This window comes from Sorex araneus, chromosome 6, assembly GCF_027595985.1.
Source record: "Sorex araneus isolate mSorAra2 chromosome 6, mSorAra2.pri, whole genome shotgun sequence".
NCBI lineage: Eukaryota > Metazoa > Chordata > Mammalia > Eulipotyphla > Soricidae > Sorex > Sorex araneus.
This window is the reverse complement of record NC_073307.1, coordinates 160,176,036-160,319,546: the sequence shown is the minus strand read 5'-3', so window position 1 is coordinate 160,319,546 and position 143,511 is coordinate 160,176,036. Positions and strand designations below refer to the sequence as shown.

The window sequence follows — 143,511 nt, the reverse complement described above, 5'->3', positions numbered from 1 at the left end:
TTATTGCTTTGAATGCAGGTCGAAGAGAGTTTTGACCTGTTTATCTCTATGTGGATGTGTGATTTCATTTAGTATCACTTTGATCGAGGACGATCCATGTTGTACTTGTTGGAGGATCTGCTTAAATTCATCTGTAGGCTTTTCACAACATTTCATCTACCATGGACTGTTGTAAATGGCCTATGTAAATGTTAATTCTAACTCAGGCTGTTAGTTTAAAAGAGAATCACTCACTCCTGAACTTAGTTGTTGTTTTCATCGGGATGTGTGTGTATGCGTGTGTGCATTCTGTGTGTGTTGAACTATGCCCTCGGTCCTTATATGCACCTGCTGTTTCTGAGAGAGTGACAACGTCCAACCCTCTTGACCTTCTCAGTGGTTCTAAAGGCAGGAGAAGTAAGTGAGTTTACCATCATGACAGCTATGTTGGCCTGGGTTTCTGCTGTCTGATTATTAAAACATTCCTTCATGGTCATTAGAGCCTGGGCAGTGGCGCCATTGTCGTCTGCCACGTATGGTGCAAGGTGCTCTACGTAGGCTTCTGGGCTCAAGGTACCATCGATTGTCCAGTCAATCACCTCCTTGACGAGTTTGCATCCAGTACCTGAGGACAATGCATGGGAAACAGGGCTCCAATCCAGAGAACTCATCCTGCAAATAGGCCTCTGGTGAAGGTTTTCCTCTACTGACACCTTAGTGGTGGGACCCTTTCAGAAAGCTCTTAATGGGTGGTGTGAATTCTGAATCCTTGGAAAGGACACTCAAGCATCTGGATTTCCCTGAAGGTTGTCAACATCCTTCTGCCCCTCTCCCTCCTTTGAATTCATTTGGCTGTTCGACTGTCTTTTTTGAAAAGAACTACTTTGAACTTAGGGCAACTAATTTAGCATATGCATATCATTCTCTAGGGTCACATTATATTCGCTCCATTCTTTAAATATCAGGCAGCATTTCCAGGATTTTTGCTGCATTAGTTTTCGGATATCGTGCCACTTCAACATCGCTAATCAGTTTTTGTGTCGTCAAAAATGAATGTAAGAAATGCTTGTTTGTGAGGTGACCTGAGTTGGTTTTGAATAAATCCTCTGACATAACCTTCTTTAAAGATTCCCACCCGAGACCTATCTGTCCATAGCTCTTGAATGAGAATGACAAGATCGAGCATTCAAATATTCAGACCAGCTCCCAACCCACTTTTTAGGCATCTGTGATATGTGATTTTGTCCCTCCAACAAGAGAGCCTCTTGTTGTGGATCCAGTTATGGATCAAGGCCAGGAGGTAACGTCTTTTCATATTTTCTCTCAATAGTGAATACTCTGTCTCCCCCAATTGGTCTGCTGTGTTAGGGCTGCCCTATCCTTATTTTGAGAGCTTGTAAAGCTCTTCCCTGGATCCAAAGAGAACCTGTCCCAAAGAATGTACCTTCACTGTCAGGACTCACCTGCATAGCAGAAAAGGGGGAGGGCCGCGAGCATGAGGACTGTCAGCAGCTTCATGGTGGAGGTGGTAGTGGTTGGCTCTGGGGTCCAATGTGTAGAGCAGATGGACTCACTTTGGAGGAGAGCTCCCAGATCTCCCCCTTTTATTCTCCAAGTCAGCTCCTTAACCCTGCCCTTAAGCAAGGGTGATTCATAGAATCTACTTGGCTTAAGACCAGGCAGGGTGTGGCAATTGAAGAAGAATGTGGCCAGCCTCTGTTTTGTTTGGAGAAATCTGAGACAGAGCCCTTTGCCATTAAATCATTTGGGAAGGACTGAACTGATGCATCCTTGAGTTAGTAATGCTAAATGTTATCTGATTCTCTATGATCAGTGCAATGACTTTGGTTGTCATTCTCTTCACTTTCATTATTTCTCTCTCTTTGTCTCTCTCTCTGTCAGTGTCTGTCTCTCTCTGTCAGTCTCTCTTGGCTTATTGGGTTACACCAGGCAATGCTCAGAGGTAATGCCTGGCTCTATACATAGAAATTCCTCCTGGCAATGCTTGGGGTCCACTTGGGATGCGGGTGATCGAACCCAGGGCATCTATTTCCATGGCTAACACCGTACCCTCTAACTCTCATTCTGGACCTCTTCTTATTATTTTTCTCTAATGTTCTTATTTCTTTCTAAGTTTAGGCTTCCCTTCTCTACTGCTGAAGAATCAGCCAATGCATATCCTTGTTAGAACTCTCCGTATTCATTAAATGCTAGACTCAGTGAAATTGCACATTTTTCCCTAGGGAGGCCCACTAATGTGGTGTTTTCATTTTATTTATTTATTTTTAGTAGGAGCATTGATGTGGAACATATTGCAATGACTCATCCTCAGCGAATGTTATTAGAAAAATATATCCTTTAGTTTACTTGCTTTTTCACAATCTGGTGCTTCAACTACTGTAGTCACCAAAATATCTGTTTTAGTTCACTTGCTTTTCAGAATCCTGTGTTTAAATTTCTATGAATTATGTTTTCAGTATTTTTTCTTTTCCTCCTTTATGTATTCGGGTGATTTATGCGAGGCAGATTCTGAAATTGCTAGTGCACTCCTTCGCATTAGTCATATGGTGTTTGGATTGGGTTTCTTGAGCTGGTAGATTTAATATTACTTGTAATATATGGTCATGAGATGACTTCGAGGAGATGTTTAATATATATGAACATACTTTGTTTTGTGAGCATTATGGACGTGAAATTCGCTAGAGAAACTCTGTACTATTGAGTGAGTGGGAAAGTATATCTGAATATTTCTCCTTCTATTCTCCATCCATGTTTCCATCCAATCACCTGTCTATAGATTCATTGATCCACCAATTTATTAGATGATTGATTCATCCATTCATCCTCCCATCCTTCACCCATCTATCCATTGACCTACCTTCCAGTACTGATTGATTTTATTCTCCAAAAGTAGCAAAATGTTCTCCTGTAACTGGTCTCTGTACCTTGTTTTACCATTTTAATTACAGAAATTACTTAGAGGAGGATGTTTGTCCTGCCGAGTTGATCTCGAAGTTTAATGGTAACCAACGACCCTAAAATGGAAAGAGTGATGTCTGAAAGTTACGCTAGAGAACAACGAAACCGGGGCTGGGCCAGGATTAAGAGTTGGGCTGGAGTTAGAGTACAACAAGTCGGGCACGAGATTGCATGCGGTAGACCCGGATTCGATCCCTTGCATCCAACATGGTCTCCTGAGCACCACTAGGAGATATTTCTGAGTGCAGAACCAGGAGCAACCACTGAGTGTCGCTATGTGTGACCCAAAAAGAAGAAGGGGAGGGGGAGAAAGAATGAAAGAAAAAAAGAGTCATGGTAAGTTCATCTGATAAAGACTCTTATTCAGGCTATGTAAAGCCCCCACAAAAATCAACAACTAATATCAATAATCCCATCAAAACTTTGGTAGAGGGCCAGGGGGCCGGAGCGATAGTACAGCGGGTAGGGTATTTGCCTTGGATGTGGCTGACCCGGATTTGATATCCGGCATCCCATATTGTCCCTGAGCACTGCAAAGAGTAATATCTGAGAGCTGAGCCAGGAATAATCCCTTAACATCGCTGAATGTGACTCAAAGAGCAAAATAAATAAATGAGTTCCTTAAAAATTCTTTTTCTTTTTATTTTTTTAATTTAATTTTATTTTATTTGCGAATCACCATGAGACAAAGTTACAGACTTACATGTTTTCTTGCTTACGTTTCAGTCATACAATGATCGAGTGCCCATCCCTCCACCAGTGCCCATTTTCCACCACCAATGGTCCCAGCATCCCTCCCACCACCCCCACCCTGTCCTCTTCACCCCACCCTGCCTCTGTGGCAGGGTATTCCCATTTGCTCGCTCTCTTTTTTTGGGTATTGTGGTTTGCTTCAGAAGTGTTAAGTAGGCTTCTTGTTCAGTCTATAGTCTATTTTCAGCCTTTATCTCCCATCCGTAGTGGGCCCGACTAGCACCCTTTGTTTGGCGATCCCTTCTCTATCAGAGCTGCTTCTTCACCTATCATGTGAGGTCAGCTTCAAAGCTGTGGAGTACTCCTCTTGACACTTATCTCTACTCTTCTTGGGTGTTAGTCTGCCATTCTGTTACTTTATATTTCACAGATGAGTGCAATCTTTCTTTGTTTGTCCCTCTCTTTCTGACTCATTTCACTTAACATGATACTTTCCATGTTGATCCACCTATATGCAAATTTTATGACTTTATCTTTTCTAACAGCTGCATAGTATTCCGTTGTGTAGGTATAACAAAGTTTCTTTAATCAGTCATCTGTTCTCGCCACTCGGGTTTTTTTCCAGATTCTGGCTATTATGAACAGTGCTGCAATGAACAGATAGGTGTGTTTGTCGCTTTCACTAGACTTTTTTGCATCTCCTGGATATATTCCTAGAAGTGGCATTGCTGGGTCAACTGGAGCTCAATTTCTAATTTGTTGAGAAGCGTCCATACGTTTTCCCGAAGGGCTGAACCAGTTGGCATTCCCACCAAAGTGAAGGAGAACCCCTTTCTCCCCACATCCACACCAACATCGGTCACTTTTGTTCTTTTGGATGTAGGCCAGTCTCTGTGGTGTGAAATGGTATCTCATGTTGTTTTGATCTGCATCTCGCTGATGATTAGTGAGTAGGAGCATTTTTTCATGTGTCTTTTAGACATTCGGATTTCTTCCTTAAGAAAGTTTCCGTTCATTTCACTGCGCCATTTTCTGATGGTGTTGGATGTTTTCTTCTTGTGAAGTTTAATGAGTGCCTTGTAATTCTTGATATCATCCCCTTACCCGACGGGTATTGGTTGAATATTGTTTGCCATTTTGTAGACTGTCTTTGTATTCTGGTGTTGTATCCTTTGAGGTACAGAAGCTTCACGAAATCAAAGAGGAAACGAGGAAATGGAAGCACATCCCCTGTTTATGGATTGGGAGAATTAACATTGTCTAAAAGGCAGTCCTTCCCAAAGCATTATACAGATTCAATGTTATCCCTATAAGGATACCCATGACATTCTTCAAGGAAGTGGACCAAACACTCCTAAAATTCATATGAAACAACAAACCCCCACGAACAGCTAAAGCAATTTTGGGGAAAAGGAAGATGGGGGGCATCACCTTTCCCAATCTCAAGCTCTACTAGGTACTGGAACAAAGGCAGAGCAGTAGACAAATGGAACAAGTTAGAATACCCTTACACAAAAAAAACCCTCAAATATATGATCATCTCATCTTTGATAAAGGAGCAAGAAATGTGAAGGGGAGCAAAGAAAGCCTCTGCAACAAAACGTGCTGGCAACACTGAACAGCTACATGAAAAAAAATGGGCTCAGACTTATACCGAACACCAGGCACAAAATCCAGATCAAAATGGATTAAAGACCTCAACATAAGACCAGAGTCCATAAGGTACATTGAAGACAACGTGGGCAAAACCCTCCATGACATTGAAGCTACAGGTATCTTTAAAGAGGACTCGCCACTGATCAGGCGAGAGGAAACAGAGATAAACAAAAATTCTTTTTAAATTAAATATTGGTAGAGAAAATGAGTAGTCATCTCCATGAAGAGGACATAGGATGGCAAATAAGTACATGATAAAGTGTTCCATGTTACTTTCTTATTATCAGTTACTGTTCAATCAAAATGCTAATGAGGTTTTTTTGTCAGTGAGTATAACACATATAGAACGTTTGGAAATAGCCAATATTGGCAGTGTTGTGGTGAGAATGGAACCCACATCCGCTCTTGGTTGGCTTGTTGTCTGATGCATGCTCTGTTGAGACAGTGTTGAGAGTTCTTTGAAAAATGTAGGAATGGAACTCCTATCAAACCCAGATATTCCATTTGTTGGCATTTCCCTCTTAAACACGAAAAACTAATTTGAAAAGACATGTAGAGAGCCGAGCTATGTACACTTCATTATTTAGTATAACATGATATGGAAATATCCCAAATATCCAATGACAAATGAGTGGATCAAGTAGTTGTTTTATATATATATAAATATCTCTCTATAAACTATAAACACTTATGTTCTATATAAATAAAAATATCTATAACATGCATAGGATAACATATAAATGATATACACCTATTATTTATTATATGTACAAACATATATTATATCCATGTATATACATATATGACCACTGTATCACTGTATCACTGTTATCCCATTGTTCATGGATTGTTTCAGAGGGCACAGTAATGTCTTCATTCGTCCCTGTTGCACATTAGTGTAGCCCAATGTCATTTGCTCACTCCTGGAACAAGTAGAGCACATTGTTATTACTGTTACTGCTTTTGGCATATCGAATACGTCACGGGTAGATTGTGTGGCCCTGCTGTCCAAGCGGGATATGCTTGGTCACTTACCAGGTTCTCCGAGAGGGACAGTAGCTTTTTGGGGCGGCCATTAATAGTCGTGCTCTGCCGCTGGTTCAATGCCTGATGGCGCTGAGAGTCAGCCCGGTCGCAGGCCCTCAGTGCCCCACCGATGCCCAACATCTGTATCCTACAAAACAACTAGTGATGTCCAGCAGGGCTCACAACAGAGTTCCCTACCTGGCGTGCTGAGCCATGCGCTGTCTAAGGCGAGATGGTCAGCCGGTTTGGGAGATTGCGAGGGGTTTGTTTGATGTCGGTGCCATATTCAAGAACTTTTCTTATTACTTATCACAACCCTTAAGCATGGTGTGGTAATTATGGAAAATGAGTAGGGAGTGTCTTCTGATGTGTCGCAACCAAGCGGTTCAGGAATAGGTTCACTCATATGTGAAGTTCGGCCCGAGAGTGTGGAAAACTGCCTGAAGCGTGGTGTCAGTTGGGTTGTGAAAGTCAGATGCTGGGGCTGGGTCCCTGGGGGCATGAAGACCAATCACCCACCCCCCTTTGGGACACCGCTAGTGGAAACTGCCTGGCTTGGAGTCCAATGGCATGGTTATCGGGGCCTCATTCTATGCTCCCTTCCCAAGAAAGAGCCATGAGTTCTGGACGGTGGCCGATGAGGAGATTATCAAAATGATATAAAATGTATTAATATACATGTAAATCCTGTTGTTTTTGAGATCAACCGAGAAAGAATGAGAGAGAGAAAGAAAGAAACAAAGAATGAAAGAATAACAGAAGGAAAGAAAGAGAGAAAGAGAGAGAGAGAAAAAAAATCTGGAGTGATTAAAACTCCTTTTGTTCTCTCTCCTATTGGATGTTGTAGTTTGCAATAGAGTTATTGAATGGCCATCATGTTTGGTCTATAGTTTACTTTCGGCAGAGGCAGGGTGCTATGGTGGGGGTTTTTGTGGGGGTAGAGGGAGGAACATTAGGAACATTGGAGGATGAGAATGGGCACTGGTGGAGGGATGTAAACGAAATGCACACATGAAAGTTCATAAGTTTGTAGCTGTACCTCACGGTGATTCACTTATAAAAATTAAAGAAAGAGTCCTTCATATCATAACATTCATAAAAGAAAGAGATGGAAGCAGTAATCATTAATGTTTATAAAAATACGGTGAGTACGTTTCACCAAGGAAATCAGAATAACATAAATTCAGCCCTACCTAGTTTCGGGTCAAACTCATTTTAATTTTTAAACTGAAATACCCATGATGCTTTCATGTCCACAAAGCTGAATCTTGTGGGTAACATTCTGAGACAAATGCAGCCATGACAATACACATACACACATACACACACACATAAACACACAGACTCCGGGGTCTCAGAGCAGAGGTCTTACATGAGAAAAGAGGTTGTTGGGAAAACTTATATTGAGTCGATTAGCCTATTCATCTTCAACCTTTGAAGAGAACTTGATGTCTAACATGAGATCATACAGGTCTCAGGCAGATGGAACCGAAGAGTAAGACTTGCCTCTGGTCCAATACATTTACACTAAAGACTGCCTCTGAACCTTCACTGACAATAATAGCACCAAGATCTGATTCTCTCCTTCCCCTACCCGAACTTCAGGTATCCAGTTTTGTTTTTAGAGCCATAGACGTTTTGTTTCCCTTGCTGGATTTGTTCATTTAGTTTTTTCTTTCTCTTCTGTTTGTGAGAGAATTAAAAAAGAAAGAAGTGAGGGCCATCTGTAGGATTGACCTTTAATTTCGACAGCTAATGACAGTGAATAGGAGAAGATAAGGAAGAGAGTGCACAGAGGACCAGTCCCGTGTGTGACCTGAGCACAGGTGATACTGGAAGGTAAGAAGATAAATAAGGGATAATGTCTCTTGGAATCCAGTTAGTGACAGGAGCACCTAATTGATGAAAAAGCCACACAGCTTAAGGAAAGACAGTACAGGGCCGTAGGAGCAAAAAAAACAAATATTGACCAACATAAGATAATACTAATTCAAAAGAGATCTGGAAAGATGACCAACAGTTCAGTATCCAAGAATATTATTTATTGTTTGGATTTTATATGACAGGATTCTTTCCATCATTTTTGCTTATGAGATGAAGTCACGAAAGCATGGGAGTTAGAAGGAAGCTAGAAATTAGAATATTGTTTTCATAGTGATGGTTGCACGATACTTACTACAGTTGGTAGTCTTCATAACCAAGGCAAGGGGGAAGACTTGTCATTAAGTGGGAGAATATCTCTTGGTCAAGATTCAATGGAGGTGACTAGTGATAGTACAGTGGGTAGGGCACTAGTTTTGAATTAATATGGCCTGGGTTAGTTATGGGGCACCTCCATAGGGCACCCCTGTGCCTGCCAGGAGTGAAGTCTGAGAAACGTCTGGGTATGACTGCAACACTGAAGCAATTAGAACCTAACCCATGGGCCCTGCTAATAGAAAAAAATCACAGATAGGGCAGTGGATGTGCCTCATGAGATCTGACTCATGAAGAACATATGCCTCACATTTGTGAGTTCCCGATTTAATTCTCTCACACAAGAAAACACAAATATGTATGGTATCAAGCGCTTATAAAATGTAAGGCCCTGGTGACACACTTATGATATATTCATTCAAAAACCTCATGACTTGATGATGATAAGTTTCACTAGTTCACTAGAGTGTTTGGGGTAGTTCACTGTAGAGATAGGATGCAGGGCTGGAAGCATAACTAGATCTGTCTGAATCAGTGAGATGTATGTTCTCATCATTGCGCCATAATCTTTCTTTGCTGGTGCAGGGGTGGGCCAAAGAGAACTGGAGGCCCATTGTTGGTAAGTGCAGAACCACAGAGGGAAATGGAAGTGGTGACTGTAAAGAGTGGGTCACAATATTGAGCTCCTTTTGGCACAAACATATTGTGACACACACCGAGGTAGATTCTGGTGACCTTGAGATCTATGACATTTTTGTGAAGTTCTAGCTACATCTGTGTGCAGGCCCCAGAAATTTGCTTAAGGTCATTGGTCTCTACAAGCAATCCTCAATTAAAAAAAATTTATTAGTGAATGACCATGAGTTACAGTTACAGACTTACAAAATTAAAAAAAATTAATCACTGTGAATTACAAAGTTACAAAGATATTTATGAGTGACTTTCAGATACACAACATTCTGACAAGGATCCCATCACCAGTGCCCACTTCTCTCCACCAATGTTCCTGGATTCCCTTCTGCTCCCTGTGGCAGGTAAGCTTTCCCTTCACCGTTGGCCTAGTGCTTTCTTCCCTGACTTATCACCACACCCTCACCCTGCCACTCAAGTGAAAAGATTTGGACTGAAGATCTATTCTCTTGCTCTTTGTTTCAAATGCCCTTGGGAATGTGATATTTCCTACCGTATCTTTATATATCTCACATAGGAGAATTCATTCTTAATCTGCCCATCTACCTCTGACTGATTTCACTTATCCTGACACTATTCAGATCACCCCTGTGTACCAGCAAATTTCAATTCTTCATCTTTCCTAGTGGCTGAGTAGTTTTTCATTATGTGTGTTCTTTGTACTCTAGTTTCCTTATCCAGACGTTTGTTCTTGGACATTTGGGTTGTTTCCATATTTCAGGCACTCCTGTCCCTACCTCAACCTTAAGACTATAAAACTTCTCATTCGTGTTGATACCATATCATACAGAGCCCATGGCATGTGTTTTGTATTAGTCTCTCATCTCTTAAGATTGGTCTCATATGGCAATGGTACTCTGTGTAGTTGTTCAACAACTCCAAGACCCTCATCTGATGCCTCTCTTCTCTTGGCCCATGAGAGTAGAACACATGCAAAATTGCCCCTTCTAAGGCGACAGTCTAGGATCTTTGCTTATTTTTCTTTTACTGTGTTCAGTGTGAATTGAAAGTAGATTTTGTTTGGGCTGTTCCCAGTATTGAACAGAGGGATTACACATATCAGGTGCGTACTTTACTGTCACCTCCCATCCTTGGTCCCTTTATTTGAAATTTTTATGGATTTTAGTGATTATTTTATCTGTTTGTCTTTTGTACTGTTGAGGTAGTGGATCTTTCGCTTACAGAAATCTTTTTTAAAGGTCAAACGCAACGCAGGAATCTTAAAGATAGTACAAAGATAGTACAACAGGTAGGGTGTTTACCTCTCACAGGACCTACCCAAGTTCAATTCTTGGCATCCCATTGATCCTCCGAGTATCACCAGGAGTAGTTCCTGAGTGTAGCACCAGGATTAGCCCCTGAGAATCTCCAGGTGTGATCCAGAAGGTTAAATAAAAGGGTTTTATTTAATATACGTTAAGTGAACTTAGTGAACTCAATATGTCAGAAGGAATCTATACCAATTAATGTGAGATTCACGCCAGGGATGCAAGGGTAGTTCAATATACACAAATCAATATGTGTAATGCTCCATATAAACAAATGATAAAAGTCACGTGTTTATCCATTGTTACGGAAAAGGCTTTTGACAAAATCAAACATTCACCCATTAATGATAACTGCCCCTTCCCCAATTAAGGATCGATGGTACATCCTTCTGGATAGAAAATGACTCATGTACAGCACACTCATAGCCAATATCATAATTGATGGTAAAAAATTCAGAGCCTTTTCCCAGAGATTAGGCACAAGGCAAGGATATCCTCTGACGCCACTATCATTAGTATATATATAATTTTTTTTAATCACCGTGAGAAAAACACAAAGCTTTTAGGCTTAAGTCTGAGTCATATAATGATTAAGCCCCCATCTCATCACCAGTGCACATATTCCACCACCAAGAACACTAATATCCCCCCTCCCACCAACCCCCCACCTAAGTAGCTAATGATCTTCACTTTATTCTCTCTATACTTTGAATACATTCAACATTTCAATAGAGAACTCACTATTATTGTTTGGAATTTTCCCCCACACTCAGGCCTGCTGAAAAGGCATCATTTTATGATTTCTTTTCATTGCTGAGAATGAAGACTCTTTGAGCTCGCGCGGCAGCAACAGCGGCCGCACAGTTTTGGATTTCTGATATTTTACCTCAGTTCACAGTCTAGATGCATTTTTGTACGAAGCTGCTCTGGGTTCTAAAATGTGTTAGAAGGCCTCTCGGATCATATTCTTTAGGAGCACAGGGTCCATTTCGCATGTGGAAGCTCCAGGTCTTATCTAGGTGGAGAGCGCACCGGTAATGCCTTCCTATCTCATGATCGCCTATGAGCCACGTCACTGCAAACTCATACCTCTGGGTTTGGAGTCTTAGGATGTGGCTCTCGCCACATGGGTGTTGCCGCCGCCGCCAATTTCCATGCAGAAAAACAGGATAGAGAGGGAAAATCCTTCCCTGGGCAGCACGCGGTTGTAGTACAGCTCACAGTCTAGATGCATTTCAGTAAGAAGCTGCTCTGTGTGCCAAAATGGGTTAGAGGACCTTTCAGATCAAAGATGTCGAACTTAACCATCTGTGCTTGCACCATATGGTCCTCGATGGATGCTTCTGATGCCAGCATATGAGTGTTTAAAGTACAAACAGTCATTTTAGTCTTTCTTCATTTTGGCAGTCCTGTTCATTCCCAAGATTTTATCAGCCTCTCCTTGCTCATCCTTCCTAATGCTGCCATGTTGATGGCTCTTTCGGTGTCAGGCAAATGAGGCCCATTCTTAGTACTGTTTTCGGCATATCGAATACACCACGGGTAGCTTGCCATGCTCTAACATGTGGGCGGGGAAATTTCTCTAGTTGTCGGGCTTTCCGAAAGGGATGGAGACTTATAGGGCGGCATGCGTTCACCATTACAGGTGTTCCTCTGGTTCATACAAGATTTGGAGCCCATCTAGTATGGTGTGAAAATTATGAAAGATGGGTATTAAGTGTTCTGTGCTCCGGAAAGCGGCCTGGAGCCTAGCGGTGGCTGGGTAGTAGAGGTAAAATAACTATTGAAATTCCATGATGGTGGGAAGTACACTGGGGACACTGGAGGTGAGAAATTACACTAGTGGAGTGATGGGTGTTAGAACATTGTATTACTGAAATGAAACCATGAGAAATTTTGTAATGTTCTATCTCATAGTGATTCGGTTGAAAAACATATTTAAACAATTCAATGATGTTTTTCAAAGAATTGAACAGACCCTTCTAAAATATGTATGGAATCTTAAAAGTACTAAGTAACTAAAATAATCGTAGGAAAGGAGATTATACGAAGAACATCAGACATGCCTGAGGTACACGTTATTGGGAATTTTGAAACTGGAATCTAATCGTGCTCAAACAGTAGTGATGCCACCATGAAAGCTATCAGGAAAACCAGGAAGTGGCAATTCCACGGGCTTGAGAAGATGCGCGAAAATATCCGACCAAGAGGAGAAGAAGGAATGAACAATCAAGCGAAATTAAGATACAAAGAATTTATGGATGAGCTTTAAGTACAATGACATTGCAATTCTAGGACTTCTGGAAGAGGAGAGAGAACACAGGAAAGAGTATCCATGTCAGATATGAAAACCAAGAACTTCACCAATGTGAGGACAGAGTCATATGCCTGGATCAAGAGTCAGGAACCTAATGTAGGCAAGCAGGAAGATAGGGAAGGCCTTCTTCCCAGATGAGGGCAGTAAGTTTCCTGAAGTTGCAAAGGTCAACCTTGCAGAAAAGGAGGAACTAGCGCCTGGAAAGAGCCTCACCATCTATAGCAACAAGTGCAGAGAAGCTCCTGCAGAAACAAAAGATCAGGAAAGGAATTTCAAAGACCATCTCTATTTCCTTCCTCCCTTGTAACCTCCTTAGCAATGGAATTTTATCTAGGTAGAAGACCCTCATGGTGACAGGTTGGAGAAACCCTCTACAGGCCACCTTGAACAAAGGAAAGGCACTCACATGCTGCTCGAGCCCCTGTGCCGCATGTGCACATGTGGCCGAGTACACGTGGTGCCTGAGCACGTGTCACCCTCAATCCCCACTTGAGATGTATAGCTTTCACGTCTAATGCTGAGACATGTGTAGGGGCTCCATTCTTCGTTGGAGAAGCTGGCGAAGCATGTTACTTGATCATGTTACTTGGGCACGTTACTCTCCACACTCTCCCACTTTCTTGTCCTGTTTCCCTTCAAAACCACAAAATGAAAACTGGAATTTCACTGCCTGTTTAATCTGAAATTCCTTTCTGTGAGGTGAGATGAGAACTCAGTAATCCTAGGTCCGGTGGCAGAGGCAGTTGGTAGAAAGTGACTGTCTTTCTCCTCTCCACTTCACCTGAGCCACCCGTGGGCCCAACAACACCATCATCACAAATCAAAAAGTTCCAACAACTGATTTGGGGAAAACAGGAGAATGATGTGCAGATAATGTAACTATACTCCTGCCTCACACTAGTCACAAAGATCAAGTCCAATGAGGAAAGACTTCAGCATTTGACCAAAGCCACACAGTATATTGAGAAAACTCATGATTTGATCTCACTGGCAAAGCAAAGGTAAGCAAAAGACAACACATGGGACTATATAAAAAATGTGTTACATAGGCCCTTTCACAAACTCCCTCTCCCCGAGATTTAGATCTACCCCTAAATAAGGTAGTTCAGTTACTAGAATGCAAAGGGTTTGTAAAGTGCAAAGGGGTGGAGGGGAGAGTTGTCCTGGTTCCCTTCCAGTATTCAAATAAAGAGAAAGGAGGGGTGTGATAGTCCTGCGCAGGCTGACTTTAGCTTTCGGTGGTCAAGAGCCGGCTCCCCAGGCTAGATGGCAAGCGAACAATCGGTAGAACTGGAGACCCAGGAACCAGAACCCAGGGCTGGTCTGCAGTCGGTTACTTTCTCTCTCCTCCTCATCGTCATCTGGTCTGGTGCAATCATAGTCGTAGCTTTCTTCATAGTCCGAAATCCCAAAATCCCAGTTCTCCTGCTCATCCTCAATGTCTCGGCATCGACTTACACATCTTCAACAACTGGTCCTCAGCGTCAAGTCTTCAGCATCTCCTCTAAGAGTCTAGTTTTGTTACATGGCATAGTCTCAACTGTCTTCCTGTGTCTATACAAAAAGTTTATTGCCAATTAAACGGACAAATGACACCAAGGAAAGAGAAAAGCAATACAGGCTTATTATTGCCTGATGGAACCGCATTTGGATCAGGAGCAAACCAATAAAAAATACTGAATGCTGCAAACAAAAACCATGGCCACTTATTACCTGTATTGCAAAACATAATAGACAAAAAGAAAAGCAGAGTGCGAACAAAAATAAAAGTCCTCCTATAGATGGAGGCTGAGATTGGGGGGTGAGGTGTTGGGGCTAGTGGTAGGAACACCAAAGACATTGGCTCTGAGAAATATACACTGGTGCAGGGATGGATGCTGTATGATTGTATAACTGAAACCCAATTATGAGCAGTTTTTTAATGGTCTATCTCACAGGTATTCGATTAAAATTTTTTTTAAAAGTCATGTAGAGTTCCTGCTCCATTCAATCAGCTACATCAATGGCGGGACAAATACTAGTACTCCTACATTAAAGAAACAAAAAAGAGTTTCTCAGGGTCCAGTTCACTGAGTCCGTTCATTTGAGTGGGTCCAAAAGGAAGGAGTGGGGACTAGAGATTGGAGTGAGTCGGGAAGAAGACTGAGGTCTTCTGTTGTTGTTTTGAGGCTACACTGAGAATTTAAGACTATTTATTTGGAATCACAGTAGGTCAAAAGAATGGAGGTCACAGAGAGTATCACCACTCTGGTCTTCTGAACTCTTGAGTGGCAGTAATGGACCATTAGCCCTGGTGTGTGTAAGGGTTCGCAGTCACCTGGTCAATGTGAGCGTGCAGAGTTCTAACGAGAGAGGTGAATAACTGAGCCTTGCCCTTATCCACAAATGTGTGGGTGACTAGGAACCACGACCTATACATGGACAGCAGTGGAAACATGGTGTGGAGAAGAAACACCCAGGATGGTGATGGCTCTGATGAGGATGTACTGATATAGTTCCATGTGGAGAATTGCAGATTAGACATGTAAGTAGGCCATAAACTTTCGTTTCAAAGAAGAGTGAACAGGAATGCTTGCATTTCTGCATTTCAAATATAAGGTATCATTTTCAATTATTTCTCAAATATGGAATATGTATTGAGGTACAGAATGACCCTGGAGCTGTATTTCTCTTGGGACCCCTGCTGCCATGTTTCCAAGGGTAATAAAACGCTCTTTTTCTGCACCCGAGTATTCATAACTAGAAAGGGCCCCTTCATAGAACTCTTTACAAACTCAAAGCCATACACCACTGCAAAAAAAATAGAGAGCAGACGTGTGCCGAGCAAGTAATTTATTAAAAGAGAGATTGAAACCTTGACATTTTCTTAAAAATCATTAGATCATTGTAAGTCATAGATGACAGATAGAAGACTTGTTATTATTGTTTCTAGCAGGCCGCAAGAATGTTCGTCTGTAATGGTAAAAGCAGAAAAAAACTGGTGGTCAGTTATGCTGCAAGAGAGCTGACAGGTTCACACAGCTTATCCCTGAGGATGTCAATGATATTTCAGTCAACACAGAAAAGAGGATCCTGCAAAGCTGCCCTAGACATGGGGTCTTTGACACACAGCTGGTTCCTGCCTCGGGCAGAGCAGCCCACAAATATTCCCTGGAGTCTCGGTTCAAAACCTTCTCTTTGACATCCTTAAGGTGCTTGTGACTCTAACCTAGCGACAGGAATGTGAAGGTGGAGCGGTCCTTTCAGAGATTCCTGATCTCAAGTTCTGAAGTGGAACGTGAGGTGCCTGTCAGCAGGACTGTTCAGATCCCGTGTATATTTGCAGATGACGCTTTGCCTGCCTGGGAGTCAGCAATTCTGGTGGAACATCTTACATCTTCCCTCATCTCCTTTCTTCATGAAGCCATGAGGGCGGCAGGCAGCAGGAGCAGTGCAGGTGGGGTCCATGCCCACTGCACAGGGGAAGGAGAGTGGTGGGTGAGGGCATGAGGTGCCTAGAATGGTACAGGCTTGCATATGGCTGCAGACCCCCAAGGACAAGCCTGTGCTATCTGCATCCCAGCTTCCTGTGTCCCCTCAGCTCGCTCCCATCTGCACGACATTGCCTGTGCAGATGTTAGCATCATGGCACGCAGGGAGGGGGAAAGAGGTTGTTGGCCCTTCCACATGATGCGTGGGGCCTGGATTTATCCTTACAGGGTGTTCTGGCTGCGGGTACGGGGCTGACCTGCCAGGATGCTCTGTACCTCAGTACAGCTACTCTTGTAGGCAGGTGGAAAGTTCCCACCTGCCATGTTGACATGGCTCCACTTAATAGAAGAGAACAAGGGGTGATTCTCCACCCCCCTTCCAAGATCATCCGCACATCTCTTTCATATCTCTGCAACCCAGCTCATAGATCTAAGTAGAAATAAAAAGAAATTACCAAAGTTTTTGCAATTCGAGCTCTCCCTGCAGAGGGCACGGCATTATCGTAGCAGGCCTTCCAAAGCATCACGGCCTCCACAGCAGCATCAGGGGCATGAAATTGAGCCATGTATAGTTTAAAGGCAGATTCTGAGCCAGCGACAAACATACTCATTTGTCCCGCAAGGGCTGGGCAAGTCATGGCTGCGTCAGCTAAAATAGAGGGAAAGAGAATACAATACACGAGCAATGTTGTTTCTCATAGAACGCTTGTGCATATATCACCCTTTTCCACAGCCTTAGGAGGACAAAATGAGATGAAGGTAACCCAGACCCCTTAGAGATCTATAGGGGAAAGAATATTTTCGAGGCACAAACTGTTATTCGTGTATGTTATTACATGACATGATACGGTGATCTCTTGATCTCTGCCTGATACCTGGAACTCTTTCTCAGCCTACTGCTATACTTGTACTGCTGACCGCAGTGAACCTGACTAGGAACAGGCAATGTGGAGGCATGGAAGTTTGGGCTCCAGTTCAAAGATCTGGTGAGAAATTATACACGATTTCACATCTGCATCATTTCCTTTCTTTACTTTTCTTTCAAGTTTTTGGAACAGCACCCACAAAATATTCAGGGACCACACCTGACGATCGTTGATGGGAAGATATATGGTGCTGAGAATTAAATGGCCACATGCTAAGCAAGGACATAAGCCATGCAATACTTCTAGGCCTCACACCTGAATCTCCTAGTTCTTTCTTCCTTCCTACCATATGGAATATGATCAGACTGAGCCCGTCATGTAAATTGTAATTTGGTGATTAATAATAAGTTATAAGACTCAAGTGGAACAGCATATACTTTTATGGGAACAGTTCACAGAGGAAACATTATGAACTAGCATGTGTTCAGGCCCCTCTAAGTCATTTTCTGAGTTCATGTCTGATGCTAATCTGATGGGGGACGTGTACTCACCCTGGTAGCAGCAAAGGGCCAGAGCGACCAGCAGGGCACACAGGGACAGCTTCATGGTGTTTGTGGCTGGGAGCTGTGAGCTTGCGCAAGGGATGAGCAGTCAGCAGCTGGACTCAGGAGCCTGGGCAGCGCAGGGTCATTTGTACTGTGAGAGCTTCCTGGTCCTGCCCACAGCGACACGTGTAGGTCACGAGGTTTGGCTTCCATCCCTCTCTCCCTCCCTCGACTGAAATTATGTCCCAGCGTCCCAGGCTGCAAAGTCTTGGGCAAAGATTCTAGAAAAGGCTCTGCTGAGTTATGCGCCTCTGCTTTGGGCAAGGATCATAGTTGTTTGGAAAGACAGAGCCTATGAATTGCCATTAGACTATCTCCTCTCTAGTGCCACAATTACAAGTGCGTGTCTGGTTGTTCGGAGGCTACTTAGTCCAGTAACTGTGTAGCACAGTCTAGATGGAAGGGAATTACTTTAAGCCATGCATGTGTGAATGAAAGAACACAGACGTACAGAGCACCATGCTTCTGCGCAATTGATTTCCTCTGTAGAGACTTCCTGCTGGGTGGACAGAGAAAGGACATTGGCTTGGAGAACCTTTTGAAGGAATGAGTCCCGGGAGAGAGCAAAATCCGGTGTGCTGCACTTGGGGCTTGAGTTTCCTGTCAATTCGAACGTATCCTAGGATTAAGCCTCATTATAGCAAATGATGTTGCACCCGACATGATGAGGCTCTGTGTCTCCAGGGGCCTCGGAGACATCTGCAAGATTCCCGAGGCCTTGGGTATGGTTTCCAATGTTTCAGGGTCCCTACATCATGTGTAGGTGTAACCGTGGTGGGTCCTGAGAAACCACGATTTTGAGCTTGGTTTGTGTGAGCCCGTGACAGGACCAGGCTGAGTTATGCCAGGAGTGGCCCCCTGGAAAGACCTCTCTCTTCAAGGGACAGATTATTCAATGAAAAAAATGAATTATGTTTTTTGGTTTTTACAGAGGAAATGAACAGACTGTACCCAAAAGAGAGTAGCTGAATAAAGATAATAAAGAATTCATTGGCATTTGAATACCATAATCTGTACAGCTTAACATTCCAATAGATGACAGAGTGGTAGAAACCTTCAATGAGATGAGACTAGACCTAGGATTAGAAGTGGCGCAAACGTAGTACATTGATCATGAAGACATACCACACTGATACGCATAATACAAATTGTAATGCCATAGGAGACAAAAGAAATTAAATGGAAGAGCAGGCCAGTAAAAGGGGGCCACTGCAGTCACAGAGTCAAATAACAGCAGAGCAACAATAAATGATGCAAACTTCTACTTGACTCAAATTCACACGGACTAAATATGCTCTTCTGTAAAAATCAAAGTTTCTTTTGGGCAAACTAGGTGGCCTGATAACAATGACAAGATAGGTGACCGAGAATGGAAAGAGAAGGGAAATTTATTAGTGAGAAGGATTTTCATCATGGAACAACTAGGGCTGTCGAAATTCACTGAAGGACAGAGCCCTTATGAGATGTGTGTCTCCTAGCACGGAGTATTTGTGGGGACGTGATGGCTGAGGCGGTTTCTGTGAATAGAGTTCGAAGATAACAGGAAGGTGGAAGGTAGGCTCTGAAGCTGAGGAGGCAATTGAGCAAAGTCATGGATGGCAATGAACTCAGCATGTAGATCATGCAGAGGGCCATTCTCCTGCCAGGACCTGGGTGACCTGGCTCAATGAGGGTCCCTGAGTCAGAGAGGCCTCTGCCACACACGTAATGCTGGTCGATGTTGCCCTAACACACACATTCCCAACAGAGCTTCCGTCAGATTGCAGGAAAAAACTCATTTTATGGGGGCATGGGAAGACTATGACAGGATATGAGTGGCACCCTGGCTTTCTCTTCCCTCACATCAAGTAGCATTGTGTCCACACAAGAGAAACACCCAGACCACCTTGGACAGGAGAAAAGTCCAGAGCGGTGCGTGGATAGAGACAAAAAATTAAGGTAAGTAGGGCCTCACTTCTCCTGCAGTGGACTTTTCTGCAACAGCTTTCCACATGCATCTCCTATTGCCCAAGGAAGGAAAGGTCCACAGCTGTGTGAAGGCAACGGTCAGCAAGCAAAAGGGGCATCAAAGGGCAGGACAAAAGCTTCATTTGAACAAGGAAGCTTGTGTTGCAGATAATAACTGATCCATGAGAAATACCATATCTGAATGGGGATTAAGTTGGAAACACCTCATTCTGGCAATGCCAAGTTATATAAAACCGGGGTTTAGAACTCAAACCAGCCAGAACTCAAGCAGCTTCTCATCCAAGGTCTGCTTCAAAATCCACATACCTGCCCCAAAGATCTTGGTTGGTTCAGTACGATAATGTTTCTCTCTGAGAAATGAAAAAGGCTGGATAGCCCAGCCATAAGCTCCAAATTATTTCACTGTTCACTAAGCTTTCCCCAATTGATATTACAAAGGTCTCCTCCAGAAAATTAAGAAATGGCTGAATCTGGAAGTGGCAATACCAAAATTTGTATGGAATTTCAAAGATTTTCAAATCTACTCAGTTGTTCTGATGGGGGGAAATTTGAGTCTATGAGGAGAGGTATTACATCGCGAACTTTAACTGCACTCTAAAAGTGTAGTAATGCAAACAGTGTGATAGTAGACTAAGTAAGCATATACTCACGCCTATAGAGTCCGAAGAAGAGGATGAAAATAAGCCCTCAGATATGTAGGCAGGTAAGTAAAATGAAAAGAGCAGGGATATATATGGCATCAAGGAAATTCTCTTCAACTAGTTCTCAGACAACTGCATTATCACACACAAGAGAACTTGGTTAAGTCTCTCACATCATGCATAAACATTCATTCAAAATACATGAAGTAATTTGATGTTTGACCAGAACACACGATCTATTGCTGAGGGTAAGACCTTAATGACACAGGCTTCATGTTGTTTTTGATGACCCATCTCGACTGGCAGGTGCAAACACAAAAGTAAATCATGCCGATGACATCAAGGAAAAAATCGTCTGCACTGTGACATACACTACCATCAAAACAAAAGAGCATCCTACTGAATGAGGGAAAATAATCACAAGCTTAATTCTGACAACGTAAGAGCAAATATCTAAATACATAAGGAACTTAGAAAACTAAGAGCAAAGTAAAAAGTAACTGAAAAATGGAAAAGTGAGTAGAGCTGAACAGACACTTATTCAATGAAAACATATAAGATGACCAACAAGGGCATGGAAAAAGCTCATCAGCACTGATACTCTAATAACTTAAAGTCAGAACAACACTAACATGTCAATAAGCAGAAATGCCTATTTCAAAAAGTACAAAAATAAAAAGCACCCTGGTGATGTGGAGTAAAGGAATTTTTATTCATATTGAGAGACTCTATATTCGGCTTCACCCTTCGTGGTAAACTATGTAGAGATTCTCCCCCTCCGCCCAATCCCTTCAAATAGAGCTACCCCTCTATCCACCAATTCTACTCTTAGGTCTGTAATAATGATGACAAAGAACTGAAAAAGAACAATAAAACACACCTAAATAGAATCAGAATGATAGAAATTGTACCAACAATCTTTACAGACCATAATGCACTGAAGATAGAAGTTTACCAAGCACAGACACAGAGAAGCAAACCAAACACCCAGAAATTGAACAACACAATGTTGAACAATGAGTGGGTCACGACAGAAATCAAGAAAAAACTCAGAAGATACCTGGAAACAAGTGAAAACCTAGACACGAGTTACCATAAAGTATGGGAGGCAGCTAAATCTGTGCGAAGGGGAAAATTTATAGCTCTCCAATCATTTCTCAGGAAGGAACAAAGGGTCCACATAAATAATATACTTCACAGCTCAAGATCTTACAGAAGGACCAACCAAGGAGCCCAAACCAGCCAGAAGGAAAGAAATAACAAAACTTAGAGCAGAAATTTACAACATGGAAACCCCGGGGATTTTTATTCATATTGGTGTGACTATATAATCCGCTTTACCCTACGTGGAAAAGTATGTAGAGATCCACCCCACGAAAAAGCTATCCTTGTATCTAACAATTCTCTCTTAGGTATCTATTAAGCATGACAATGAACAATAAATCAGCCAGCTAAATTAGTGTTTCTATTCATTAGTCTTCTATTTTCAAGAGCCCCAAACTACAAAGAACCCAGCTGCAATGAAAATGAGAGGGTAGAGCAGACGTGCATGTCCTCCTTGGAATACTGTTCAACTTGGAAAAACAGTACTCTTTTTGTTACAGTTATGTATAGGATTATGCTAAGCAGAATATGCCAGAAGAAGGGCAAATAGCAGATCTGTCACTCATATGAGAAATATCAAGTATGAAAACAAGTGAACAATGTCCAATAGAAACAAATTTTGAGATACTGATCATAGAACAGAGGAGACCACGGGGCGGAGAGAGCTGACTGAAAGGGTCCAGTGGGCTCAGGTGGAGGGTCGTGTCACTTTGGTGATGAATACTATGCAGCAATATTGAACCTCTAAAAGACATTAACATTCTGCTCTTGTGAGCCAATGAAAATAAATTTCAAAACATAAAGTCTAGACTGCCATCCTAATTTCTTCTCTACCGAAATCTTTTCTATTTTCTCTCTTAATTATTTTCTTCTTTCAACTAGTGTTTTTGTCGATCTCTACGGAATAAATCAGCTTTGCAAATTTGTTTTATTTTATGCAAATGATTGGGTGCTTTGATTTGTTCAACAAGTCGAAGTCACTTCTAGAGTAAAAAATGGGGAATCATTAATGGACTATGTGCTGTTTTGTCCAATCATGGACAAAAAGGTCCATGTCTCATGGTTCTGTCTGTCTGATGGACAACACCTGTGCCTTCGGTCTGTTCTAGGGAAAGAAGAATAAATGGGATAAGGAAAGGACTTCCATTCTTCCAAATGCCAGAGCACCAATATGCATATCCTTATTCATGGGGATAGAGCTTAACGGAAAATTGCTTCAGAAAGATGTGTCCCATGTTTCTGACAAACTATCATCCTTTTTTCTAAACTATAACACGTCTATTGGGGGCGATAAAAGGGAGAGAAAGAGAGAGATAGCTTAAAGTTTGTGCGCAAGAGGGAAATTCTGTGCTCCAGAGCGGAGAGAACCCAGGACACATCCCGTGAAAGTGTGAAAGTCCACATGTCAGAATGGAACCTGTGTTGAGATCGATGCTCAGTAGAATAGCAGAAAAATAAAATAGCCAACTGTCTTTAGGTGTCCTGTGGAAGAGTCCAGAGCTGCTTTGCACCTCTGGGGAAAATACAGCAGCATCCACAGCCTCATAAACCCATTTTACCCACATTCAGTTTCCCCTAGGAAAACAGAGCAATAGTAATGATGTGTGATCAAAATAAGTCATAGAAGTGAATGATCTCTACCTTGCAGAGCCATCTCAAACCAGACCATAATCAGAAGCACATTCTGTTCTCAATCAGGAAAACAAACATGCTTCACTGGAACTGTTCGTGACATCAGCGTGATGTTTGACTTACAAACTAGGGAGATTATGTTGATTGACTTTGAAGTTTTTATTTTGTTAAGGAAATGTCATCCCTGGCACTAATTTATTACAAGACTCTGTGAAGAGCATATTTTCCAGTTGAGGGGTATATCAAGTTGGTTTGGGGTTTTATTCACTGTTTTCAGGACGGCCTCCTCAAAACACCCTATAATTCTCTGCCCAATAGGCTACTAATCTAATGTGAGGTCCCCAGGATGAAGCTCTGCAGGAAAGATATAGGATCAGGGATGTATTTCCGGAGTCAACCCAGCCGAGGTCTTGGACCTCCGGGGCTACACCGCGCTGTGCTCAGGTGAGGGAAGTACTTCACATCATGATTTGGCAATGTTCTGGAGATGACGGGGTACAGGGATCACACTAAGTCAGTAGCATGCAACTATTTGCTTCCTTTTATTTTTATGAAATGTTGACAATACTTAATTACATTAAATATTCCACAACCAATCACCACCATTACCCCTTCCTTCCCATCACCATATTTCAAATTTCCACTCCACCACCCAAGCGTGACCAAAATATTCATCCTAAAGAATTTATTTGGTATTGCTTATTATGAAAAATCTGCTTAAAATGATCCCAAAAGTTTTCCTTAGAGGAAAGTGTGTGAAAATTGTTGTATCTAACCTTGGTGTCATTAAACATGTTAATCAGAGATGACTTGTGTTAGAGGTGCACTAATGTTGTTAGAGGTTGAGTCTTGGGTGCATATATTTATATATTTACATATGAATATATGTAATATACATATAAATATACATATAAATATATATTTACATAAAAATTTATATTTATATATATTTTAAATTGAGATGTATTGCTTCTACTTTATACCCCAGCAAATGTGGTGTGCCACCCCTGATAGAACAATGGCTTAGAGAATGAGATGTCATGTTCTAGGAATTCTGAACTTTTAGATAGGGTGCGAGAGCTGCAGTTAATTTATTTTTGTTTGTTTTAGAGTCACACCCAGCGATGCTCAGGGACACTTCTGGCGTTACACTCAGGAATTAACTCTGGTAGTGCTTGGGGAACCTTATGGGATGCTGGGGATCTAACCCAGGTCGATCCCATGCAAGGCAAAACGCCCCACTCGCTATACTATGGTCAGGGCACCCTGAGGTTAAATTTTTAACTGGATGTTGACTTTGGTCACACGAGGCATCCGTACAGAATGTTGATCTCATCCAAGATTTATTTGTGAGTCTCTGGATTGTGGCCTTTAAGGAGCTTCTGTTGTAACAGAGGCAGCTCTTGGGAATGACTCTCAAGTTCTCAGAAAAACATGGAGTGGAAGGTGACCACCCTTTCCCGACTCCACAAGAGCCTGGAGATTTCAGTTACAAAACCTGCATCCTTGGCTTTTTCCACATATCCATTCTCATGTGTGAGGGGCGTGTTCAGAGCCCGCTGGGATCAGCCACGAGCACGACATTGATTGGGTTCTGGAGGTTTTTGGCTGCCGGGGTTCTTTTAGAGTGTGTGGTGGGTTCACCCGTCCTGTTCTGAGTTGCCCAGGATGAACTCAGTCAGTGTCGGGTGTGGAGGCATCTTTACAGCTTGTTGCTCTCTTCTGAGGATTATTTGGGACTCTCAGGTTCGTGGCCATTCCTGACCTTATATGGCAGTAGAGGCCATCCCTGGGCGTGACTGCCAGGCTCCTGGAAAGGTATGCACTTGAGACCCTCTGGCATGTCTCCAACCCTCAATTTCCCAGTTTTCATTCAGTGATCCTAGCAAATTTCCTTCCAGGGGAGGCGCTGTCATCAAAACTAAACATCCGGTATTAACCACACTTCATGTGGAAACTGAGGGTGAGCATCTACTGAAGTTTCACAACTCTAGAGTGCCAGCACTTTATCAAGATTAAGTGATCATATTCTTGTGAGTCTGTGTCAGAATATTCAACTCTCTTCCTTGGTCTGTGGGTCTGTTTTTATTCCAAAACCATGCTGTTTGAGTGACTACTGCTTTGTAGTACAGTTTGAAATTTGGGAAGGTGATGCAACCCATCTTCTTTTTCTCAAAATCTCATTCACTATTAAAGGGGATTTATTGCTCAATATAAATTTCTGGCGTATTTTGTCTGTTTCTTTGGAAAACATCAAGGTTATCCTTGTACGGAGTGCATTGAATCTATATAATGCTTCGGAGAGTATTGTTATTTGATAATGTTAATCCTCCAGATATAGGCGCAGGAGGTGTGTCTTCATCATTTCCTAGTGTCCTCTTTCATTTCTTGAAGCTGTGTTTTATACTTTTGTAGTTTCCTTTGGATAAGTCCTTCAGCTCTTGAAGGTTGGCGCACGTGAGTGTGTGTGTGTGTGTGTGTGTGTGTGTGTGTGTGTGAGAGAGAGAGAGAGAGAGAGAGAGAAAGAGAGAGAGAGACACCTGGCGAAGCACTGGGGTTATTCCCAGTTCTGCATTCAGGATATACCCCTGGAGGTTCTCGAGGGGGGGGACACATGGAATTCTGGGAATCTTACCCGGTTTGGCCGCGTGAAAGACAAACGCCCTACTGGCTGTGATAACAGTCCAGCCCTGTTCAACTCTGTAATTAAGCTGATTCCAAGGTATTTGATTTTCTGAGGCACTGTTGTGAATGGTATTTTTTTAAAAAATATCTCCCTCTTCTCTTTTACTATTTGTCCGGCGTAAAGCCATAGATTTTTGTGTATTGATTGTTTTAATCTGCCACTTTAGCTTTCATACCTATTGTTTCTAGGAGCTTTTCTATCTTTTCTATAGAGCTTTAGGATATTGTAAGTATAGTATTGTGTCATCTTCAAATAGTGATAGCTTGACTTTTTCCTTTCCTATGTGGATTTCATTGATATCTTCCTCTTTTCTAAGCGCCATGCCAAGTACTTCTAGTACGAGATTGTATAGAAGTGGTGAGAATGAGCAAGAAAATCGTAATCTTTGATAAAGGAGCAAGGAATCTGAAACGGACCAAGGAAATCTATTTAACAAGTGGTGCTTGGAAAACTGGACAGCTACATTCAAAACAATGAATTCAGATTTGTGTCTAAGACAAGCACAATAGTCAGATCAAGGTGGATTGAAGACCTCAGTATCAGACCTGAATCCACAAGTTACAGGGAGAAGAATGTAGGAAGAACGCTCCATGCTATTGAAACTCAAATCATCTTTAAGGATGAAAAACCACTTGGAAACAAAGATTAATGAATGGGACTACATTACACTAAGAAGCTCCTGCACATTAACAAACAAACAAACAAACAAAAGACCAGTGACCAAAATACAGAGAGCCCACCGAATGAGAAAAATTACTTACCCAATAGTCATCAGATGGGGGCTTAGCATGCAGTATATACAAGACATTGGTTGATCTTTACAAGGAAAAAACCCTCCAATGTTATTGAAAAATGTGAAGTTGAAATGAACAGAAACTTTCTCAAGAAAGAAAAACATACGGTCAATATTTTATGAAAAATTGCTCTGCGCCTCTAATCACCAGGGAGATGCAAATCAAAACAACAATGTAATATCATCTTACACCATAAAAACTGTCACACATCAGAAAGAACAAGAACAACCCGTGTTGGCATAGATACATGGAAAAAAGGACTCTCTTTCATTGTTGGTGGGAATGTCAAAGGTCCAGGATTTTTGGAAAACAATATAGACATTGCTCCAAAAACTAGATATCAAGATTCTGTATGACCTGGCAATACCACCTCTAGTAAAATATCCCGGGGATGCAAAATAGAACAGTGGAAATGAAATCTGCATTTGTACGTTTATTGCAGCACTCGTCACAATGTTCACAATAGCCAGAATCTGGAAACAACCCAAGTGCCCTGAACAGTTCCCTGGTTCAAGAAACCTTGGTATCTACACATTGGAATCCTATGCAGCTGTTAGGAATGATGATTTCATGAGAGTTGCTTGTAAATGGATGGACATGCTAAGTGAAAAGGAGTCAGAAAGAGAGAGACTGACATAGAATGAGTGCACTCAATTTGTGGAATATATCACTTGTCATCCCATTGACCTTCGATTTTCTTGAGAGGGAGCCAGTAACGTCTCCATTTGTCCATGCTACGTGCTAATGTAACCAACAATGATATCTGATCGCTCCAGGAAGACGAAGAGAATTAAATCCTTCATTCAGGATTTTGACAACGAAGTCTGACCATCTTGTTGTTGGGCGGCACGTGGTCTTTTGATGTCCCGTGGAATCCAGTGGGTAACAGCTCAAGTCCAGACGTCATCTCTGAATTGCATTACGTGTCTGGCATATCCGATTTTTGACGCTTTGGCAAACAAGAAAGTGCCCCTGATTCTTGACCATCGACAGATGTCAGAACTCCAGAGTCCTTCTCTCACTTGAGTGAAACGTGATACTCCAAGCATAGCTCTTTCGATTCCCTTTGTGATTCTCAAATAGCATTCTCATCCTATCTTGTGGAGCCCAGTACTCTGAGATTTTAGTGCAGGGAAATGGGGAAGTCAAAATGAAGTGCTCTGAGCAGCAGGTTCTTCATCATCTTAACCCCTTCTTCAACGCTCTCGAAGGCATTTCATGCTGCTTTCTTCCTCCTGTGTAATTCTGGTGCCAAGTCATTTCTCATGTTGTGTTCTTGACCCAGGTACACATAGCTGCTGCATTCCATTGAGAGCAAATGGAATCTCAGGCATTAGTTGTTTTTCGTGAATATGGTTTTGCTGAGATTCAGCTGAAGTCCGGCCTTTCCACACTTGCAGTCGAAATCAGCTAGCATTACTGCGTTTGGCTAATTTTTGGTGTTATTAGAACGATGTCATCAGCAAAGCAAAGCGGAGGTGGTATAGTTACCAACCATCTATCTTCACTCCCATTCCTTCCCATTCCAGTCATCGTATGCTGTTCTCAAGGGTGTCACTGAAGAGTTTTGGTGATATGGTATCACCCTGCCTAAGCCCTCTATTGACATCAATGATCACTTCCTGGCAGAATGGTGAGATCCTGGTGGTGAATATGTAATACAACTCGTGGCGGATCTTGATGTACTGAATCTGAACATTAGTTGGGCTTGGGCTTCTATGACTGCTTCAGTCTCAACAGATCCGAAGGCCTTCTTTAAATGGATGAATGTTAGACAGAGTGGCATCTTGAACTCTCGCAAAACTTCAGTGAGTTTGGTTTCTGTGTGGATATGGTCGGTCATGCTGAATCCTTGCTGGAACCCAGCTTGCTCCTGTGGTTGTCCTTTGACTAGTGTTCTGAAATGGGGTGTCTATTTCAGAAGGGAGGACCTTGGGAACGACATATTCATCCTATGGAATTTGGTATGTATGCAGGTGGACGTGGCTGTCGAAGAGATCCATGTAAAAGTTGTGAATAATCTTCTCCATTGCCCTTCTGGAAGATGTGATAGATCCATCAGGATGTCAGAGGGCAGTACTCTTGTTCTTTTAGACAGGCGAGCATTGTGAATACTTATCCCGGCTTCTGCCACATCGGCCAACACTGCTGCTCTTCTCTCATTGAGGTCTTCGAAGATTTATCGCTTCTCTGCACAGCTTTGTGAGCTCAGACATTAGCTTGTGGTTGCCCGTAGCTCGAGCAAATTCTGTTGGTGAATGAGCTCAAGCGTTTCTGAAGACAGGCATCTGTTTGTGGCTTTCCCACTATAGGCATTTCTCGCGAAATCATTTAATGTGCTGAACCAGTCGATCATAATCCTCGTTGATGTTGTCTCCGACGGCATCTTACCACATGGCAGCAATAGTGCCAAAGAGCACCCATTTGGGGGTCATTCTAGGAGTTCTCTTCTTAAATTTAAACTTTGCAGTCCTTTCTCCCCGATCTGTCAAGTACAATATTGCACAAAATATACAGTGGTCCAATCCCTTTTGGAATTTTGGAAGACAGAGGCATCAGTCTGGCAAAACCTTCGATTGAATTTGATGTGGTGGTCAATCTTATTGTAGAACTGTCCACCGGGAGACTCCCATGTCCAACGTTTAGATTCGACCTTCTGGAACTGTGAGTTACCATGGATGGTCTTGGTTGATATGATGAACTCAGACATTCTCTCACCCTGTTCGTTTAATTCTAGGCCAAGGGGCCCATTGTAGAGTTCTTTGGGCGACCTTTTTGGTGGAATATAAAATAACATAATATTAGACTAAGACAGACTAAGACCTAAGGACCATATGAACAATGGCCAGGAGGATATCTCCGTGCTATGGAAGACTGCCTCATGCTCTGGGAGAGAAGGCACTTTGAATAACGAAGGGACCAATAGGTCAATATTGGTAGGAGTGATCGCTGGGGATAGGACATGTGTGCTGAGAGTACATTGTGTGCTGAGAGTACAAGAAGGACCAAACGAGCTGGCCTCTCAGTATTTGTATAACATAACGTAATGCTTCAAAGTCGAGAGAGAGTGAGGAGGAGGGTGCCTGCCAAAGAGGCAGGGGGTTGGAATGTGTGGAGTTAGCGGGAAGGATACTAGGAATATTTGTGGTGGAAAATGTGCTCTATGGAGGGTTCGGTGCTCCATCATTGTTGGACTGATATTCAATCATGAAATCTTTGTAACGGTAGCTCACGAGGATTCAATAAAGTAATGATAAGATAAAGAGTTCCAGCCCTGAATTTGAATTCAGGGAGTTTTAGTTCAATTCATGACTAAACTGGGAAAACCCTAAGGCTAGCTTCAGAATCGAGACCAAACCTGGACATATTCCACCAGAATTCTGAATGTAGCAGCAGAGAAGAGTTAGAATAATTTGAGATGGCTGTCTTCTTTATAGGAGAAAATATAGGTACACATTTATTCCTATCAATTTCCTTTTCAAGCTGAGTCACTTGTCACAAATTTATCTGCCATGGGAGACAAAATGCCTGCAGGTCTATTTCCTTATTTTCTATTTTTTTTATTGACTCACCATATGTGAAGTTACAAAGCTTTCAGGCTTAAGTCTAAGTTACATAATGATCGAACACCCATACCTTCACCAGTGCATATATTTCACCACCAAGAACCACGGTAAACCTCCCCCTATCCAGCTCCACAGCAGCCAATCCGCCCACCCCACATGTGTGGCTACATGACCTCATATCTCTTTATACTCAGCAATTGAAAACAAATTATCAAATGCTTCCTTTCCAGCAGGTCCGACTCCGGGGGCGGGGGCACTCCAAAAAATAATAGTGAGTTTTTTTGTTTGAATGTAATCAAAGTAAAGAGAAAGTAAAGTGAAATTTATCAGCAGGTCTATTTCAATGTGTCTTTGACACCACCTAATTCTGTTGGCGATGATTCCTGATTATCTATGTACCATCTATCAGTGATACGATGTGGAGTTTATAGACTTGGAGAGTATGGAGAGAAATCTGAAAATTCAGACATTTCTAGTAAACTTTATATCCTTTCATGCAGACTTCAGTGAGCTATTTTCATTCCAATTATCCCAAGTGACAAATTCAGGTAGTTTCATTTTTGCCTGAATAGTCTATACATTGAAGAGGTAATAATTGGCTTGGATAATTCCAGGCAGATCTCAGAAGTTCCAACAACAAAAATGGACTGTTTGGGACAACCAGGACTACACCGACAGGATGTAGGGGTCCTTGAGGCATTAAAACCACATTCAAGGCCTGGTTGAACCAAACACGCATGGTCCACCTGAGTCTCACTCTGAGCCCTTGAGGAGATCCTCTATACTGGAGGCACATCCTTTGCTTTAACTCTCCTTATTTCTTGAAAATTTCTTGTTGTGCATACAGAACACTCAAGTCAGCTTTTTATGGACACTTTGACTCCCAATGTTTACATACAGATGTTCTGGGATCTTTCTGGATTGAAAACAGCACTTTTCCCCTGGGTAGAGATATAACACATGAACTATTATGGAAGGTTTGATTTGGGAACCAAATGATTCCAAATGTGTGGTCGACCCATTGCACATAACATTTCAGAAGAGCTCCTCTGTTTCTCACAACAAATTCATGAAACCTGCTTGTTCCCATAGAAAGAGTTCATGTGCACTGAAAGTCGAACGAAACTTGTAAGAGTCTAGATAGTGCTCTTCCTTACACTCATTTGTTCTGGAATTCCGAAGTCATTGGTTTCCTTCTGAAGGATCTTCAGTTCAGTGACCTTCCTTCCTAAACCCATTATCTTTGTTCTGGTCTATCAGTAGTTGCTTTAAGATACTGATGGTCAAACATTCAGTGTACCGTTGCTTAGGAGTGTCAATTCCTCATGAGCTCTAGATCCACTAACCACAAATTAACAATGAACCCTTTCCCTTTGACAATTTGAGGTCGACATCTTCTGGTGTAAGAATGGCCACAATTGCTTAGTAAGGCAACTATTTCCCAGACGTAGACCTCAATCCTGTCTTTAGCCAGACTATTGAGACATGTCTCGTGTAGGCAGCAGAAATTTGTTACATGTCCTCAGATCTAGCTTGCTACTCTGTGTTTCCTGATGGCGGTTTCAGGTCCTTAATATTGAGTGAGATGGAGAGGAGGCAATTGAGTGCCATCAGTTTGTGGAAACTATGAGTGTTTGAGATGACGGTCTTGTCTTTGAAAGTCGCCCCTTTAGTACTTCTTGTGAAGCTTCGTATACCTTCTGTCTGATTAATATAGATTCTAATAGACGACTAAGCAGGGAAGTGCTCTGGGCAATTATTACCCAACCACTTTCTCTTCTGCATCCCATCCCTAACAACAGGCGAGAGGACAGAGGGAGCTTAGCAGGCAGGAAGGGTTCAGGGTGCAGGTGGGAGCTGCGCAGGAGTGAGCAGACCCACCCACCCGAATCGGAGACAGGGGCGAGAAGTGTCAGTGCTGTGAAAACAAGGAGGCCAGGCAGCGGGGGCCCTTTTCCCGAGAGTCGATATTCCTGGGAACAGAAGATCAGGAACAAATGTTCTTCAGGGTTTTCAGTCTCTCACTCCTGAGTTCTCTCAGGCAAATTTTTCACATGTTTGGTGTGTGTGTTTGTGTGTGTGAGTACATCAAGGGTCAAGATAAGCTCCCTCCAGCATCTTTTTCTAAGTAGCAATAAAATGACAAACTTTTGTATAGTTTGCTGATATTTTATTGAAAAGAAAATGTATCTGAGGTTTCAACAGGTGTCTTGCAGTTTGCAGATCAAAAGCTAGGAAAGAAATAAGATTTGGGGTGTGCCTCATTGGACTGTTGTTACCTAAGCATTCTCTGCCGTCCTTTTCATTTGAAAAATTTACACTGAGGACTGGTATATATTGTGTCCTGAAAAGAAAAACAAACATCACTTAGACTTTCAACTCACTTTGACAAATTCCCGCAGACCACACAAGACTTCTTCCTTTAGTTTATTCACTTGGCTATAAAAACAGGAAAAAGTGTCTGATGCTTTCCCACGGCCTTGGATGTACCGAAAGATTGGTACTGCACACTATGAAGCCATTTATGACCCAAGCTAGGTTTCAGTGTAACACCCATAATCACCAAGTGGTCATGGGTTTTAGCTTGATGCCTTAAAATGAGAACAAGGAGAACATGACATAGAACGCTTTGGTTATGGGCTTTAGGTCATAAACGTAAAGTGAACTTTTGGTCATAAATGAACTTTTGGTCATAAGGCTAGAGGATGTAGTGTATAGACCCTTTTCAAAAAAGGGTAAAAATTTAACTCCGTCAGCATTAAGTAGTTCCAGTTTGTGTCCTCACAGGACAGGGGAAAAAAACCTTACTGTCTCTTTTGGCTCAGACACTAAGTTGCTTTGAAGACAGGTTGAAGAGGAGTTTTGAGCTGTTTATCTCTTTGTGGATGTGTGATTTCATTTAGTATCACTTTGATCGAGACGTTTCATGTTGTACTTAGATTCATTTGTAGGCTTTTCACAACATTTCCCATCTACCCTGGACGTTTTAAATGGCCTGTGTATAATGTTCATTCTAACTCAGGCTGCTGCTTTAAAAGAGAGAGAATCACGCACTACTGAACTTAGCTGTTGTCGTTGGGAGGTGTGTGTATGCCTGTGTGTATTGTATTTGTGTTCAAGTACGCCCTCGGTTCTAATCTGCAGTCACTGTTTCTGAGAGAGTGACAACGTCCAACCCGCTTGACTTTCTCAGTGGTTCTAAAGGCAGGAGAAGTAAGGGAGTTTACCATCATGACAGCAACGTTGGCCTGGGTTTCTGCTGTCTGATTATTAAAACATTCCTTCATGGTCATTAGAGCCTGGGCAGTGGCGCCATTGTCGTCTGCCACGTATGGTGCAAGGTGCTGTATGTAGGCTTCTGGGCTCAAGGAACTGTGTCTTGTGTAGGCAGCAGAAATTTGTTACATGTTCTCGGATCTTGCTTGCCACTCTGTGTTTCCTGATGGCGTTCTCAGGTCCTTAATAATGAGTGAGATGGAGAGGAGGCAATTGAGTGCAATCAGCTTGTGGAAACTATGAGTCTTTGAGACCACGGTCTTGTCTTTGAAAGTCGCTCCTTTAGTACTTCTTGTGAACCTTCGTATACCTTGTGTCTAAATAATATGGATTATTATAATAGACGGCTTAGCAGGGAACTGCTCTGGGAAGTTATTTCCAACTACTTTCTCTTCTACATCCCAACCCTAACAATAGGCTAGTGGACAGAGGGAGCTGAGCAGGCAGTAGGGTTCAGTGTGCAGGTGGGAGCTGCACAGGAGTAGGGAGGTGAGCAGACCCACCCACCAGAATTAGAGAAAGAGGTGAGAAGGGTCAGTGCTGTGAAAACAAGGAGGCCAGGCAGCGGGGGGCCCTTTTCCCAAGAGGGCACCTTCCTGGGAACACATGATCAGGAACAAATGCTCTTTATGATTTTCAGTCTCTCACTCCTGCGTTCTCTCAGGCAATTTTTTTGCACGTTTGTGTGTGTGTGTTTGAGTACATCAAGGGTAGAGATATGCTCCCTCCAGCATCTTTTTCTAAGTAGCAATAAAATGATTTAGACTTTTGTTTAGTTTGCTGATATTTTATTGAAAAGAAAATGTATCTGAGGTTTCAACAGGCTTCTTCTTGCAGTTTGCAGATCAAAAGCTAGGAAAGAAGTAAGATATGGGGTGTGCCTCATTGGACTGTTGTTGCCTAAGCATTCTCTGCCGTCTTTTTCATTTGAACAATTTACACTGAGGACTGGTATATATTGTGTCCTGAAAAGAAAAACAAACATCACTTAGACTTTCAACTCACTTTGACAAATTCCCGCAGACCACAGAACACTTCTTCCTTTAGTTTATTCACTTGTCTATCAGAACAGGATAAAGTGTCGGAAGCTTTCCCACAGCCTTGGATGTACCGAAAGATTGGTACTGCACACTATGGAAGCCATTTATGACCCAAGCTAGGTTTCAGTGTAACACCCATAATCACCAAGTGGTCATGGGTTTTAGCTGATGCCTTAAAATGAGAACAAGGAGAACATGACATAGAACGCTTTGGTTATGGGCTTTAGATCATAAATGTAAAGTGAACTTTTGGTCATAAATGAACTTTTGGTCATAAGACTAGAGGATGTAGTGTATAGACCCCTTTCAAAAAAGGGTAAAAATGAAACTCCGTCAGCGTTAAGTAGCTCCCGTTTGTCTCCTCACCTGACAGGGGAAAATAACCTTTCTATCTCCTTTGGCTCAGACACTTAGTTGCTTTGAATGCAAGTCGTAGAGGAATTTTGAGCTGTTTATATCTTTGTGGATCTGTGATTTCATTTAGTATCACTTTGATCGAGGATGATCCATTTTGTAATTGTAGGAGGATCTGCTTATATTCATCTATAGGCTTTTCACAACATTTCCCATCTACCCTGGACTGTTTTAAATGGCCTGTGTATAATGTTCATTCTAACTCAGGCTGTTGGTTTAAAAGAGAGAGAATCACTCACTACTGAACTTAGCTGTTGTTGTCGTCAGAGGTGTGTGTATGCGTGTGTGCATTGTTTGTGTGTTGAACTATGCCCTCGGTCCTTATCTGCACCTGCTGTTTCTGGAGAGTGACAACGTCCAACCCGCCTGACCTTCTCAGTGGTTCTAAAGGCAGGAGAGGTAAGTGAGTTTACCATCATGACAGCAATGTTGGCCTGGGTTTCTGCTGTCTGATTATTAAAACATTCCTTCATGGTCATTAGAGCCTGGGCAGTGGCGCCATTGTCGTCTGCCACGTATGGTGCAAGGTGCTCTACGTAGGCTTCTGGGCTCAAGGTACCGTCGATTGTCCAGTCAATCACCTCCTTGACGAGTTTGCATCCAGTACCTGAGGACAATGCATGGGAAACAGGCCTCCAATCCAGAGAACTCATCCTGCAAATAGGCCTGTGGTGAAGGTTTTCCTCTACTGACACCTTAGTGGTGGGACCCTTTCAGAAAGCTCTTACTGGGTGGTGTGAATTCTGAATCCTTGGAAAGGACACTCAAGCATCTGGATTTCCCTGAAGGTTGTAAACATCCTTCTGCCACTTTCCCTCCTTTGAATTCATTTTGCTTTCGACATTCTTTTTTTAAAAAGAAGTACTCTGAACTTTGGGCAACTGATTGAACATATGCGGGTCATTCTCTATGGTCACATGATATTCCCTCTATTTTTTCTAAACATCAGGCAGCATTCCAAGGATTGTTGCTGCATTAGATTTAGGATATCGTGCTGTAGCTACTTCAACATTGCTAATTTGTTTTTCTTTAGTCAAAAATGAATGTAAGAAATGCTTTTTTTGAGGTGACCTGAGTTAGTTTTGAAGATCCCCTCTGACATACCCTTCCTTACAAATTCCCACTTGAGTCCTATCTGTCCATAGCTCTAGAATAAGAATGACGCGATCGAGTGTTCTAATATTCAGACCCGCTCCCAAGCAACTTTCTAGGCATCTGTGATGTTTGATTTTGTCCGTCCAGCAAGAGAGCCTCTTTGAAGCTCCAGTTATGGACCAAGGCCAGGAGGTAACATCTTTTTCTATTTTCTCTCCATAGTGAATTCTTTGTCTCCTCCACTTTGTCTGCTCTGTTAGGGTTACTCTATTCTTATTTTGAAAGCTTGTAAAGCTCTTCCCTGGCTCCAAAGAGAACCTGACCCGAGGAATGTACCTTCACTGTCAGGACTCACCTGCATAGCAGAAAAGGGGGAGGGCCGCGAGCATGAGGACTGTCAGCAGCTTCATGTTGGAGCTGGTAGTGGTTGGCTCTGGGGTCCAATGTGTAGAGCAGATGGACTCACTTTGAAGGAGAGCTCCCAGATCTCCCCCTTTTATTCTCCAAGTCAGCTCCTTAACCCTGCCCTTAAGTAAGGGTGATTCATAGAATCTACTTGGCTTAAGACCAGACAGGGTGTGGCAGTTGATGAGGAACCTGGCCAGTTTCAGCTTTGTTTGGAGAAACCTGAGACAGAGACTTTTGCCATAAAATCTTTTGAGAAGTACTGAACTGATGCATCCTTTAGTTATAAATGCTAAATGTTATCTGATTCCCAGTGATCAGTGCATAGTATTTGGTTTTCATTCTCTTCGCTCTCTCTCATTATTTCTCTCTCTTTCTCTCTCTCTATCTCTTTTGGCTCTTTGGGTTACACCAGGCAATTCTCAGAGGTTATGCCTGGCTCTATACGCAGAAACTGTTCCTGGCAGTGCTTGGGGGACCATTTGGGATGCGGGTGATTGAACCCAGGGCATCTATTTGCAAGGCTAACACCGTACCCTCTAACTCTCACTCCGGCCCTCTCCTTATTATTCTTCTCAAATATGCTTATTCCTTCCTAAGTTAGGCTTCCCTTCCCTCCTTCTGAAGAATCAACCTGTGCCTATCCTTGTTAGGGTTCTCCACATTTATTTAATGCTAGACCAGTGAAATTTCACATTTTTCCCTAGGGAGACCCACTTAAGTGGTGAATCATTTTATTTATTTATTTTTAGTGATGAGCATTAATGTGGAACATATTGCAATGACTCATACTCAGCGAATGTTATATGAACATTGCTTTTTCACAATCTGGTACTTCAATTAATGTAGTCACCAAGATATCTCTCTTAGTTCACTTGCTTTTCAGAATCCTCTGCTTAAATTTCTGTGAATTATGTTTTCAGTGTTTTGTCTTTTCTTCCCATATGTACTTGGGTGATTTATAGGAGGCACATTCTGAAATTGCTAATGCAATCCTTCACAATAGTGAGATAGTGTGTGGATTGGGTTTAATGGGCAGGTGGATTCAATACTGGAGGTGGCATATGGTCATGAGATTTCTATGAGCAGATGTTTATGTATATGAACATGCTTTTTTTTCAGGATCATAGACGTGAAATTTGTTAGAGAATCTCTGTACTGTTGAGTGAGTGGGAAGTGTATCTGAATATTTCTCCTTCTAATCTCCATCCATATTTCCATCTGATGACCTATCTATAGATTCATTGATCCATCAATTAATTGGTCTATGGATTCATCCATTGATCACCCATCCTTCACCCATGTACCCATTGACCTATGTTCCAGTACATATTGATTTATTCTCCAAAAGAAGCAAAATGTTCTCCTGTGACTGGTCTCTGTACCTTGTTTTACCATTTTAATTACAGAACTAATTTAGAGGAGGACGTTTGTTCTGCAGAGTTGATCTAAAAGTTTCATGGTAAGCAACAGGCCTATAATGGAAAGAGTGATGTCGAAAGTGACGCTAGAGAACAACAAAACAAGGACTGGGGGCAGGATTAAGAAAGAGTTGGGCTGGAGTGCGAGTACAAAGGTTCGGGCACTTTTAAACTCAAATATCCATGATGCTTTCATGTCCACGAAGCTGAATGTTGTGGGGCACATTGTGAGACAAATGCAGCTATGGCTTACACACACACACACAGCCCCCAAGGTTCTCAGAGCGGATGTCTTAGATGAGAAAAGAGGTTGTTGGGAAAACTTATATTGAGTCCATTCGCCTATTCATCTTCTGCCCTAGAAGAAAATTTGTCTGACATGACATCATACAGGTCTCAGGCATATGGAACCCAAGATTAATATTTGCCTGTGGTCCAATACATTTACACTAAAGACTGCTTCTCAACCTTGACTGACAACAATGGCAGCAAGATCTGATTCTCTGCTTCCCTTACCTGAACTTCAGGTATCCACTTCTGTTTTTAGAACCATAGGCGTTTTGTTTCCCTTGCTAGGTTTATTCATTTGCTTTTCTTCTTTCTCTTCTGTTTGTGAGAGAATAGAAAAAGGAAGAACTGAGGGCTAACTGTAGGAGTGACCTTTAATTTCGACAGCTGATGACAGTAAATAGGAGAAGATATGGAAGAGAGTGCACAGAGGACCAGTCCCATGTGTGACCTGAGCACAGGTGATACTGGATGGTAAGAAGATAAATAAGGGATAATGTCTCTTGGAATTAAGTGAGTGACAGGATTACCTAATTGATGAAAGAGCCACACAGCTTAAGGAGAGTCAATACAGGGCGGTATGAGCAAAAAAACTAATGTTGACTGGCATAAGATAAATAATACTAATCCAGGAGAGATCTGGAAAGATGACCAATGGTTAAGGTTCCAAGAATATTATTTGTTGTTAGGATTGTATATGACAGGATTCTTTCCATCCATTTTGCCTGTGAGATGAAGTCATGAATGCATGGGGTTTAGAAGGAAGCTAGAAATTAGAACATTGTTTTCATAGTGATGGTTGCATGATACTTGCTACACTTGGTAGTCTTCATTCCCAAGGCAAGGGGGAAGGCTTGTCATTAAGTGGGAGAATATCTCTTGGTCAAGATTCAATGGAGGTGAGTAGTGATATTACAGTGAGTAGGGCGCTAGTTTCGAATTAATATGGCCTGGGTTAGTTATGGGGCACCTCCATAGGGCACCCCTGAGCCTGCCAGGAGTGAGCTCTGAGAAATGTCTGGGTATGACTGCAGCACTGAAGTAATTAGAACCTAACCCATGGGCCCTCCTAATGAAAAATATCACAGATTTGGCAGTGGATGTGCCTCATGAGATCTGACTCATGAAGAACATATAACTCACATGTGTGAAGTCTTGATTTAGTTCTCTCACACAAGAAAAAACAAATATGTATGTTAACAAGCATTTATGAAATGCAAGGCCCTGGTGACACACTTATGATATACTCATTCAAAAACCTCATGAATTGATGATGATATGTTTGGTTAGTTCACTGGAGTATTTTGGGAATGAAGGTAGTTCATTGTAGAGATAGGATGCAGGGCTAGAAGCATAACTAGGTCTGTCTGAATTCAGTAGATGTATGTTCTCATCATTGCGACATAATCTTTCTTTGCTTGTGCAGGGGATGGACCTTTGAGTGGTGGAGGCTAGTTGTTGGTTAGTGCAGAACCAGAGAGGGAAATGGAAGTCGTGGCTGTAAAGAATGTGTAACAATATTGAGCTCCTTTTGGCACCTTTTGACACACGCCAAGGTAGATTCTGGTGACCTTGAGATCTATGATATTCTTTTCGAGTTCTAGCTATATTTGTGTGTAGGCCCCATAAATTGGCTTAAGGTCATTGGTCTTTACTAGCACTCCTTTATTAAAATTTTTTTTTATTAATGAATGACCATGAGGTACGGCTACAGACTTACAAAGTAAAAGGTTTTTTTAAAAAATCAATGTGAGTTATAATGTAAAAAAAGGTAGTTATGCGTGAATTTCAGACACACAACATTCTGACATCAATCCCATCACCAGTGTCCGCTTGTCTCCAACAATGTTCCTGGCTTCCCTTCTGCTACCGGTAGCAGGTAAGTTTTCTGTCCTCCATTGCCCTAATGTTCTCTTCCCTGACTTTTCACCCCACCCTCACCCTGCCACTCAAGTGGCAAGCTTCCGACTGTAGATTCGTTCTCTTGCTCTTTGTTTCAAATGCCCTTGGGAATGTGATATTTCCTGCAGTTTCTCTATATGCCCACGTAGGAGAGATCATTCTGAGTCTGCCCCTCTACCTCTGACTGATTTCACTTATCCTGATACTACTCAGATCGCCCCAATGTACCAGGAAGTTTCAATTCTTCATCTTTCCTAATGGCTAAGTAGTTTTTCATTATGTGTGCTCTTTGTACACTAGTTTTCTCAGCCAGTCATTTGTTCTTGGACATTTGGGTTGTTTCCATATTTCGGGCACTCTTGACCCAATCTCAACCCTAAGACTATAAAACTTCTCATTTATGTTGATACTACCTCATACACAGCCTGTGGCATGTGTTTTATTCTAGTCTCTCATCTCTTAAGCTTGGTCTCCCATGACAATGGTACTCCTATGTAGTTGTTTGACAACTCAAAGACCCTCATCTGATGCCTCTCTCCTCATGGCCCATGAGAGTAGAACACATGCACAATTGCCCCTTCCAAGGCAACAGTCTAGAGTCTTTGCTTATTGTTCTTTTACTGTGTTCAGTGCGAATTGAAAGTAGATTTTGTTTGGGCTATTCCCAGTATTGAACAGAGGGATTACACATATCAGGTGCATACTTTACTGTCACCTCCCATCCTTGGCCCCTTTATTTGAATTGTTTCATGGATTTCAGTGGTTTTTTTTTACTTGTTGGTCATTGTGCTGTTGAGGTTGTGGATCTTTAGCTTACATAAATCTTTCTTAAAGGTCAAATGCAGGAGTAGTTGGAGACTTCAACACTGCCCTGTCACCTCTAGACAGATCAAGAAGATTAAAACTCACCAAGGAAATACTGGCTTTGAAGGAAGAAATAGAAGAGAGAAGGCTAATAGATCTATACAGGGCTTTATATCCCCAAAAAAAGGAATACACATTCTTTTCCAGTGCACATGGAACATTTTCCAGAATAGACCATGCGCTAGGCCACACAGCATAACAGAATCAACAAGATAGACATTGTACCAGCTATCTTATCAGACCATGATGCACTGAAGATAAAACTTAATCGTGGACAGATGCAGAAAACCAAATCAAACACCTGGAAATTAAATATCTCGATGTTGAACAATGAGTTTGTCAGGAAGGAAATCAAGGAAGAAATCAAAAGGTACTGGAAACAAATGAGAATGAAGGCACAAGCTACCAGAACCTGTGGGACGCAGGTAAATCCGTATTAAGGGGAAAATTTATAGCTTTGCAAGCATAACTCAGGAAGGAATAAAGGGCCCACATAAATAACTTGACTTCACAGCTCAAGACCTTAGAAAAGGACCAACAAAAGGAGCCCAAACCAGGCAGAAGGAAAGAGATAATAAAACTTAGAGCAGAAATTAATGACATGGAAACCCAAAAGACAATCCGAAAGATCAATAAAACCAAGAGCTCTTTCTTCGAGAAAATAAACAAGATTGATAAACCACTACCAAGACTCACAAAGAAAGAGAGAGAGAGAGAAAGAACACTTATAAGCCGAATCAGAAATGAAAAGGGGGACATCACAACAGAAACCAATGAAATTCAAAAGATCATCAGAGACTACTTTGAAAATCTCTATGCCACGAAACAAGAGAACCTAGAAGAAATGGATAAATTCCTCGACTCCTATAATCTCCCAAGGCTGAACCAAGAAGACCTGGAGTACCTGAATAGTCCAATTAACATCATCTGTTTTTGGGCACTCTGGTTTTTTCCATATTGTGGCTATTGTAAACAGAGCGGCAATGAACATGGAAATGCAGATGTCATCTCTACTATACCTTTTTGCCTCCTCGGGATATATTCCCAGGAGTGGTACTGCTGGGTCAAATGGGAACTCAATTTCTAATTTTTTGAGAATCGTCCATATTATTTTCCAAAAGGGCTGAACAAGTCGGCATTCCCACCAGCAGTGAAGAAGAGTCCCTTTCTCCCCGTGATGTGGTCATTTTCATTGTGAAACTGTCCACCAGGAGACTCCCATGTCCAATGTTTAGTTTTGGCCTTCTGGAACTGTTAGTTACCATGGGTGGTCTTGGTCGACATGATGAACTCAGACAGTCTCTCACCCCGTTCATTCCATTCTAAGCCATGGGACCCAATGTGGAGTTCTTTGGGCGACCTTCTCGGTCCTATTTTGGCATTAAAATCACCAACTATGAACCTGTATAAGGTGTGGTCTTCTTCATAGAACTTCTCCAGCTTCATGTAGAACCTCTCAATTTCTTCTTCATTGTAGTTGGATGTTGGTGCGTAGATGACGAAGATCGAAACTACCAGCCGTGAGCCACATTTATTCAAGCATATTATTCTGATTCAGGTTGTTAGCCATTCAAATGAATCAATGTTCAAGGCCAAGTTCATGTTGACATGGAAAATGATGCCACCGACACCTCTGTTCTCCCATGCTCTGAGGAACAGTTCTTCTCACGTGTCGAAAAAGGCATGATGTGATTGATGCCTTCACATTTCAGTCAGACCAATGATGTTGAACTTGAACATCTGCACTTGCACCATATGATCCTCGATGGGTGCTTCTGATGCCAGCGTACGTGCGTTGAAAGCACAGACAGTCATTTTAGTCTTTCTTCGTTTTGGCAGTCTAGTTCATTCTGAGATTTTATCAGCCTCTCCTTGCTCATCCTTCTTCATGCTGCCATGTTGGGGGCTCTTTCGGTGTCAGGCAAATGAGGCCCATTGTTGTACTGATTTGGCATATCGAATAGCCACGGGTAGCTTCCCAGGCTCTGCCGTTCGTACTCTCGGTAGTTGCTGGGCACTCGGGGAGGAATGGAGGATTTTAGGGCAGCATCTGTTCGCCATTACAGGTGTTCCTCTGGTTCATAACCTATTGAAGCCCATCAAGTATGGTGCAAAAATTTTGGAAAATGGTTATTAAGTGGCCTATGCTCCGGAATGCGGCCTGAAGCCTGGCCATGGCTGGGTAGTGGAGGTGCAATAGCAATTGAAATTCCATGGTGGTGGGAGGGACAGTGGGGACACTGGCGCTGGGAAATTACTAGTGGAAGGATAGGTGTTGGAACACTGTATGACTGAAATGAAACCACGAGCAATTTTGTAATGCTCTATCTCACAGTGATTCGGTTGGAAAACATATTTAAAAAATTCAATGATACTTTTCAAAGAATTGACGCAGACTCTTCTAAAGTGTGTATGGAATCTTAAAAATCCTAAGTAACTAAAGTAATCATAAGAAAGGAGATTATAAGAAGAACATCAGGGGGCTGGAGCGATAGCACAGCAGGGTAGGGCGTTTGCCTTGCACGCAGCTGACCCAGGTTCTAATCCCAGCATCCTACACAGTCCCCTGAGCATCGCCAGGAGATATTCCTGAGTGAATAGCCAGGAGTAACCCCTGTGCATCGCCGGGTGTGACCCAAAAACATCATCATCAACAACAACAACAAAGAAGAACATCAGACCTGCCTGAGGTACATGTTATTGGCAATTTTGAAACTAGAATCGAATCGTGCTCCAATGGGAGTGATGCCACCATGCAAGCTATCAGGTAACCAGGAGCTGCCAATTGAGCGTGCTTGAGAAGATGCACGAAAATATCTAACCAAGAGGAGAAGAAGCAACGAAAAATCAAGCAAATGAAGAAACAAAGTCTTTATGGATTAGCTTTAAGAACAATGACATTGGAATTCTAGGACTTCTGGAAGAGGAGAGAAAGCGCAAGAAAGAGTATCCGTGTCAGATATGAAAACCAAGAACTTCACCAATGTGAGGACAGAGTCATATGCCTGGATCAAGAGTCATGAACCTAATGTAGGCAAGCAGGCAGATACGGGAGGCCTCCTGCCCAGATGAGGGTAGTAAATTTCCTGAAGTTGCGAAGGCCAACCTTGCAGAAAAAGAGGAACTAGGGCCTGAAAAGACCCTCACTATCTATAGCAACAGATGCAGAGAAGTTCCTGCAGAACAAAAGGCTAGGATAGCAATTTCAAAGAAGACCATGTCTACTCCCAACCTCCCTACTAACCTCCTTAGCAACGGACTTTTATCTAGGTAGAAGGCCCTTGTGGGGACAGGTTGGAGAAACCCTCTATGGGCCATCTAAAACAAAGAACAGCCACACATATGCTGCTTGAGCCCCTGTGCTGCTTGTGCGCATGTGGCCGAGCACATGTGGTGCCTGAGCACATGTCGCCCTCATCTCCCACATCTTGAGATGTGTAATTTTCACATATCGCCCTCATCTCCCTCATCTTGAGATGTGTATCTTTCACATCTAATGCTGGAAAGGTGTAGGGGCTCCCTTTATCATTGGAGAAGCCGGTGAAGCATGTTACTTGAGCATGTTACTTGCGCACGTTACTCTCCACACTCTCCCACTTTCTCTCCCTGTTTCCCTTCGAAACCTCCAAATAAAACCTGCAATTTCACTGCCTGTTTAATCCTGAAATTCCTTTCTGCTAGGTGAGATGAGAACCCAGTAACCCTGAGTCCTGGGTGGCAGAGGCGGTTGGGAGAAAGTGACAGTCTTTCTCTTCTCTACTTCATCTGAGCCACCGTTGGGGCCCAACGACACCATCCTCACGAATCAAAAGGTTCCAGCCACTGATTTGGGAAAAACTGGAGAATGATGTGCAAATAATGTAACTATACTCCTGCCTCCCACTAGGCACAAAGATCACTTCCAATGAACGAAAGACTTCAACAATTGACCAAAGCCAAAAACTATATTGAGAAAACTCATGATTTGATCTCATTGGTAAAGTAAAGGTAAGCAAAAGACAACACATGGGACTATATAAAAAATGTGTTACACTGCTGGGAATATATCCCAGAAAAGCCAAAAAGTATAGTCGAAATGACATCTGCACTTATATGTTCATCGCAGCACTGTTTACAATAGCCAGAATCTGGAAAAAACCCGAGTGCCCTAGAACAGATGACTGGTTGAAGAAACTCTGGTACATCTATACAATGGAATACTATGCAGCTGTTAGAAAGAATGAGGTCATGACGTTTGCATATAAGTGGATCAGCATGGAAAGTATCATGCTAAGTGAAATGAGTCAGAAAGAGAGAGACAGACATAGAAAGATTGCACTCATCTGTGGAATATAGAATAATAGACTATAAGACTAACACCCAAGAATAGTAGAAATAAGTACCAGGAGGTTGTCACCATGGCTTGGAGGCTGTTCTCTCATTCTGGGCAACTCAGAGAAGGGAACACCAAGCAAAATGTGGTTGGAGGTCATGTGGGGGAAAGATGATGCGGGCCGAATATAGACTAGAGACTGAACACAATGGCCACTCAGCACCTTTGTTGCAAACCACAACACCTAATCAGAGAGAGAGAACAAAAGGGAATACCCTGCCATAGTGGCAGTGTGGGGTGGGGGAAGACGGGACTGGGGAGGGGGGGAGGGATGTTGGGTTTACTGGTGGGGGAGAATGGGCACTGGTGAAGGGATGGGTTATCAAACTTTGTAAGGGAGAAACATGAGCACAAAAATGTATAAATCTGTAACTGTACCCTCACGTTGACTCACTGATTAAAAATAAACTATTAATTAAAAAAATGTGTTACATAGGTCCTGCCGGCTTGGGCCCTTCTGGACCCTACCCCCACTTTGCCGCCGCTGCCAGTCAACACCAGAGCCGCCTTAATTTACACGTCCTGCCCAGGTAACCATCCGGGAACGCCCCCCTGCGCTCTGAGGCCCTGCGAGAAACTGCCTCCAAGAGAAGCTGCGTCCTGCCAGCTTGGGCCCTTCTGGACCCTACCCCCACTTTGCCGCCGCTGCCAGTCAACCCCAGTGCCGCCCAAATTCACACGTCCTGCCCAGGTACTGAGACCACCCCCACTTCCCGAGGCCGTCTGGGTCCCAGATGTCCTGCAGCCGCCCTGCCCCTCATCCCTCGACCCCACCAGGAAGATACTGGGGGCGTGACCTCTATCTCAGTGTGTGTGGTCTCAAAGTGGGCGTGGCCTCCTGTCGGAGAGGCTGCAATTATTATTTTTTACCTTAGTATAATAGGTATTGTCTATTTCTTTGAAAATCACTTTAGTCATCTCAACCACTTATGCAAAATACCCATTAGCTTAGTCTAACTTTATAAAAGCTATCAGTGAATAAGGGAAGCTTAGCACAACCAGAGCCCCTCCTTCCCACAACAAGAGGGAACAGGAATAAATAACTACAAAGTTCCAACTCTGCACTTCCGTAACAATATGAAGAAACAGCAAAAATCCCCTCCACGAAGAGAGGGAGAAGAAAAGATTCCAGAAACATCAACAGGGGCTACTCACATCTATGACCTTTCAGATAAACAATTCAGAGAGGAAATCTGGAGGAGAGTTGACCTACTCAAAGCAACAATGGAACAGACATCCAATAAATTAAGGGAGGATATGAATGAAGCACTGGAACGGTCCAACAAGAAAATGCAGGAAGAAATGAGAGCAGAAATTTCAAAGCTACGAACGGAAGTCACACAAATAAAGGAATCCGTAGATGAATTAAAAATCTCAGTAGATGCTCTCAACAGTAGAATGACTACAGCCGAAGACAGAATCAGCGACCTTGAAGATGAGCTGCAGAAAGCTTATAGACAACAACAAATCATGGCGAAAGACCACAAAATGGCTATAGAGCGAATCAGAGTCCCGGAGGATGACTTCAAGAGGAACAACATAAGAATCATTGGAGTACCAGAAGCACAGGGAAGTAACCCCAATGAAAAAAACACAGTCAAAGACATCATTGCTAAGAAATTCCCAGAGCTGGAGAAGGCAGGCATCCAGATCCAAGGAGTCCGAAGAGTACGAGCAAAAAGAGACCCAAATAAAAAGACTCCAAGGCATATCATAGTCAGAATGACGGGTGCTATGGATAGAGACACAAAACTGCAAGCAGCAAGGTCAATGAAGGAAATCACATACAAAGGAACACCCCTCAGATTTACAGCAGACCTGTCAGAGGAAACCCTCAGAGCCCGAAGACAATGGTGGGATATAGTGAAAACACTCAATGAAATGAATGCCTCACCAAGAATACTTTATCTGGCTAAACTCTCACTCAGACTCGAAGGAACCATACACTATTTCTCGGATAAACAACAGCTCAGAAACTTCATTGACTCAAAACCAAACTTGAAAGAAGGTCTAAAGGGGCTACTGTAAGACAAGGAGGAGCCCCATAAGAACAACAAACCCCACAGAAAGATGATACAAAACCCCATCACAATAATCTCTCTCAACGTCAACGACCTAAATGCACCTATCAAGAGACACAGAGTGGCAAAATGGATCCAGAAATTAAACCCAACATTCTGCTGCCTGCAAGAAACACACCTGAACAATCAGAACAAACGCAGACTCAAAGTCAAAGGATGGAAAACAATCCTGCAAGCAAACAACTCCCTTAAAAAAGCTGGAGTGGTCATCCTAGTATGCGACAACATAGATTTCAGGTTGAAAAATATTAAAAGGGACAGCGAAGGTCATTTTCTATTTATCAAGGGATATGTACAACAGGAAGAAATCACACTCTTAAACGTATACGTTCCTAATAAATGACCGGCTTAATATTTAAAATAACTCCTAACAGACTTCAAAGAGGACATCACTAACAGCACAATAGTAGTCGGAGACTTCAATACCGCCTTATCACCTCTAGATAGATCGACAAGAACAAAACTGAGCAAGGAAACACTGACTCTGAAAGAAGAAATTGATGAGGGAGGCCTAATAGACCTATAGTGGGCTTTACACCCCCAAAAGAAAGAATACACATTCGTTTCCAGTGCACACAGAACATTCTCTAAAATAGACCATGTACTGGGCCCCAGAACGTACCTCAATAGAATCGGAAAACATAGAAATTGTATCAACCATCTTTTCAGACCACGATGCGCTGAAGATAGAAGCTAACCACTCACGGATACGGAGAACCAAATCAAACACCTGGAAATTAAACAACTCAATGTTGAACAATGAGTGGGTCAGGAAGAAAATCAAAGAAGAAATCAGAAGATACTTAGAAACAAATGAGAATGAAGACACGAGCTACCAAAACATATGGGACGCAGCTAAAGCCTTGTTAAGGGGAAAATTTATAGCTCTCCAAGCATTCCTTAGGAAGGAAGAAAGGGCCCACATAGATAGCTTGACTTCATGGCTCAAGACATTAGAAAGGGACCAAAAAAAGGAACCCAAACCAGACCGAAGGAAAAAAATAATAAAAATTAGAGCAGAAATTAATGACATCACAACCAAAAAAACAATCTCAAAGTAAAAGGATGGAAATTAAAGATAAATGAAACAAAGAGCTGGTTCTTCGAGAAAATAAATAAGATTGATAAACCGCTAGCAAGACTCACAAGGAAAGAAAGAGAGAGAAACCTAATAAATCGAATCAGAAATGAAAAGGGGGACATCATAACAGAAACCAATGAGATTCAAAAGATCATTAGAGAGACACTTTGATGGTCTATACACCACAAAACAGGAGAACCTAAAAGAAATGGAAGAATTCCTTGATTCCTACACTCTCCCAAGACTGAACCAAGAAGACCTGGAATACTTGAATAGACCCATCAATGTTAAGGAAATTGAAACAGTAATCAAAAATCTCCCAAAAAACAAAAGCCCAGGCCCAGATGGTTTCACTGGTGAATTCTTCCAATCATTTAAAGAACACCTGTTGCCATTTCTCCTCAAGCTTTTCCAGGAAATTGAAAAATTAGGAACTCTCCCAAACAGTTTCTATGAAGCATACATCTCCCTGATACCAAAAGCAAACAAATACACCACTAAGAAAGAAAATTATAGACTAATATCCCTTATGAACACCAATGCGAAGATCCTCAACAAAATTTTAGCAAATAGGATCCAACAACTCATCAAAAAGATCATACATCATGACCAAGTGGGATTCATCCCGGGGATGCAAGGATTGTTTAACATTCGGATATCAATCTACATAATCCATCATATCAACGAAAGTAAAGGTAAAAACCATATGATCATATCAATGGATGCAGAGAAAGCATTTGACAAGATCCAACATCCTTTCATGATGAAAACCCTCGCCAAAATGGGGTTTGGAGGAACTTTCCTCAAGATAGTCAAAGCCATCTAACACAAGCCTACAGCAAGCATTATCCTCAACGGGGAAAAACTAAGGGCCTTTCCTCTAAGATCAGGCACAAGACAAGGATGGCCACTCTCACCACTTCCCTTCAATATAGTACTGGAAGTACTTGCGATAGCTATTTGACAAGAAAAAGAGATTAAGGGTCCCAGATAGGAAAGGAAGAAATCAAACTCTCACTATTTGCAGACGATATGATACTATACCTAGAGAAGCCTAAAGCCTCTACTAAGAAACTCTTAGAAACAATAGACTTATACAGTAAAGTTGCAGGCTACAAAATCAATACCCAAAAATCCATGGTCTTCCTATACACAAACAATGAGGCAGAGGAAAGGGACATGAAAAAAGCAATCCCATTCACAATAGTGCTCCAGAAAATTAAGTACCTCGGAATCAGCTTAACCAAGGAAGTAAAAGAAAGACCTCTACAAAGAAAACTATAAAACGCTACTCCATGAAATAAAAGAGGACATGAGGAAATGGAAACATATACCCTGCTCGTGGATAGGGAGAATCAATATTGTCAAAATGGCAATACTACCCAAAGCATTATACAGATTCAACGCGATCCCTATAAGGATACCCATGACATTCTTCAAAGAAACGGATCAAGCAATCCAAAATTTCATATGGAATAACAAACGCCCACGGATAGCTAAAACCATTCTTGGGAAAAAGACGACGGGAGGTATCCCCCTCCCCAACCTCAAACTTTATTACAAAGCAGTAACAATTAAAACAGCATGGTACTAGAACAAAGGCAGAGCCGCAGACCAATGGAACAGGGTGGAATATCCCTACACACAACCCAAAATATATGATCATCTAATCTTTGATAAGGGAGCAAGAGATGTGAAGTGGAGCAAGGAAAGCCTGTTTAACAAATGGTGCTGGCACAACTGGACAACCACATGCAAAAGAATGGGCTTAGACCTCGACCTGACACCATGCACAAAAGTCAGATCAAAATGGATTAAAGACCTCAACATCAGGCCACAAACCATAAGGTACATTGAAGACAAGGTCGGCAAAACCCTCCACGATATTGAAGATAAAGGTATCTTCAAAGATGACATGGAACTAAGCAATTTAGTAGAAACAGAGATCAAAAAATGGGACTACATTAAACTAAAAAGCTTCTGCACCACAAAAGATACAGTGACCAGAATACAAAGACTATCTACAGAATGGGAAAGGATATTTACACAATACCCATCAGATAAGGGGTTGACATTAATGGTATATAAAGCACTGGTTGAACTCTACAAGAAGAAAACATCCAACTCCATCAGAAAATGGGGTGAAGTGGCCGGAGCGATAGCACAGAGGGTAGGCGTTTGCCTTGCACGTGGCCGACCCGGGTTCGATCCACGGCATCCCATATGGTCCCCCAAGCACTGCCAGGAGCAATTCCTGAGTGCAAGGCCAGGAGTAATCCATGAGCATCGCTGGGTGTGACCCAAAAAGCAAAAAAAAAAAAAGAAAAGAAAATGGGGTGAAGAAATGAGCAGAAACTTTCCCAAGGAAGAGATACGAATGGCCAAAAGGCACATAAAAAAGTGCTCTAGATCACTAATCATCAGGGAGATGCAGATCAAAACAACCATGAAATACCACCTCACACCACAGAGGCTAGCACACATCCAAAAGAACAAAAGCAACCGCTGTTGGAGAAGATGTGGGGAGAAAGGGACCCTTCTACACTGCTGGTGGGAATGCCGGCTAGTTCAGCCCTTTTGGAAAACAATATGGATGATTCTCAAAAAATTAGAAATTGAGCTCCCATTTCACCCAGCAATACCACTGCTGGGAATATATCCCAGAGCAGCAAAAAGTATAGTCGAAATGACATCTGCACTTGTATATTCATCTCAGCACTGTTTACAATAGCCAGAATCTGGAAAAAAACCCGAGTGCCCTAGAACAGATGACTGGTTGAAGAAACTTTGGTACATCTACACAATGGAATAATATGCATCTGTTAGAAAAAAGGAGATGATGAATTTTGCATATAAGTGGATCGGCATGGAAAGTATCATGCTAAGTGTAATGAGTCAGAAGGAGAGAGACGGCATAGAAAGATTGCACTCATCTGTGGAATATAGAATAACAGAGTAGGAGACTAACACCCAAGAATAGTAGAAATAAGTACCAGGAGTTTGACTTTATGGTTTGGAGGCTGGCCTCAAGTTCAGGGGAGAGGGCAACTCAGAAAATGGATCACAAAGTATAATGCGATCGGAGGGCATGCGGGGTAAGGTGAAGCGGGCTGAATGTGGACTAGAGACTTAACACAGTGGCCACTCAACACCTTTATTTCAAACCACAACACCTAATTAGAGAGAGAGAACAGAAGGGAATACCCTGCCACAGTGGCAGGGTGGGGTGGGAGGAGATGGGATTGGGGAGGGTAGGAAGGATGCTGGGTTTACTGGTGGTGGAGAATGGGCACTGGTGAAGGGATGGGTTCTCAAACTTTGTATGAGGAAAACATGAGCACAAAAAGGAGTAAATCTGTAACTGTACCCTCACGGTGATTCACTAATTAAAAAATATAAATTAAAATTTAAAAATGTGTTACATAGGCCCCCTTAACAAACTCCCTCCCACCAAGATTGGGATCTCCCCTAAGTAAAGAAGTTCAGTTACTAGAATGCAAAGGGTTTGCAAAGTGCAAAGGGGTGAAGGGGAGAGTTGTCCTGGTACCTTGCCCTTTTTCAAATAAAGAGAAAAGAGGGGTTTTATAGGCCTGCGCAGGATGACTTTGGCGTTGGGTGGTCGAGAACCGGCTCCCCAGGCTAGATGGCAAGCGAACAATCGATAGAGCTGGAGACCCAGGAACCAGACCCCAGGGCTGGTCCGCAGTCAGTTTCCCTCTCTCTCCTCCTCAGCGTCCTCTGTATGGTGCAATCATAGTCGTAGTTTTGTTCATACTCCCAAGTCCCAAAATCCCAGTTCTCCTATTTGACTTCAATGTCTCGTCATCGACTTCCTCATCTTCAACAACTGATCCTGAGCGTCTAGTCTTCAGCATCTCCTCCCAGAGTCTAGTCTTGTTACATGGCATAGCCTCAACTGTCTTCCCGTGTCTATACAAAACGTGCGTTGGTAAATAAACGATGCAAATACAGACAAAAAAGAGAAAAGCAGTACAGGCTTATTATTGCTGATGGAACCGCATTTGCATCAAGAGCAACCCAATAAAAAATACTGAATGCCGCGAACAAACATCATGACATCTTAGCACCTATATTGCAAACCATAATGCAAAAAAGGAAAAGCAGAGCTAGAGCAAAAAGGAAAGTCCTTCCATATAGGGAGGCTGAAAGTGGGGAGTGGCTTGTTGAGGCTTGTGGTAGGAACACAGAAGACATTTGTGGTGGGAAATGTACACTGGTGTAAGGTTGGATGCTGGATGATTGTATAACTAAAACCGAATTATGAGCAGTTTTTTAATGGTCTATTTCACAGATATTGATTAAAAGTTAACAAAAATTTAAAAAGAGTCATATGGACTTTCTGCTCTATTCAATCAGCTACATCAATGGTGGGACAAATACTAGTACTCCTACATTAAAGAAACAAAAAAGTTTCCCAGGATCAGTTCTCTGAGTCCCTTCATTTGAGTGGGTACACGAACAGGGGTTGGGACTAGATATTGGAGTGAATCGGGAGGAAGACTGAGGTCTCCTGTTGTTGTTTTGACGCTACACTGAGTGTTTACACTATTTATTTGAAATCAATTTAGGTCAATAAAATGGAGGTGGCAGACAGAATCACTACAATGGTCTCCAGAGCTCTTGAGCAGCTGTGATGGACCATTAGCCCAGGTGTGTGTAAGGGTTCGCAGTCACATGGTCAATGTGAGCGTGCAGAGTTCTAAGGAGAGAGGTGAATGACTGAGCCTTGGCCTTATCCACAAATGCGTGGGTGGACTAGGAACCACGACCTATACATGGACATCAGTGAAAACATGGTGTGGAGAAGAAACACACAGATGGTGATGGCTCTGATGAGGACGTACTGATATAGTTCCATGTGGAGAATTGCAGATTAGACACGCAAGTAGGCCATAAACTTTCGTTTCGAAGAAGAGTGACAGGAATGCTTGCATTTCTGCATGTCAAATCTAAGGTATCATTTTCATTTATTGCCCAAAGCTAGAATATGTATCGAGACAGAATAACCCTGGAGCAGTATTTCTCTTGGGATCCCTGCAGCCATGTTGCCAAGGGTAATAACCCACTTCTTTTCATACCCGACTATTGATAACCACTAAGCGCCCCCTCATAGAACTCTCTAAAAACTCAAAGCCATACACCGTCGCAAAAAAAATAGAGAGCAGACGTGTGCTGAGCAAGTAATTTATTAGAAGAGAGATTGAAACCTTGACATTTTCTTGAAATTCATTACATCATTGTAAGTCATAGATGACACTTAGAAGACTTATTATTATTCATTCTTGCAGGCCGCAAGAATTTTAATCTGTAATGGTAAAAACAGAAAAAAATGGTGGTGAGTTATGCTGCAAGAGAGCTGACAGGTTCACACAGATTATCCCTGAGGATTTCAATGATATTTCAGTCAACACAGAAAAGAGGATCCCACAGAGCTGCCCACACGTGGGGTCCTTGACACACAGCTGGTTCCTGCCTCGGACAGAGCAGCCCACAAATATTCCCTGGAGTTTCCGGTCAAAACCTTGTCTTTGACATCCTTAGGGTGCTGGGGACTCTAAAGTAACGACAGGGAAGGAAATATGGAGTGGTCCTTTCAGATATTCCTGGCCTCACAGTTCTGAATTGGAACGTGAGGTGCCTATCAGCAGAACTGTTCGGATCCCGGGGATATTTACAGATGACCCTTGGCCTGCCTGGGAGTCAGCAGTTCTGGTGGAACATCTTACATCTTCCCTCATCTCCTTTCTTCATGAAGCCATGAGGGCGGCAGGCAGCAGGAGCAGTGCAGGTGGGGTCCATGCCCACTGCACAGGGGAAGGAGAGTGGTAGGTGAGGCCATGAGGTGCCCAGAGTGGTACAGGCTTGCAGATGGCTGCAGACCCCCAAGGACAAGCTTGTGCTATCTGCATCCCAGCTTCCAGTGTCCCCTCAGCTCTCTCACATCTGCACGACATTCCCTTTGCAGATGTTAGCATTATGGCACGCAGGGAGGGGGAAAGAGGTTGTTGGCCCTTCCACATGATGCATGGGGCCTGGATTTCTCCTTATAGGGTGTTCTGGCTGCGGGTACGGGGCTGACCTGCCAGGATGCTCTGTACCTCAGTACAGCTACTCTTGTAGGCAGGTGGAAAGGTCCCACCTGCCATGTTGACATGGCTCCACTTAATAGAAGAGAACAACGGGTGATTCTCCACCCCCCTGCCAAGATCATCCCCACATCTCTTTCATATCTCTGCAACCCAGCTCAAAGATCTAAGTAGAAATAAAAAGAAATTACCAAAGTTTTTGCAATTAGAGCTCTCTTTTTAAGGGGCAGGGCTTCATTGAGGCAAGCCTTCCAAAGCATCTTGGCCTCTGCAGCAGGCTTAGGTATATTAAATTGAGCAATGAATATTTTAAAGGCAGTTTCTGAGCCGACGACAAATGCACTCATTTCTCCCGCAAGAGCTGGGCAAGTCATGGTGGCATCAGCTAAAATGGAGAGAAAGAAAATACAATACATGAGCAATGCTGTTACTCATCGAACACTTATGCATATCTCATCCCTTGTCCACAGATTGAAGAGGACAACATGAGATGGAGGTGACCCAGACCTTATAGAGTATCTAGAGTGGAAAAATAAATCTTTGAGGCAAAAACTGTTATGTGTGTTATTAGATGACGTGATGCGGTGATCTCTTGATCTCTGCCTGCTACCTGGAACTCTTTTGTATTATCTTTCTCACCCCATTGCTATACTAGTACTGCTGACTGCTGTGAACCTGACTAGGAACAGGCAATGTGGAGGCATGGAACTTTGGGCTCCAGTTCAAGGATCTGGTGAGAAATTATACAAGATTACACATCTGCATCATTTCCTTTCTTTACTTTTCTTTCAAGTTTTTGGAACAGCACCCACAAAATATTCAGGGACCACAGCTGACGGTCCTTGATGAAAACATATATGGTGCTGAGGATTAAATGGCCACATGCTAAGCAAGAACTTAAGCCAATCAGTACCTTCTATGCCTCACACCTGAATCTCCTAGTTCTTTCTTCCTTCCTACCATTTGAAAAACGATCAGATTGAACCCGTCATGTAAATTGGAAGTTGGTGATTACTGAGAAGTGATACGACTCCATTGGAACAGCCATATGCTTTTATGGGAACAGTTTACAGAGGAAACATTTAAAAAAAATTTTTTTTAGTGAGTCACAGTGAGGGTACAGTTACATATTCACACCTTTTCGTGCCTGTTTTTCCCTTATGCAATGTTTGAGAGCCCATCCCTCCACCAGTGTCCATTCTCCACCACCAATGAACCCAGTATCGCTCCCACCCCCCGATCCCATTCCCCCCACCACACCCTGCCTCTGTGGCAGGGCATTCCAATTTGTTCTCTCTCTCTTCTATTGGGTGTTATGGTTTTGGACAGGAGTATTGAGTGACCATCATGTTCAGTCTCTAGCCTCCTTTCAGCAAGCATCTCCTTCCCTGTGCAGGATCTCCAGTCCCATTTTACTTGGTGTTCCCTTCTCTATCTGGGATGACTTTTACAAGCATGTGAGGCCAGCTACCAAGCTATGGAGCCAATCTTCAGGTATTATATACTAGTATTCTTGGGTTTTAGTCTCCTACTGTTATTTTATATTCCACGATGAGTGCAAACTTTCTATGTCTGTCCCTCTCTTTCTGGCTCATTTCACTTAGCATGATACTTTCCATGTTGATTCACTTATAAGCAAACTTCATGACTTCATCTTTTAGAACAGCTGAATAGTATTCCACTGTATAGATGTACCAAAGTTTCTTTAACAATTCATCTGTTCGCAGTCACTCGGGTTTTATCCTCATTCTGGCTATTGTAAACAGTGCCGCGATGAACATATAAGTACAGATGTCATTTTAACTATACTTTTTTGTTTCTCCAGGAAATTTTCCCAGAAGTGCTATTGCTAGATCAAATGGAACCTCAATTTCTAATTTTTTGAGAATCTTCCATATTGTTTTCCAAAGGGGCTGGACCAATAAGCATTCACACCAGCAGTATAGAAGGGTCCCTTTATCTCTACGTCCTCTCCAAAAGCAGTTGCTATTGTTCTTTTGGATGTGTGCCATTCCACAGAGGAAAAATTTTGAACTAGGATGTGTTCAGGCCCCTCTAAGTCATTTTCTGAGTTCAGGTCTATTGCTAGTCTGCTGGGGGAAATGTACTCACCCTGGTAGCAGCAAAGGGCCAGAGCGACCAGCAGGGCACACAGGGACAGCTTCATGGTGTTTGTGGCTGTGAGCTGTTAGCTTGCGCAAGGGATGAGCAGTCAGCAGCTGCACTCAGGAGCCTGGGCAGCGCAGGGTCATTTGTACCCAGAGAGCCTTCCTGGTCCTGCCCACAGCGACACGTGTAGGTCACAAGGTTTGGCTTCCATCCCTCTCTCCCTCCCTCGACTGAAGTTATGTCTCAGCGTCCCAGGCTGCAAAGTCTTGGGCAAAGATTCTAGAAAAGGCTCTGCTGAGTTATGGGCCTCTCCTTTTGGCAATGATCATAGTTGTTTGGAAAGACAGAGCCTATGAATTGCCATTAGCCTATCTCCTCTCTAGTGCCACAATTACGAGTACGTGTCTGGTTGTTCAGAGGCTACTTAGTCCAGTGACTGTGTAGCACAGTCTAGATGGAAGGGAATTACTTTCAGCCATGCATGTGTGAATTAAAGAACACAGACGTACAGATCACCATGCTTGTGTGCAATTAATTTCCTCTGTGGAGACTTCCTGCTGGTAGGACAGAGAATGGTCATTGGCCTGGAGAACCTTTTGAAAGAATGAGTCCCGGGAGAGAGCAGAATCAAGTGTGCTGAACGCACGGCTTGAATTTCCTGTTAATAAGAACGTATCCTAGAATTAAGCCTCATTACAGCAATGATGTGGCACCTGACGAGATGAGGCTCTGTGTCCTCATGGGCCTTGGAGACATCTGCGGTGTTGCAAGATTCCAGTGGCCTTGACTATGGTTTCCAATGTTTCAGGGTCCCTACATCACCTGTAGGTGTAACCCTGGTTGGTCCGGAGGAACCCAGGTATGAGCTTGGGTTGTATGAGCCCCTGACAGGACCAGGCTGAGTTCAGCCAGGAGTGGTCCCCTGGCAAGACCTCTCTCTTCAAGGAACAAAATGGTCAATGAAAAAAATGAATTTTTTTCTTCGGTTTTTACAGAGGAAATGAACAGACTGTTAACAAAAGAGAGTAGCTGAATAAAGATAAGCAAAGAATTCATTGGCATCTGAATAACAAAATCTTTACAATTTGGCATTCTAATAGAGGACAGAGTAGCAGAAGCAGCCAATGAGATGAGACTTGTCCTATCATTAGAGGTGGCGCAAATGTAGTACATTGGTCATGAAGGTCCTTATTACTATTTTTCCTCATGAAGACATAGCACACTGATACGGATAATACAAATTGCAATGCCAAATGATACAACAGAAATGAAGTGGAAGAGCAGGTCTGTAAAAGGGGGATAGGGCAGTCACATGTCAAATAACTTCAGAGCAACAACAAGTGATGCAAATATCTGCTCAACTCAAATTCACACGCACTAAATATGCTCTCCTGTAAAAATCAAAGTTTCTTTTGGTCAAAAGAAATGTGGTCTGATAACAATGCCAAGACAGGTGACTGGAAATGGAGAGAGAAGGGAGGTTTATCAGTGAGAAAGAGTTCCGTCACAGAAGAACCAGGGCTGTCGAAATTCAGTGAAGGACAGAGACATTCTGAGATCTGTGTCTCCTAGCACGGAGTATTTGTGGGGACGTGATGGCTGAGGCGGTTTCTGTACATAGAGGTCGAATATGACAGGAGGGTGAAAGTTAGGCTGTCAAGCTGAGGAGGCAATTGAGCAAAGTCGTGGATGGCAATGAACTCAGCACATAGATCATGCAGAGGGCCATTCTCCTAGAGGATCTGTGTGACCTGGGCTCCGCAAGTTTTTCAGTCAGAGACACCTCTGACTGAGTCAGAGACACCTCTGTCACAAAGTAATTATGGTCGATGTTGCACTGGCACACACATCCCCAACAGAAGCTTCCATCAGATTGCAGGAAAAACTCATTTTATGGGAGCATGGGAAGACCATGACAGGATATGAGCAGCAGCCTGGCTTTCTGTCCCCTCACATCAAGTAGCGTTGTGACCACACAATAGAAACACCCAGATCACCTGTGAACAGTGAGAAATGTCCAGATTGGTGAGTGGAGAGAGACAAAACATTAAGGTATGTAGGGCCTCACTCCTCCTGCATCGGTCTCTCTCTGCAACAGCTCTCCTCATGCATCTCCTATTGCCCAAGGAAGGAAGGTTCCACAGCTGTGTAAAGGCAACGGTCAGCAAGCAAAAGGGTCATCAAAGGGCAGGACAAAAGCTTCACTTGAACAAGGAAGCTTGTGTTGCAGATAATAACTGACCCATAAGAAATACCATATCTGAATTGGGATTAAGTTGGAAACACCTCAACTGGCAATGCCAAGTTATATAAAACAGGGGTTCAGAACTCAAGCCAGCCAGAATTCAAACAGGTTCTCATCCAAGCTCTGCTTCAAAATCCAATTACCTGTCCCAAAATCCTGGTTGGTTCAGGATGATAATGATTCTCTCTGAGAAACAAGATGTCTTGGATAGCCCAGGCATGGGCTCCAAAATATTTCACTATTCACAAAGACTTCCCCAATTGATATTTCAAAGGCCTCGTCCAGAAAAGTAAGAAAGGGCTGAAACTGAAAGTGGCATTACTAAAATTTATATGCAATTTCAAAGATTTTCACATCTACCCAGTTGTTCCGTTGGGGGAAAGGTTTGGTCTATGAGGAGAGGAATCACATTGCTAACTTTAAATGCACTCTAAAAGTGTCATAATGCAAACAGAGTGATAGTAGAATAAATAAGCATATTATCACGCCTATAGAGTGCAAAGAATAAGATGAAAATAAGCCCTCAGATATGTAGGCAGGTAATTAAAATTAAAGGACCAAGGATACATATGGCATCAAGGAAACTCTCTTCAACTAGTTCTAGGACAACTACATTATCCCACACAAGAGAAGTTGGATAAGTCTCTCACATCATGCATAAACATTCATTCAAAATACTTTAGGATTTTAATGTTTTGCCAGAACACACAATATACTCCCGAGGGTAAATCATTCATGATACAGGCTTCACGCTGTTTTAGATGACCCATCTCGACTGGCATGTGCACACACCAAAGTAAATCATTTTGATGACATCAAGCAAAAAATCGTCTGCACTCTGAAATATACTACCATCAAAACAAAAGAGCATCCTACTGAGTGAGAGAATATTGTCACACAGCTTAATTCCGACAAAGTAAGAGCTGATATCTAAATATATAAGGAAGTTACAAAACTGAAGCACAAGGAAATAAATAACTCAAAAATGGAGAAGTGAGTAGAGCTTAACAAACACTTATCTGAGTAAAACATATAACATGACTATCAAGGACATGAAAAGCCCATGAGCACTGATACTCTGATAATTTAAAGTCAGGACAACACAAACATGTCACTTAAGCAGAAATGCCTATTTCAAAAAGTACAAAAATACCAAGCACCCAGGTGATGTGGAGTAAGAATTTTTATTCATATGGTGAGACTCTATAATCTGCTTCACCTTTTGTGGTAAACTATGTAGAGATTCTCCCCCTCCGCCCAATCCCTTCAAATAGAGCTACCCCTCTATCCACCAACTCTACTCCTAGGTATGTAATAAGAATGACAAAGAATTGAAAAAGAACAATAAAACACACCTCATTAGAATCAGAAAGATAGAAATTATACCAACACTCTTTTCAGACCATAATGCACTGAAGAGAGAATTTTACCAAGCACAGATACGGAGAAACAAACCAAACACCTGGAAATTGAACAACGCAATGTTGAACGAGTGGGTCACGATGGAAATCAAGGGGAAACTCAGAAGATACCTGGAAACAATGAAAACTTAGACACGAGTTACCAGAAACTATGGGACGCAGCTAAAGATCTGTTTAAGGGGAAAATTTTTTAAAATTATTTTATTGATTCACCATGTGGAAAGTTACAAAGCTTTCAGGTTAAAGTCTCAGTTATACAATGCTCAAACACCCATCCCTTCACCAGTGCACATATTCCACCACCAAGAATCACGATATACCTCCCCATTTCCCCCCACCTCCCCAGCCCCCCACCCCGCATGTGTAACTGGTAAATTTCACTTTACTTTCACTTTACTTTGATTACATTCAATATTTAAACAAAAAAAAATTCACTATTATTGATTTGGAGTTTTTCCCCCCTAAAGTCAATGTGCTGAAAAGAAAGCATTTGGTAATTTCTTTTCCATTGCTGAGAATGAAGAGATATGAGGTCAGGAGGCCGCATTAACAGCAACATAGTTTTGGATTTATGTATTTTAGTATTTTAGTATCTAAGTCCAGAGAAATGTCTGCCAGGAATCGCAACAGTGTAGGCTTATACCTCTCAGCTACTTTATATTCCACATATGAGTGCGATCTTTCTATGTCTGTCTCTTTCTTTCTGACTCATTTCACTCAGCATGATACTTTCCATGTTGATCCACTTATATGCAAATTTTATGACTTCATGTTTTCTGACAGCTACGTAGTATTCCATTGTGTAAATATACCAGAGTTTCTTTAGCCAATCATCTGTTTTAGGGCACTCTGGTTTTTTCCATATTGTGGCTATAGTAAACAGAGCGGCAATGAACATGGAAATGCAGATGTCATCTCTACTATACCTTTTTGCCTCTCCGGGATATATTCCCAGGAGTGGTATTGCTGGGTCAAATGGGAGCTCAATTTCTAACTTTTTGAGAATCGTCCATATTGTTTTCCTAAAGAGCTGAACCAGTCGGCATTCCCACCAGCAGTGAAGGAGAGTCAAAGGGGAAAATTTATAGCTCTCCAAGCATTCCTCAGGAAGGAACAAAGGGTCCACATATATAACTAGACCTCACAGCTCAAGATCTTAGAAAAGGACCAACGAAGGAGCCCAAACCAGGCAGCAGGAAAGAAATAACAAAACTTAGAGCAGAGATTAACAACATGGAAAAACAAGGGATTTTTAATCATATTGTTGGGACTACATAATCTGCTTTACCCTACTTGGAAATCTATGTAGATATCAACCGCACAAAAAACTCTACCCTTCTGTCTAACAGTTGTCTCTTAGGTATCTAATAAGAATGACAAAGAACAATAACTCAGGCAACTAAATTTGTGCTTCCATTCATTAGTCTTCTATTTACAAGAGCCCCAAACTCCAAAGAACCCAAGACTGCAATGGAAATGAGTGGGTAGAGAAGACGTGCATGTCCACCATAGAATACTGTCCAACTTGGAAAAATAGTACTGTTTTTGTTACAGATATGTATATAGGATTATGCTAAGCAGAATATTCCAAAAGAAGAAGGGCAAATAGCAGATCTGTCACTCATTTGAGAAATATCAAGTATGAAAACAAGAGAACAATGTCCAATAGAAACAAACTTTGAGACTCTGACCATAGAATCGAGGAGACCACGGGGAGGAGAGAGCTGACTGAAAGGGTCCAGTGGGTTCAGGTGGAGGAATGTTGCTGATACTATGCAGTAATATTGAACCTCTAAAAGACAACAACATTCTGCTCTTGTGAGCCAATGAAAATAAATTTCAAAACATAAAGTCTAGACTGCCATCCTAATTTCTTCTCTATCAGAATGTTTTTTTTTCTCTCTTAGGTATTTTCTTCTTTCAACTAGTGTTTTTATCTGTTTCTATTGAATAAATCAGCTTTGTAAAATTTTTACTTATTTGTTCAAATGATTGTGTGCTTTGATTTGTTCAACGAATCTAAATCACTCTGGAGAAAAAAATGGGGACTCAGTAAAGGCCTATGTGCTGTTTTGTCCAGTCTATGGACAAAATGGTCCATGTACTCAAGGTTCTTTCTGTCTGATGGAAATCACCTGTGCTTTCAGTCTGTTCTATGGGATAAGGAAAGGACTTCCATTCTTCCAAATACCAGAGCATCAATATGCATATACTTATTCATGGGGAAAGGGATTAATGAAAAAATGCTTCAGAAAGATGTCTCCCATGTTTCTGACAAAGTATCACCTTTATTCTAAACTATAACACGTCAATTTGGGGTAAAAATAGGGAGAGAAAGAGAGATATAGCTTAAAGTTTGTGCGACTGAGAGAAATTCTGTGCTCCAGAGTGGAGAGAACCCAGGACACATCCCGTGAAAGTGTGAAAGTCCACATGTCAAAAGGGAACCTGTGATGAGATCGATGCTCAGCAGAATAGAATAAAAATCAAATGGACAACTGTCTTTAGGTGTCCTGTGGAAGAGTCCAGAGCCGCTTTGCACCTCTGGGTGAAATACAGCAGCATGCACAGCCTCATAGACCCATTCTACCCATATTCAGCTTCCCCTAGGAAAACAGAGCAACAGTAGTGATGTGTGATCATAAATGATAAAAATAAGTCGTAGGAAGTGAATGATCTCTACCTAGCAGAGTCATCTTAAGTCAGACCCAAATCACAAGCACATTCTGTTCTCAATCAGTAAAACAAACATGCTTCACTGGAACTGTTGGTGACATCAACGTGATGTTTGACATAGAAATTAGAGAGATTATGTTGATTGACTTTGAAGTTTTCATTTTGTTAAAGAAATGTCATCCCTGGCACTGATTTATTACCAGACTCTGTGAAGAGCATATTTTCCAATTGAGGAAGATGGCAATTTGGTTTGGGGTTTTATTCACTGTTTTGAGGATGGTCTCCTCAAAAACACCCTATAATTCTCTGCCCAATAGGCTACTAATCTAATGTGAGGACCCCAGGATTAACCGCTGCAGGAAAGTTACAGGATCAGGGATGTATTACTGGAGTCAACCCAGCTGAGCTCTGGGGCCTCCAGGGCTACACTGGGCTGTGCTCAGGTGGGGGAAGTACTCCACATCATGATTTGGCAATGCTCTGGAGATGACGCGGTACAGGGATCACACTAAATTGGTAGCATGCGACTATTCGCTTCCTTTAAAACATTTAATTTTTATAAAATTGTTCACAATACTTGATTTCATTAAATTTTCCACCACCAATTCCACCACCATTACACCTTTCCACCCCATTATTTCAAATTTCCATTCAACCACCCTAGCATGACCAGAAGACACATCCTAAAGAATTTAGTTTGCATTGCTTGTTATGAAGAATCCGCTGAAAATGATCCCAAAAGTTTTCATGAGTGGTAATTGTGTGAAAATTGTTGTATATGACCTTGGTGTCATTAAACCCGTGAATCAGAGATGACTAATGTTTTTAGAAGGTGAGTCTTGTGCATATGTATTTGTATATTTACATATATATTTGAAATTGAGATCGGTTGCCTTCTAATTTATACTCCAGCAAATGTGGTGTGCCACTCCTGGTAGAACAATGGCTTAGAGAATGAGATATCATGTTCCAGACATTCTGAACTTTTACATAGGGTGAGAGAGCTGCATTAACTTATTTTTGTTTGCTTTTGAGTCACACCCAGCGATGCACAGGTGTCACTTCTGGCTTTACACTCAGGAATTAACTCTGGTAGTGCTTGGGGAACCTTATTGGATCTGGGGATTGTGGCCTTTAATAAGCTTCTTTGGTACAGAGGCAGCTCGCAACTCTTGGAAATGACTGTCATGCTTTCAGAAGAAGATGGAGTGGAAGGTCACCACCCATTCCCGACTCCACAAGAGCCTGGAGATTTCAGTTACAAAACCTGCATCCTTGACTTTTTCCACATATCCATTCTCATGTGTGAGGGGCGTGTTCAGAGCCGGTGGATATCAGCCATGAACAAGGCATTGATTGGGTTCTGGAGGTTCTTGGCTGCCAGGGCTCCTTTAGAGTGTTTGGTGGGTTCACCGCCCTGTTCAGAGTTGCCCAGATGAACTCGGCCGGTGTCAGGTGTAGAGGAATCCTTACAGCTTGTTGCTCTCTTCTGAGGTTTATTTGGGACTCTCGTGTCCATGGCCATTCCTGAATTTATATGGCAGCAGAGGCCATTCCTGGGCGTGACTGCCAGGCTCCTGGAGAGGTATGCACTTGAAACACTCTATCATTTCTCCAACCCTGAATTTCCCAGTTTTAATTCAGTGATCCTAGCAAATCTCCTTTCAGGGAAGGCGCTGTCATCAAAACTTACCATCCGGTATTAACCACTATTCATGTGGAAAATGAGGGTGAGCATCTACTGAAGTTTCACTACTCTGAGTTTCAGCACGTTATCAAGATTAAGTGATCATACTCTACTGAGTTCTTGTCAGAATATTCAACTCTTTTCCTTGGTCTGCGGGTCTGTGTTTATTCCAATACCATGCTTTTTGAATGACTACTGCTTTGTAGTACAGTTTGAAGTTGGGGAAGGTAATGCAACCCATCTTTTTTTTTCACAAAATCTCTTCAGCTATTCAAGGGGCTTTATTGCTCCATAAAATTTTCGGGTGTATTTTGTCTGTTTCTTTGGAAAATATCAAGGGTATCCTTGTAGGGAATGCATTGAATCTGTATAATGCTTCAGTGAATATTGTCATTTTGACTATGTTAATCCTCCTGATCCAGGCTCAGGAGATGTGTCTCCATAATTTCCTAGTTTCCTCTTTCATTTCTTGAAGTAGTGTTTTGTAGTTTCCTTTGGATAAGTTCTTCACCACTTGAGGTTTTGCGTGTATGTTGTTTGTGTATGTGTGTGTGAGAGACATTTGGTGACGCACATGAGTTAGTCCCAGTGCTGCACTCAGGATTTACCTCTGGCAGTTCTCCGGGGCCCACATGGAATGCTGTCACCACTCTCATTCAGTATAGTATTTGTATGTCATCTGCAAATAGTGATAGCTTGACTGCTTCCTTTCCTATCTGGATTCCCTTGATATCGTCTTCTTGCCTAAGCGCCATGCCAAGTACTTCTAGTATCAGATTGTTTAGAAATGGTGAAAGTGAGCAAGAAAGTCTTAATCTTTGATAAAGGAGAAGGAATCTGAAGGGGACCAAGGAAACCTATTTAACAAGTGGTGCTGGGAAAACTGGATAGCTCCATAGAAAACAATGAACTCTGATTTCTGTCTAATGACAAGCACAAAAGTCAGATCAAGGTGGATTGAAGACCTCAGTATCAGACCTGAATCCACAAGTTGCAGGGTGGAGAACGTTGACAGAACCCACCACACTATTGAAACTCAAAGCATCTTCAAGGATGAAACACCACTTGGAAACAAAGTTAAACTAATAAGACCACATTAAACTAAGAAACTCCTGCACATAAACAAACAAACAAAAGTCCAGTGACCAAGATACAGAGAGCCTACGGAATTGAGAAAAATTACTTACCCAATAGTCATCAGATGGGGGCATAGCATGCAGTTTACACAAGACACTGGTTGATCTTTACAAGGAAGAAACACTCCAACCAATATTGAAAAATGGGAAGAGCAAATGAACAGAAACTTTCTCTAACAAGAAATACATATGGTCAATAGATTTATGAAAAAAATGCTCTTCACCCCTAATCATCAGGGAGAAGTAAATCCAAACAGCAAACAACAATGTAATATCATCTTACACCACAGAAAGTTGCACATATCAGAACGAATAAAAACAACTCGTGTTGGCATAGATGCAGGGACAAAAAGGACTCTCATTCAATGTTGGTGGGAATGGCGAAGGTCCAGCCTTTATGGAAAATAATATGGACATTCCTCCAAAAACTAAATATCGAGCTTCCATATGACCTGGCAATACCACATCAGGTAAAATATTCTGGAGATACAAAAAAGTACAGTAGAAATGACATCTGCATTTGTATGTTTATTGCAAGCACTCTTCACAATATTCACAATAGCCAGAATCTGGAAACAACCCAAGTGCCCTGAACAGTTCCCTGGTTCAAGAAACCTTGGTATATCTACACAATGGAATCCTATGAAGCTGTTAGGAAGATGAAGTCATGAGAGTTACTTGTAAATGGATGGACATACGAAGTGAAAAGGTGTCGGAAAAGGAGGGACTGACATAGAATGAGTGCACTCAATTTGTGGAACATATCACTTGTCCTCATATTGACCTTCAATTTGCTCAAGAGGGCGCCAGTAACGTCTCCATTTGTGCATGCTACGTGATAATGTAGCCATCAATGATATCTGCTTGCTCTAGGAACAGGAAGAGCCTTAAATCGTTCATTCAGGATTTTGACAACAAAGTCTGACCTTCTTGTTGGTGGGCGGCCACACGGTCTTTTGAAGTTCTGCGGAATCCAATGGGTATCAGCTCAAGTCCAGCGGTCATCTCTGAATCACATTACGTGTCTGGCTTATCTGATTTTTGACACCTTGGCAAACGAGACAGTGTCCTTGATTCTTGACCGTCGAAGGATATCGAAATTCCGGATCCCTTCTCTCACTTGCATGAAACGTGTTATTCCAAGCATAGCTCTTTTGATTCCCTTTGGTATACCCGAATAGCATTCTCATCCTGTTTTTGTAGGGTCTGAGCTCTGAGGTGTTATTGCAGGAAGAACGTTGGAGTCGCAAAGATGTGCCCGGAGCCAGAGGTTCTTGGTCCTCTTTACCACTTCTTCGACGCTCTCGAAGGCCTTCCACACTGCTCTCTTCCTCTTGTGCATTTCTAGCACCAAGTCGTTCCTCGTGTTGAGGTCTCGATGCGGGTACATATACCTGCTGCATTCCAAGATGTTTGTTCCAATTGAGAGCAAATGGAATCTCAGGATTAGTTCGTTTTTCATGAACAACTTTTTGCTGAGATTCAGCTGCAGTTGAATTCGGCCAGCAATGTGCGGCTTGGCTAATGTTTGGCGTTATGAGAACGATGTCATCAGCAAATCGAAGTGGAGGTGGTACAGTTGCTGACCATCAATCTTCACTCCCATTCCTTCTCATTCCAGTCATCGCATGATGTTCTCAAAGGTTGGCATTGAAGAGTTTTGGTGAAGTTGTATCACCCTTCCGAAGCCCTCTATTTACGTAAATGATCACTTTCTGGTAGAATGGTGAGACCCTGGTGGTGAATACATAATACAGTTCGTGGCGGATCTTGATGTACTGAGTTTGAACGTCTACTTGGGCTTGGGCTTCGATGACCGCTTCAGTCTCAACCGATCCGAAGGCCTTCTCTAAATGGATGAATGTTAGACAGATTGGCATCTTGAACTCTCACAAAACGTCAATGAGTTTGGTAACTGTGTGGATATGGTCCATCATGCTGAATCCTTTGCTAGCTTGCTAGCATGGCTGTCCTTCTTCCAGTGTTCTGGTATGAGTGTCAGATTTCAGAAGAGAGGACGTTTGAATTTGGTATGTAGGCTGCTGGACGTGGCTGTCGAAGAGATCCATGTAAAAGTCGTGAATAATCCTCTCCATTGCCCTTCTGGAAGATGTGATTCATCTGTGCGTCAGAGGGCAGTCCTCCTGTTCTTGTAGACAGGCGAGCATTGCCAATACTTTTCTAAGCTTCTGCCGCATTGGCTAACACTGCCGCCCTTCCCTCTTTGAGGTCTTTCTTTATCGCTTCTCTACACAGCTTTGCGAGTTCAGACATTACCTTGTGGTTTCCTGGGCACATGCCAAAGCACGTGGTGAATGAGCTCGAGCGTTTACGAAGACAGGTGTCTGTTTTTGGCTTTCCCACTCTCGCCATTTCTCGCAAAATCATGTAAGGTGCTGAACCAGTCGATCATATTCCTCGTTGATGTTGTCTCCGATGGCATCCTCCCACATGGCCAAATTAGTGCCAAAGAGCTCCCACTCTGGGAGTTCTAGTCTTAAACTTTGCAGTCCTTTCTCCCCGCTCTGTCAAGTACAATATTGCTTGAAGGAGACGGTGGTCCAATCACGTTTGGAATTTTGGGACACAGAGACATCATCAGGCAAAACCTTTGATTTAAAAGGATGTGGTCAATTTAATTGTTGAATTGTCCCCAGGAGACTCCCATGTCCAATGTTTAGATTTGGCCTTCAGGAACTGTGAGTTACCATAGATGGTCTTGGTTGACATGATGAAATCACATAGTCTCTCACCCTGTTCGTTTCATTCTAGGCCTTTGGACCCAATGTGGAGTTCTACAGGCAACCTTCTCGGTGAAATATAAAATAACATACTATGAGACTAAGACCTAAGGACTGTATGGACAATGGCCAAGAGGATATCTCCGTGCTTTGGAAGACTGCCTCATGGGCTGGGAGAGAAGACATTTGGAATGGCGAAGGGACCTCTAGGTTAGTATATGTTGGAGGGTTCACTGGGTTGGGACATATGTGCTGAAAATACACTAAGAACCAAACATGATGGCCTCTCAGTATCTGTATAGCAAAACATAATGCTCCAAAGTAGAGAGAGGAGTAAGGAGGAAGGTGCCTGGCAAAGAGGCAGGGGGTTGGAAGGGGTGGAGGTAGCGGGAGGGATGCTTGGAATATAGGTGTTGGAAAATGCGCCCTGTGGAGTGTTGTGTACTCGAACATTGTTGGACAGATATTCAATCATGAAAGCTTTGTAACGGTAGTTCATGAGGATTCAATAAAACAATGATGAAATAAAGAGTTCCAGCTCTGAATTTAAACTCAGGGAGTATTAGTTCAATTCATGACTAAACTGGGAAAACCCTATGGCTAACTTCAGAATCGAGACCAAATCTGGACATATTCCACCAAAATTCTGAAGGTAGTAGCAGAGAAGAGGTAGGATAATTTGAAATGGCTGTCTTCTTTATAGGAGAAAATATAGGCATGCATTTATTCCTACAAATTCCCTTTTCAAGCTGAGTCACTTGTCACAAATTTATCTGCCATGGGAGACAAAACACATGCAGGTCTATTTCAATATGTCTTTCACACCACCTAATTCTCTTCGCGATGCTACCTGATTATCCATATACCATCTATCAGTGATAGGAAGTGGAGTTTATAGACTTGGAGAGTATCGAGATGAATCTGGAGATTCAGACATTTCTAATTAACTTTTAATCATTTTATGCAGGATTCTGTGAGAGATTTTCATTCCAATTGTCTCAAGTGTCAAATTCATTTTCATTCCAATTATCTCAAGTGTCAAAAGAAGTTTGATTTTTGCCTGAATATTCTATACTTTGAAGAGCTAATAATTGGCTTGGACTATTATAGGCAGAGCTCAGAAGTTCCAACATCAAAAATGGACAGTTCGGGACCACCATGGCTATACCGACAGGGCGTAGGGGTCCTTGAGGCATTAAAAACTATATTCCAGGCCTGGATGAACCAAACTCGCAGGTACATCCTGAGCCTCACTCTCGGCCCTTGAGGATATCCTCTAAACTGGGGTCACAATCTTTGCTTTAATGCTCCTTATTTCTTAAAAAGTTCTCAGTGTGCATACAGAACACTCAAGTCAGCTTTTTAAGGACACGTTGACTCCCAAAGATTACATACAGGTGTTCTGGGATCTTTCTGGATTGCAAACAGCACTTTTCCCCTGGGTAGGGAGATAGCACATGAACTATTATGGAAGGTTTGTTTTGGGAACCGAATGATTTCAAATGATTGGCTATCCGATTGTGTGTAAAAAACACAAAAATTAAAAAGAAAGGCGCTGGCGAGGGAAGGGACGGAGCCAAGATGGTTGGTCTCACCGCAGTTTATTTCAAACTCTTTATCCATTCTCCTCTGATTCTCCTCCTGCTCCTTCTTCTCTCATCCTACTTCATTCTCTCTCTCTCTGCCTCTCTGGAACTCGCCCCAGCCCCCTCATACAGCTACCTTAAATTTCCCGCGTCTGCCCGGATGCAGCAGGCCCGGGCTTACAGGTAGGTGTGGTTACAATCCATAGGGGGTAAAGTTCTGTCCCTTTCACTAGGACAGAATCTCTCTTAGCGGGACATCCGCCCAAGAGCGGAATTCCATGGGTGTGTTTCTCCTCTCTTTGTCTGACTAAGGTATAAGTATTTATATTATAAATCATTTTGTAAGGACATAGCAAGAGACGCATTAAGCTTATAGAATTGCTCTCCGGGGGTCACCGCAATCTCAGACTACAGCGCTCAGGTCAGATTAGTCTTTCCTAGCCCTAGCAGGGCCTAGTCTCTTCATTGCTTTTGGATCATGACATGACAGCCCATGACCAAGCTCTTAACATATAGTTAAGCATTAGGCGCTTTGGCCAGGCCCATCTCGATGCCAGGGTAGCATATAACTCACCACTTACCCTGGGTCCATCTCATCCCCCGTTGGGACCCTGATTTTGAGGGTGCTAGGAAGTAAGGCCAGCTGAGGCTTAAGTCAAGAAAGCAGATGCCCGGGAATGAATAATATTTGAAGCCAATTAAATCCCATGTTACCAAAGCATATTAATAAATGTCTTTCTTTGTCCATACAAAAAGGATATTGTTTTAAGGTAAACTATTCAAAAGACATAAGACAGTGTTAACTTAAAGACAATATTAACTTACACTGTCCTACAAGGTCTGACCTTACAAATTAAGAGTTAGATTAGAGGAAGAGCAGATAAACTGGTAGAAGTGGTTACAAATAAACAAAGGAATGGGAGCATTTGATGGGTGTGACTGATAAACCTAAGCTCCTAGTGGCAAGGGAGAAAGGACAAACCAATGATATCAAACACGATTGCACATAACATTTCAGAAGAGCTCCTCTAATTCTCACTAAAAATTCAAGAAACCTGCTTGCTCCCAAAAAAGAGTACATGTGCACTGAATGTCGAATGAAATATGTAAGAGTCCAGATCGTGTTCCTCCTTACACTCATTTGTTCTGGACTTCCAAAAGGCATTGGTTTCATTTCGAAGGGTCTTCAGTTTAGTGACCTTTCTCCCTCAGCTCATTATCTTTGTTCGGGTCAATCAGTAGTTGCTTTAAGATTTTAATGGTCCAACATTCAGTGTATGGTTGTTAGGAGTATCAATTCCTCATGAGCTCTAGATCCACTAACCACTAATTAACAATGAACCCTTTCCCTTTGACAATTTGAGGTCGACATCTCCTGGTGTAAGAATGGCCACAATTGCTTAGTAAGGCAATTGTTTCCCAGACGTAGACCTCAATCCTGTCTTTAGCCGGACTATTGAGACATGTCTCGTGTAGGCAGCAGAAATTTGTTACATGTTCTCAGATCTAGCTTGCACTCTGTGTTTCCTGATGGCGGTTTCAAGTTCTTAATATTGAGTGAGATTGAGAGGAGGCAACTGAGTGCCATCAGTTTGTGGAAACTATGAGTGTTTGAGACCACGGTCTTGTCTTTGAAAGTCTCCCCTTTAGTACTTCTTGTGAACCTTCGTATAACTTGTGTCTGAGTAATACGGATTCTATTTATAATACACAGCTAAGCAGGGAAGTGCTCTGGGGAATTATTTCCCAACTACTTTCTCTTCTGCATCCCATCGCTGACAATAGGCTGGGGGACAGAAGGAGCTGAGCAGGTAGGCATGGTTCAAGGTAAAGGTGGGAGCGCAGGAGTATGGAGGTTAGCAGACCCACCGAAGAGAATAGGAGACAGAGGACAGTAGGTTCAGTGCTGAGAAAACAGGGAGTCTAGGGAGCAGGAGTCTATTTCCATATAGGGAACCTTGCCAGGAACAGATGATCAGGAACAAATGCTCTTTAGGATTTTCAGTCTCTCACTCCTGCGTTCTCTCAGACAATTTTTTTGCACGTTTGTGTGTGTGTTTGAGTACATCAAGAGTAGAGATAAGCTCCCTCCAGCATCTTTTTCTAAGTAGCAATAAAATGATTTAGACTTTTGTTTAGTTTGCTGATATTTTATTGAAAAGAAAATGTATCTGAGGTTTCAACAGGTGTCTTGCAGTTTGCAGATCAAAAGCTGGGAAAGAAGTAAGAGTTGGGTTGTGCCTCATTGGACTGTTGTTGCCTAAGCATTCTCTGCCGTCCTTTTCATTTGAACAATTTACACTGAGGACTGGTATATATTGTTTCCTGAAAAGAAAAACAAACATCACTTAAACTTTCAACTCACTTTGACAAATTCCCTCAGACCACAGAACACTTCTTCCTTTGGTTTATTCACTTGTCTATCAGAACAGGAAAAAGTGTCTGAAGCTTTCCCACAGCCTTGGATGTACCGGAAGATTGGTACTGCACACTATGGAAGCCAGTTTTGATCCAAGCTAGGTTTCAGTGTAATGCCCATAATCATCAACTGGTTATGGGTTCTAACTTGATGCCTTAAAATGATAACTAGGAGACCATGACATAGAAAGCTTTAGCTATAGGCTTTAGGTCAAAAATATAAAGTGAACTTTTGGTCATAAATTAACTTTTTGTCATAAGACCAGTGTATGTAGTGTATATATACTTTTCAAAAAAGGGCAAAAATGAAACGCCATAAGTTTTTAATAGCTCCCCTTTGTCTCCTCACTTGACAGGGGAAAATAACCTCTCTATCTATTTTGGCTCAGACACTTAGTTGCCTTGAAATCAGGTAGAAGAGTATTTTTGAGCTGTTTATCTCTTTCAGGATGCATGATTTCATGTAGTATCACTTTAATCAAGGATGATCCATGTTGTACTTATAGGAGTATCTGCTTAGATCCATCTGTAGGCTTTCAACAACATTTCCCATCTACCACGGACGTTTTAAATGGCCTATGTAGAATGTTAATTATAACTCAGGCTGTTGGTTTAAAAGAGAGAGAATCACTCACTCCTGAACTTAGCTGTTGTTGTAGTCGGGAGGCGTGTGTATGCGTGTGTGCATTGTGTGTGTGTTGAACTATGCCCTCAGTCTTTATCTGCATCTGCTGTTTCTGAGAGAGTGAAAACGTCCAACCCGCTTGACTTTCTCAGTGGTTCTAAAGGTAGGAGAAGTAAGTGAGTTTACCATCATGACAGCTACGTTGGCCTGGGTTTCTGCTGTTTGATTATTAAAACATTCCTTCATGGTCATTAGAGCCTGGGCAGTGGCGCCATTGTCGTCTGCCACGTATGGTGCAAGGTGCTCTACGTAGGCTTCTGGGCTCAAGGAACCGTCGATTGTCCAGTCAATCACCTCCTTGACGAGTTTGCATCCAGTACCTGAGGACAATGCATGGGAAACAGGGCTCCAATCCAGAGGACTGATTCTGAAAATCGGCCTCTGGTGAAGGTTTTCCTCTACTGACACATTAGTGGTGGGACCCTTTCAGAAAGCTCTTAATGGGTGGTGTGAATTCTGAATCCTTGGAAAGGACACTCAAGCATCTGGATTTCCTTGAAGGTTGTAAATATCCTCTGCCGCTCTCCCTCCTTTGAATTCATTTTTCTGTTCGAAGCTCTTTCTAGAAAAGAAGTACTCTGAAATTTGGGCAACTAAATGAGCATATGCGAGTCATTTTGTAGGGTCACATGATATTCCCTCTATTCTTTCTAAACATCAGGCAGCATTCCCAGGATTGTTGCTGCCTTAGATTTCGGATATCGTGCTGTAGCTACTTCAACATTGCTAATTAACTTTTTCCGTCGTCAAAAATGAATGTAAGAAATTCTTGTTTGTGAGGTGACCTGAGTTGGTTTTGAAGAAACCCTCTGACATAACATTCCTAAAGATTCCCACCTGAGACCTATCTGTTCTTAGCTCTTGAATAAGAATGACAAGATCACGCATTTGAATATTCAGACCAGCACCCAACCCACTTTTAAGACATCTGTGACATATGAGTTCGTCCCTCCAAAAGAGAGCCTCTTTTGTGGATCCAGTTGTGGATCAAGTCCAGGAGGTAACATCTTTTCATATTTTCTCTTAATAGTGAATTCTTTGTCTCCCCCACTTGATCTGCTGCATTATGGCTGCCCTATCCTTATTTTGAGAGCTTGTAAAGCTCTTCCCTGGATGCAAAGAGAATCTGACCCAAAGAATGTACCTTCACTGTCAGGACTCACCTGCATAGCAGAAAAGGGGGAGGGCCGCGAGCATGAGGACTGTCAGCAGCTTCATGGTGGAGGTGGTAGTGATTGGCTCTGGGGTCCAATGTGTACAGCAGATGGAGTCACTTTGGAGGAGAGCTCCCAGATCTCCCCCTTTTATTCTCCAAGTCAGCTCCTTAACCCTGCCCTTAAGCACGGGTGAATCATAGAATCAACTTGGCTTAAGACCAGGCAGGATGTGGCAATTGAAGAAGAACCTGGCTAGCCTCTACTTTGCTTGGAAAAACCTCAGCCAGAACCTTCTTCCCTAATATCATTTGGAAAGGACTGAACTGGTGCATCCTTGAATTAAAAATGCTAAATTTTATCTGATTCTCAATGACCAGTGCAATGACTTTGGTTTTCATTTGCTTCATTTTCTCTCATTATCTCTCTCTCTCTCTCTCTCTCTCTCTCTCTCTCTCTCTCTCTCTCTCTAGCTCTCTGAATCTCTGGCTCTTAGGGTTACACCAGGCAATGCTCAGAGGTAATGCCGGGCTCTATACACAGAAACTCTTCCTGGCAGTGCTTGGGGGACCATTTGGGATTCGGGTGATTGAACCCAGGGCATATATTTGCAAGGCTAACACCGGACACTCTAACTCTCACTCCGGCTCTCTCCTTATTATTATTATCAAATATGCTTATTTACTCCTAAATTTTGGCTTCCCTTCTCTCTTTCAAAGAATCAGCCAATGCCTATCCTTGGTAGGACTCTCCGCATGTATTCAATGCTAGACCCGGTGAAATTTCACATTTTTTCCTAGGGAGACCCACTGAAGTGGTGATTCATTTTATTTATTTATTTTTAGTGAGGAGCATTAAAGTGGAATATATTGCAACGACTCATCCTCAGTGAAATTTACTAGAATAATATATACTTTAGTTCACTTGCTTTTTCACAATCTAGTGCTACATTAATGTAGTCACCAAGATATCTACCCTTAGTTCTCTTGCTTTCAGAATCTTGTGTTTAAATTTCTATGAATTATGTTTTCAGTATTTTGTCTTTTCCTCCCCTATGTATTCAGGTGATTTATAGGAGTCAGGTTCTGAAATTGCTAGTGCAGTCCTTCGCAACAGTGAGATGGTGTTTGGATTGGGTTTCGTGAGCTGGTGGATTCAATACTGCCTGTAACATATGGTCATGACATGTCTTCGAGCAGATGTTTCATCTATTCTCATCCATGTTTCCATCCACTTACCTGTTTATAGATTCATTGATCCATCAACATTAGTCGAGTGATTCATCCATTCATCCACCCATTCTTCACCCATCTATCTATTTATCTTCCAGTACTTACTGACTTATTTTCCAAAAGAAGCAAAATGGTCTCCTGTGACTGGTCTCTGTACCTTGTTTTACCATTTTAATTGCAGAAATAAGTTAGAGGAGGATGTTTGTCCTACAGAGTTGATCTAAAAGTTTAATGGTAAGCAACAAGCCTATAATGGAAAGTGTGATGTCTGAAATTAACGCTAGAGAACATCAAAAGGACTGAGGGAAGGATTAAGAAACAGTTGGGCTGTAGTGAGAGTACAAAAGTTCGGGCACTTGCTTTGCATGCGGTACACCCGGAGTCGATACAGTGCATCACACATTGTCTCCTGAGCACCACCATGAGAAATTCCTGAGTGCAGAATGAGGATCAGACACTGAGTGCTGCTGGGTGTGACTCAGAAATAAAAAAAAAGAGTCGGTGGGAGGGAAAACTCCAAACAATAATAGTGAGCTTTTTTGTTTGTATGTAATCAAAGTAAAGAGAAAGTAAAGTGAAATTTATCAGCTACACAGGCGTGTTTGGGGGCTGGGGGCGGGGGGGGTGGAGGTTTCCCGTGGTTCTTGGTGGTGGGATGGTGTTCAAGCATTATGTAACTGAGACTTAATCCTGCACTGGTGAAGGGATGGTGTTCAAGCATTATGTAACTGTGACTTAATCCTGGAAGCTTTGTAACTTTCCACATGGTGATTCAATTAAAAAAAAAAGAGTCATGGTAAATTCATCAGATAAAGACTATTATTCATGCCATGCAAAGCCTTCACAGAGCTCAACAACTAATACCAATAATCCCATCAAAACATTGGTAGAGGGCCAGAGGGCCCTTTGCCTTGGATGTGGCTGACCCGGATTTGACCCCCAGCATCCTATATGGTCCCCAGAGCACTGGAAATCGTAACATTTCCAGTGTTGATCCAGAGTGTTGATCCAGAAATAAAACCTGGACATCACTGAGTGTGACCGAAAGAGCAAAATAAATAAATAACTCCTTAAAATTCTTTTTATTTTTATTCATTTATTTTTTGGCAGTGTTGTGGTGGGACAGGAACCCGAGTCCGCTCTTGCTGGGGTTATTGTCTAATTCATGCTCTCTTGAGACACTGTTGAGAATTCTTTGAAAAACGTAGAAATGGAGCTCCTATCAAACCCAGATATTCCACTTGTAGGCATTTCCCTCTTAAACACAAAAACACTAATTTGAAAAGACATGTGTTGGGTCTGGAGCCGCAAGAAGCAGAGACGGGCCAGTCTTGCAAGACAAAACTTTATTCAAAGCAACATGCTGGGGCTGCACCTCTAGTAGATGCAGCGATTTTTGCTAGCTAGGGCAGCCTTTTTATAGGGCTTGAGTCCACTGGGCCAGTCACATTTGTCACGTAGCCTCGTCCGGAGCCACTATCTTGGAATTCGGGTGCCTGAAGACATTCTTTCATTCTCCTTGCCCTGCGTCAGGAGTTACTATCTGTAGAGCCGTGGGACCAGAGTCGCTATCTGCCGGGCCGGAGTCATTATCTACTGGGCCAGGTTCACTATCCGCTGGGCCGTGGGAATGGAGTCACTATCTGGGCTCCTTGTTTTCAACAACTCCTTTGTTAGGCACGTACATGAATTCCAACCCAACTGACAGGCAGATGTCAGGATGTGAGTGACAGGATGTATGTGACAGGACGTATGTGACAGGACCCAGGCATAGTACATTGTAATATACAGTTTGGGGGCATAAGCATGGTTACAGAAGCAGAACAAAGTGAGGTTAGAAAAGTCAGGAGTGGGGGCGTGGCCTCATCACCTGCGGCCAAAGCTCACGCGGCGGCAGATAGTTTCCTCAACATCCTATCCAAGATTAACATCCTAGCTATTTGCAAGCAGTAGGACAATAAAACACAAGACTTCACTTAAGAACTGAAGGAAACATCTCAGTAGGAGACCAGGTTCTACAAACGGGAAGTAAAAAGGCAACCGCTATTAACTGAGCCTATCCACAATCTTTTTTCCCAACAAAAGGAAACAGGGATACTCATCTCCAAAGGCCCTCTTTCATACCACAACAACAACATGAAGAAACAGTGAAAATCCCCAGTGCAAGCAGAGGACGATCCAAGGAGTCCGGAAACCTCAAGGGGCGTTTCCTACAAACTTAACCTCACTGAGAAAGAATTCAGAGTTGAAAACCTCAACATGTTCAATGAACTCAATGCAAAGATAGACAACTTCAAGAAAGACCTGGCAGAAACAATACAACAGACAGCCGACAAAATACGGGAAGAAATGAGAGCAGAAATAAAAAACCTTCAAAAAGAAATGAAGGATTCGGTACATGAAATAAAAAACTCTCTGGCTGCCCTCAAAATTGGATGACTGCAGCCTAAGACAGAATCAGCATGCTTGAAGATGAGCTGCAAGAGGCCTACAGGCCACAACAAACCATGGCAAGAGACCTCAAAATAGCTCTAGCCAGAATCAGAGTCCTAGGGGATGATTTCAAGAGGAACAACATTAGAATCATTGGACTACCAGAACCACAGGGAACCAACCCCAACGATAAAGACACAGTCAAAATATCATTGTGGAAAACTTCCCACAGCTGGACAATGCGGGCATCCAGATTCAAGGCGCCCGAAGAGTGCCAGCTAAAAGAGATCCTAATAGAAAAACCCCAAGACATATCATAGTTACAATGATGAACATTGTTCAGAGAGACACTATACTGCAAGCAGTAAGGTCCAAGAAGGAAATTTCATACAAAGGAGCTCCCCTTAGACTCACAGCAGATCTATCAGAGGAAACCCTCCAAGCTCGAAGGCAATGGTGGGATATAGTGAAAAAACTCAATGAAATCAACGCTTCACCAAGAATACTTTATCCGGCTAAACTCTCATTCAAACTAGAAGGAATCATACACTACTTTGGGGATAAACAACAGCTCAGGAACTTCATAGACTCAAAACCAAACCGAAAAGAAGCACTAAAGGGGCTATTGTAAGACAAGAACAACCCCTACAAGCACAATAAATCCTTGCGCAAAGATGGCACAAAATCCCATAACAATAATCTCCCTTAATGTCAATGGTCTGAATTCACTAATTAAGAGACATAGACTGGCAAAATGGATTCAAAGACTCAACCCAACATTCTGCTGCCTGCAAGAAACACATCTGAATAGCCAGAAAAAACACAGACTCAAAGTCAAAGGATGGAAAACAATCCTGCAAGCAAACAACTCCCTCAAGAAAGCTGGGGTGGCGTTACTAGTATCGGACAACATAGACTTCAGGTTGAAAAAGATTAGAAGGGATAGTGAAGGCCACTTTTTATTAATCACGGGATGTGTACATCAGGAAGAAATCACACTCCTAAATGTCTACGCACCCAATGAGGGACCAGCTAAATGCCTACAACAGCTGCTAAGAGACCTTAAGAAGGACATCTCGAGCAACACAATAGTAGTTGGAGACTTCAACACCGCACTGTCTCCTCTGGACAGATCAAGAAGATTAAAACTCACCAAGGAAATACTGGCTTTAAAGGAAGAAATAGAAGAGAGAGGGCTAATAGATCTATACAGGGCTTTATATCCCCCCAAAAAGGAATACACATTCTTTTCCAGTGCACATGGAACATTTTCCAGAATAGACCATGCACTAGGCCACAGAGCATACTCAACAGAATCAAAAAGATAAACATTGTACCAGCTATCTTTTCAGACCATGATGCACTGAAGATAAAACTTAATCGTGGGCAGATGCATAAAACCAAATCAAACACCTGGAAATTAAATAGCTCGATATGAACAGTGAGTGGGTCAGGAAGGAAATCAAGGAAGAAATCAAGAGTTACCTGGAAACAAATGAGAATGAAGACACGAGCTACCAGAATCTGTGGGACGCAGCTAAAGCCGTTTTAAGGGGAAAATTTATAGCTCTGCAAGCATATCTCAGGAAGGAAGAAAGGGCCCACATAAATAACTTCACTTCACAGCTCAAGACCTTAGAAAAGGACCAACAAAAGGTGCCCAAACCAAGCAGAAGGAAAGAGATAATAAAACTTAGAGCATAAATTAACGACATGGAAACCCAAAAGACAATCCGAAAGATCAATGAAACCAAGAGCTGGTTCTTCGAGAAAATAAACAAGATTGATAAACCACTACCAAGACTCACAAAGAAAGAGAGAGAGAGAACCCTTATAAGCCGAATCAGAAATGAAAAGGGGGACATCACAACAGAAACCAATGAAATTCAAAAGATCATCAGAGACTACTTTGAAAATCTCTATGCCACGAAACAAGAGAACCTAGAAGAAATGGATAAATTCCTCGACTCCTATAATCTCCCAAGGCTTAACCAAGAAGACCTGGAGTACCTGAATAGTCCAATTAACATCAAGGAAATTGAAATGGTAATCAAAAGTCTTCCCCAAAACAAAAGCCCTGGTCTAGACAGATTCACTAGCGAGTTCTTCCAAACATTTAAAGAGGACCTTGTGCCAGTCCTTCTCAAGCTTTTCCAGGAAGTTGAAGAAACAGAAACCCTCCGAAACAGTTTCTATGAGGCTCATATCTCCCTAATACCAAAAGCAAACAAAGACACCACAAAAAAAGAAAACTACAGGCCAATATCCCTGATGAACACAGATGCAAAGATCCTCAACAAAATATTAGCAAATAGAATTCAACAACTCATCAAAAAAATCATACACCACGACCAAGTGGGATTCATCCCAGGATGCAAGGATGGTTTAACATCCGGAAATCAATGAACATAATCCATCATATCAACAAAAGAAAAGATAAAAATCATATAATCATATCAATAGATGCAGAGAAAGCATTTGACAAGATCCAGCATCCATTTATGATGAAAACACTCGCCAAAATGGGTATAGAAGGGACCTTCCTCAATATAGTCAAAGCCATTCATCACAAGCCTATGGCAAGCATTGTCCTCAATGGGGAAAAACTAAGAGCCTTCCCTCTGAGAACAGGGACGAGACAAGGATGCCCACTCTCCCCACTTCTTTTCAATATATTACTGGAAGTACTTGCAATAGCGATTAGGCAAGAAAAAGATATTAAGGGCATTCAGGTAGGAAAGGAAGAAATCAAGCTCTCACTATTCGCAGATGATATGATACTATACCCAGAGAACCCTAAAACCTCTACCAAGAAACTCCTAGAAACAATAGACTCATATAGTAAAGTTGCAGGCTATAGAATCAATACCCAAAAGTCCATGGCTTTCCTATATGCAAATAATGAGAGAGAAGAAAGTGACCTGAGAAAAGCAATCCCATTCACAATTGTGCCTCAAATAATCAAGTACCTCGGAATCAGCTTAACAAAGGAGGTAAAAGACTTGTATAATGAAAACTATAAAACACTACTTCAGGAAATAAAAGAGGACACGAGGAAATGGAAAGACATCCCCTGCTCATGGATTGGAAGAATTAATATTGTCAAAATGGCAATTCTCCCCAAAGCATTGTACAAATTCAATGCGATCCCTATAGGAATACCCTTGACATTCTTCAAAGAAATGTAGCAAGCGCTCCTGAAATTCATATGGAACAATAAGCCCCCACGAATAGCTAAAGCAATCCTTGGGAAAAAGAAAATGGGAGGAATCAACCTCCCCAACTTCCAACTCTACTACAAAGCGGTAGTCATTAAAACAGCATGGTACTGGAACAAAGGCAGAGCTGCAGACCAATGGAATAGGGTTGAATACTCTGACATACACCCCCAAATATATGATCATCTAATCTTTGATAAGGGAGCAAGTAATGTGAAGTGGAGCAAGGAAAGCTTGTTTAACAAATTGTGCTGTCAAAACTGGACAGCTACATGCAAAAAAATGGGCTTAGACCTCCATCTATCACCATGTACAAAAATCAGATCAAAATGGATTAAAGACCTCAACATCAGACCAGAATCCCTAAGGTACATTGAAGATAAGGTCGGCAAAACCCTCCACGACATTGAAGCCAAAGGTATCTTCAAAGCTGACACGCCACTGGCCAAGCAAGTGAAAACAAAGATAAATAAATGGGACTATCTCAAACTAAGAAGCTTCTGCAACTCAAAAGAAACAGTGACCAAAATCCAAAGACAATCTACAGAATGGGAAAGGATATTTATGCAGTACCCATCCGATAAAGGGTTGATAACAAGGGTATACAATGCACTGGTTGAACTCCACTAGAAGAAAACTGCCAACCCAATCAAAAAATGGGGTGATGAAATGAACAGAAACTTTTCCAAAGAAGAAATCCGAATGGCTGAGAGGCACATGAGAAAATGTTCAACATCAGTAATTATCAGGGAGATGCAGATCAAAACAACAATGAGATATCATCTCACACCACAGAGACTGGCCCACATCCCAAAAACAATAGCAACCGGTGTTGGCGTGGATGTGGGGAGAAAGGGACTCTCCTTCACTGCTGGTGGGAATGCCGACTGGTTCAGCCCTTTTGGAAAACTATATGGACGATTCTCAAAAAGTTAGAAATTGAGCTCCCATTTGACCCAGCAATACCACTCCTGGGAATATATCCCGGAGAGGCAAAACGGTATAGTAGAGATGACATCTGCATTTCCATGTTCATTGCCGCTCTGTTCACAATAGCCACAATATGGAAAAAACCAGAGTGCCCGAAAACAGATGATTGGCTAAAGAAACTCTGGTATATTTACACAATGGAATACTACGTAGCTGTCAGAAAACATGAAGTCATGAAATTTGCATATAATTGGATCAACATGGAAAGTATCATGCTGAGTGAAATGAGTCAGAAAAAAAGAGACAGACATAGAAAGATCACACTCATATGTGGAATATAAAGTAGCTGAGAGGTACAAGCTTACAATGTTGCGATTCCTGGAAGACATTTCTCTGGACTTAATTACTAGATACTCAAATACAGAAATCCAAAACTACGCTGCTGCTAGTGCGGCCTCCTGACTTCATATCTCTTCACTGTCAGCAATGGAAAAGAAATTACCCAATGGTTTCTTTTCAGCAGATCGACTTTAGGGGGGAGAAACTCCAAATCAATAATAGTGAATTTTTTTTGTTTAAATATTGAATGTAATCAAAGTAAAGTGAAAGTGAAGCAAAATTTACCAGTTATATATGCGGGGTGGGGGGCTGGGGAGGTGGGGGGAAGGGGGGAGGTCTATCATCATTCTTGGTGGTGGAATATGTGCACTGGTGAAGGGATGGGTGTTTGAGCATTGTATAACTGAGACTTTAACCTGAAAGCTTTGTAACTTTCCACATGGTGAATTAATAAAAGAATTAAAAACAAACAAAGAAAAATAAATAAATAAATAAATAATTTTTTTAAAAAAAGTAAATGTCAGGAGTGGGCTGCCAACCTTTTTAACTCAATATAATTTCTTTCAACTTAACATATGTACATAACCGAGCTATGTACATTTCAGCACTTAGTATAACATGATATGGAAACATCGCAAATATCCAAGGACAAATGAGTAGATCAAACAGTTGTTTTATATATATAAATATCTCTCTATAAAATATAAACACCTATGTTCTATATAAATAAGTATATCTACAACATGCATGTGATAAAATATACATGATATACACCTGTTATTCATTATATATGTGTAAACATATAATATACCCATGCATATACATATATGATAACTGTATCACTGTCATCCCATTGTTCATGGATTGTTCGAGAGGGCACCAGTAACGTCTTCATTCATCCCTGTTGCATGCTAGTGTAGCCCAATGCCGTCTGCTCACTCCAGTGACAAGAAGAGCACATTGTTATTACTGTTACTGCTTTTGGCATATCGAATACATCACGGGTAGCTTGCCCGACTCTGCTGTGCAAGCAGGATATCCTCAGTCGCTTACCAGTTTCTCCAAGATGACAGTGGCTTTTGGGGCAGCCTCTAATAGTCGTGCACTGCCGCTGGCTTCATATGCCCGATGGCGCTGGGAGACTGCCCGGCCACAGACCCTCCGTGCCCCACCGATGCCACACCATCTGTATCCTACAAAACAACCAGCGATGTCCAGGAGGGCTCACAACAGAGTTTCTTACCTAGTGTGTTGAGCAATGCGCTGTCTAAGGGGAGATTGTGAGCTGTGTTCGGGAGAGTGCTAGGATTTTGTTTGGCATTGGCGCTATCTTCAAGAACTTTTCTTATTACTTATCACAACTCTTAAGTATGGTGTGGTGATTATGAAAAATGAGTACAGAGTGTCTTCTGATGTGTCGCAGCCGTGCGATTCAGGAATAGGTTCACTCATATGTGAATCTCAGCCCGAGAGTGTGGAAAGAGGGCTGTAGCGTGGTGTGAGTTGGGTTGTGCAAGTCAGCTGCTGGTGCTGGGTCCCTTGGGGTGGGGAATGGCACTCAGCCACCCCTGTTTGGGACACCCCAAGTGGAAACAGCCTGGCTCGGAATCCGATGGCATGGTTATGGAGGCCTCATTCTATGCTCCCTTCCTGAGATACAGCTGAGAGTTTTGGATGGTGGCCGATGAGATTATTAACATGATATATAATGTATGTATATACATGTAAATCACGTTATTTTTGAGATCAATCGAGAAAGAATGAGAGAGAGAGAAAGAAAGAAAGAAAGAAAGAAAGAAAGAAAGAAAGAAAGAAAGAAAGAAAGAAAGAAAGAAAGAAAGAAAGAAAGAAAGAAAGAAAGAAAGAAAGAAAGAAAGAAAGAAAGAAAGGAAGTGTTGGATATCATTGGTTTGTCCTTTCCCCCGTGCCACAAGGAGCTTAGGTTTATCAGTCACACCCATCAAAGTGCTCCCGAGTCACTCCCATTCTTTTGTTTATCTGTAACCAATTCTACCAGTTTATCTGCTCTTCCCTTAATCAAACTCTGTTAATTGGTAAGGTCAGAACTTCCTAGGACACTGACTATTATAACATTGCCTTTCTCTCCTCTTTATGCCTTTTGAATAATTTACTTTAAAGCTATGTCTTTTTTGTATAGACACAAGAAGACAATGTTATGTTTTTATAACTTAAGACTTAATTGGCCTCGATATTCCCTTCTGGGCATCTGCTTTCTCCACTTAAGCCTCAGTTGCCCTCAGTTCCTAGCACCCCAAAGTAGGGTCCCCGACGTGGGACGGGAAGGATCCAGGGCAAGCGGTGAGTTATGTGCTACCCTGGCATCGAGATGGGCCTGGCCAAAGTGCCTAATTCTTAACTATAAGTTAAGAGCTTGATCATAGACAAATGCTGTCATGATCCAATAGTAATTATGAGACTGGGACCCTGCCAGGGATAGGAAAGACTGATCTGGCCTGAGCACTGTAGTCTGAGATTGAGATGGCCCCAGGAGAGCAATTCTATAAGCTTTAATGCATCTCTTATTGTGTCCATACAAAATAATTAATATTATGAATTCTTATATGTTTGCTGGCTGAGAAGAGAAACACATTCATGGGACTCTGCCCTTGGGTGGATCCTCCTGCTGAAAGAGAATTAAGTCCTAGGAGAAGCATCCCCCGAGGAAAAAGAACCTTAATCTATTGCTGACCACACCTATGTGTATGCCCCAACCCCCTCATGCGGTGGAGATTTAACTAGGCTGTAAGAGTGGGTTGGGGGCCAGATCCACGGCGCCAGATCCACCGGGGCCAGATCCATGGGAGCCAGATCCACGGGGGCCAGATCCACGGGGCCAGATCCACAGATCGAGAGAGAGACCGAGAGCCGGGAGAGAGGCAGAGAGAGAGAGAATGAAGTAGGATGGGGGAGAAAGAAGCAGGAGGAGAATCAGAGGAGAATGGAGATGGACATGAAATAAACCGATCGAGCAACCAGTTTGGCCTTCTTCCTTCCTTCGCCTGCCTCACCGCCCGCGCGCCCTTTCTTTTTATTTTTATTTTTATACAAGGAAGGAAGGAAGGAAGGAAGGAAGGAAGGAAGGAAGGAAGGAAGGAAGGAAGAAAGGAAGGAAGGAAGGAAGGAAGGAAGAAGAAGGAAGGAAGGAAGGAAGGAAGGAAGGAAGGAAGAAAGAAAGAAAGAAAGAAAGAAAGAAAGAAAGAAAGAAAGAAAGAAAGAAAGAAAGAAAGAAAGAAAGAAAGAGAGAGAGAGAGAGAGAGAAAGAAAGAAAGAAAGAAAGAAAGAAAGAAAGAAAGAAAGAAAGAAAGAAAGAAAGAAAGAAAGAAAGAAAGAAAGAAGGAAGGAAGGAAGGAAGGAAGGAAGGAAGGAAGGAAGGAAAGAAAGAAAGAAAGAAAGAAAGAAAGAAAGAAAGAAAGAAAGAAAGAAAGAAAGAAAGAAAGAAAGAAAGAAAGAAAGAAAGAAAGAAAGAAAGAAAGAAACAAAAGAAAAGAGAGAGAGGATCCGGAGAGGTTAAGAGTCCTTTTGTTCTCTCACCTGTTGAATGTTGTAGTTTGCAATAGAGCTATTGATTGGCCTTCATGTTTGGTCTATAGTTTACTTTTGGCAGAGGCAGGGTGCAGTGGTGGGGATTGGGGTGGGGTTAGATAGAGGGATACTGGGATCATTGGTGAAAGAGAATGGGCACTGGTGGAGGGATGTAAACGAAATGCAAACATGAAAGTTCATAAGTTTGTAACTGTACCTCATGGTGATTCACTAATAAAATTTTTTTAAAAAGAGTCCTTCATATCAGAACATTCATAGAAGAAAAAGTTGGAAGCAGTAATCATTAATGTTTATAAAAACACTATGAGTACATTTCACCAAAGAAATTAGAATAACATAAATTCAGCCCTAGCTAGTTTCGGGTCATACTTGTTTTAATTATTACACTAAAAATATCCATGATGCTATCATGTCAACAAAGCTGAATGTTGTGGGTAACATGCTGAGACAAATGCAGCATGAATGTACACACACACACAAACATACACACAAACACGTACACACATAGGCCCCAGGGATATCAGAGCAGTGGTCTTAGATAAGCAAAGAGGTTCTTCGGAAAACTTATATTGAGTCGATTAGCCTATTCATCTTCTGCCTTAGATGAAACCTTGGTGTCTAACATGAAATCAAAGAGGTCTCAGGCAAAAAGAACCCGAGAGTAAGACTTGCGAGATCAGACATTAGCTTGGGGTTGCCTGATCTCGTGCCAAACCACGGTGGTGAATGAGCTCGAACATTACCGAAGAGAGACGTCTGTTTGTAGCTTTCCCGGTCTCGGCATTTTTTGCGCAATCGTGCTGGTGCTGAACCATTCGATATTATTCCTCGTCGATGTTGTCCACGACAGCATCTTCCCACATGGCCGCAATAGTGCCAAAGAGCTCCCAGTTGGGGGTCATTCTGGGAGTTCTCTTCTTAAACTTAAACTTTGCTGTCCTTTCTCCCCGCTCTGTGAAGTAGAATTTTACACGAAGGAGACGGTGTTGTGATCCGTTTGGAATTTTGGGACAACAGCGACATCAGTCAGGAAAAACCTTCGATTGAATATGATGTGGCCAATTTCACTGTGAAACTGTCCACCAGGAGACTCCCATGTCCAATGTTTAGTTTTGGCCTTCTGAATCTGCGAGTTACCATGGATGGTCTTGGTCGACATGATGAACTCAGACAATCTCTCACCCTGTTCATTCCATTCTAGGCCATGGGATCCAATGTACAGTTCTTCAGGTGAACTTCTCGGTCCTATTTGGGCATTAAAATCACCAACAATGATCTTGTAGAAGGTGTGATCTTCTCCACAGGACTTTTCCAGCTTAATGTAGAAATTCTCAACTTCTTCTTCATGGTAGTTGGATTTGGTGCATAGACGACGGTGATCGAAACTGCCGGCCAAATGCCACATTTATACAAGCATAATGGTCCGATTCAGGTTGTTAGGCATTCTAGTGAATCAATGTCATGGCCAAGTTTGTGTTGCCATGGACACCGACAACACCAACGCCTCTGTTCCCGCAAGTTCCGAAGAAGAGTTCTTCTCCAGTATCGAAAATGGCTTGATGTGATTGATGCCTTCACATTTCAGTCAGACCAATGATGTCGAACTTGATCATCTGTTCTTGCACAATATCATCCTCGATGGATGCTTCTGAGGAAAGCGTATGTGTGTTCAAAGTACAGACAGTCATTTAGTCTTAATTCGTTTTGTCGGTCTAGTTCATTCCGGAGATTTTATCAGCCTCTTCTTGCTCAACCTTCTTAACGCTGCATGTTGGGGCTCTTTCGGTGTCAGGCAAATGAGGCCCATTGTAGTTACTGTTTTTGGCATATCGAAGACGCCATGGGTAGCTTGCCAGGCTCTGCCGTGCGGGCGGGGTACTCTTCAGTAGTTCCCGGGCTCTCCGAAAAGGAGGAAGGCTTTAAGGGCGACATCCATTTGCCATTCCAGGTGATCCTCCGGTTCATACCCTATTTGAAGCCCATCAAGTATGGTGCAAAAATTAGGTATAAAGTGTCCTATGCTCTGGAAAGCGGCCTGGAGCCTGGCAGTGGCTGGGTAGTGGAGGTGTAATAGCTGTTGAAATTCCATGATGGGAGGTACACTGGGGAGACTGGCGCTGGGAAATTACACTAGTGGAGGGATGGGTGTTGGAACATTGTATGACAAAAATGAAACCAGAAGCAATTTTGTAATGCTCTATCTCACAGTGATTCGGTTGAAAAACAAATTTAAAAAACTCAATGATGATTTTCAAAGAATTGAAGCAGACTCTTTCAAAATGTGTATGGAATCTTAACAATCCTAAGTAAGTATAGTCATTGTAAGAAAGCAGATTGTAAGAAGAACAGCAGACCTGCCTGAGCTACACATTATTGGGAATTTTGAAACCAGAATCTAATCGTGCTCGAACGGTAATGATGCCACCATGAAAACTATCAGGTAAACCAGTAGCTGCCAATTCAGCGTGCTTGAGAAGATGCACGAAAATATCCAACCAAGAGGAGAAGAAGGAATGAAGAATCAAGCGAAATGAAGAAACAAAGTCCTCATGGATTAGCTTTAAGAACAAAGACATTCCAATTCTAGGACTTCCAGAAGAGGAGAGAAAGCACAGGAAAGAATGTCCGTGTCAGATAAGAAAACTAAGAACTTCACCAATGTGAGGAGAGAGTCATATGCCTGGACCAAGAGTCATGAATCTGATTGTAGGCAAGCAGGCAGATAGGGAAGGCTTCCCTCTACAGGCCACCTTAAACAAAGAAAAGGCACTCTCAAGCTGCTGGAACCCCTGTGCATCTTGTGACCTGAGCACTTGGTGTCTGAGCACGTGTCGCCCTCTTCTCCCCTCTTGAGATGTGTAACTTTCACGTCTAATGCTGGAAATGTGAAGGGCCTCCCTTCGTCTTTGGAGAAGCTGGCGAAGCATGTTATTTGAGCATGTTACTTGCTCAAATTATTCTCCAATCTTTCCCACTTTCTCTCCCTGTTTCCCTTCAAAACCTCTAAATAAAAACTAGAGTTTCACTGCCTGATTAATCCTGAAATTCCTTTCTGCGAGGTGAGATGAGAACCCAGTAAGTCTGGTCCCGGGTCGCAGAGGCGGTTGGGAGTAGGTGACAGTCTTTGTCCTCTCCATTTCACCTGAGCCGCCCTTCGGGCCCAACCACACCATCCTCATGAATCAAAAGGTTCCAGCAACTGATTTGGGGAAAACTGGATAATGCTGTGCAAATAATGTAACTATACTCCTGCCTCCCATTAGGCAGGATCACTTCCAATGAACGAAAGACTTTAGCATTTGACCAAACCACAAAGTATATTGAGAAAACTCATGATTTGATCTCATTGGTAAAGCAAAGGTAAGCAAAAGACAACACCTGGGACGATATCAAAAGTGTGCTACATAGGCCCCTTCACAAACTCCCTCCCCCCAAGAATGGGATCTACCCCTAAGTACAGAAGTTCAGTTACTAGAATGCAAAGGGTTTCTAAAGTGAAAAAAGGTGGGAGGGGAGAGTAGACCTGGTGCCCTGCCAGTTTTCAAATAAAGAGAAAAGAGGGGTATGATAGGCCTGCAGAGGCAGACTTTAGCTTTCGGTGGTCGAGAGCCGGCTCCCCAGGCTAGATGGCAAGCGAACAATCGGTAAAGCTGGAGACCCAGGAATCAGACCCCCAGGCTAGTCTGTAGTCGGTTTCTTTCTCTCTCCTCCTCATCGTCATCTGGTATGGTGCAATCATAGTCGTAGGTTTCTTCATAGTCACAAGTCCCAAAATCCCAGTTCTCCTGCTCATCTTCAACATATTGTCGTCGAATGCTTGGTCTTCAACAACTGGTCCTCAGCATCTAGTAGTCAGTATCTCCTCCCAGAGTCTAGTCTTGTTACATGGCATAGCCTCAATTTTCTTCCCGTGTCTCTACAAAAAGTTCATTGCTAAATAAACGATGCAAATGACAAAAAGGAAAGAGAAAAGCAATACAGGCTTATTATTCCCTGATGGAACCGCATTTGCATCAGGAGCAACCCAATAAAAACTACTGAATGCCGCGAACAAACAACAGGACACCTTAGCACCTGTATTGAAAAACATAAGAAGAAAAGGAAAAAGCAGAGCGAGAACCAAAAGGAAAGTCCTCCCATAGAGGGAGGTTGAGAGTACGGGGTGAGGTGTTGGGGCTGGTGGTAGGAACACAGACGACATTGGTGGTGGGAAATTTACACTGGTGTAGGGATGGTTGCTGGATGATTATATAACTTGAAACCCAATTATGAGCAGTTTTTAGTGGTCTCTTTCACAGATATTCCATTACAAAATTTAAAAGAAGAGAAATACAGTCATGAGGAGTACCTGCTCCATTCAATCAACTACATCATTGGCGGGACAAATAGTAGTACTCCTACATTAAAGAAACAAAAAAGAGTTTCCCAGGATCAGTTCTCTGAGACCGTTCATTTGAGTGAGTCCACGAGCTGGGTTGGGGACTAGAGAGTGGAGTGAATCAGGAAGAAGACTGAGGTCTCCTGTTGTTGTTTTGAGGTGACACTGAGAGTGTAAGACTATTTCTTTGAAATCAATGTAGGTCAACAGAATGGGGATGACAGAAAGAATCACCAAAATGGTCTCCAGAGCTCTGGAGTGGCTGTGATGGACCATTAGCCCAGGTGTGTGTAAGGGTTCGCAGTCACATGGTCAATGTGAGCGTGCAGAGTTCTAACGAGAAAGGAGAATGACTAAGCCTTGCCCTTATCCACAATAGCGTGGGTACACTAGGAACCACGACCTATACATGGACAGCAGTGGAAACATGGTGTGGAGAAGAAACAAGCAGGATGGTGATGGCTCTGATGAGAATGTACTGATACAGGTCCATGTGGAGAAATGTAGATTAGACACGTAAGTAGACCATAAACTTTCGTTTCAAAGAAGAGTGACAAGAATGCTTGCATTTCTGTGTTTCAAATCTAAGGTATCATTTTCACTTAGTGCCCAAAGATGGAATATGTATTGAGAAACAGAATAACCCTGGAGCAGTATTTCTCTTGGGATGCCTGCAGTCATGTTGTCAAGGGTAATAACCCATTCCTTTTTTGCATCTGACTATTGATTACCAGTAAGAGCCCCTCATAGACCTCTCTACAAACACAAAGCTATACACCACTGCATAAAAAAGAGAGAGCAGACGTGTGTTGAGCAAGTAATTTATTAGAAGAGAGAATGAAACTGTGACATTTTCTTGAAATTCATTAGATCATTGAAAGTCATAGATGACAGATAGAAGACTTGTTATTATTGTTTCTAGCAGGCCGCAAGAATGTTCATCTGTAATGAGAAGAATGGAAAAACATGGTGGTCAGTTATGCTGCAAGAGAGCTGACAGGTTCACACAGCTTATCCCTGAGGATGTCAATGCTATTTTAGGCAACACAGAAAAGAGGATCCCGCACAGCTGCCCACACGTGGGGTCTTTGACACACAGCTGGTTCCTGCCGCGGACAGAGCAGCCCACAAATATTCCCTGGATTCTCGCGTCAAATCCTTCTCTTTGACTTCCTTAGGGTGCTTGGGACTCTAAAGTAGCGACAGGGATGGGAAGATGGAGTGGTCCTTTCAGAGACTCCTGGCTGATAGTTCTGAAATGGATCGTGAGGTGCCTGTCAGCAGGACTATTCAGATCCCGTGGATATTTGCAGATGAGCCTTGGCCTGCCTGCGAGTCAGCAGTTCTGGTGGAACATCTTACATCTTCCCTCATCTCCTTTCTGCATGAAGCCGTGAGGGCGGCAGGCAGCAAAAGTAGTGATGGTGGGGTCTATGCCCACTGCACAGGGGCAAGAGATTGGTGGGTGAGGGCATGAGGTGCCCAGAGGGTACAGGCTTGCATATGGCTGCAGACCCCCAAGGACAAGCTTGTGCTATCTGCATCACAGCTTCCAGTGTCCCCTCAGCTGTCTCACATCTGCACGACATTCCCTGTGCAGATGTTAGCAACACGGCACGCAGGGACGGGGAAGGAGGTTGTTGGCCCTTCCACATGATCCAAGGTGCCTGGATTTCCCCTCGGAGGGTCGTCCGGCTGCGGGAACGGGGGTGACCTGCCAGGATACTCTGTACCTCAGTACAGCTACTCTTGTAGGCAGGTGGAAAATTCTAACCTGCCATGTGGGCATGGCTCCACTTATTAGAAGAGAAGAAGGGGTGATTCTCCACCCCCCTGCCAAGATCATTCCCAAATCTCTTTCAAATCTCTGCAACCCAGCTCAAAGACCTAAGTAGAAATAAAAAGAAATTACCAAAGTTTTTGCAATTAGAGCTCTCCCTGCAGGGGCCACGGCATTATTGTAGCAGGTCTTCCAAAGCATCTTGGCCTCCACAGCAGCATCAGGGGCATGAAATTGAGCAAGGTATAGTTTAAAGACACTTTCTGAGTCGATGACAAATGAACTCATATCTCCCGCAAGGGCTGGGCAAGTCATGGCTGCGTCAGCTAAAATGGAGGGAAAGAAAATACAATACAAGAGCAAAGTTTTCTCTCATCGAACACTTGTGCATATCTCATCCCTTGTCCGCTGCTTGAGGAGGACAACACGAGATGGAGGTGACCCAGACCCCTTAGAGGATCTAGACGGGAAAGGAAATTTTTGAATCAGAACCTGTCGTGTTATTAGAAGACATGATACGGTGATCTCTTGATCTCTGCCTGCTACCTGGAACTCATTTGTATTATCTTTCTCCCCCCATTGCTATACTCGTACTGCTGACTGCTGTGAACCTGACTAGGAACAGGCAATGTGGAGGCATGGAACTTTGGGCTCCAGTTCAAGGATCTGGTGAGTATTTATACAAGATTTCACACCTGCATCATTTCCTTTCTTTACTTTTCTTTCAAGTTTTTGGAACAGCACCCACAAAATATTCAGGGACCACACCTGACGGTCCTTGATGGGAACATTTATGGTGCTGGGGATTAAATGGCCACATGCGAAGCAAGAACTTAAGCCATGCAATACCTTCTAGCCCTCACAGCCAAATCTCCTACTTCTTTCTCCCTCCTAACATTTGGAAAGGGATCACACTGAACCCGTCATGTAAAGTGGAAGTTGGTGATGATGAGAAGTGATAGGACTCCAGTGGAACAGCCATATGATTTATGGGAACAGTTCACAGAGGAAACATTTTGAACTAGGATGTGTTCAGGCCCCTCTAAGTCGTTTTCTGAGTTCAGGTCTGATGCTAGTCTGCTGGGGGAAATGTACTCACCCTGGTAGCAGCAAAGGGCCAGAGCGACCAGCAGGGCACAAAGGGACAGCTTCATGGTGTTTGTGGCTGGGAGCAGTTAGCTTGCGCAAGGGATGAGCAGTTAGGAGCTGGACTCAGGAGCCTGGGCAGCACAGGGTCATTTGTACCCAGAGAGCCTTCCTGGTCCAGCCCACAGCGACACGTGTAAGTCACAAGGTTTGGCTTCCATCCCTCTCTCCCTCCCTCGACTGAAGTTATGTCTCAGCATGCCAGGCTGCAAAGTCTTGGCCAAAGATTCTAGAAAAGGCTCTGCTGAGTTATTAGCCTCTGCTTTGAGCAATGATCATAGTTGTTTGGAAAGACAGAGCCTATGAATTGCCATTAGCCTATCTCCTCTCTAGTGCCACAATTACGAGTACGTGTCTGGATGTTCAGAGGTTACATAGTCCTGTGACTGTGTAGAACAATCTTAAAGGAAGGGAATTACTTTCAGCCATGCATGTATGAATGAAAGAACACAGACCTACTGATCACCATGCTTGTGAGCAATTGATTTCCTCTGTGGAAACTTCCTGCTGGGTGGACAGGGAATGGTCATCGGCCTGGAGACTGTTTTGAAGGAATGAGTACCGGGCCATTCTCCTGTAGGATATGTGTGACCTGGCTCCACAAGTGTCCCTGATACAGAGACATCTTTGGCTGAGTCAGAGACACCTCTGTCACAAAGTACTGCTGGTCGATGTTTCTCTGGCACACACATCCCCAACAGAGATTCCATCAAATTGCAGGAAAAAAAACTCATTTAATGGGAACGTGGAAAGACCATGACAGGATATGAGCGGCAGCCTGGTTTTCTCTCCCTTCACATCAAGTAGCGTTGCGTCCACACAATATTAACAACCAGATCACCTTGGACAGGAGAAATGTGGATAGTGGTGGATGGATAGAGACAAAACATTAAGGTAAGTAGGGCCTCGCTCCTCCTGCAGCGGACTTTTCTGCAACAGCTTTCCACATGCATCTCCTATTGCCCACGGAAGGAAAGGTCCACAGGTGTGTGAAGGCAACGGTCAGCAAGCAAAAGGGGCATCAAAGGGCAGGACAAAAGCTTCATTTGAACAAGGAAGCTTGTGTTGCAGATAATAACTGACCCATAAGAAATACCATATCTGAATGGGGATTAAGTTGGAAACATCTCATCTAGCAATGCCAAGTTTTATAAAACCAGAATTTAGAACTCAAGCCAGCCAGATCTCAAGCAGCTTCTCATCCAAGGCCTGCTTCAAAATCCACATACCTGTCTCAAAGATCTTGGTTGGTTCAGTATGATAATGATTCTCTCTGAGAAACGAAAAGGCATGGATAGCCCAGCCATAGGCTCCAAATTATTTCACTGTTCATTAAGCTTTCCCCAATTGATATTACAAAGACCTCCAAAAAAGTAAGAAAGTGCTGAATCTGGAAGTGGCATTGCTAAAATTTGTATGCAATTTCAAAGATTTTCAAATCTACTCAGTTGTTCTGATGGAGGGAAAGGTTGAGTGTATGAGGAGAGGCATCGCATCGCTTACTTCAACTGCACTCTAAAAGTATAGTAATGCAAACAATGTGATAGTAGACCAAGTAAGCATATACTCATGCCTACAGAGTCCGAAGAAGGGGATGAAAATAAGCCCTCAGATATATAGGCAGGAAAGTAAAATGAAAGGACTAGGGATATATATGGCATCAAGGAAATTCTCTAAAACTAGTTCTCGGACAACTACATTATCACACACAGGAGTACTTGGTTAAGTCTCTCACATCATGCATAGACATTCATTCAAAATACATGAAGGATTTTGATGTTTGACCAGAACACACGATATATTGCTGAGGGTAAGAACTTAATGATACAGGCTTCACATTGTTTTACATGACCCATCTCGACTGGCAGGTACAAACACCAAAGTAAATCATGACGATGACATCAAGCAAAATATCGTCTGCACTGTGAAATACGCTACCAACAAAACAAAAGAGCATCCTACTGAATCAGAGAAAATAGTCACAGAGAGTAATTCTGACAATGTAAGAGGGAATATCTTAATACATAAGGATCTTAGAAAACTGAAGAGCAAAGAAAAAATTATTGAAAAATGGAAAAGTGAGTAGAGCTGAACAGACACTTATTCAATGAAAACATATAAGGTGACCAACAAGGACATGGAAAAACTCGTCAGCACTGATACTCTGATAACTTAAAGTCAGAACAACACTAACATGTCACTTAAAGCAGAAATGCCAATTTCAAAAAGTACAAAAATACCAAGCACCCCGGTGATGTGGAGTAAAGGAATTTTTATTCATATTGAGAGACTCTCTAATTGGCTTCACCCTTCGTGGTAAACTATGTAGAGATTCTACCCGTCCGCCCAATCTCAGCAAATAAAGCTACCGCTCTATCCACCATTTCTACTCTTAGGACTGAAATAATGATGACAAAGAACAGAAAAAGAACAACAAAAACCATTTCCGTAGAATCAGATAGAAATTGAACAAACAATCTTTACAGACCATAATGCACTGAAGATAGAAGTTTAGCAAGCACAGACACGGAGAACCAAACCAAACAACAGAAATTGAACAACACAATGTTGAACAATGAGAGGGTCACAATGGAAATCAAGGAAAAACTCGAAGATACCTGGAAACGAGTGAAAACGTAGACATGAGTTACCAGAAACTATGGGACGCAGCTAAATCTGTGCGAAGGGGAAAATTTATAGCTCTCCAATCATTCCTCAGAAAGGAACAAAGGGTCCACATAAATAACTAGAGTTCACAGCTCAAGACCTTACCAACGGACAAACCAAGGAGCCCAAAGCAGTCAGAAGGAAAGAAATAACAAAAATTAGAGCATAAAATCACAACATGGAAACGCAGGGGAATTTTATTCATATTGGTAGGACTATATCATCCTCTTTACCCTATGTGGAAAACTATGTAGAAATCCACCGCACCAAAAGACCTACCCTTCTATCTAACAATCCTCTCTTAGGTATCTAATAAGCATGACAAAGAACAATATTTCAGGCAGCTAAATTAGTGCTTCTATTCATTACTCTTCTATTTTCAGGAGCCCCAAACTACAAAGAACCCAGCTGCAATCATGCACCTAGAACAGACGTGCATGATCACCATGGAATACTGTCCAACTTAGAAAAACAGTACTGTTTTGTTGTAGATATGTATAGGATTATGCTAAGCAGATTATGCCAGAAGAAGAAGGACAAATAGCAGATCTGTCACTCATATGAGAAATGTCAAGTATGAAAGCAAGAGAACAATATCCATTAAAAACAAACCTTGAGATTCTGACAGAGAAGCGAGGAGACCACTAGACGGAGAGAGCTGACAGAAAGGATCCAGTGGGCTCAGGTGGAGGGACTTGTCACTTTGGTCATGAATACTATGCAGTAATATTGAACCTCTAGAAGATAACAACATTCTGCTCTTGTGAGCCAATTGGGGGGATAAAAGGGAGAGAAAGGGAGAGATAGCTTAAAGTTTGTGCGCAGAGGGAAATTCTGTGCTCCAGAGCGGAGAGAACCCAGGACACATCCTTGAAAGTGTGAAAGTCCACATGTCAAAAGGGCACCTGTGATGAGTTTGATGCTCAGCAGAATAGAAGAAAAATTCAATGGACAACTGCCTTTAGGTGTCCCGTGGAAGAGTCCAGAGCCACTTTGCACCTCTGGGGAAAATACAGCAGTATCCACAGCCTCATAAAACCATTTTACCCACATTCAGTTTCCCCTAGGAAAACAGAGCCACAGTAATGATGTGTGATCCAAATAAGTCATAGGAAGTGAATGATCTCTACCTTGCAGATTCATCTCAAAGCAGACCCAAATCAGAAGCACATTGTGTTCACAATCAGGAAAACAAACATGCTTCACTGGGACTCTTGGTGACATCAGCGTGATGTTTGACTTAGAAATTAGAGAGATTATGTTGATTGACTTTGAAGTTTAATTTTGTTAAGGATATGTCATCCCTGGCACTAATTTATTACAAGACTCTGTGAAGAGCATATTTTCCAGTTGCGGGGGATGGCAAGTTGGTTTGGGGTTTTATTCATTGTTTTTGAGGACGGCCTCCTAAAAACACCCTACAATTCTCTGCCCAATAGGCTGCTAATCTAATGTGAGGTCCCCAGGATGAAGACCTGCAGGAAAGTTACAGGATCAGGGATGTATTTCCGGAGTCAACCCAGCAGGGGTCTGGGGCCTCCAGGGCTACACCGGGCTGTGCTCAGGTGGGGGAAGTACTTCACATCATGATTTGGCAATGTTCTGGAGATGACATGGTACAGGGATCACACTAAATCGGTAGCATGCGACTATTCGCTTCCTTTAAAAATGTTATTTTCTGAAATTGTTCACAATACTTGATTACATTAAATATTCCACCACCAATCACCATCATTAACCTTTCCCATCACCATTCTTACAAATTTCCACTCCACCAACCATACGTGATCAAAATATACATCCTAAAGAATTTATTTTGTATTGCTTGTTATGAAGAATCCGCTGAAAATGATCCCAAAAGTTTTCCTTAGAGGAAAGTGTGTGAAGATTGTTGTATCTGACTTTGGTCTCATTAAACCCGTGAATCAGAGATGACTAATGTTGTTCGAGGTGGACTAATGTTGTTAGAGGTTGAGTCTTGTGCGCATATATTTACATATAAATATACATTTACATATATATTTTACATTGAGATCTATTGCCTTTACTTTATACCCCAGCAAATGTGGTGTGCCACCCCTGATAGAACAATGGATTAGAGAATGAGATGTCATGTTCCAAAATTTCTGAACTTTTAGATAGGGTGCTAGAGATGCAGTTAATTAATTTTTGTTTGCTTTTGAGTCACACCCAGCGATGCTCAGGGTCACTCCTGGCTTTACACTCAGCAATTACCATCCGGTAGTGCTGGGGAACCATATCGGATGCAGAGGATCAAACCCAGATCGATCCCAGGCAAGGCAAAATAACCCGCCCGCTATAAAACGGCTCAGGCACCCTGGAGTTAAATTTTTAACTGCATGTTGACTTTGGTCACACGAGGCATCCATACAGAATATTGCTCTCTTCCAAGATTTATTTGTGAGTCTCTGGATCGTGGCTTTTAAGGAGCTTCTGTTGTAATAGAGGCAGCTCTTGGGAATGACTGTGAGGCTCTCAGAAGAACATGGAGTGGAAGGGGACCACCCGTTCCTGACTCCACAAGAGCCTGGAGATTTCAGTTACAAAACCTGCATCCTTGGCTTTTTCCACATATCCATTCTCATGTGTGAGGGGCGTATTCAGAGCCTGTGGAGATCAGCCATGAGCAAGGCAGTGATTGGGTTCTGGAGGTTTTCGGCTGCCGGGGCTCTTTTAGAAGGTGTGGTGGGTTCACCAGCCCTGTTCAGAGTTGCCCAAGGTAAACTCGGCTGGTGTCACGTGTGGAGGCATCCTTACAGCTTGGTGCTCTATACTGAGGTTTATTTGGTTCTCTCGCGTCCATGGCCATTCCTGAGTTTATATGGCAGTAGAGGCCATTCTTGGGCATGACTGCCAGGCTCCTGGAAAGGTATGCATTTGAGACCCTCTGGCATATCTCATACTAGAAATCTCAAACCCTCAATTTCCCAGTTTTCATTCAGTGATCCTAGCAAATTTCCTTCCAGGGGAGGCGCTGTCATCAAAACTAAACATCCGGTATTAACCACACTTCATGTGGAAAATGAGGGTGAGCATCTACTGAAGTTTCACAACTCTAGAGTGCCAGCACTTTATCAAGATGAAGTGATCATATTCTTGTGAGTCGGTGTCAGAATATTCAACTCTCTTGCTTGGTCTGCGGGTCTGTTTTTATTCCAGAACCATGCTGTTTGAATGACTACTACTTTGTACTACAGCTTGAAGTTTCGGAAGGTGATGCAACCCATCTTCTTTTTCTCAAAATCTCATTTGCTATTCAAGGGGCTTTATTGCTCCATATGAATTTCTAGCGTGTTTTGTCTGTTTGGAAAATATCAAGGGTATCCTTGTAGGGAATGCATTGAATCTGTATAATGCTTCGGAGAGTATTGTCATTTTGATAATGTTAATCCTCCCTCTCCAGGCGCAGGAGGTGTGTCTCCATCATTTCCTAGTGTCCTCTTTCATTTCTTGAAGCAGTGTTTTGTAGTTTTGCAGTTTCCTTTGGATAAGTCCTTCACCTCTTGAGGGTTGGTGTGTGTGTAAGTGTGTGTTTGTGTGTGTGTGTGTGAGACACCTGGCAATGCACAGGATTTAGTCCCAGTTCTGCACTCAGGATTAAACCCTGGCGGTTCTCGGGGGCCACATGGAATGCTGGGAACCTTACCAGGTTTGGCCGCGTGAAAGGTAAACTCCCTAACGGCTGTGCTAACACTCCAGCCCTGTGCACCTCTGTAATTAAGCTGATTCCAAGGTATTTGATTTTCTGAGGCACTATTGTGAATTGGATATTTTTAGAAATATATCTTTCTTCTCTTTCAATATTTGTTCGGCATAAAGCCATGGATTTCTGTGTATTGATTTTGTAACCTGCCACTTTAGCGTTCATGCCTATTATTTCTAGGAGCTTTTCTACAAAGCTGTAGAATTTTCTAAGTATATCATCATGTCATCTGCAAATAGTGATAGCTTGACTTCTTCCGTTGCTGTTTGGATTCCCTTGATACCTTCTTCTGGCGTAAGCGCCATGCCAAGTACTTCTAGTACGAGATTGTATCAAAGTGTTGAGAATGAGCAAGAAAATCGTAATCTTTGATAAAGGAGCAAGGAATCTGAAAGGGACCAAGGAAACCTATTTAACAAGTGGTGCTGGGAAAACTGGACAGCTACATTCAAAACAATGAATTCAGATTTCTGTCTAATGAAAAGCACAAAAGTCAGATCAAGGTGGATTGAAGACCTCAGTATCAGAACTGAATCCACAAGTTACAGGGAGGACAATGTAGGAAGAACGCTCCATGCTATTGAAACTCAAAGCATCTTCAAGGATGAAAAACCACTTGGAAACAAAAATAAACGAGTGGGACTACATTACACTAAGAAGCTCCTGCACATTAACAAACAAACAAAGAAAGAAACAAACAAAAGACCAGTGACCAAAATACAGAGAGCCCACCGAATGAGAAAAATTACTTACCCAATATTCATCAGATGGGGACTTAGCATGCAGCATATACAAGACAGTGGTTGATCTTTACAAGGAAAAAACCCTCCAATCTTATTGAAAAATGGGAAGTGGAAATGAACAGAAACTTTCTAAACAAGAAAAGCATATGGACAATATTGTATGAAAAATTGCTCTGCACCGCTATTCGTCAGGGACATGCAAATCAAAACAACAATGTAATATCATCTTACACCACAGAAACTGGCACACATCAGAAAGAACAAGAACAACCCGTGTTGGCGTAGATGCAGGGAAAATAGGACTCTCTTTCATTGTTGGTGGGAATGCCGAAGGTCCAGCCTTTTTGGAAAACAATATGGACATTGCTCCAAAAACTAGATATTGATATTCCGTATGACCCGGCAACACCACCTCTGGTAAAACGTCCCGTGGATGCAAAGTAGAACAGTGGAAATGACATCTGCATTTGCACATTTATTGCAGCACTCTTCACAATGTTCACAATAACCAGAATGTCGAAACAACCCAAGTACCCTGAACAGTTCCCTGGTTCAAGAAACCTTGGTACATCTACACATTGAGATCCTACGCAGCTGTTAGGAATGATGAAGTCATGAGAGTTGCTTGTAAATGGATGGACATGCTAAGTGAAAAGGAGTCAGAAAGGGAGGGACTGACATAGATTGAGTGCACTCAATTTGTGGAATATATCACTTGTATCACTTGTCATCCCATTGACCTTCAATTTGCTCGAGAGGGCGCCAGTAGTCTCCATTTTTCCATGCGCGTGCTAATGTAGACATCAATGATATCTGTTCACTCCAGGAAGACGAAGAGCCTTATTAAATCGTTCATTCAGGATTTTGACAACGAAGTCTGACCATCTTGTTGGTGGGCGGTCACGCAGTCTTTTGATGTCCCGTGGAATCCAGTGGGTAAGAGCTCAAGTCCAGTGGTCATCTCTGAATCGCATTATGTTTCTGGCCCATCTGATTTTTGACGTCTTGGCAAACGAGACAGTGTCCCTGACTCTTGACCTTCGACAGATGTCGGAACACCAGATTCCTTCTCTCACTTGAGTGAAACGAGATACTCCAAGCATAGATCTTTCAATTCCCTTTGTGATACTCGAATAGTGTTCTCATCCTGTCTTTGTAGTGCCCAGGTCTGTGAGGTTTTATTTATTTTTTTAATTCTTTTATTGATTCACCATGTGGAAAGTTACAAAGCTTTCAGGTTAAAGTCTCAGTTATACAATGCTCAAACACCCATCCCTTGACCAGTGCACATATTCCACCACCAAGAATCACAATATACCTCCCCCTTCCCCCCCACCTCCCCAGTCCCCCACCCCGCATGTGTAACTGGTAAATTTCACTTTACTTTCACTTTACTTTGATAACATTCCATATTTAAACAAAAAATTCACTATTATTGATTTGGAGTTTCTCCCCCCTAAAGTCGATCTGCTGAAAAGAAAGCATTTGGCGATTTGTTTTCCATTGCTGAGAATGAAGAGATATGAGGTCAGGAGGCCGCATTAGCAGCAGCATAGTTTTGGATTTCTGTATTTTAGTATTTTTGTAACTAAGCCCAGAGAAATGTCTGCCAGGAATCGCAACATTGTAGGCTTGCACCTCTCAGCTACTTTATATTCCACATATGAGTGCGATCTTTCTATGTCTGTCTCTTTCTTTCTGACTCATTTCACTCAGCATGATACTTTCCATGTTGATCCACTTACATGAAAATTTCATGACTTCATGTTTTCTGACAGCTACGTAGTATTCCGTTGTGTAAATATACCAGAGTTTCTTTAGCCAATCATCTGTGTTCGGGCACTCTGCTTTTTTCCATATTGTGTCTATAGTAAACAGAGCGGCAATGAACATGGAAATGCAGATGTCATCTCTACTATACCTTTTTGCCTCTCCGGGATATATTCCCAGGAGTGGTATTGCTGGGTCAAATGGGAGCTCAATTTCTAACTTTTTGAGAATCGTCCATATTGTTTTCCAAAAGGGCTGAACCAGTCGGCATTCCCACCAGCAGTGAAGGAGAGTCCCTTTCTCCCCACATCCACGCCAACACCGGTTGCTTTTGTTCTTTGGGATGTGGGCCAGTCTCTGTGGTGTGAGATGATATCTCGTTGTTTTGATCTGCATCTCCCTGATAATTAGTGATGTTGAACATTTTCCATGTGCCTCTCAGCCATTCGGATTTCTTCTTTGGAAAAGTTTCTGTTCATTTCATCACCCCATTTTTTGATTGGGTTGGCAGTTTTCTTCTTGTGGAGTTCAACCAGTGCATTGTATATCCTTGTTATCAACCCTTTATCGGATAGGTACTGCATAAATATCCTCTCCCATTCTGTAGATTGTCTTTGTATTTTGGTCACTGTTTCTTTTGAGTTGCAGAAGCTTCTTAGTTTGAGATAGTCCCATTTATTTATCTTTGTTGTCACTTGCTTGGCCAGTGGAGTGTCAGCATTGAAGATATCTTTGGCTTCAATGTCGTGGAAGGTTTTGCCGACCTTATCTTTTTTTTTATTTTATTTTTTTAAAAATTTTTATTGAGTCACCATGTGGAAAGTTACAAAGTTTTCAGGTGTAAATCTCAGTTATACAATTTTGCCGACCTTATCTTCAATGTACCTTAGGGATTCTGGTCTGATGTTGAGGTCTTTAATCCATTTTGATCTGATTTTTGTACATGGTAATAGATGGAGTTCTAAGCCCATTTTTTTGCATCTAGCCGTCCAGTTTTGCCAGCACAATTTGTTAAACAAGCTTTCCTTGCTCCACTTCACATTTCTTGCTCCCTTATCAAAGATTAGATGATCATATATTTGGGGGTGTATGTCAGAGTATTCAACCCTATTCCATTGGTCTGCAGCTCTGCCTTTGTCCCAATACCATGCTGTTTTAATGACTACCGCTTTGTAGTAGAGTTGGAAGTTGGGGAGGTTGATTCCTCCCATTTTCTTTTTCCCAAGGATTGCTTTAGCTATTCGTGGGGGCTTATTGTTCCATATGAATTTCAGGAGCGCTTGCTCCATTTCTTTGAAGAATGTCAAGGGTATTCCTATAGGAATCGCAGTGAATTTGTACAATGCTTTGGGGAGAATTGCCATTTTGACAATATTAACTCTCCCAATCCATGAGCAGGGGATGTCTTTCCATTTCCTTGTGTCCTCTTTTATTTCCTGAAGTAGTGTTTTATAGTTTTCATTATACAAGTCCTTTACCTCCTTTGTTAAGCTGACTCCAAGGTACTTGATTTTTTGAGGCACAATTGTGAATGGGATTGCTTTCCTCAGGTCACTTTCTTCTCTCTCATTATTTGCATATAGGAAAGCCATGGACTTTTGAGTATTGATTCTATAGCCTGCAACTTTACTATATGAGTCTATTGTTTCTAGGAGTTACTTGGAAGAGGTTTTAGGGTTCTCTAGGTATAGTATCATATCATCTGCGAATAGTGAGAGCTTGATTTCTTCCTTTCCTACCTGAATGCCCTTAATATCTTTTTCTTGCCTAATCGCTGTTGCAAGTACTTCCAGTACTATATTGAACAGAAGTAGAGAGAGTGGGCATCCTTGTCTCGTCCCTGTTCTCAGAGGGAAGGCTCTTAGTTTTTCCCCATTGAGAACAATGCTTGCCATTGGCTTGTGATAAATGGCTTTGACTATATTTAGGAGGTCCCTTCTATACCCATTTAGGTTCTCTTGTTTCGTGGCATAGAGATTTTCAAAGTAGTCTCTGATGATCTTTTGAATTTCATTGGTTTCTGTTTTGATGTCCGCCTTTTCATTTCTGATTCGGCTTATAAGGGTTCTCTCTCTCTTTCTTTGTGAGTCTTGCTAGTGGTTTATCAATCTTGTTTGTTTTCTCGAAGAACCAGCTCTTGGTTTCATTGATCTTTCGGATTGTCTTTTGGGTTTCCATGTCGTTAATTTATGCTCTAAGTTTTATTATCTCTTTCCTTCTACTTGGTTTGGGCACGTTTTGTTGGTCCTTTTCTAAGATCTTGAGCTGTGAAGTCAAGATATTTATGTGGGCCCTTTCTTCCTTCCTGAGATATGCTTGCAGAGCTATAAATTGTCCCCTTAAAACGGCTTTAGCTGCGTCCCACAGATTCTGGTAGCTCGTGTCTTCATTCTCATTTGTTTCCAGGTACCTCTTGATTTCTTCCTTGATTTCCTTCCTGACCCACTCATTGTTCAATATCGAGCTATTTAATTTCCAGGTGTTTGATTTGGTTTTCTGCATCTGTCCACGATTAAGTTTTATCTTCAGTGCATCATGGTCTGAAAAGATAGCTGGTACAATGTCTATCTTTTTGATTCTGTTGTGGTATGCTGTGTGGCCTAGGGCATGGTCTATTCTAGAAAATGTTCCATGTGCACTGTAAAAGAATGTGTATTCCTTTTTGGGGGGATATAAAGCCCTGTATAGATCTATTAGCCCTTCTCTTCTATTTCTTACTTCAAAGCCAGTATTTCCTTGGTTAGTTTTAATCTGCTTGATCTGTCCAGAGGAGACAGTGCAGTGTTGAAGTCTCCAACTACTATTGTGTTGCTCGAGATGTCCTTCTTAAGGTCTCTTAGCAGCTGTTGTAGGTATTTAGCTGGTCCCTCATTGGGTGCGTAGACATTTACGAGTGTGATTTCTTCCTGATGTACACATCCTGTGATTAATAAAAAGTTGCCTTCACTATCCCTTCTAATCTTTTACAACCTGAAGTCTATGTTGTCTGATACTATTAACGCCACCCCAGCTTTCTTGAGGGACTTGTTTGCTTGCAGGATTGTTTTCCATCCTTTGACTTTGAGTCTGTGTTTGTTCTGGCTATTCAGATGTGTTTCTTGCAGGCATCAGAATGTTGGGTTCAGTCTCTGAATCCATTTTGCCAGTCTGTGTCTCTTAATTGGTGAATTCAGACCATTGACATTAAGGGAGATTATTGTTATGGGATTTTGTGCCGTCTTTGTGCAAGGGTGTGTTGTGCTTGTAGGGGTTGTTCTTGTCTTACAATAGCCCCTTTAGTGCTTCTTTTAGGTTTGGTTTTGAGTCTATGAAGTTCCTGAGCTGTTGCTTATCCCCAAAGTAGTGTATGATTCCTTCTAGTTTGAATGAGAGTTTAGCCGGATAAAGTATTCTTGGTGAAGCGTTGATTTCATTGAGTTTTTTCACTATATCCCACCATTGCCCTCGAGCTTGGAGGGTTTCCTCTGATAGGACTGCTGTGAGTCTAAGGGGTGCTCCTTTGTATGCAATTTCCTTCTTGGACCTTGCTGCTTGCAGTATTGTGTCTCTCTGAACGATGTTCATCATTGTAACTATGATATGTCTTGGGGTTTTTCTGTTAGGATCACTTTTAGCTGGCACTCTTCGGGCGCCTTAAATCTGGATGCCCGCATTGTCCAGCTGTGGGAAGTTTTCCACAATGATTTGTTTGACTGTGTCTTTTTCGTTGGGGTTGGTTCCCTGTGGTTCTGGTAGTCCAATGATTCTAATGTTGTTCCTCTTGAAATCATCCCCTAGGACTCTGATTCTGGCTAGAGCTATTTTGAGGTCTCTTGCCATGGTTTGTTGTTGCCTGTAGGCCTCTTGCAGCTCATCTTCAAGCATACTGATTCTGTCTTCGGCTGCAGTCATCCTATTGTTGAGGGCAGCCAGAGAGTTTTTGATTTCATGTACCGAATCCTTCATTTCTTTTTGAAGGTTTTTTATTTCTGCTCTCATATCTTCCCGTATTTTCTCGGCTGTCTGTTGTATTGTTTCTGCCAGTTCTTCATTGAAGTTGTCCATCTTTGCATTGAGTTCATTGAACATGTTGAGGATTTCAACTCTGAATTCTTTCTCAGAGAGGTCAATTTTGTAGGAAACGCCCATTGAGGTTTCCGGATTCCTTTGATCGTCCTCTGCTTGCACTGGGGATTTTCGCTGTTTCTTCATGTTGTTGTGGTGGTATGAAAGAGGGCCCTTGAAGATGACTGTCCCTGTTTCCTTTTGTTGCGAAAAAGGATTGTGGATAGGCTCAGTTAATAGTGGTTGGCTTTTTATTTGCCGGTTGTTAAATGTGGTCTCCTACTGAGATGTTTCCTTCAATCCTTATGTGAAGTCTTGTGTTTTATTGTCCTACTGCTTGCAAATAGCTAGGATGTTTGTCTTCGATAGGACGTTGAGGGAACTATCTGCCGCCGCCTCGGGTAATGAGGCCACGCCCACGTTTCTTAGGCCACGCCCCTTTCCCACAATCCAGCAGCGGTCAACTCGGCCTGCAGTCCACAGGGGAGGGAAGCGCGGGGTGCTCAGGGCCTTGGAGCAGGCTGGGTCCGGAATGGCGGGTCGAGGGAGCATCACAGACCTTTGCCAGAAGACAGAATGGCGGCGGCGGTTGGGGTCGACGTGCCGGCCACTCGGCCAGCAGTGCGCAGGGGAGGGAAGCGCGGGGTGCTCAGGGCCACGGAGCACGCTCTCTGTGAGGTTTTAGTGCAGGAACAACCGTGGAGTCGAAAAGAAGTGCCTGGAGCCCCAGGTTCTTCATCCTCTTACCCTCATCTTCGACGCTCTCGAAAGCATTTCATGCTGCTTTCTTCCTCCTGTGCAATGCTGGTGCCAAGTCGTTTCTCGTGTTGTGTTCTTGACGCAGGTGCACAAAGGTGCTGCATTCCATTTAGAGCAAATGGAATCTCAGGCACTAGTTTGTTTTTCATGAATATCGTTTTGCTGAGATTCAGCTGCAGTCCGACCTTGCCACACTTGCAGTCGAAATCAGCCAGAATTTGGGCCACTTTGCCAATGTTTGCCATTATGAGAACGATGTCATCAGCAAAGAAACCTGGCTTTCTCGCCTGGTTGTCCCTCAACTACTGTTCTGAAATGGGATGACGGATTTCAGAAGAGAGGACCTTGGGAACGACCTATCTATCCTGTGAAATTTGGTATGTAGGCAGGTGGATGTGGCTATCGAAGAGATCCATGTAAAAGGCATGAATAATCCTCTCCATTACCATTCTGGAAGATGTGATAGATCCATCAGGACATTGGAGGGCAGTCCTCTTGGTGTTTTAGACATGCGAGCGTTGCGAATACTTTTCTCGGCTTCTGCTACATTGGCCAACACTGCTGCTCTTCTCTCACTGAGGTCTTTGAAGATTTGTCGCTTCTCTGCACAGCTTTTGAGCTCAGACGTTAACTTGTGGTTTCCTGCAGCTCGTGCAAACCCTGTTGGTGAGTGAGCTCGAGCGTTTCCAAAGACAGGCGTCTGTTTGTGGATTTGCCACTATCGGCATTTCTCGCGAAATCATTTAGGATGCTGAACCAGTCAATCATATTCCTCATTAATGCTGTCTTCGACGGCATCTTCCCACATGGCAGCAATAGTGCCAAAGAGCACCCAGTTGGGGGTTATTCTAGGAGTTCTCCTCTTAAATTTAATCTTTGCAGTCCTTTCTCCCCGATCTGTCATGTACAATATTGCACAAAAGGGACGTTGGTCCAATCCCTTTTGGAATTTTGGGACACAGAGACATCAGTCTGGCAAAACCTTCGATTGAATATGATGTGATGGTCAATCTAATTGTTGAACTGTCCACCGGGAGATTCCAATGTCCAACGTTTTGATTCGGCCTTCTGTAACTGTGAGTTACCATGGATGGTCTTGGTCGACATGATAAACTCAAACAGTCTCTAACCCTGTTCATTTCATTCTAGGCCAAGGGGCCCAATGTGGAGTTCTTTGGGCGACCTTCTCGGTGGAATATAAAATAACATAATATGAGACTAAGACCTAAGGACCGTACGGACAATGGCCAGGAGGATATCCCAGTGCTTTGGAAGCCTGCCTCACGGGCTGGGAGAGAAAGCATTTGGAATGGCGAAGGGACCACTAGCTCTATATGGGTTGGAGGGATCGCTGGGGATAGGACATGTGTGCTGAACGTACACGAAGGAACAAACTTGATGGTCTCTCAGTATCTGTATAGCAAAACATAATGCTCCAAAGTCGAGAGAGTGTAAGGAGGAGAGCGCGTGCCAAAGAGGCAGGGGGTTGGAAGGGGTGGGGGTAGCGGTAGGGATGCTGGGAATATTTGGGGTGGAAAATGCACCTTGTGGAGGGTTGGGTGCTCGATCATTGTTGGACTGATATTCAATCATGAAAGCTTTGTAACGGTAGTTCACGAGGATTCAATAAAACAATGAAAAGATGAAGAGTTCCAGCCCTGAATGTGAATTCAGGAAGTTTTAGTTCAATTCATGACTAAACTGGGAAAACCCTACGGCTAACTTCAGAATCGAGAACAAACCTGGAATATTCCACCAGAATTCTGAACGTAGCGGCACAGAAGAGGTAGAATAATTGGAGATGGCTGTCTTCTTTATAGGAGAACATATAGCTATACATTTATTCCTATAAATTCCCTTTTCAAGCTGAGTCACTTGTCACAAATTTATCTGCCATGGGAGACAAAACGCCTGCACGTCTATTTCTTTGTTTTCTATTTTTTTTATTGACTCACCATGTGTGAAGTTACAAAGCTTTCAGGCTTAAGTCTCAATTACATAATGCTCGAACACCCATCCTTTCACCAGTGCATATATTCACCACCAAGAACAACGGGAAACCACCTCCCATCCCATTCCACCACCCACCATCCCCAAACCCCGCATGTGTGGCCACATGAGCTCATATCTCTTTATTCTCAGCAATGGAAAACAAATTATCAAATGCTTCCTTTCCAGCAGGTCCTACTCTGGGGGCGGGGGACTCCAAACAATAATAGTGAGTTTTTTTGTTTGAATGTAATCAAAGTAAAGAGAAAGTAAAGTGAAATCTATCAGCAAGACTATTTCAATGTGTATTTGACACCACCTAATCCTGTTGGCGATACTACCTGATTATCTATGTGCCATCTATCAGTGCTACGATGTGGAGTTTATAGACTTGGAGATTATAGAGAGGAATCTGAAAATTCAGACATTTCTAGTCAACTTGTAATCCTTTCATGCAGACTTCAGTGAGCGATTTGCATTCCAATTATCCCAAGTGACAAATTCAGGTAGTTTCATTTTTGCCTGAATAGTCTATACATTGAAGAGGTAATAATTGGCTTGGATAATTCCAGGCAGATCTCAGAAGTTCCAACAACTAAAATGGACTTTCGGCACCACCAGGGCTATACCGGCAGGACGTAGGCGTCCTTGAGGCATTAAAAACCACATTCAAGGCCTGGTTGAACCAAACACTCATGGTCCACCTGAGTCTCACCCCCAGCCCTTGAGGAGATCCTCTAAACTGTGGTCATATCCTTTGCTTTAACTCTCCTTATTTCTTGAAAATTTCTTGTTGTGCATACAGAACATTCAAGTCAGCATTTATGGACACATGATTCCCAATGTTTACATACAGATGTTTTGGGATCTCTCTGGACTGCAAATAGCACTTTTCCCCTGGGTATAGAGATAACACATGAACTATTATGGAAGGTTTGAATGAACCGAATGATTGCAAATGTGTGGTCGACCCATTGCACATAACATTTCAGAAGAGCTCCTCTGTTTCCAACTACAAATTCATAAAAACTGCTTGTTCTCATAGAAAGAGTTCATGCGCACTGAAAGTTGAATGAAATATGTAAGAGTCCAGAGAGTGTTCTTCCTTACACTCATTTGTTCTAGAATTCCGAAGGCATTGGTTTCCTTCTGAAGGGTCTTCAGTTTAGTGACCTTTCTTTCTAAGTTCATTATCGTTGTTCGGGTCTATCAATAGTTTCCTTAAGATTTTGATGGTCCAACATTCGGCGCATCATTGCTTAGGATTGTCAATTCCTCATGAGCTATAAATCCCTAACCACTAACTAACAATGATCCCTTTTCCTTTGACAATTTGAGGTCGACATCACCTGGTGTAAGAATGGCCACAATTGCTTAGTAAGGCAATTGTCTCCCAGACGTAGACCTCAATCCTGTCTTTAGCCGGACTATTGACACATGTCACGTGTAGGTAGCAGAAATTAGTTACATGTTCTTAAATCTAGCTTGCCACTCTGTGTTTCCTCATGGCATTTTCAAGTCCTTAATATTGAGTGAGATGGAGAGGAGGGAATTGAGTGTCATCGGCTTGTGGAAAATATGAGTCTTTGAGACCACGGTCTTGTCTTTGAAAGTTCCCCTTTAGTACTTCTTGTGAACCTTCGTATACCTTGTGTCTGATTAATATGGATTCTATTATAATAGAATCCTCGGTAGGGAACAGCTCTGGGAAGTTATTTCCAACTACTTTCTCTTCTACATCCCATCCCTGACAACAGGCTAATGGACAGAGGGAGCTGAGCAGGCAGGTAGGGTTCAGGGTGCAGGTGGGAGCTGCACAGGAGTAGGGAGGTGAGCAGACCCACCCACCAGAATTAGAGACAGGGCCAGAAGGGTCAGTGCTGTGAAAACAAGGAGGCCAGGCAGCGGGGGGCCCTTTTCCCAAGAGGGCAACTTCCTGGGAACAGATGATGAGGAACAAATGCTCTTTAGGATTTTCAGTCTCTCACTCCTGCGTTCTCTCAGGCAATTTTTTTGCACGTTTGTGTGTGTGTGTTTGAGTACATCAAGGGTAGAGATAAGCTCCTTAGAGCATCTTTTTCTAAGTAGCAATAAAATGATTTAGACTTTTGTTTAGTTTGCTGACATTTTATTGAAAAGAAAATGTATCTGAGGTTTCAACAGGTGTCTTGCAGTTTGCAGATCAAAAGCTAGGAAAGAAGTAAGATTTGGGGTGTGCCTCATTGGACTGTTGTTGCCTAAGCATTCTCTGCCGTCCTTTTCATTTGAACAATTTACACTGAGGACTGGTATATATTGTTTCCTGAAAAGAAAAACAAACATCACTCAAACTTTCAACTCACTTTGACAAATTCCCTCAGACCACAGAACACTTCTTCCTTTGGTTTATTCACTTGTCTATCAGAACAGGAAAAAGTGTCTGAAGCTTTCCCACAGCCTTGGATGTACCGAAAGATTGGTACTGCACACTATGGAAGCCATTTATGACCCAAGCTAGGTTTCAGTGTAACACCCATAATCACCAACTGGTCATAGGTTTTAGCTTGATGCCTTAAAATGATAACTAGGATACCATGACATAGAACGCTTTGGTTATGGGGTTTAGGTCATAAGCGTAAAGTGAACTTTTGGTCATAGATGAACTTTTGGTATTAAGACTATAGGATGTAGTGTATAGACCCGGTTCAAAAAAGGGCAAAAATGAAACTCCGTCAGCGTTAAGTAGCTCCCGTTTGTCTCCTCACCTGACAGGGGAAAATAACCTTTCTATCTCCTTTGGCTCAGATGCTTAGTTGCTTTGAATGCAAGTCAAAGAGGAGTTTTGAGCTGTTTATCTTTTTGTGGATGTGTGATTCCATTTAGTATCACTTTGATCGAGGATGATCCATTTTGTACGTGTAGGAGGGTCTGCTTAGATTCATCTGTAGGCTTTTCACAACATTTCCCATCTACCCTGGACTGTTTTAAATGGCCTATGGAAATGTTCATTCTAACTCAGGCTGTCGGTTTAAAAGAGAGAGAATCACTCACTACTGAACTTAGCTGTTGTTGTCGTCGAGTGGTGTGTATGCGGGTATGCATTTTGTGTGTTGAACTATGCCCTCGGACCTTATCTGCACCGGCTGTTTCTGAGAGAGTGACAACGTCCAACCCGCCTGACCTTCTCAGTGGTTCTAAAGGCAGGAGAAGTAAGTGAGTTTACCATCATGACAGCTATGTTGGCCTGGGTTTCTGCTGTCTGATTATTAAAACATTCCTTCATGGTCATTAGAGCCTCGGCAGTGGCGCCATTATCGTCTGCCACGTATGGTGCAAGGTGCTCTACGTAGGCTTCTGGGCTCAAGGTACCGTCGATTGTCCAGTCAATCACCTCCTTGACGAGTTTGCATCCAGTACCTGAGGACAATGCATGGGAAACAGGGCTCCAATCCAGAGAACTCATCCTGCAAATAGGCCTCTGGTGAAGGTTTTCCTCTACTGACACCTTAGTGGTGGGACCCTTTCAGAAAGCTCTTACTGGGTGGTGTGAATTCTGAATCCTTGGAAAGGACACTCAAGCATCTGCATTTCCCTGAAGGTTGTAAACATCCTTCAGCCCGTCTCCCTCCTTTGAATTCATTTGGCTGTTCGAATGTCTTTTTTGAGTAGAGGTACTCTGAACTTTGGGCAACTAATTGAGCATAAGCAGATCATTCTATAGGGTCACACGATATTCCCTCTATTCTTTCTAAATATCAGGCAGCATTCCCAGGATTGTTGCTGTTCAAGTTTTAGGATATCGTGCCTCTTCAACATTGCTAATCAGTTTCTCTGTATTCAAAAATGAATGCAAGAAATGCGTGTTTGTGAGGTGACCTGAGTTAGTTTTGAAGCAATCCTGACATAACCTTCCGTAAAGCTTCCCACCAGAGACCTATCTGTCCATTTGTCTTGAATGAGAATGACAAGATAGCGCATTCAAATATTGAGACCAGCTCGCAACCCACTTTTTAGGCATCTGTGATATGTGATTTTTCCCTCCAACAAGAGAGCGTCTTGTGGTGGATCCAGTTATGGATCAAGGCCAGGAGGTAACATCTTTTCATATTTTCTCTCAGTAGTGAATTCTTTGTCTCTCCCACTTGGTCTCCAGTGTTAGGGCTGCCCTATCCTCATTTTGAGAGCTTGGAAAGCTCTTCCCTGGATCCAAAGGTAACCTGACCCAAAGAATGTACCTTCACTGTCAGGACTCACCTGCGTAGCAGAAAAGGGGGAGGGCCGCGAGCATGAGGACTGTCAGCAGCTTCATGGTGGAGGTGGTCGTGGTTGGCTCTGGGGTCCAATGTGTAGAGCAGATAGACTCACTTTGGAGGAGAGCTCCCAGATCTCCCCCTTTTATTCTCCAAGTCAGCTCCTTAACCCTGCCCTTAAGGAACGGTGATTCATAGAATCTACTTGGCTTAAGACCAGGCAGGATGTGGCAATTGAATAAGTATGTGGCCAGCCTCTGTTTTGTTTGGAGAAACCTGAGACAGAGCCTTTTTCCCTAAAATCATTTGGGAAGGACTGAACTGATGCATCCTTGAGTTAAACATGCTAAATGCTATCTGATTCTCAATGATCAGTGCAATGAATTTGGTTTTCATTCTCTTCACTTTCATTATTTCTCTCTCTGTGTGTCAGTCTCTGTCTCTGTCTGTGTCTCTTGGCTCTTTGGGTTACACCAGGCAATGCTCAGAGGTAATGTCTGGCTCTACACACAGAAATTCCTCCTGGCAGTGCTTGGGGGACCACTTGGGATGCGGGTGATCGAACCCAGGGCATCTATTTGCAAGGCTAAACTGTACCCTCTAACTCACATTCCTGACCTCTTCTGCTTACTTTTCACTAATGTTCTTATTTCTTCCTAATTTAGGCTTCCCTTCTCTCCTTCTGAAGAATCAGCCAGTGCATATCCTTGTTAGGACTCTCCACATTCATTTAATGCTAAACCCAGTGAAATTGCACATTTTTCCCTTGGTAGGTCCACTAATGTGGTGTTTTCATTTTATTATTTTATTTTTAGTAGGAGCATTGATGTGGAACATATTGCAATTACCCATCCTCGGTGAATGTTATTAGAAAAATATATCCTTTAGTTCACTTGCTTTTTCACAATCTGGTGCTTCACTTAATGCAGTCACCAAAATATCTCTCTTAGTTCACTTGATTTTCAGAATCCTGTGTTAAAATTTGTATGAATTAAGTTTTCAGTATTTTGTCTTTTTCTCCCCTATGTATTCGGGTGATTTATAGGAGGCAGATTCTGAAATTGCTAGTGCAGTCCTTCGCAATAGTCAGATGGTGTTTGGATTGGGTTTCGTGAGCTGGTGGATTCAATACTGCCTGTAACATATGGTCGTGACATGTCTTCGAGGAGATGTTTACATATATATGAACATGCTTTGTTTTGTGAGCATTATAGACGTGAAATTTGCTAGAGAAACTCTGTACTATTGAGTGAGTGGGAAGTATATCTGAATATTTCTCCTTCTATTCTCCATCCATGTTTTCATCCGCTCACCTGTCTATAGATTTATTGATCCACCAATTCATTAGATGATTGATTCATCCATTCATCCTCCCATCCTTCACGTTTATCTATTGACCTACCTTCCAGTACTGATTGATTTTATTCTCCAAAAGAAGCAAAATGTTCTCCTGTAACTGGTCTCTGTACCTTGTTTACCATTTTAATTGCAGAAATTAATTAGAGGAGGATGTTTGTCCTGCAGAGTTGATCTCGAAGTTTAATGGTAACCAACGAGCTAAAATGGAAAGAATGATGTCTGAAAGTTACGCTAGAGAATAACGAAACCAGGACTGGGGGCAGGATTAAAAAAGAGTTGGGCTGGAGTGAGAGTACAACGGGTCGGGCACGAGCTTTGCATGCGGTAGACCCGGATTTGATCCCTTGCATCCCACATGGTCTCCTGAACACCACTAGGAGAAATTTCTGAGTGCAGAACCAGGAGCAACCACTGAGTGTCGCTATGTGTGACCCAAAAAGGAAAAGGAGGGGAGGGGAGAAAGAATGAAAGAAACAAAGATTCATGGTAAGTTCATCTGATGAAGACTCTTATTCAGGCTATGTAAAGCCCTCACAAAGCTCAACAACTAATATCAATAATCCCATCAAAACATTGGTAGAGGGCCAGGGGGCCGGAGCGATAGTACAGCGGGTAGGGTATTTGCCTTGGATGTGGCTGACCCGGATTTGATATCCGGCATCCCATACGGTTCCCTGAGCACTGCAAAGAGTAATATCTGAGAGCTGAGCCAGGAATAATCCTTTTACATCGCTGAATGTGACTCAAAGAGCAAAATAAATAACTGAGTTCCTTAAAAATTCTATTTATTATTATCTATTTTTTTAATTTAATTTAACTTTATTTGAAATCACCATGAGACAAAGTTACAGACTTACAGGTTTTCTTGCTTACGTTTCAGTCATACAATGATCGAATGCCCATCCCTCCACCAGTGCTCATTTTCCACCAACAATGATCCCAACATCCCTCCCACCACCCCCACCCTTTCCCCTTCACCCCACCCTGGCACTGTGGCAGGGCATTCCCATTTGCTCGCTCTCTCTTTTTGGGTGTTGTGGTTTGCTTCTGAAGTATTAAGTAGGCTTCTTGTTCAGTCTATAGTCTATTTTCAGCCTGTATCTCCCATCCCTAGTGGGCCCGCCTAGCACCCTTTGTTTGGTGATTCCCTTCTCTATCAGAGCTGCTTCTTCACCTAGCTTGTGCCTTGTAATTCTTGATATCATCAGCCTTACCCAACGGGTATTGGGTGAATATCCTTTGCCATTCTGTAGACTGCCTTTGTATTCTGGTCATTGTATCTTTTGAGGTACAGAAGCTTCACGAAATCAAAGAGGACACGGGGAAATGGAAGCACATCCCCTGTTTATGGATTGGGAGAATTAACATTTTCTAAAAGGCAGTACTTCCCAAAACATTATACAGATTCAATGTTATCCCTATAAAGATACCCATGACATTCTTCAAGGAAGTGGACCAAACACTCCTAAAATTGATATGAAACAACAAACCCCCACGAACAGCTAACGAAATTTGGGGCGAAAGGTGATGGGGCATCACCTTTCCCAACCTCAAGCTCTACTACAAAGCGGTAATAATTAAAACTGCATGGTACTGGAACAAAGGCAGAGCAGTAGACCAATGGAACAAGTTAGAATACGCTTACACAAAAAGCCCCTCAAATATATGATCATCTCATCTTTGATAAGGGAGCAAGAAATGTGAAGGGGAGCAAAGAAAGCCTCTGCAACAAAACGTGCTGGCAACACTGAACAGCTACCTGAAAAAAAAATGGGCTCAGACTTATACCGAACACCATTCACAAAAGTCAGATCGAAATGGATTAAAGACCTCAACAACAGACCAGAATCCATAAGGTACATTGAAGACAACGTGGGCAAAACCCTCCATGACATTGAAGCTACAGGTATCTTTAAAGAGGACTCGCCACTGATCAGGCGAGAGGAAACAGAAATAAACAAAAATTCTTTTTAAATTAAATATTGGTAGAGAAAATGAGTAGTCATCTCCATGAAGAGGACATAAGGATGACAAATAAGTACATGATCAAGTGTTCCATGTGACTTTCTTTTTATCAGTTTCTGTTCAATCAAAATGGTAATGAGCTTTCTTTTGTCAGTGAGTATAACACATATAAAACGTTTGGAAATAGCCAATATTGGCAGTGTTGTGGTGAGAAAGGAACCCAAATCCGCTCCTGGTTGGATTGTTGTCTGATGCATGCTCTGTTGAGACAGTGTTGAGAGTTCTTTGAAAAATGTAGGAATGGAACTCCTATCAAATCCAGATATTCCATTTGTTGGCATTTCCCTCTTAAACACAAAAAACTAATTTGAAAAGACATGTAGAGAGCCAAGCTATGTACACTTCAGCATTTAGTATAACATGATACGGAAATATCCCAAATATGCAATGACAAATGAGTGGATCAAGTAGTTGTTTTATATATATATAAATATCTCTCTATAAACTATAAACAATTATGTTCTATATAAATAAATATATCTATAACATGCATAGGATAACATATAAATGATATACACCTATTATTTATTATATGTACAAACATATAATATATCCATGTATATACATATATGACCACTCTATCACTGTATCACTGTTATCCCATTGTTCATGGATTGTTTCAGAGGGCACAGTAATGTCTTCATTCGTCCCTGTTGCACATTAGTGTAGCCCAATGGCATCTGCTCACTCCTGGAACAAGTAGAGCACTTTGTTATTACTGTTACTGCTTTTGGCATATCGAATAAGTCACGGGTAGATTATGTGGCCTGCTGTGCAAGCGGGATATGCTTGGTCACTTACCAGGTTCTCCGAGAGGGACAGTAGCTTTTTGGGCGGCCATTAATAGTCGTGCTCCGCCGCTGGTTCAATGCCTGATGGCGCTGAGAGTCAGCCCTGCCGCAGGCCCTCCGTGCCCCAACGATGCCGCAACATCTGTATCCTACAAAACAACTAGTGATGTCCAGAAGGACTCACAACAGAGTTCCCTACCTGGTGTATTGAGCCACGCACTGTCTAAGGTGAGATGGTGAGCTGTGTTCGGGAGAGTGCAAGGGTTTTGTTTGGCGTTGACGCCATCTTCAAGATGTTTTCTTGTTGCTTATCACAACCTTAAGTATGGTGTGGTAATTATGGGAAATAAGTAGGGAGTGTCTTCTGATGTGTCGCAACCAAGCAGTTCAGGAATAGGTTCACTCATGTGTGAGGCTCGGCCCGAGAGTGTGGAAAACCACCAGGGCATGGTGTCAGTTGGGTTGTGGAAGTCAGCTGCTGGGTCTGGGTCCCTGGGGGCATGAAGGGCAATCATCCGCCCCCCTTTGGGACACCGCAAGTGGAAACTGCCTGGCTTGGAGTCCGATGCTATGGTTATGGGAGCCTTATTCTATGCTCCTTTCCCGAGAAACAGCCATGAGTTCTGGACGGTGGCCGATGAGGAGATTATCAACATGATATATAATGTATTAATATACATGTAAATCACGTGGTTTTTGAGATCAACAGAGAAAGAATGATAGAGAGTAAGGATCTGGAGTGATTAAAACTCCTTTTGTTAGGCACATGAAAAAGTGCTCTACATCACTAATCATCAGAGAGATGCGGATCAAAACAACCACATGATACCACCTCACACCACAGAGCCTAGCACACATCCGAAAGAACAAAAGGAACTGCTGTTGGAGAGGATGTCGTGAGAAAGGGACCCTTCTTCACTGCTGGTGGAAATGCCAACTAGTTCAGCCCTTTTGGAAAACAATATGGATGATTCTCAAAAATTAGAGGTTGAGCTCCCATTTCACCCAGCAATACCACTGCTGGGAATATATCCCAGAAAAGCCAAAAAGTATAGTCGAAATGACATCTGCACTTATATGTTTATCGCAGCACTGTTTACAATAGCCAGAATCTAGAAAAAAAACCGAGTGCCCTAGAACAGATGACTGGTTGAAGAAACTTTGGTACATCTACACAATGGAATAATATGCAGCTGTTAGAAAAAAGGAGATGATGAATTTTGCATATAAGTGGATCGGCATGGAAAGTATCATGCTAAGTGTAATGAGTCAGAAAGAGAGAGACAGACATAGAAAGATTGCACTCATCTGTGGAATATAGAATAATAGACTGTAAGACTAACACCCAAGATTAGTAGAAATAAGTACCAGGAGGTTGTCTCCATGGCTTTAAGGCTGGTCTCTCATTCTGGGCAACTCAGAGAAGGGAACACCAAGTAAAATGTGGTCGGCGGTCATGCGGGGGAAGGATAATGTGTGCCGAATATAGACTAGAAACTGAACACAATGGCCACTCAACACCTTTATTGCAAACCACAATACCTAATCAGAGAGAGAGATCAAAAGGGAATACCCTGCCATAGTGGCAGTGTGGGATATGGGGAGACGGGACTGGGGAGGGTGGGAGAGATACTGGGTTTACTGGTGGTAGAGAATGGGCACTGGTGAAGGGATGGGTTCTCCAACTTTTGTATGGGGGAAACATGAGCAAAAAATGTATAAATCTGTTAACTGTACCCTCACGTTGATTCACTAATTAAAAATAAATAAATTATTTTTTAAAAACTCCTTTTGTTCTCTGTCCTATTGGATGTTGTAGTTTGCAATAGAGTTATTGAATGGCCATCATGTTTGGTCTGTAGTCTACTTTCGGCAGAGGCAGGGTGCTATGGTGGGGGTTTTTGTGGGGGTAGAGGGAGGAATACTAGGAACATTGGTGGATGAGAATGGGCACTGGTGGAGGGATGTAAACGAAATGCAAACATGAAAGTTCATAAGTTTGTAACTGTACCTCACGGTGATTCACTAAAAAAAAATTTAATAAAGAGTGCTTCATATCAGAAAATTCATAGAAGAAAGAGGTGGAAGCAGTAATTATTAATGTTTATAAAAACACGGTGAGTACATTTCACCAAAGAAATCAGAATAACATAAATTCAGCCCTAGCTAGTTTCTGCTCAAACTCATTTTAATTTTTAAACTCAAATACCCATGATGCTTTCATGTCCACAAAGCTGAATGTTGTGGGTAACATTCTAAGACAAATGCAGCCATGACTATACACACACATACACACATACACAAACTGACACACACAGACTCCAAGGGTCTCAGAGCAGAGGTCTTACATGAGAAAAGAGGTTGTTGGGAAAACTTATATTGAGTCGATTAACCTATTCATCTTCTACCTTTGAAGAGAACTTGATGTCTAACATGAGATCATACAGGTCTCAGGCAGATGGAACCGAAGAGTAAGACTTGCCTCTCGTCCAATACATTTACACTAAAGACTGCTTCTGAACCTTCCTGACAACAATAGCACCAAGATCTGATGCTCTCCTTCCCCTACCCGAACTTCAGGTATCCAATTTTCTTTTTAGAGCCAGAGACGTTTTGTTTCCCTTGCTGGGTTTGTTCACTTAGTTTTTTCTTTCTCTTCTGTTTGTGAGAGAATTAAAAAGGAAAGAAGTGAGGGCCATCTGTAGGAGTGACCTTTAATTTTGGCAGCTGATGACAGTGAATAGGAGGAGATATGGAAGAGAGTGCACAGAGGACCAGTCCCATGTGTGACCTGAGCACAGGTGGTACTGGAAGGTAAGAAGATAAATAAGGGATAATGACTCTTGGAATCCAGTGAGTGACAGGAGCACCTAATTGATGAAAAAGGCACACAGCTTAAGGAAAGACAGTACAGGGCGGGAGGAGCAAAAAAACTAATATTGACCAGCATAAGATAAATAATACTAATTCAAGAGAGATCTGGAATGATGACCAACAGTTCAGGATCCGAGAATATTATTTATTGTTTGGATTGTATATGACAGGATTCTTTCCATCATTTTGCCTATGAGATGAAGTCACGAATGTATGGGGGTTAGAAGGAAGCTAGAAATTAGAATATTGTTTTCATAGTGATGGTTGCATGATACTTGCTACACTTGGTAGTCTTCATTCCCAAGGCAAGGGGGAAGGCTTGTCATTAAGTGGGAGAATATCTCTTGGTCAAGATTCAATGGAGGTGAATAGTGATAGTACAATAGGTAGGGCGCTAGTTTTCAATTAATATGGCCTGGGTTAGTTATGAGGCACCTCCATATGGCACCCCAGAGCCAGCCAGGAGTGAGCTCTGAGAAATGTCTGGGTATGACTGCAACACTAAAGCAATTAGAACCTAAATCATGGTCCCTCCTATTAGAAAAGTCACAGGTTTGGAAGTGGATGTGCCTCATGAGATCTGACTCATGAAGAACATATGCCTCACATGTGTGAGTGAGTTCCTGATTTAATTCTCTCACACAAGAAAACACAAATACGTATGGTATCAAGCCCTTATAAAATGTAAGGCCCTGGTGACACACTTATGATATATTCATTCAGAAACCTCATGACTTGATGATGATAAGTTTGGCTAGTTCACTGGAGTGTTTGGGGAATGAAGGTAGTTCACTGTAGAGATAGGATGCAGGGCTGGAAGCATAACTAGGTCTCTCTGAATCAGTGAGATGTATGTTCTCATCATTGCGACATAATCTTTCTTTGCTGGTGTAGGGGTGGGCCAAAGAGAACTGGAGGCCCATTGTTGGTTAGTGCAGAACCAGAGAGAGGAAATGGAAGTCGTGACTGTAAAGAGTGTGTAACAAGATTGAGCTCCTTTTGGCACTAACAGATTGTGACACACACCGAGGTAGATTCTGGTGACCTTGAGATCTATGACATTCTTTGCGAAGTTCTAGCTACATGTGTGCAGGCCCCAGAAATTTGCTTAAGGTCATTGGTCTCTACAAGCAATCCTCAATTAAAAAAAATTTATTAGTGAATGACCGTGAGGTACAGTTACAGACTTACAAAATTTAAAAAAAAATTTAATCACTGTGAATTACAAAGTTACAAAGGTACTTATGAGTGACTTTCAGATACACAACATTCTGACAACGATCCCATCACAGTTCCCACTTCTCTCCACCAATGTCTCTGGCTTCCCTTCTGCTCCCGGTGGCAGGTAAGCTTTTCCTATACGTTTACCCTAATGTTCTCTTCCCTGACTTATCACCCCACCCTCACCCTACCACTCAAGTGGAAAGCTTTCGACTGAAGATCCGTTTCCTTGCTCTTTGTTTCAAATGCCCTTGGGAATGTGATATTTCCTACCGTTTCTTTATATATCCAACATAGGAGAATTCATTCTGAGTCTACCCCTCTACCTCTGACTGATTTCTCGTATCATGATACTATTCAGATCACCCCAGTGTACCGGCAAACTTCAATTCTTCATCTTTCCTAGAGGCTGAGTAGTTTTTCATTATTTGTGCTATTTGTACTCTACTTTCCTTATCCAGTCATTTGTTCTTGGACATTTGGGTTGTTTCCATATTTAGGGCACTCTTCTCCCTACCTCAGCCTTAAGACTATAAAACTTCTCATTCGTGTTGATACCATCTCATACACAGCCCATGGCATGTGTTTTGTATTAGTCTCTCATCTCTTAAGATTTGTCTCCCATGGCAATAGTACTTCTGTGTAGTTGTTCAACAACTCCAAGACCCTCATTTGATGCCTCTCTACTCTTGGCCCATGAGAGTAGAACACATGCAAAATTGCCCCTTCTAAGGCGACAGTCTAGGGTCTTTGCTTATTGTTCTTTTACTGTGTTCAGTGTGAATTGAAAGTAGATTTTGTTTGGGCTGTTCCCAGTATTGAACAGAGGGATTACACATATCAGGCGCGTACTTTACTGTCACCTCCCATCCTTGGTCCCTTTATTTGAATTTTTTATGGATTTTCGTGATTATTTTTCCTGTTTGTCATTTATACTGTTGAGGTAGTGGTTCTTTCGCTTACAGAAATCTTTTTTAAAGGTCAAACGCAACGCAGGAGTCTTAAAGATAGTACAAAGATAGTCCAACAGGTAGGGTGTTTACCTCTCAAAGGACCTACCCAAGTTCAATTCTTGGCATCCCTTTGATCCTCCGAGTATCACCAGGAGTAATTCCTGAGTGTAGAACCAGGAGTAGCCCCTGAGAATCTCCAGGTGTGATCCAGAAGGTTAAATAAAAAGGTCAAATATAACGCTAAGTGAACTTAGTGAACTCAATATATCAGAAGGATTCTATACCAATTAACGTGAGATTCACGCCAGGAATGCAAGGGTAGTTCAATATACACAAATCAACATGTGTAATGCTCCACATAAACAAATGATAAAAGTCACATGGTTTATTCATTGTTACGGAAAAGGCTTTTGACAAAATCAAACAGTCACCCATTAATGATAACTGCCCCTCCCCCAATTAAGGATCGATGGAACATACCTCCAGGTAGAAAATGACTCTTGTACAGCAAACTCATAGCCAATATCATAATCGATGGTAAAAAATCAAAGCCTTTTCCCAGAGTTTAGGCACAGGGCAAGGATGTCCTCTGACGGCACTCTTATTAGTATATATATATATATATATATATATATATATATATATTTACTTTTTTTGAATCACCGTGAGGAAACTACAAAGCTTTCAGGTTTAAGTCTGAGTCATATAATGATTAAACCCGCATCCCATCGCCAGTGCACATGTTCCACCACCAAGAACACCAATATCCCCCCTCCCACCAACCCCCCACCTACGTAGCTAATGATCTTCACTTTATTCTCTCTATACTTTGATTACATTCAACATTTCAATTGAGAACTCACTATTATTGTTTGGAATTTTCCCCCAACACTCAGGCCTGCTGAAAAGGCATCATTTTATGATTTCTTTTCATTGCTGAGAATGGAGACTCTTTGAGCTCGCGCGGCAGCAACAGCGGCCGCACAGTTTTGGATTTCTGATATTTTAGCTCAGTTCACAGTCTAGATGCGTTTTTGTCTGAAGCTGCTCTGGGTTCCAAAATGAGTTAGAAGACCTCTCGGATCATATTCTTTTGAACACACGGTCCATTCTGCATGCGGCAGCTCCGGATCTTATCTGGGTGGAGAGCACACAGGTAATGCCTTTTTATCCCATGATTGGCTACGAGCCACGTCACTGAAAACTCATACCTCTGGGTTGGGAGTCTTAGGTGGTGGCTCTCGCCACATGGGTGTTGCCGCCGCCACCATTTCCCACGCAGAAAAACAGGATAGAGAGGGAAAATCCTTCCCTGGGCAGCACGCGGTTGTAGTACAGCTCACACTCTAGATGCATTTCAGTAAGAAGCTGCTCTGTGTGCCAAAATGGGTTAGAGGACCTCTAAGATCAACCATGTTGAACTTGATCATCTGCGCTTGCACCATATGGTCCTCGATGTATGCTTCTGATGCCAGCATATGAGGGTTGAAAGTACAGTCATTTTAGTCTTTCTTCATTTTGGCAGTCCTGTTCATTCCCAAGACTTTATCAGCCTCTCCTTGCTCATCCTTCCTAATGCTGCCATGTTGAGGGCTCTTTTGGTGTCAGGCAAATGAGGCCCATAATTAGTACTGTTTTCGGCATATCGAATACACCACGGGTAGCTTGCCATGTTCTAACAAGCGGGCGGGATAATTTCTCTAGTTGCCGGGCTCTCCGAGAGGGATGGAGGCTTAGAGGGTGGCATGCATTCATCATTAAGGTGTTCCTCTGGTTCATACAAGATTTGGAGCCCATCTAGTATGGTGCGAAAATTATGAAAGATGGATATTAAGTGTCCTGTGCTCCGGAAAGCGGCCTAGAGCCTAGCGGTGGCTGGGTAGTAGAGGTATAATAACTATTGAAATTCTATAATGCTGGGAAGGACACTGGGGACACTGGAGCTGAGAAATTACACTAGTGGAGGGATGGGTGTTAGAACATAGTATGACTGAAATGAAACCATGAGCAATATTGTCATGCTCTATCTCATAGTGATTCGGTTGAAAAATATATTTAAAAAATTCAATGATGCTTTTCAAAGAATTGAAGCACACCCTTCTAAAATGTGTATGGAATATTAAAAGTACTAAGTAACTAAAATAATCATAGGAAAGGAGATTAAACGAAGAACATCAGACCTGCCTGAGGTACACGTTATTGGGAATTTTGAAACTAGAATCTAATCGTGCTCCAACAGTAGTGATGCCACCAGGAAAGCAATCAGGAAAATCAGGAAGTGCCAATTCCGCGGGCTTGAGAAGATGCGCGAGAATATCCAACCCAGAGCAGAAGAAGGAATGAAAAATCAAGCGAAATGAAGATACAAAGAATTTATGGATTAGCTTTACGTACAATGACATTGCAATTCTAGGAATTCTGGAAGACGAGCGAGAGCACAGGAAAGAGTATCCACGTCAGATATGAAAACCAAGAACTTCACCAATGTGAGGACAGAGTCATATGCCTGGATCAAGAGTCAGGAACCTAATGTAGGCAAGCAGGATATAGGGAAGATCTTCTTCCCAGATGAGGCCATTAAATTTCCTGTAGTTGCAAAAGTTAACCTTGCAGAAAAGGAGGAACTAGGGCCTGGAAAGACCCTCACTATCTATAGCAACAAGTGCAGAGAAGCTCCTGCAGAAACAAAAGATAAGGGAAGGAATTTCAAAGAAGACCATCTCTATTCCCAACCTCCCTCGTAACCTCCTTAGCAACGGACCTTTATCTAGGTAGGAGACCCTCGTGGTGACAGGTTGGAGAAACCCTCTACAGGCCACCTTGAACAAAGGAAAGGCACTCACATGCTGCTCGAGCCCCTGTGCCGCATGTGCACATGTGGCCGAGTACAAGTGGTGCCTGAGCACGTGTCACCCTCAATCCCCACTTGAGATGTATAGCTTTCACGTCTAATGCTGAGACATGTGTAGGGGCTCCATTCGTCGTTGGAGAAGCCGGCGAAGCATGTTACTTGATCATTTTACTTGGGCACGTTACTCTCCGCTCTCTCCCACCTTCTCGCCCAGTTTCCCTTCAAAACCACAAAATACAACTGGAATTTCACTGCCGGTTCAATCCTGAAATTCCTTTCTGCGAGGTGAGACGAGAACCCAGTAACCCTGGGACTCCGGTGGCAGAGGTAGTTGGGAGAAAGTGAATGTCTTTCTCCTTTCCACTTCATCTGAGCCAGCCGTGGGCCCAACAACACCATCCTCACAAATCAAAAAGTTCCAGCAATTGATTTGGGGAAAACTGCAGAATGATGTTCACATAATGTAACTATAATCCTGCCTCACACTAGGCACAAAGATCAAGTCCAGTGAAGGAAAGACTTCAGCATTTGACCAAAGCCACACAGTATATTGAGAAAACTCATGATTTGATCTCACTGGTAAAGTAAAGTTAAGCAAAAGACAACACATGGGACTATATCACAAATGTGTTACATAGGCCCTTTCACAAACTCCCTCTCCCCAAGATTTGGATCTACCCATAAATAAGGTAGTTCAGTTACTAGAATGCAAAGGGTTTGTAAAGTGCAAAGGGGTGGAGGGGAGAGTTGTCCTGGTGCCCTTCCAGTATTCAAATAAAGAGAAAAGAGGTGTGTGATAGGCCTGCGCAGGCTGATATAGCTTTCGGTGGTCAAGAGCCGGCTCGCCAGGCTAGATGGCAAGTGAACAATCCGTAGAACTGGAGACCCAGGAAGCAGACCCGAGGGCTGGTCTGCAGTCGGTTACTTTCTCTCTCCTGCCCATCGTCTTCTGGTCTGGTGCAATCATAGTCGTAGCTTTCTTCATAGTGCGAAATCCCAAAATCCCAGTTCTCCTGCTCATCCTCAATGTCTCCTCATCGACTTCCTCGTCTTCAGCAACTGGTCCTCAGCGTCCAGTCTTCAGCATCTCCTCTAAGAGTCTAGTTTTGTTACATGGCATAGCCTCAACTATCTTCCTGTGTCTATACAAAAAGTTCATTAAACGGACAAATGACACCAAGGAAAGAGAAAAGCAATACAGGGTTATTATTGCCTGATGAAACCGCATTTAGATCAGGAGCAACCCAGTAAAAAATATTGAATGCCGTAAACAAACACCATGACCACTTAGTACCTGTATTGCAAAACATAATAGACAAAAAGAAAAGCGGGGTGAGAACAAAAATAAAACTCCTCCCATAGATGGAGGCTGAGAGTGGGGGTCAGTTGTTGGGGCTAGTGGTAGGAACACAGGAGACATTGGTTTTGGGAAATGTACACTGGTGTAGGGATGGATGCAGTATGATTAAATAACTGAAACCCAATTATGAGCAGTTTTTTAATGGTCTATCTCACAGATACTCGATGAAAAATTTTTTTTAAAAGTCCTGTAGAGCTCCTGCTCCATTCAATCAGCTTCATCAATGGCGGGACAAATACTAGTACTCCTACATTAAAGAAAGAAAAAAAGAGTTTCTCAGGGTCCAGTACTCTGAGTCCGTTCATTTGAGTGGGTCCACAAGCTAGGGGTGGGGACTAGAGATTGGAGTGAGTCGGGAAGAAGACTGAGGTCTCCTGTTGTTGTTTTGACGCTACACTGAGAATTTAAGAAAAGTTCTTTGTATCACAGTAGGCCAAAAGAATGAAGGTCACAGAGAGAATCACCACTCTGGTCCTCTGAGCTCTTAAGTGGCTGTAATGGACCATTAGCCCTGGTGTGAGTAAGGGTTCGCAGTCACATGGTCAATGGGAGCGTGCAGAGTTCTAACGAGAGAGGTGAATGACTGAGCCTTGCCCTTATGCACAAATGCGTGGGTAGACTAGGAACCACGACCTATAAATACACAGCAGTGGAAACATGGTGTGGAGAAAAAACACACAGATGGTGATGGCTCTGATGAGGACGTACTGATATAGTTCCATGTGGAGAAATAAGATTAGACAGGTAAGTAGGCCATAAACTTTCGTTTCAAAGAAGACTGACAGGAATGCTTGAATTTCTGCGTTTCAAATCTAAGGTATCATTGTCACTCATTGGCCAAAGATGGAGTATGTATGAGATACAGAATAACCCTGGAGCAGTATTTCTCTTGGGATCACTGCAGTCATGTTGTCAAGGGTAATAACCCATTCCTTTTTTGCATCCGACTATTGATGACCAGTAAGAGCCCCTCATAGACCTCTCTACAAACACAAAGCTATACACCACTGCATAAAAAAGAGAGAGCAGACGTGTGTTGAGCAAGTAATTTATTAGAAGAGAGAGTGAAACCTTGACATTTTCTTGAAATTCATTAGATCATTGTAAGGCATAGATGACAGATAGAAGACTTGTTATTATTGTTTCTAGCAGGCCGCAAGAATGTTCGTCTGTAATGGGAAGAACAGAAAAACATGGTGGTCAGTTATTCTGCAAGAGAGCTGACAGGTTCACACAGCTTATCCCTGAGGATGTCAATGCTATTTCAGGCAACACAGAAAAGAGGATCCCGCACAGCTGCCCACACGTGGGGTCTTTGACACACAGCTGGTTCCTGCCGCGGACAGAGCAGCCCACAAATATTCCCTGGATTCTCGCGTCAAATCCTTCTCTTTGACTTCCTTAGGGTGCTTGGGACTCTAAAGTAGCGACAGGGATGGGAAGATGGAGTGGTCCTTTCAGACTCCTGGCTGATAGTTCTGAAATGGATCGTGAGGTGCCTGTCAGCAGGACTGTTCAGATCCCGTGGATATTTGCAGATGAGCCTTGGCCTGCCTGCGAGTCAGCAGTTCTGGTGGAACATCTTACATCTTCCCTCATCTTCTTTCTGCATGAAGCCGTGAGGGCGGCAGGCAGCAGGAGCAGTGCAGGTGGGGTCTATGCCCACTGCACAGGGGTAAGAGATTGGTGGGTGAGGGCATGAGGTGCCCAGAGGGTACAGGCTTGCATATGGCAGCAGACCCCCAAGGACAAGCCTGTCCTGTCTACATCACAGCTTCCAGGTTCCCCTCAGCTCTCTCACATCTGCACGACATTCCCTATGCAGATGTTAGCAACACCGCACGCAGGGACGGGGAAGGAGGTCGTTGGCCCTTCCACATGATCCGTGGTGCCTGGATTTCCCCTCGGAGGGTCGTCGGCTGCGGGTACAGAGGGGACCTGCCAGGATGCTCTGTACCTCAGTACAGCTACTCTTGTAGGCAGGTGGAAAATTCTAACCTGCCATGTGGGCATGGCTCCACTTATTAGAAGAGAACAAGGGGTGATTCTCCACCCCCCTGCCAAGATCATTCCCAAATCTCTTTCAAATCTCTGCAACCCAGCTCAAAGACCTAAGTAGAAATAAAAAGAAATTACCAAAGTTTTTGCAATTAGAGCTCTCCCTGCAGGGTCCACGGCATTATTGTAGCAGGTCTTCCAAAGCATCTTGGCCTCCACAGCAGCATCAGGGGCATGAAATTGAGCAAGGTATAGTTTAAAGACACTTTCCGAGCTGATGACAAATGAACTCATATCTCCCGCAAGGGCTGGGCAAGTCATGGCTGCGTCAGCTAAAATGGAGGGAAAGAAAATACAATACAAGAGCAAATTTGTCTCTCATCGAACACTTGTGCATATCTCATCCCTTGTCCGCTGTTTGAGGAGGACAACACGAGATGGAGGTGACCCAGACCCCTTAGAGGATCTAGACGGGAAAGGAAATTTTTGAATCAGAAACTGTCGTGTTATTAGAAGACATGATACGGTGATCTCTTGATCTCTGCCTGCTACCTGAAACTCATTTGTATTATCTTTCTCACCCCATTGCTATACTCGTACTGCTGACTGCTGTGAACCTGACTAGGAACAGGCAATGTGGAGGCATGGAACTTTGGGCTCCAGTTCAAGGATCTGCTGAGTATTTATACAAGGTTTCACATCCGCATCATTTCCTTTCTTTACTTTTCTTTCAAGTTTTTGGAACAGCACCCACAAAATATTCAGGGACCACACCTGACGGTCCTTGATGGGAACATTTATGGTGCTGGGGATTAAATGGCCACATGCGAAGCAAGAACTTAAGCCATGCAATACCTTCTAGCCCTCACGCCCGAATCTCCTACTTCTTTCTCCCTCCTAACATTTGGAAAGGGATCACACTGAACTCGTCATGTAAAGTGGAAGTTGGTGATGATGAGAAGTGATAGGACTCCAGTGGAACAGCCATATGCTTTATGGGAACAGTTCACAGAGGAAACATTTTGAACTAGCATGTGTTCAGGCCCCTCTAAGTCATTTTCTGAGTTCAGGTCTGATGCTAGTCTGCTGGGGGAAATGTACTCACCCTGGTAGCAGCAAAGGGCCAGAGCGACCAGCAGGGCACACAGGGACAGCTTCATGGTGTTTGTGGCTGGGAGCTGTGAGCTTGCGCAAGGGATGAGCAGTCAGCAGCTGGACTCAGGAGCCTGGGCAGCGCAGGGTCATTTGTACCCAGAGAGCCTTCCTGGTCCTGCCCACAGCGACACGTGTAGGTCACAAGGTTTGGCTTCCATCCCTCTCTCCCTCCCTCGACTGAAGTTATGTCTCAGCGTGCCAGGCTGCAAAGTCTTGGCCAAAGATTCTAGAAAAGGCTCTGCTGAGTTATTAGCCTCTGCTTTGAGCAAGGATCATAGTTGTTTGGAAAGACAGAGCCTATGAATTGCCATTAGCCTATCTCCTCTCTAGTGCCACAATTACGAGTGCGTGTCTGGTTGTTCAGAGGTTACATAGTCCTGTGACTGTGTAGAACAGTCTTGATTGAAGGGAATTACTTTCAGCCATGCATGTGTGAATGAAAGTACACAGACCTACTGATCACCATGCTTGTGAGCAATTGATTTCCTCTGTGGAAACTTCCTGCTGGGTGGACAGGGAATGGTCATTGGCCTGGAGACCGTTTTGAAGGAATGAGTCCCGGGAGAGAGCAGACTCCAGTATGCTGACTCCAGTATGCTGTACTCGCAGCTTGAATTTCCTGTCAATTCGAAAGTATCCTAGGATTAATATTCATTACAGCAAATGATGTGCAAACCGATGTGATGAGGCTCTGTGTCTTCAGGAGCCTCGGAGACATCTGCGGTGTTGCAAAATTCCAGAGGCCTTGACTATGGTTCCCAATGTTCAGGATCCCTACATCACTTGTAGGTGTAACCCTGGTTGGTCCAGAGCAACCCAGGTATCAGTTTGGGTTGTCTGAGCCCCTGACAGGACCAGGCTGAGTTCAGCCTGGATTGGGCCCCTGGCAAAACCTCTCTCTTCAAGGGACAGTATGGTCAATGAAAAAATGAAATTTGTTCTTCGGTTTTTTCAGAGGAAATGAACAGACTTCACCCAAAAGAGAGTAGCTGAATAGAGATAAGCAACAAATTCATTGGCATCTGAATACCATAAGATGAACAATGTGACATTCCAATTGAGAACAGAGTGGCAGAAGCAATCAATGGGATGAGAATAGACCTAGGATTAGAAGTGGTGCCAACGTGGTACTTTGGTCATGAAGGTCCTTATTACTATTTTTCCTCATGAGGACACACTGATGCAGATAATACAAATTTTACAGGCCTCTAATACAACAAAAATGAAATGGAAGAGCAGGTCAGTAAAAGGAGGCCAGGGCAGTCACAGAGTCAAATAACAGCAGAGCAACAACAAATGATGCAAAGATCTACTCGACTCAAATTCACACGCACTAAATATGCTCTCCTGTAAAAATCAAAGTATCTTTTGGGTAAAAGAAAGGTGGCCTGAAAACAATACCAAGACGAGTGACTGAGAATGGAGAGAGAAAGGAGCTCTATCAGTAAGAAAGACTTCCATTCAAGCAAGAACTAGGGCTGTCGAAATTCAGTAAAGAACAGAGCCCTTCTTAGATGTGTGTCCCCAAGCAAGGAGTATTTGTAGAGACGTGATGGCTCAGGTGCTTTGTGTGCGCAGAGGTCGAAGATGACAGGAAGGTGGAAGGTAGGCTGTGAAGCTGAGGAGGCAATTGAGCAAAGTCATGGATGGCAATGCACTCAGCACAGAGATCATGCAGAGGGCCATTCTCCTGCAGGATATGTGTGACCTGGGCTCCACAAGTGTCCCTGATACAGAGACACCTTTGGCTGAGTCAGAGACACCTCTGTCACAAAGTAATGCTGGTCGATGTTTCTCTGTCACACACATCCTCAACAGAGATTCCACCAAATTGCAAGAAAAAACTCATTTTATGGGAACATGGAAAGACTATGACAGGATAATAGCGGCAGACTGGTTTTCTCTCCCTTCACATCAAGCAGCGTTGCGTCTACACAATAGAAACAACCAGATCACCTTGGACAGGAGAAATGTCCAGAGTGGTGGGTGGATAGAGGCAAAACATTAAGGTAAGTAGGGCCTCACTCGTCCTGCAGCGGACTTTTCTGCAACAGCTTTCCACATGCATCTCCTATTGCCCAAGGAAGGAAAGGTCCACAGCTGTGTGAAGGCAACGGTCAGCAAGCAAAAGGGGCATCAAAGGGCAGGACAAAAGCTTCATTTGAACAAGGAAGCTTGTGTTTCAGATAATAACTGACCCATAAGAAATACCATATCTGCATGGGGATTAAGTTGGAAACATCTCATCTGGCAATGCCAAGTTATATAAAACCAGAATTTAGAACTCAAGCCAGCCAGAACTCAAGCAGCTTCTCACCCAAGGTCTGCTTCAAAATCCACATACCTGTCTCAAAGATCTTGGTTGGTTCAGTATGATAATGATTCTCTCTGAGAAACAAAAAGGCTTGGAGAGCCCAGCCATAGGCTCCAAATTATTTCACTGTTCATTAAGCTTTCCCCAATTGATATTACAAAGACCTCCAAAAAAGTAAGAAAGTGCTGAATCTGGAAGTGGCATTGCTAAAATTTGTATGCAATTTCAAAGATTTTCAAATCTACTCAGTTGTTCTGATGGAGGGAAAGGTTGAGTGTATGAGGAGAGGCATGGCATCGCTTACTTCAACTGCACTCTACAAGTATAGTAATGCAAACAATGTGATAGTAGACCAAGTAAGCATATACTCACGCCTCCAGAGTCTGAAGAAGAGGATGAAAATAAGCCCTCAGATATATAGGCAGAAAAGTAAAATGAAAGGACTAGGGATATATATGGCATCAAGGAAATTCTCTTCAACTAGTTCTCAGACAACTGCATTATCACACACAGGAGTACTTGGTTAAGTCTCTCACATCATGCGTAGACATTCATTCAAAATATATGAAGGATTTTGATGTTTGACCAGAACACACGATATATTGCTGAGGGTAAGACCTTAATGATACAGGCTTCACATTGTTTTACATGACCCATCTCGACTGGCAGGTACAAACACCAAAGTAAATCATGCCGATGTCATCAAGCAAAAAATCGTCTGCACTGTGAAATACACTACCAACAAAACAAAAGAGCATCCTACTGAATGAGAGAAAATAGTCACAGAGAGTAATTCTGAAAATGTAAGAGCGAATATCTTAATACATAAGGAACTTAGAAAACTGAAGAGCAAAGTAAAAAATTATTGAAAAATGGAAAAGTGAGTAGAGCTGAACAGACACTTATTCAATGAAAACATATAAGGTGACCAACAAGGACATGGAAAAGCTCGTCAGCACTGATACTCTGATAACTTAAAGTGAGAACAACACTACCATGTCGCTTAAGCAGAAATGCCTATTTCAAAAAGTACAAAAATACCAAGCACCCCGGTGATGTGAAGTAAAGGAATTTTTATTCATATTGAGAGACTCTCTAATTGGCTTCACCCTTCGTGGTAAACTATGTAGAGATTCTACCCGTCCGCCCAATCTCAGCAAATAATGCTACCCCTCTATCCACCAATTCTACTCTTAGGACTGAAATAATGATGACAAAGAACAGAAAAAGAACAACAAAACACATTTCAGTAGAATCAGAAATTGTACCAACAATCTTTACAGACCATAATGCACTGAAGATAGAAGTTTACCAAGCACAGACACGGAGAACCAAACCAAACAACAGAAATTGAACAACACAATGTTGAACAATGAGAGGGTCACAATGGAAATCAAGGAAAAACTCAGAAGATACCTGGAAACGAGTGAAAACGTAGACACGAGTTACCAGAAACTATGGGACGCAGCTAAATCTGTGCGAAGGGGAAAATTTATAGCTCTCCAATCATTCCTCAGAAAGGAACAAAGGGTCCACATAAATAACTAGACTGCACAGCTCAAGATCTTACAAACGGAAAAGCAAGGAGCCCAAAGCAGTCAGAAGGAAAGAAATAACAAAAATAAGAGCATAAAATCACAACATGGAAACGCAGGGGAATTTTATTCATATTGATAGGACTATATCATCCTCTTTACCCTATGTGGAAAACTATGTAGAGATCCACCGCACCAAAAGACCTGCCCTTCTATCTAACAATCCTCTCTTACGTATCTAATAAGCATGAAAAAGAACAATATTTCAGGCAGCTAAATTAGTGCTTCTATTCATTACTCTTCTATTTTCAGGAGCCCCAAACTACAAAGAACCCAGCTGCAATCATGCACCTAGAACAGACGTGCATGATCACCATGGAATACTGTCCAACTTAGAAAAGCAGTACTGTTTTGTTGAAGATATGTATAGGATTATGCTAAGCAGAATATGCCAGAAGGAGAAGGGCAAATAGCAGATCTGTCACTCATATGAGAAATGTCAAGTATGAAAACAAGAGAACAATGTCCATTAAAAACAAACCTTGAGATTCTGACAGAGAAGCGAGGAGACCACTAGACGGAGAGAGCTGACAGAAAGGGTCCAGTGGGCTCAGGTGGAGGGACTTGTCACTTTGGTCATGAATACTATGCAGTAATATTGAACCTCTAGAAGATAACAACATTCTGCTCTTGTGAGCCAATTGGGGGGATAAAAGGGAGAGAAAGGGAGAGATAGCTTAAAGTTTGTGCGCAGAGGGAAATTCTGTGCTCCAGAGCGGAGAGACCCCAGGACACATCCTTGAAAGTGTGAAAGTCCACATGTCAAAAGGGCACCTGTGATGAGTTTGATGCTCAGCAGAATAGAAGAAAAATTCAATGGACAACTGCCTTTAGGTGTCCTGTGGAAGAGACCAGAGGCACTTTGCAACTCTGGGGAAACTACAGCAGCATCCACAGCCTCATAAACCCATTTTACCCACATTCAGTTTCCCCTAGGAAAACAGACCCACAGTAATGATGTGTGATCCAAATAAGTCATAGGAAGTGAATGATCTCTACCTTGCAGAGTCATCTCAAAGCAGACCCAAATCAGAAGCACATTGTGTTCACAATCAGGAAAACAAACATGCTTCACTGGGACTCTTGGTGACATCAGCGTGATGTTTGACTTAGAAATTAGAGAGATTATGTTGATTGACTTTGAAGTTTTATTTTGTTAAGGATATGTCATCCCTGGCACTAATTGATTACAAGACTCTGTGAAGAGCATATTTTCCAGTTGCGGGGGATGGCAAGTTGGTTTGGGGTTTTATTCATTGTTTTTGAGGACGGCCTCCTAAAAACACCCTACAATTCTCTGCCCAATAGGCTGCTAATCTAATGTGAGGTCCCCAGGATGAAGACCTGCAGGAAAGTTACAGGATCAGGGATGTATTTCCGGAGTCAACCCAGCAGGGGTCTGGGGCCTCCAGGGCTACACCGGGCTGTGCTCAGGTGGGGGAAGTACTTCACATCATGATTTGGCAATGTTCTGGAGATGACATGGTACAGGGATCACACTAAATCGGTAGCATGCGACTATTCACTTCCTTTAAAAATGTTATTTTCTGAAATTGTTCACAATACTTGATTACATTAAATATTCCACCACCAATCACCATCATTAACCTTTCCCATCACCATTCTTACAAATTTCCACTCCACCAACCATACGTGATCAAAATATACATCCTAAAGAATTTATTTTGTATTGCTTGTTATGAAGAATCCGCTGAAAATGATTCCAAAAGTTTTCCTTAGAGGAAAGTGTGTGAAGATTGTTTTATCTGACTTTGGTCTCATTAAACCCGTGAATCAGAGATGACTAATGTTGTTCGAGGTTGACTAATGTTGTTAGAGGTTGAGTCTTGTGCGCATATATTTACATATAAATATACATTTGCATATATATTTTACATTGAGATCTATTGCCTTTACTTTATACCCCAGCAAATGTGGTGTGCCACCCCTGATAGAACAATGGATTAGAGAATGAGATGTCATGTTCCAGAATTTCTGAACTTTTAGATAGGGTGCTAGAGATGCAGTTAATTAATTTTTGTTTGCTTTTGAGTCACACCCAGCGATGCTCAGGGTCACTCCTGGCTTTACACTCAGCAATTACCTCCGGTAGTGCTGGGGAACCATATCGGATGCAGAGGATCGAACCCAGGTCGATCCCAGGCAAGGCAAAATAACCCGCCCGCTATAAAACGGCTCAGGCACCCTGGAGTTAAATTTTTAACTGCATGTTGACTTTGGTCACACGAGGCATCCATACAGAATATTGCTCTCTTCCAAGATTTATTTGTGAGTCTCTGGATCGTGGCTTTTAAGGAGCTTCTGTTGTAATAGAGGCAGCTCTTGGGAATGACTGTGAGGCTCTCAGAAGAACATGGAGTGGAAGGGGACCACCCGTTCCTGACTCCACAAGAGCCTGGAGATTTCAGTTACAAAACCTGCATCCTTGGCTTTTTCCACATATCCATTCTCATGTGTGAGGGGCGTATTCAGAGCCTGTGGAGATCAGCCATGAGCAAGGCAGTGATTGGGTTCTGGAGGTTTTTGGCTGCCGGGGCTCTTTTAGAAGGTGTGGTGGGTTCACCAGCCCTGTTCAGAGTTGCCCAGGGTAAACTCGGCTGGTGTCACGTGTGGAGGCATCCTTACAGCTTGGTGCTCTATACTGAGGTTGATTTGGTCCTCTCGCGTCCATGGCCATTCCTGAGTTTATATGGCAGTAGAGGCCATTCCTGGGCATGACTGCCAGGCTCCTGGAAAGGTATGCATTTGAGACCCTCTGGCATATCGCATACTAGAAATCTCAAACCCTCAATTTCCCAGTTTTCATTCAGTGATCCTAGCAAATTTCCTTCCAGGGGATCAGCTGTCATCAAAACTAAACATCCGGTATTAACCACACTTCATGTGGAAAATGAGGGTGAGCATCTACTGAAGTTTCACAACTCTAGAGTGCCAGCACTTTATCAAGATTAAGTGATCATATTCTTGTGAGTCGGTGTCAGAATATTCAACTCTCTTCCTTGGTCTGCGGGTCTGTTTTTATTCCAGAAACATGCTGTTTGAATGACTACTACTTTGTACTACAGCTTGAAGTTTCGGAAGGTGATGCAACCCATCTTCTTTTTCTCATAATCTCATTTGCTATTCAAGGGGCTTTATTGCTCCATATAAATTTCTGGCGTGTTTTTTCTGTTTAGAAAATATCAAGGGTATCCTTTTAGGGAATGCATTGAATCTGTATAATGCTTCGGAGAGTATTGTCATTTTGATAATGTGAATCCTCCCTATCCAGGTGCAGGAGGTGTGTCTCCATCATTTCCTAGTGTCCTCTTTCATTTCTTGAAGCAGTGTTTTGTAGTTTTGTAGTTTCCTTTGGATAAGTCCTTCACCTCTTGAGGGTTGGTGTGTGTGTGTAAGTGTGTGTTTGTGTATGTGTGTGTGTGAGACACCTGGCGATGCACAGGGTTTAGTCCCAGTTCTGCACTCAGGATTAACCCCTGGCGGTTCTCGGGGGCCACATGGAATGCTGGGAATCTTACCCGGTTTGGCCACGTGAAAGGTAAACTCCCTAACGGCTGGGCTAACACTCCAGCCCTGTGCAGCTCTGTAATTAAGCTGATTCCAAGGTATTTGATTTTCTGAGGCACTACTGTGAATTGGATTTTTTTAGAAATATATCTTTTTTATCTTTCAATATTTGTTCGGCAAAAAGCCATGGATTTCTGTGTATTGATTTTGTAACCTGCCACTTTAGCGTTCATGCCTATTTTTTCTAGGAGCTTTTCTACAGAGCTGTCGAATTTTCTAAATATATCATCATGTCATCTGCAAATAGTGATAGCTTGACTTCTTCCGTTCCTGTCTGGATTCCCTTGATATCTTCTTCTTGTGTAAGCGCCATGCCAAGTACTTCTAGTACGAGATTGTATCAAAGTGCCGAGAATGAGCAAGAAAATCGTAATCTTTGATAAAGGAGCAAGGAATCTGAAAGGGACCAAGGAAACCTATTTAACAAGTGGTGCTGGGAAAACTGGACAGCTACATTCAAAACAATGAATTCAGATTTCTGTCTAATGACAAGCACAAAAGTCAGATCAAGGTGGATTGAAGACCTCAGTATCAGAACTGAATCCACAAGTTACAGGGAGGACAATGTAGAAAGAACGCTCCATGCTATTGAAACTCAAAGCATCTTCAAGGATGAAAAACCACTTGGAAACAAAGATAAACGAGTGGGACTACATTACACTAAGAAGCTCCTGCATGTTAACAAACAAACCCAAGACCTGTGACCAAAATACAGAGAGCCCACCGAATGAGAAAAATTACTTACCCAATAGTCATCAGATGGGGACTTAGCCTGCAGTATATACAAGACACTGGTTGATCTTTACAAGGAAAAAACCCTCCAATCTTATTGAAAAATGGGAAGTGGAAATGAACAGAAACTTTCTAAACAAGAAAAGCATATGGACAATATTGTATGAAAAATTGCTCTGCACCGCTATTCATCAGGGACATGCAAATCAAAACAACAATGTAATATCATCTTACACCACAGAAACTGGCACACATCAGAAAGAACAAGAACAACCCGTGTTGGCGTAGATGCAGGGAAAATAGGACTCTCTTTCATTGTTGGTGGGAATGCTGAAGGTCGAGCCTTTTTGGAAAACAATATGGACATTGCTTCAAAAACTGGATATTGAGATTCCTTATGACCCGGCAAAACCACCTCTGGTAAAACGTCCCATGGATGCAAAGTAGAACAGTGGAAATGACATCTGCATTTGCACATTTATTGCAGCACTCTTCACAATGTTCACAATAACCAGAATGTCGAAACAACCCAAGTACCCTGAACAGTTCCCTGGTTCAAGAAACCTTGGTACATCTACACATTAAGATCCTACGCAGCTGTTAGGAATGATGAAGTCATGGAGTTGCTTGTAAATGGATGGACATGCTAAGTGAAATGGAGTCAGAAAGAGAGGGACTGACATAGATTGAGTGCACTCAATTTGTGGAATATATCACTTGTATCACTTGTCATCCCATTGACCTTCAATTTGCTCGAGAGGGCGCCAGTAGTCTCCATTTTTCCATGCTACGTGCTAATGTAGACATTAATGATATCTGTTCACTCCAGGAAGACGAAGAGCCTTATTAAATCGTTCATTCAGGATTTTGACAACGAAGTCTGACCATCTTGTTGGTGGGCGGTCACGCAGTCTTTTGATGTCCCGTGGAATCCAGTGGGTAAGAGCTCAAGTCCAGTGGTCATCTCTGAATCGCATTACGTTTCTGGCCCATCTGATTTTTGACGTCTTGGCAAACGAGACAGTGTCCCTGACTCTTGACCTTCGACAGATGTCGGAACACCAGATTCCTTCTCTCACTTGAGTGAAACGAGATACTCCAAGCATAGATCTTTCAATTCCCTTTGTGATACTCGAATAGCGTTCTCATCCTGTCTTTGTAGGGCCCAGGTCTGTGAAGTTTTGTTTTTTTTTTGTGAAGTTTTATTTATTTTTTTAATTCTTTTATTGATTCACCATGTGGAAAGTTACAAAGCTTTCAGGTTAAAGTCTCAGTTATACAATGCTCAAACACCCATCCCTTGACCAGTGCACATATTCCACCACCAAGAATCACAATATACCTCCCCCTTCCCCCCACCTCCCCAGTCCCCCACCCCGCATGTGTAACTGGTAAATTTCACTTTACTTTCACTTTACTTTGATAACATTCCATATTTAAACAAAAAATTCACTATTATTGATTTGGAGTTTCTCCCCCGTAAAGTCGATCTGCTGAAAAGAAAGCATTTGGCAATATGTTTTCCATTGCTGAGAATGAAGAGATATGAGGTCAGGAGGCCGCATTAGCAGCAGCATAGTTTTGGATTTCTGTATTTTAGTATTTTTGTAACTAAGCCCAGAGAAATGTCTGCCAGGAATCGCAACATTGTAGGCTTGCACCTCTCAGCTACTTTATATTCCACATATGAGTGCGATCTTTCTATGTCTGTCTCTTTCTTTCTGACTCATTTCACTCAACATGATACTTTCCATGTTGATCCACTTATATGCAAATTTCATGACTTCATGTTTTCTGACAGCTACGTAGTATTCCGTTGTGTAAATATACCATAGTTTCTTTAGCCAATCATCTGTTTTCGGGCACTCTGCTTTTTTCCATATTGTGGCTATAGTAAACAGAGCGGCAATGAACATGGAAATGCAGATGTCATCTCTACTATACCTTTTTGCCTCTCCGGGATATATTCCCAGGAGTGGTATTGCTGGGTCAAATGGGAGCTCAATTTCTAACTTTTTGAGAATCGTCCATATAGTTTTCCAAAAGGGCTGAACCAGTCGGCATTCCCACCAGCAGTGAAGGAGAGTCCCTTTCTCCCCACATCCCCGCCAACACCGGTTGCTTTTGTTCTTTGGGATGTGGGCCAGTCTCTGTGGTGTGAGATGATATCTCATTGTTGTTTTGATCTGCATCTCCCTGATAATTAGTGATGTTGAACATTTTCTCATGTGCCTCTCAGCCATTCGGATTTCTTCTTTGGAAAAGATTCTGTTCATTTCATCACCCCATTTTTTGATTGGGTTGGCAGTTTTCTTCTTGTGGAGTTCAACCAGTGCATTTTATATCCTTGTTATCAACCCTTTATCGGATGGGTACTGCATAAATATCCTTTACCATTCTGTAGATTGTCTTTGTATTTTGGTCACTGTTTCTTTTGAGTTGCAGAAGCTTCTTAGTTTGAGATAGTCCCATTTATTTATCTTTGTTTTCACTTGCTTGGCCAGTGGAGTGTCAGCATTGAAGATATCTTTGGCGTCAATGTCGTGGAGGGTTTTGCCGACCTTATCTTTTTTTTTATTTTATTTTTTTTAAATTTTTTATTGAGTCACCATGTGGAAAGTTACAAAGTTTTCAGGTGTAAATCTCAGTTATACAATTTTGCCGACCTTATCTTCAATGTACCTTAGGGATTCTGGTCTGATGTTGAGGTCTTTAATCCATTTTGATCTGATTTTTGTACATGGTGATAGTTGGAGGTCTAAGCCCATTTTTTTGCATGTAGCCGTCCAGTTTTGCCAGCACAATTTGTTAAACAAGCTTTCCTTGCTCCACTTCACATTTCTTGCTCCCTTATCAAAGATTAGATGATCATATATTTGGGGGTGTATGTCAGAGTATTCAACCCTATTCCATTAGTCTGCAGCTCTGCCTTTGTTCCAATACCATGATGTTTTAATTACTACCGCTTTGTAGTAGAGTTGGAAGTTGGGGAGGTTGATTCCTCCCATTTTCTTTTTCCCAAGGATTCCTTTAGCTATTCGTGGAGGCTTATTGTTCCATATGAATTTCAGGAGCGCTTGCTCCATTTCTTTGAAGAATGTCAAGGGTATTCCTATAGGAATCGCAGTGAATTTGTACAATGCTTTGGGGAGAATTGCCATTTTGACAATATTAACTCTCCCAATCCATGAGCAGGGGATGTCTTTCCATTTCCTTGTGTCCTCTTTTATTTCCTGAAGTAGTGTTTTATAGTTTTTATTATACAAGTCCTTTACCTCCTTTGTTAAGCTGACTCCAAGGTACTTGATTTTTTGAGGCACAATTGTGAATGGGATTGCTTTTCTCAGGTCACTTTCTTCTCTCTCATTATTTGCATATAGGAAAGCCATGGACTTTTGAGTATTGATTCTATAGCCTGCAACTTTACTATACGAGTCTATTGTTTCTAGGAGTTTCTTGGTAGAGGTTTTAGGGTTCTCTAGGTATAGTATCATATCATCTGCGAATAGTGAGAGCTTGATTTCTTCCTTTCCTACCTGAATGCCCTTAATATCTTTTTCTTGCCTAATCGCTCTTGCAAGTACTTCCAGTACTATATTGAACAGAAGTAGAGAGAGTGGGCATCCTTGTCTCGTCCCTGTTCTCAGAGGGAAGGCTCTTAGTTTTTCCCCATTGAGAACAATGCTTGCCATTGGCTTGTGATAAATGGCTTTGACTATATTTAGGAGGTCCCTTCTATACCCATTTAGGTTCTCTTGTTTCGTGGCATAGAGATTTTCAAAGTAGTCTCTGATGATCTTTTGAATTTCATTGGTTTCTGTTGTGATGTCCCCCTTTTCATTTCTGACTCGGCTTATAAGGGTTCTCTCTCTCTCTTTCTTTGTGAGTCTTGCTAGTGGTTTATCAATCTTGTTTATTTTCTCGAAGAACCAGCTCTTGGTTTCATTGATCTTTCGAATTGTCTTTTGGGTTTCCATGTCGTTAATTTATGCTCTAAGTTTTATTATCTCTTTCCTTCTACTTGGTTTGGGCACGTTTTGTTGGTCCTTTTCTAAGATCTTGAGCTGTGAAGTCAAGATATTTATGTGGGCCCTTTCTTCCTTCCTGAGATATGCTTGCAGAGCTATAAATTTTCCCCTTAAAACGGCTTTAGCTGCGTCCCACAGATTCTGGTAGCTCGTGTCTTCATTCTCATTTGTTTCCAGGTACCTCTTGATTTCTTCCTTGATTTCCTTCCTGACCCACTCATTGTTCAATATCGAGCTATTTAATTTCCAGGTGTTTGATTTGGTTTTCTGCATCTGTCCACGATTAAGTTTTATCTTCAGTGCATCATGGTCTGAAAAGATAGCTGGTACAATGTCTATCTTTTTTATTCTGTTGTGGTATGCTGTGTGGCCTAGGGCATGGTCTATTCTAGAAAATGTTCCATGTGCACTGTAAAAGAATGTGTATTCCTTTTTGGGGGGATATAAAGCCCTGTATAGATCTATTAGCCCTCTCTCTTCTATTTCTTACTTCAAAGCCAGTATTTCCTTGGTTAGTTTTAATCTGCTTGATCTGTCCAGAGGAGACAGTGCAGTGTTGAAGTCTCCAACTACTATTGTGTTGCTCGAGATGTCCTTCTTAAGGTCTCTTAGCAGCTGTTGTAGGTATTTAGCTGGTCCCTCATTGGGTGCGTAGACATTTACGAGTGTGATTTCTTCCTGATGTACACATCCCGTGATTAATAAAAAGTGGCCTTCACTATCCCTTCTAAACTTTTGCAACCTGAAGTCTATGTTGTCTGATACTATTAACGCCACCCCAGCTTTCTTGAGGGAGTTGTTTGCTTGCAGGATTGTTTTCCATCCTTTGACTTTGAGTCTGTGTTTGTTCTGGCTATTCAGATGTGTTTCTTGCAGTCAGCAGAATGTTGGGTTCAGTCTCTGAATCCATTTTGCCAGTCTGTGTCTCTTAATTAGTGAATTCAGACCATTGACATTAAGGGAGATTATTGTTATGGGATTTTGTGCCATCTTTGTGCAAGGGTGAGTTGTGCTTGTAGGGGTTGTTCTTGTCTTACAATAGCCCCTTTAGTGCTTCTTTTAGGTTTGGTTTTGAGTCTATGAAGTTCCTGAGCTGTTGTTTATCCCCAAAGTAGTGTATGATTCCTTCTAGTTTGAATGAGAGTTTAGCCGGATAAAGTATTCTTGGTGAAGCGTTGATTTCATTGAGTTTTTTCACTATATCCCACCATTGCCCTCGAGCTTGGAGGGTTTCCTCTGATAGGTCTGCTGTGAGTCTAAGGGGTGCTCCTTTGTATGCAATTTCCTTCTTGGACCTTGCTGCTTGCAGTATTGTGTCTCTCTGAACGATGTCCATCATTGTAACTATGTAAATATGTCTTGGGGTTTTTCTGTTAGGATCT

The 143,511-nt window shown here is 42.4% G+C and overlaps 8 protein-coding genes across 9 annotated transcripts in view; all 8 read right to left on the bottom strand.

Annotated features, from left to right (window-relative positions):
* LOC129405684 (mammaglobin-A-like) overlaps positions 1-1,556 on the bottom strand; it is a 2,225-nt gene extending 669 nt beyond the window's left edge. The window contains exons 1-2 of the mRNA XM_055142738.1: positions 1,443-1,556; positions 411-604 (exon numbers count right to left, since the gene is read on the bottom strand). Of these exons, the coding sequence (XP_054998713.1) occupies positions 411-604; positions 1,443-1,497 (249 nt within the window). The 5' untranslated portion in view covers positions 1,498-1,556. The remainder of the gene's footprint in view (positions 1-410; positions 605-1,442) is intronic.
* Positions 1-17,798, bottom strand: part of LOC129405686 (secretoglobin family 1D member 2-like) — a 34,276-nt gene extending 16,478 nt beyond the window's left edge. The window contains exons 1-3 of one of the 2 annotated variants that reach the window (XM_055142742.1): positions 17,692-17,798; positions 16,730-16,923; positions 15,622-15,756 (exon numbers count right to left, since the gene is read on the bottom strand). In XM_055142742.1, the coding sequence (XP_054998717.1) occupies positions 15,733-15,756; positions 16,730-16,923; positions 17,692-17,746 (273 nt within the window). In that variant the 5' untranslated portion in view covers positions 17,747-17,798 and the 3' untranslated portion in view covers positions 15,622-15,732. Of the gene's footprint in view, positions 1-15,621; positions 15,757-16,729; positions 16,924-17,691 lie in introns of those variants that run through there. The other variant, XM_055142741.1, reaches the window with a different exon arrangement.
* Positions 17,799-34,185: 16,387 nt separating this feature from the next.
* Positions 34,186-36,447, bottom strand: LOC129406077 (mammaglobin-A-like). The gene is made up of 3 exons (XM_055143882.1): positions 36,317-36,447; positions 35,280-35,473; positions 34,186-34,377 (listed from the first exon to the last, which is right to left on the bottom strand). The coding sequence occupies exons 1-3, from the start codon at positions 36,369-36,371 to the stop codon at positions 34,336-34,338; spliced, it is 291 nt and encodes a 96-aa protein (XP_054999857.1). The 5' UTR covers positions 36,372-36,447; the 3' UTR covers positions 34,186-34,335.
* Positions 36,448-53,564: 17,117 nt separating this feature from the next.
* On the bottom strand, positions 53,565-56,733 carry LOC129406115 (secretoglobin family 1D member 2-like). The gene is made up of 3 exons (XM_055144066.1): positions 56,595-56,733; positions 54,674-54,867; positions 53,565-53,701 (listed from the first exon to the last, which is right to left on the bottom strand). Exons 1-3 carry the CDS (start codon positions 56,647-56,649, stop codon positions 53,669-53,671), a joined length of 282 nt encoding a protein of 93 aa, XP_055000041.1. The 5' UTR covers positions 56,650-56,733; the 3' UTR covers positions 53,565-53,668.
* Positions 56,734-72,223: 15,490 nt separating this feature from the next.
* LOC129406103 (mammaglobin-A-like) lies at positions 72,224-74,481 on the bottom strand. Its single transcript, XM_055144018.1, has 3 exons — positions 74,350-74,481; positions 73,313-73,506; positions 72,224-72,408 (listed from the first exon to the last, which is right to left on the bottom strand). The coding sequence occupies exons 1-3, from the start codon at positions 74,402-74,404 to the stop codon at positions 72,367-72,369; spliced, it is 291 nt and encodes a 96-aa protein (XP_054999993.1). The 5' UTR covers positions 74,405-74,481; the 3' UTR covers positions 72,224-72,366.
* A 16,758-nt stretch (positions 74,482-91,239) lies between these two features.
* LOC101549790 (secretoglobin family 1D member 2-like) lies at positions 91,240-93,443 on the bottom strand. The gene is made up of 3 exons (XM_055143940.1): positions 93,314-93,443; positions 92,347-92,540; positions 91,240-91,376 (listed from the first exon to the last, which is right to left on the bottom strand). The coding sequence occupies exons 1-3, from the start codon at positions 93,366-93,368 to the stop codon at positions 91,353-91,355; spliced, it is 273 nt and encodes a 90-aa protein (XP_054999915.1). The 5' UTR covers positions 93,369-93,443; the 3' UTR covers positions 91,240-91,352.
* A 17,719-nt stretch (positions 93,444-111,162) lies between these two features.
* LOC129406096 (mammaglobin-A-like) lies at positions 111,163-113,410 on the bottom strand. The gene is made up of 3 exons (XM_055143937.1): positions 113,290-113,410; positions 112,259-112,452; positions 111,163-111,358 (listed from the first exon to the last, which is right to left on the bottom strand). Exons 1-3 carry the CDS (start codon positions 113,342-113,344, stop codon positions 111,317-111,319), a joined length of 291 nt encoding a protein of 96 aa, XP_054999912.1. The 5' UTR covers positions 113,345-113,410; the 3' UTR covers positions 111,163-111,316.
* Positions 113,411-127,751: 14,341 nt separating this feature from the next.
* Positions 127,752-129,937, bottom strand: LOC129405838 (secretoglobin family 1D member 2-like). The gene is made up of 3 exons (XM_055143471.1): positions 129,823-129,937; positions 128,856-129,049; positions 127,752-127,888 (listed from the first exon to the last, which is right to left on the bottom strand). Exons 1-3 carry the CDS (start codon positions 129,875-129,877, stop codon positions 127,865-127,867), a joined length of 273 nt encoding a protein of 90 aa, XP_054999446.1. The 5' UTR covers positions 129,878-129,937; the 3' UTR covers positions 127,752-127,864.
* Positions 129,938-143,511: the final 13,574 nt, after the last annotated feature.

Bases quoted from the DNA above. Each gene is read 5' to 3' on its own strand.
- LOC101549790 (XM_055143940.1), bottom strand. From the start codon at position 93,368: ATGAAGCTGTCCCTTTGTGCCCTGCTGGTCGCTCTGGCCCTTTGCTGC. The intron at 92,541-93,313 runs GTGAGTACATTT...CCTCCATTTTAG, and splicing joins GGCCCTTTGCTGCTACCAGG to CTGACGCAGCCATGACTTGC. The intron at 91,377-92,346 runs GTAATTTCTTTT...TTCTCATTACAG, and splicing joins CTCTAATTGCAAAAACTTTG to ATGAACATTCTTGCGGCCTG.
- LOC129406077 (XM_055143882.1), bottom strand. From the start codon at position 36,371: ATGAAGCTGCTGACAGTCCTCATGCTCGCGGCCCTCCCCCTTTTCTGC. The intron at 35,474-36,316 runs GTGAGTCCTGAC...CATTGTCCTCAG, and splicing joins CCCCCTTTTCTGCTATGCAG to GTACTGGATGCAAACTCGTC. The intron at 34,378-35,279 runs GTAAACTCACTT...TTTTCTTTTCAG, and splicing joins CCAACATTGCTGTCATGATG to GACACAATATATACCAGTCC.
- LOC129406096 (XM_055143937.1), bottom strand. From the start codon at position 113,344: ATGAAGCTGCTGACAGTCCTCATGCTCGCGGCCCTCCCCCTTTTCTGC. The intron at 112,453-113,289 runs GTGAGTCCTGAC...CATTGTCCTCAG, and splicing joins CCCCCTTTTCTGCTACGCAG to GTACTGGATGCAAACTCGTC. The intron at 111,359-112,258 runs GTAAACTCACTT...TTTTCTTTTCAG, and splicing joins CCAACATAGCTGTCATGATG to GAAACAATATATACCAGTCC.
- LOC129406103 (XM_055144018.1), bottom strand. From the start codon at position 74,404: ATGAAGCTGCTGACAGTCCTCATGCTCGCGGCCCTCCCCCTTTTCTGC. The intron at 73,507-74,349 runs GTGAGTCCTGAC...CATTGTCCTCAG, and splicing joins CCCCCTTTTCTGCTATGCAG to GTACTGGATGCAAACTCGTC. The intron at 72,409-73,312 runs GTAAACTCACTT...TTTTCTTTTCAG, and splicing joins CCAACGTAGCTGTCATGATG to GAAACAATATATACCAGTCC.
- LOC129405838 (XM_055143471.1), bottom strand. From the start codon at position 129,877: ATGAAGCTGTCCCTGTGTGCCCTGCTGGTCGCTCTGGCCCTTTGCTGC. The intron at 129,050-129,822 runs GTGAGTACATTT...CCTCCATTTTAG, and splicing joins GGCCCTTTGCTGCTACCAGG to CTGACGCAGCCATGACTTGC. The intron at 127,889-128,855 runs GTAATTTCTTTT...TTCCCATTACAG, and splicing joins CTCTAATTGCAAAAACTTTG to ACGAACATTCTTGCGGCCTG.
- LOC129406115 (XM_055144066.1), bottom strand. From the start codon at position 56,649: ATGAAGCTGTCCCTGTGTGCCCTGCTGGTCGCTCTGGCCCTTTGCTGC. The intron at 54,868-56,594 runs GTGAGTACATTT...TCTCCATTTTAG, and splicing joins GGCCCTTTGCTGCTACCAGG to CTGATGCCACCATGACTTGC. The intron at 53,702-54,673 runs GTAATTTCTTTT...TTACCATTACAG, and splicing joins CTCTAATTGCAAAAACTTTG to ATTAAAATTCTTGCGGCCTG.